Source organism: Pan troglodytes, chromosome 8, assembly GCF_028858775.2.
Source record: "Pan troglodytes isolate AG18354 chromosome 8, NHGRI_mPanTro3-v2.0_pri, whole genome shotgun sequence".
Taxonomy (NCBI): Eukaryota; Metazoa; Chordata; class Mammalia; order Primates; family Hominidae; genus Pan; species Pan troglodytes.
Genome location: NC_072406.2, coordinates 41,702,038 through 41,846,216, shown reverse-complemented (window position 1 = coordinate 41,846,216; position 144,179 = coordinate 41,702,038). Strand labels below are relative to the sequence as shown.

The 144,179-nt window shown below is 43.3% G+C and overlaps 4 long non-coding RNA genes and 1 other non-coding gene across 8 annotated transcripts; 2 read left to right on the top strand and 3 right to left on the bottom strand.

The window, feature by feature from the left end:
* Positions 1 to 32,713: 32,713 nt before the first annotated feature.
* Positions 32,714 to 96,703, bottom strand: LOC134807146 (uncharacterized). 3 transcript variants are annotated; one of them, XR_010146836.1, is made up of 7 exons: positions 96,602 to 96,703; positions 96,256 to 96,343; positions 37,829 to 37,974; positions 35,613 to 35,763; positions 34,741 to 34,824; positions 33,845 to 33,935; positions 32,714 to 32,975 (listed from the first exon to the last, which is right to left on the bottom strand). It is a non-coding gene; the product is annotated as an uncharacterized LOC134807146 (long non-coding RNA). The 3 variants fall into 3 exon arrangements; XR_010146838.1 differs by lacking the exons at positions 32,714 to 32,975; positions 33,845 to 33,935; positions 34,741 to 34,824; positions 35,613 to 35,763; positions 37,829 to 37,974 and adding an exon at positions 95,503 to 95,862 and having other exon boundaries at positions 96,602 to 96,697; XR_010146837.1 differs by lacking the exons at positions 32,714 to 32,975; positions 33,845 to 33,935; positions 34,741 to 34,824; ... (1 more) ...; positions 37,829 to 37,974; positions 96,602 to 96,703 and adding an exon at positions 95,503 to 95,862 and having other exon boundaries at positions 96,256 to 96,441.
* LOC134807147 (uncharacterized) lies at positions 38,810 to 44,657 on the bottom strand. The gene is made up of 3 exons (XR_010146839.1): positions 44,409 to 44,657; positions 43,688 to 44,282; positions 38,810 to 39,077 (listed from the first exon to the last, which is right to left on the bottom strand). It is a non-coding gene; the product is annotated as an uncharacterized LOC134807147 (long non-coding RNA).
* Positions 44,718 to 51,425, top strand: LOC107976951 (uncharacterized). Of its 2 annotated transcripts, none has more exons than XR_008537750.2 (2): positions 44,718 to 44,947; positions 47,819 to 51,425. It is a non-coding gene; the product is annotated as an uncharacterized LOC107976951 (long non-coding RNA). The 2 variants fall into 2 exon arrangements; XR_001721293.4 differs by having other exon boundaries at positions 44,770 to 45,068.
* Positions 79,614 to 79,718, top strand: LOC112204623 (U6 spliceosomal RNA). The gene has a single exon (XR_002938297.1). It is a non-coding gene; the product is annotated as a U6 spliceosomal RNA (small nuclear RNA).
* LOC134807148 (uncharacterized) lies at positions 82,941 to 83,262 on the bottom strand. Its single transcript, XR_010146840.1, has 2 exons — positions 83,178 to 83,262; positions 82,941 to 83,057 (listed from the first exon to the last, which is right to left on the bottom strand). It is a non-coding gene; the product is annotated as an uncharacterized LOC134807148 (long non-coding RNA).
* Positions 96,704 to 144,179: the final 47,476 nt, after the last annotated feature.

Below are 144,179 nucleotides of genomic sequence, written 5' to 3'. Positions count from 1 at the left end.
ACACAGGCGTACGACTGAGGACACCAGAGAAGTTGATGCTTTCCAAATTTTGAATAAAAGACTGTAACTTTAAAAGTGATTTTATGGAATAAAAATAATCTCTTAATGGATCTGTAAGAATGTATTTAAAAATTGATCTGAAAATGGTATTTCTTAATCCATTAATCATTAGCAAAAAAAGAACTCCTCCATGCATGCATCATACATGATATGGAAAACGTATTGAATATTGAGTTTGGCAGGGTGGGAACACATTTCCAAATGTGTTTCTGGACTAGGGATCTACGTATCTGTCTTGCCTATCTCACCTCAAGACTGAGCTCCTGGTCGGGTGGCTCACACCTATAATCCCAGTTCTTTGGAGGCCAAGGCAGGAGGATCGCTTGAGGCCCTGGGCAATATAGCAAGACCCTATCTCTACAAAAATAATTTTAAAATTAGCTGAGTGTGTTGGCGTGTGCCTGTAGTCCTAGCTACTCGGGAGGCTGAGTACTCAAGGAGGATCAATTGAGCCCAGGACAGGAGTTCAAGGCTGCAGTGGGCTTTGATTGTACCACTGCACTCCAGCCTGGGCAACAGAGCAAGACTCTGCCTCAAAGGAAAAAAAAAGACTGAGCTCCCCGAAGGTCCAAGGGCACTCTTTGAAATCCCACACTTGGCAAGGTGCATAGCAGAGAAAGGGCTCAGAAAGTCTTGTGTTGAATTTCAGTAAAACAGACAAGATCACATCCCAACTGTTATCAACAATAATTGTGAACTCTCTTCACTTGACCTCTCTCTTAAACTTCAAGTCAAAATTCCCCATCTAGAGAATGGGAGAAGTAATTTTATGCAGCAGAGTCATGGTTCCAAAGCTTTCCACGAACTTTAAAGGCAGTACCACTCCATCTAAACCCAGATATTAATATTTAAGATACTTTCATTCTAGGGCTCAGGAGGCCAGCTTTCCCATTCCTTCAGGAAGAGAAACAGAATGTGTACCAATAAAAATGTTTGCAGGGACAAGGAGCTGCAGACTGGCTGATAAACAAGCTCTAGATTTAGTAGACGTGGTTTACAAAGGTCCCAAGTTCCGGCAGTAAGTCATTCCACATTTATCTGAGACGCTCTTCTCACAGATAAATGCAGCCCTTATCAAGAGGCTACGTATGTGCCCAGCACCGTTTATTTTGGCAGTGGCTCAGTTTCTGCCTCTATAATTAACTGAGGCTGATGAGTCGACAGCAGCACCAAGAGAGATCAGAGGAAATTTGACTTCATCTCCCTGCCTTTTATTTTCTCTGCTCTCCACTGCCTGGCCTCCCTTGTGTCTTTTTTTTTTTTTTTTTTTTTTTTTTTCATTAATACAGGAGAGCAAATTTAACCCACATCCTGGCCCAGCAGGGGAGCTCAGGAACAACATAAAATTCCAAATATGTGTTTTGATCCTCATTGCCCCTCTGCCAGAAACAGCAACTTCACTTCTCATCAGACACTAGCAACAGCTTCTTAATTATCCCCACAAAGAATAAGAGACACTGTCCGGATCTTTACTGAAATCTGAAATAGCCCTTAACTCTGTATTCTACTAACGAGGACTCTAGAACATTAAGGTAAATGCTCACTAATGGGCTAGTGCTTGAATTCATCATAGAAAATGCTCTCAAGTGAGTGCATAGGATAGCTATGAAAACAAAGGCAATCAACAAGTCCACAGTTGACTACCAGTTCTAAATTCATAAACCTTCTTGTTGAATGACAGGTCAAAGAACATATGTAATATCATGGGCCACTATTTACTCATAGGCTGATATCTCTGCAGGGTGTGTGTGTGTGTGTGTATGTACATGCACACGTCCACACAATACAAATGTTAGTTCAGGCCGGACACAGTGACTCACGCCTATAATCCCAGTGCTTTGGGAGGCTAAGGCAGGAGGGTCACTTGAGGTCAGGAGTTTGAGACCAGCCTGGTCAACAAAGCAAGATCCCTCTCTACAAACAATTTTTTAAAATTAGCCAGGCATGGTGGCACCTATCTGTAGTTCCAGCTACTCAGGAGGCTAAGATGGGAGGATCACTTGAGCCCAGGAGTCTGAGGCTGCAGTAAGCTACAATTGCACCACTGTACTCCAACCTTGCAACAGAGGGAGACCCAAACAACTGTTGGTTTCTTCCTACCACCCAGATCTTGTTTCAGACATTCTAATTCAAAAAGCAACCTCTGTATCCTTCTTTTTTGTTTTTGTTTTATCCAAGGGCTGATATTTTATTTTTTATTTATAATTGACACATAATCATTGTACATATTTATAGGGTACAGTGTGGTGTTTACATGCAGGTATACATAGTATAATGATCAAATCAGGGTAATTACCATATCCATCACTTTAAACATTTATCATTTCTTTGTGGTGACAACATTCAAAATCTTCTGTCTTGAAATACTGTGTATACTACATTGTTATTTGCTATAGTCACCCTACCCTGTAACAGAACTCCAAAACTTATTCTTCCTGTCTAACTGCAATTTCGTATTCTTCTTTATAGTAGCTCTAGACACAACTACAGGCACACTGCATGAGACTCAGTTGCTGTGCCACACTTAACTAAGAAAAATAGATTCCCCGAACTCTCTTAAGAGAGTAGCTCATGGGTTAAACATAGCTAGTGTCAGATTTTGACCTAAAGTAGCAGAATGTGAGGTTACCCATGACACATTTCCATGCATTCCTCATAAATACCCATCAGAAGATAGGCATTATCTCAGCTGGAAATGTGCCATCTTCTCCGTGATGAAGAAAAATCATTTCTATTATAAAATAATCTGATAAAAGCAACCCACATTAACAGCTTCCCATATTAACAGCATTTCATATCTGGTCATGTAAAGTGTCCTAACACACACTGTCTCCTCTAGACAGACTCCATCGTGTCCTCCTGAATGCTCCTAAACTGTGATTATCATCCTTTAAGTGTCTGCCTCCCCTGGGCAGCTGTGTTCAAGAGCAATTCCTGTCTCATTCTTTGTCTTTCTTTCTGTTCTGTTCTTTTCTTTCTCTTTCTTTTTTTCCTTCTTTCTCTCTCTTTCTCTTTTCTTGTTTCTTTTCTCTCTCTCTTTCCTTCTTTCTTTCTCTTTTCCTTCCTTTCTCTTTCTCTTTTTTCTTCTTTCTCTTTTCTTCTTTCTTTCTCTTTTTCTTTCCTTTCTTTCTTTCTTGCGTTCTTCTTTCTTTTTCTTTCCCTCCTTCCCTCCCTCCTTTCTTTTCCTCCCTCCTCTCCTCTCCCCTCCTTTCCTGTCCTCTCCTTTTCTGACAGGGTCTCCCTCTATTGCCAAGGCCAGAGTGCAGTGTAAAGATCATGGCTCACTGCAGCCTCAACCTCCCAGCCTCAAGCAATCCTCACACCTCAGCCTCCCAAGTTTCTGGGACTACAAGCATGCATCACTGTGACCTGCTAATTTTTCATTTTTTGTAGAGAAAGAGTTTTGCCATGTTGTCCAGGCTGGTCTCAAACTCCCAGGCTCAAGCGATCCTCCCACCTCAGCCTCCCGAAGTGCTGAGATTACAAGCGTGAGCCACTATGCCTGGTGTATTCATCTTTCTAACTCCAGCAGTGTGCAAACTCCCTAGTGCACCTGAGTTTCAACAAAACCATGTATAGAAATGGAATAAATCATCTCCTTTGATCCTTGCAACAGTTACGGGAGCTAACGCCGAGAGGAGTTAGACGTGGATAATTGAACACATGACCAGTGATAGAAAACAAAGGCATTTGGTGCCAGGTCTAACCTCATGTCACCCCATCAGGTACGTGCTTTAATTGAATACTCACCCAGTGAATCACTCTGCAGCTTCAATATTTATTTTCACATTAGTGTGTTTTATGTACCCACAGGGATTATTATTTCTTTGAAGGCAGAAGATTTAAAATTAATAAAACATATTGTACATTTGCATGGCTCTCAACACAGTTTGAATTCCTTCCTCATTGCAAGGAGTGTAAAAAATAACATTTAGGCCGGATGCAGTGGCTCATACATGTAATCCCAGCACTTTGGGAGCCCAAGGCAGGGGTATCACTTGAGGCCAGGAGTTCAAGATCAGTTTGGGAAATATAGAAAGACCCTGTCTTTACATAAAAATTTTTTTAAAAATTAGCCAGGTTTGGTGGCACATGCCTGTAGTCCCAGCTACTGCGGCTGAGGCAGGAAGATCACTTGAGTCCAGGAGTTCAAGACTGCAGTGAGCTATCTCACTTTGCCTTTGCAAGACTATTGGATTCCAAGCCTAGAGAGTGACATCAGCCTAAGCCAGGCCAATAGCTCAATATTCCAGCATCGTTTTGGAAAATAAATATGTAAACCATGGCACTCCTGCCTGGTTGACAGGGTGGCACCCTGTCTCAAAAAGAAAGAGAGAAAGAGAAAGAAAGAAAAGAAAGCATGAAAGAAAGAGAGAGAAGGAGGGAAGGAAGGAAGGAATGGGAGAAACAAAGGGAAAGAAAAAAGGAAGGAAGAAAAAGAAAGAAAGAAAACAAAAGAAGGAAAGAAGGAAGGAGAGAAAAGAAAGAAAAAAGAGAGGAAGGAAGGAAAGAAGGAAGGAAGGAGAGGGGAAAGAGAAAGAAAGAAAGAAAAAGAAAGAAAGAAAGAGAAAGAGAAAGAAAGAAAAGAAAGGAAGGAAGGAAGGAAGGAAGAAAGAAAGAAAGAAAGGAAGGAAGGAAGTAGGTAAGAAAGAAGGAAAAAGAAAGAGGGAGGAAGGAAGGAGAAAAATAATATTTAATAGTGTTCACATAAATCCTAATATGTCATTTACACAAATTGTCCAGTGATAACCATCAGGACCTGCTGTGGGAGTGAGACCTGAACCCTCCCATCCCTTTCTGTCCAGCAGCATCAGTGTATTTTGTCTCTCACTTTGCCTTTCCAAGACTATTGGATTCCAAGCTTAGAGAGTGACATCAGCCTAAGCCAGGCCAACAGCTCAATATTCTGGCATCTTTTTGGAAATTCTTTTGTCATTCCCAAACCCACCCTGACACTTGAGATTCAATGCTCCCTGTGACTCCCCAGTACTAAAGAAGTGCCAAGCTCAGATGGATTCATCCCAGTGTGAGATTTTACAGTCACTCAAGAACCAGGCACCTGGAAACTGGGAAACACTCTTACTTTCTCTACCACACTTGGAGCTTCTTATAGGATATCACATAAAGTTCAATCAGTAACTCCAATCATCAGAACAAACCTTTGATTAAACAAAGGATTTATTCCTGGGTCAATACCTGAACTTCTAGACTTCATTCAGTATCATCCTTGTAGTATTTTGTCTTACTCCTCATGCTACATGCTTTCCTTCAACTAAATTCCTATTATGAGCCACTTGATTGACCTAAATTTTTCAACCTAGCACCCACAGCATTTACATATGTAGTTGAGTATGCACAAGGAGTATTTTGATGACTATGTTTTTGTGTATTTTCACATGTACTCATTCTGTCTTTTCCCACTAAGCAGTAAATAACTTGAAGTTAGAGGCTGTGTCTTTATTTTTTTATCTCCTTACAACATCCAACTCAGAACTCTGTGGAACGAGTATTCAATAAAGTTGTTTGCTCCTTAAGTAGGTAATTTTATAGAATATGATAGAAATTTAACAGATGTGACTGTGCCTTATCCATGTTGTAAAATAGAACAAAAGAGAGATATTTCCTCTTTAGAGATTGAGCTCTGTGAGAGTAAACATCCATCCAAATTCTATCGCTGTTCCAAGCCTTCATTTCTTTAGAAGCATAGAGGTAAAGTCTACACAGAGCAACTATCTTGCAAGTAGTCACCAGACTGCATCAGTAAAGATTTACAAGGACCAGATGCAGTAGCTCATGCCTGTTATCCCAGTGCTTTGGGAGGCTGAGGCAGGAGGATCACTTTAGGCCAGGAGTTCAAGACCAGCCTGGGCAACATGGTGAGATGCCCCCATGTCTTAAAAAATTAAATTAAATTAAAAAGTAGCTAGGCATGGTGGCATGCATCTGTAGTCCCAGCTACTTAGGAGGCTGAGGTGGGAGGATCGCTGAGCCCAAGAGTTTATGGTTACAGTGAGCTACGATCATGCCACTCACTCCAGCCTGGGCAACACAGTCACGCCACTCACTCTAGCCTGGGCAATAGAGTGAGACTCTATCTCTAAAAAAAAAAAAAAAAGATTTACCCAGAACAATCAACAAAAGAAATTAAGATTCCAGCCATTATGTTCTGAGTAGTTCCAAGGTGTAGGATAGGCATATAAGAATGATTATTCATTAGGGGCTGATGCAACCAGTACTTATTTTGGAGGATTTAAAATCAAACACTAATCCCACTCAGAAAGGTTTGAGAATTAGCCTAATAGCCATTGAAACGTAAGCTCTCATTTCCACAGTGGAGCCCTTCCAGGCTATATTTTGTCTCAAATAAGATGGATGCTTGAGACTGGGTCAGGCCGGGGTCCTGCACCCGTACATTTTTTTTCTATGAATTGCATGTCATCAAGAAACCACTGAAAATGGAAGTCCACACTTTACCCATTATTATATCAATGAGATGAAAATGTGTAACCGATTCTGTCCGTTCTGTTTCCATGCTGACATGGCTTAAGCCCTTTTGCTGCATGATCATTTTGTTGGACCACATCTCAAAACTAGAAACATCAGACACTTGTCATTTAAGTGTTCAATTTTAACTATCTATAGTTTGCTGAGTTTTTGGTGTGAGATACAGGCAGCATTGCATGACTATAAAGGATTATTCACTAGATTAAATATAATATATAATAAATTATTATATATTATATTTGATTCCTGTTGGAATTATATATATCTGATTCCTGTTGGAATCAGATGGGTTTGAACAACCCACAGAAAGTCGGTGGCAGAACCTAGAACCAAAACAATAGAAACCTTAACACTTGCTTAGCCCTGTTCCATGGAAACTGTAGAGGCTGGTGTTTTCCTCTATTCTACAGCCATTTTTCATAAGTTGATTCCAGCCTGTCTACTGACAAACAACCGATTTTGGAGCACTTAACCATCTTGGTTGGGAAAACACTGGTGCTTTAAAGAATTACGAGTGTTTTGATAATTGTTTTTATGGCATGTTTGGGCATACCACATAATTTACTTAAATAAGCATCCCAATGTGAAGTTAATTAAGTTCTGAAGAGAGTTAACAAAACTCTCAAGAAATAGATTATTAAAAAAACTGCAACCAACTTGGTTCTTGGCTGTCACAACTTAGATTTAGATTGCTCTAAGTATACTTAATCGTGCTTACTGCCAAATACTGTATTTCTGTGTTTGTTCATAAAAATTTAATTTGAAATGCATGTAAGGATGGTACAGCCTTTTTATAAAAGGAAGTTATTATCTGTGATAAAAGCAGTTGTTGACATTAGAAATGCAGACGCAAGGATCCAGACGGGAAATGTAATAAAAAGAAAACAAATGTAGCAGAGGAGAGGGGGGTTAAAAATATGGCAAAACAAAGCCAGATGTGGCTGCAAAAATCTGCCCACAGGCAAAGCTGGAACTCCTACCTTTCATATGGGCCATCGTTGGCCATTAGAAGTAAAATATCCATCCTGGCTAACACGGTGAAACCCCGTCTCTGCTGAAAATACAAAAAATTAGCTGGGCGTGATGGCTCGTGCCTGTAGTCCCAGCTACTCGGGAGGCTAAGGTAGGAGAATCGCTTGAACCCGGGAGGTGGAGGTTGCAGTGAGCCAAGATGGCGCCACTGCACTCCAGTCTAGGAGACAAAGTAAGACTCTGTCTCAAAAAATAAAAAATAAAAATAAAAATAAAAAAATTAAAAAGTAAAACATGACCGCAGATCTAGAAAGCAAAGTGGACGATTCAATTCACAGCTGCCTGCTGAATGCAACCTCTGCAAGTAGAGGTTGAACATTTATTCAATGAGGAATGAACAAATGAACACTGCTTCTATTTTTTTCTAAACACGTCTTTTTTCTTTTTGGAGACAAGGCCTCATTCAGTCACCCAGGCTGGAATCCAGTGGTGCGATCACGGCTCACTGCAGCCTTGACCTTCCAGGCTCAAGCTGATCCTCCCACCTCAGCCTCCTGAATAGCCTGGACTACAGGCGTGTGCCACCACACCTGGCTAATTTTTTTATTTTTCTGTAAAAAGAGGGGTTTTAGTATGTTGCCCAGGCTGGTCTTGAACTCCTGGGCTCAAGTGATCCTCCCGCCTTGGCCTCCCACTGCTTCTTTTAGTGTCTCGGGATAATTGACTGTGGATTTCCCCCCACACCGCTGAGCCTTCTTGTTTCCATTGCTTCTTCATCAGACGTTCTCCAGTGGGGCTCCCACACAGTAGTTTAATGAACAGGCTTTAATACTATTCCCCACAGAGCTGCAAAGACATGAGGCTGTGTGGTAAAAACTGGTACTTCAACACATTTTACTTAGGCTCAGATAATCTGTTAAATGTTAGATTCTTTTAACGAAACCCATGGCAGTTTCTCCCCTCCCCACATCCATACAGTTGTCATCCTGGAAGTTATTTTCACAGATCACCAGGATACTATAAGACTCCCCAGGTTCACCTTGATGTTCACCAAAGCAAGTCATTAATGATGTACTCAGTGGCAGGTGTCAGTGCTGGGTCTTGGCTAATGTTTTTAATCTTTCCTGTAAGACAAGTGTGTTTTTAAACTTGTGTTTTACCCGCCCCCACTCCCCGCCCCTCCCCTAGGCTGTCTAGGGTTGCTCCTTAATGTTCAAAATAATTCCATGCTTATGCAAATAACAGAAAACTCATAGATCTCCCAAAAAGGGTTTCTTAGGGCCCAGTGCAGCGGCTCACGCCTGTAATTCCAGCACTTTCGGAGGCTGACGCAGGCAGATCACTTGAGGCCAGGAGTTCCAGACCAGCCTGAACAACATGATGAAACCCTGTCCCCACTAAAAATACAAAACTTAGCCGGGCATGGTGGCGGACGCATGTAATCCCAGCTACTTGGGAGGCTGAGGTGGGAGAACTGCTTGAACCCGGGAGGCGGGGAGGTTGCAGTGAGCCAAGATTATGCCACTGCATTCCAGCATGGGTGACAGAGCAAGACTCCGTCTCAAGAAAAAAAAAAAAATTCCTGTCACTCAAGACAGCCCATAATCTTGAATATCATGAAGCCCCTGCCTTTTCCTTCTTCTCTTCCTAAGTGAATTGCTGGAAGACTCAAATTTTAATGAAACTAAAAAGCATGAAAACTGTGGGAGGTGTAGAAATAAATACTTGGTCCTACCTGAAACCCACAAAAGTTCCAGAAGGGAGGCAGCACCCAAGGGTGTGCACAGGACATTGTAGGAGAAGGACTGACCTCGAGACCCAGAATGCTTTGCTAAATCTCCCACATCTGTGTCTTCAATAGCACAGAAATGTTTCTAATAACTTGGTTCACAACAAGAACCAAACGTTTCCTCAAGTCTTGCCACAAATATTTTTGAAAACAACGATGGCCACATTAATAGAAATCAGACCTGGAAATACATACCCAGGTTGTTATAAGGATATCCAGATTAGAGAGTTTAAGAAAGTTCAGACCCTTAAGCAAAGTTTCCTGTGTGATATTAGGAATTGGCAATTGAGTCCCACAGCCTATGAGTCTTGTGTTGAAACTCTCCATCCTAGAGGCTGTTTTCAGCCTCTGGGTGGAAATCTGTGCCTGTCACTGTCTCCCCAGCCCTCCTTCTCTGCTGATGTGGGTGGACACACAGACATACATATTGGCCAGCCAGTTAGATTTTGGCCAACTTTTTAAATGTTAATTATAAAACTTTTATTATAAAACCTTTAAAAATCAGGTTTTAGGCCAGGCACGGTGGCTCACGCCTGTAATCCCAGCACTTTGGGAGGCCGAGGTGGGCGGATCACGAGGTCAGGAGATTGAGACCATCCTGGCTAACAGGGTGAAACCCCGTCTCTACTAAAAATACAAAAAATTAGCCAGGCGTGGTGGTGAGCACCTGTAGTCCCAGCTACTTGGGAGGCTGAGACAGGAGAATGGCATGAACCTGGGAGGCAGAGCTTGCAGTGAGCCGAGATGGCGCCACTGCACTCCATCCAGCCTGGGCGACAGAGCAAGACTCCATCTCAAAAAAAATAAAAACAAAAAAATCAGGTTTTAAAATGGCATAAAATAGATGGAATAAAAGTGTTTTATTTCATCATTTATTTTGCACCCTTTTAAGAGTTCTATATTATTTCATTCTATGTATGGATGTACCACAGCTTACTTAACCAAACCATCATTGTCAAACACACATCTTTTACACAATTTTACAAGGTGCTATGCTAAGTGTAAATTTTTACACATATCTATGACAGTTTTGTGAGATAAGCAGACCTACTACATCAAAGAACACAAAGGTTTCAGGACTTTCGAAATTTATTTGTAAATTAGCCACCACTTATGTTTTACATTCCCAGCAACAATATGTGATTTCTCACTCTTCCAAACACTAATCACTTTTTAAATTTTACCACCTTGTTAGGTTAAAAACAACACCTTGTTTGGATTTGTAGTGTGTTTCATTATTAGGGAAATTGAACCTCTTGTCATTTGGTTAGTTGGTTGCTTCGGTCAATAATAAGATATTTATTGAGTGCCTATTATGTTACCAGTTCTAAACTGGGGAAGACAAATGGTTTGCAGATCATGTAAAGAACAATAAAATACCAGGATATATAACAAGAAGAAAACAAGACTTAGAAAGGACAATTGTTTTAAGAGCTGAGCTCTAGAAAGGAAGTTAGACTGATGCATTTTTTTCTCCTTATAATCTTTTCTATTTTTGTTGTTGTTGTTACTTTGTCTTGTCTTTGTTTTTTGTTGTTTGAAACAGAGTCTCTCTCTGTCGCCCAGGCTGGAGTGCAGTGACACGATCTCAGCTCACTGCAACCTCTGCCTCCTGGATTCAAGCAATTCTCCTGCCTCAGCCTCCCAAGTAGTTGGGATTACAGGCGTGGCCAATACTCCTGGCTAATTTTTGTATTTTTTGTAGAGATGGGGTTTCACCATGTTGCCCAGGCTGGTCTCGAACTCCTGGCCTCAAGTGCTCAAGTGATCCTCCAGCCTTGGCCTCCCAAAGTGCTGAGATTACAGGCGTTAGCCACCATGCCTGGCCATTCTACTCTATTTTTAAACTTGTTTTGTATATACACTATACACCAAAAAACACATACATATGTACATCTTAAAGAATTATAGAAATTAAAAAATGAAATTAAAGAAATGAAACATAAACCCATGTGCCAGTCTCCCAGCTTAAGAAAGAAAGGTAACTGATTATTCTGCAGCCTTATAAATACCTCCACCCAGAAACAGGTTCTCCTCTTTTTTCCTAAGAGGTAAGTGCTGAGCTTTATATAAACCCCCTCCTGAATTTTCTTTAGAGATTTTAACATATGTGAACATATCTCTGATTAACATATTGTTGAGTTTGGCCTGTTGTTGAATCATATATAAGTTCCGCAATTTAGGGCTTTTTTTGTTTTGCTTGGTTCTCTTTTTTCATACACTTTGTTCTTGACCTGTATCGAGTATAGGTTTTTCATTTTCAGTGATATAAAGTCTACCATTACTTAGTATACATCAATATACTTATCCATCCTGCCATCACTGGACATTTGAGTTCAGGTTGTTTTCTTTTTAGAATTATCACAAGCAATATTGCTATGAAGAATCTTATGCATGCCTCCTGATCAAAAGTGGTGCAAGAGTGTCTTTAGGGTATATATTAGGTTGAACCACATGAAATTGCCATTTTTGTATGTCACAGATAGTCTAATTACTCGCTTACAGGGTCTGCATGTGTTTGACTTAATTCCTAATAAATTATTTTATAAAATGGTTTTATCAACTTGCACAAACACAGCAGTGTTTGAAAGCTCCCTTTGTTCCACATTCCTGCCAATACTTGGCTTTGCAAGACATTTTGATTTGGGCCACTGTAGAGGATGTGTAGTGATGTCTCATAGTGGTTATCATCATCCTGATAACCAGTGAGGTCGAGCATTTTTCATTTGTGTATTAGTTATTTATGTCTTCCGCTAGGTCATACCTGTTCATATTTCCTGCCTTTTTTTAAATTGGAGTGTTTATCTTTTCCTTATTAATTTATAAACATTTAAACAGATGAGTATTCTGTATACATATTTTTATATAAAAGGTTGAGTATTCTGTGTATATAATATACAGAATATACTTTATATTACAGAATACTCATCCTTTGTCCTTTATGTGCTGAAATATCTCAGATTGTACTTGTCTTTTCAGTCTCTCATTGATGTCTTTTGGACAGAAGATCTTGATTTTATTGTGATTGAATTTATTGATATTTTCCTTTATGATTTGTGCTCTCTGTGCTTGTTAAAGAAATTCTGCTCTATCCCCAGGGTCATAAAGATATTCTTTCTATATTTTTTTCCAAGTACTTTAAAATTTTACCTTTCACATTTTGGACTGTAATCCACCTTGCCCTCTGACTTCAGCATTGTCATCTGAAAACGGACTGTGAGACGGCTTTCGTGATTTTTCCCATACACATGACCAACTGTCCTGGTGCCCCTTGTTGAATAATCTGCCATTTGTACACTGATCTGCAATTATCAGCTTGGTCGTGGATCAAACTGCTATATTTGGCAGGCCTTTTCTTGGGCTCTGTGCTCCATTCCTGTTGTCTCCCTGGGCTAATAGGCACTATCTTAATTGCTAAAACTTTATAGTAAGTCTTGATATCTTGTAGACGTCAAGTATCTTGTAGATAATCTTGATATCTTGTACATGTCCCACCTGGTTCTTTTCAAGATTGTCTTGGTTATTCCTATCAATTTACTCTTCTATTTAAATTTTATCACCATTGCGGTGGCTCACACCTGTAATCCCAGCACTTTGGGAGGCCAAGGCAGGCAGATCACCTGAGGTCAGGAATTCAAAACCAGCCTGGCCAACATGGGGAAACCTCGTCTCTACCAAAAATACAAAAATTAGCCAGGTGTGGTGGCATACACCTGTAATCTCAGCTACTCAGGAGGCTGAGGCAGGAGAATCATTTGAACCCAGGAGGCAAAGGTTGCAGTGAGCCGAGATTGTGCCACTGCACTTCAGCCTGGGTGACACAGCAAGACTCTGTCTCAAAAAAACAAATAAATAAAATAGATTAAGTTTAGAATTTGCTTATCAAGTTCTGCACAAAATATCCTTTTGGCATTCTTACTAAAATTGCATTACGTATCTTATTTTGGGTAGAATTGCCATTTTTATTATGTCTTTCTACCATGAATATGGTTCTCTCTCCATTTATTTAGCATTTTTATTATAACTGAATACAATTGTATAATTTTCTGCATGAAGGACCTGCACAGCGTTTGTCAGATGCATCTGGGTTATCCTGCCTTTGCCTTCCAAGTGTACCCTCCATCCTTCCTACCATGTCATGTGCCCAGGAGACTGACTCTGTGGACAGCATCGACAGGCTCTCTGGATCCTGACTCCCTGGAATGTTGCAAGTAGAAAGCAATGGGTGGGAGATCAGAGGGCAGAAGAAGAATGAATTGGAGGTCAGGCATGGTAGCTCATGCCTGTAATCCCAGCACTTTGGGAGGCCGAGCCGGGCGGATCACTTGAGGTCTGCGGTTCAAGACCAGCCTGGCCAACATGGTGAAACCCCGTCTCTATTAAAAATACAAAAATTAGCCAGGTGTGGTGGCGCACATCTGTAATCCCAGCTACTTGGGATGCTGAGGCACGAGAATCACTTGAACCCAGGAGGCAGAGGTTTCAGTGAGTCAAGATCGCACCATTGTACTCCAGCCTGAGTGACAGAGGGAGACTCCATCTCAAAAACAAAAAACAAAACAGTAAAATAGAAAAGCCATGCATAGCGGCTCATGCCTGTAATGCCAGCACTTTGGGAGGCTGAGGCGGGTGGATCACCTGAGGTCACGAGTTCGAGACCAGCTTGGACAACATAGTGAAACCCCCGTTTCCACTACAAATACAAAAATTACCCGGGCATGGTGGCAGGCGCCTGTAGTCCCAGCTACTTGGGAGGCTGAGGCAGGAGAATCACTTTCAACCCAGGAAGCGGAGGTTGCAGTGAGCTAAGATTGAGCAACTGAACTCCAGCCTGGGTGAAAGAGGGAGAGACAAAGTCTCAATAAATAAATAAATAAATAAATAAATAAATAAATAAATAAATAAAAAGAGTGAATTGGGTCTTACTTCCCAGCACCTTCTCTACCAGGCAGCCAGTAGGCAGTGACTGTGCTCTTCTCCTGAAACAAACACCTCCTGCTTGCAGCTCCAGCTAAAGCTGAAATTCGCTCCAGCTTCTGCTTCCCATTCTTGCCTCCCAGGCCTGAAGGTCCCTGACTGTTACTTGCCCGGGGGTTTGATCATCTTCGCTGGTATCCCTTCGCCCCGCCCAGACCTTTGCAGTCATTAAACTGCATTGGAGTTGCCACCTATTTCTTGTAGAGACCCTGCCTGATACAACTGTGAGTGTGTGAAATTTCTCACGCTTTGTAAATTCTTTCGCGTTTTCTACGTAGAAAATCGTATCATCTGCAAATAGTAATATTTTATTTTTTTCCTTTCTGATTCTTACACTTTCTACTTTCCTTACACCGGCTTGTGCTCCAGAGCACTGCTGGTCTGCAGCGGCAAGAGCAGCCACCCCTGTTTCATGCCTGATTTTTAAAGAGATGGCTTTTCATAATTCTCTACTCATAAGATATTGGCTGTCGGTATAGGGATTTCCATCCTAAACCTTGCTAAGATTTTATCATGAATGGTTTATGAATTTCCTCAAATGCTTTTTCTGAATCTATTATGATCACAGGATTTTTCTCAAGACTATTGATATGAGGTATGACAGTACATTTTATAACGCTAAATCAATCATTCTAGAAATAAACAGCACTTGTTCATTGCTTGCTATGGATTGCTATTTAGGATTCTTGTCTTTAGATTGGTCTGGGGATCTTTTTTTCTCCTAAATGTCCTTGTTTGCTATTGGAATCTGGATTACATTTGTCTCATAAAATAGGTGAAAAATGTTCTGTCTCTTTCTATTCTTTGAGTTTGTATAAGCTTGAAACTAGCTGTTCCTTGAATATACAGTAGAAACTACTTATAAAAACATCTGGGATTGGTGTTTATTTTGTGGGAAGATTTTTAACTACCGACTCAAATTCTTTAAAAATTATAGGGCCCTTCAGGTGTTTATTACTTAAATCAGTTTTTAAATTTATACGTTTCTAGGAATTTTTCCACTTAACCTAAGTTTTTAAGTATTTGACATTAAGTTGATCATAGTATTCCCGTAAAATGTAATCTCTGCTGCATTAGCAGTTATGAACTTCATTCATTCAGATATTGTTTGTCATTTCTCTTTTTATTGATCTTACAAAAAGTTTGTCATTTTAAGCAGCTTTGGCTTTGATAATTTTGCGTCTTTGTTTCTTATTTTATTTCTTATTCCTATCTTATTATTTCTTTCTTCTTATCTTCTTAAGATAGATACATAGCCTTTCTTTTTTTTCCAGGTAAGCATTTAAGGTTAGAAATTATACTCTAAAATATGACTTTAGCTATGTCTGCCAAGTTTCAACATATAATATTCCTGTTTTATTCAATTTTTACTATTTTCTAATTTCCACAATGGTTTCCTCTTTGAGCCATGGGTCCTTTTTATGTTTTATTTATTTATTTATTTAGAGACGGAGTTTCACTCTTATCGCCCAGGCGGGAGTGCAATGGCACGATCTCGGCTCACTGCAACCTCTGCCTCCCGGGTTCAAGCCATTCTCCTACCTCAGCCTCCCGAGTAGCTGGGATTACAGGCGCCCACCACCACACCCAGCTAATTTTTGTATTTTTAGTAGAGACGGGGTTTCACCATGTTGGCCAGACTGGTCTCGAACTCCTGACCTCAGGTGATCTGCCCGCCTCAGCCTCCCAAAGTGCTGGGATTACAGGCATGAGCCACCACGCCCAGCCCATGGGTCTTTTTTAACATTACATGATAAGAGATTTATTTTAAGTTTATCTTTTAAACACTAATTTCTGGTTTATTTGTATCGTGCTAGGGACTTTGAGATTTGTAAGCTTGCTTTATGACCTGTTAAGTATAGGTGTCCCTCAGGGGCATTGGTTCCAGGACCCCCGTGGATTCCAAAACCCAAAGATGCTCAAGTTCCTCATATAAAATGGGAGTAGTGTTTGATTATAACCTATACACATCCTCCTATATACTTTAAATCATCGCTAGATTACTTATAGTACCTAATATAATGTAAATACTATGTAAATAGTTGTTATACTGTATTGTTTTTAATCAGTAGTTTTTCATTGTTTTTGCTTTATTATTTTATATTGTTTTGTTTTCATTGTTTTATTGTTACTTTTTTTTTTTTCAAACACTTTCTACTCAAGATTGATTGAATCTGAAGTTGTGGAACCACAGATACAGAGGGCCAACTGTCATCAATTTATAAATTGGCCTATGAGTACTTAAAAAGAATGTGTATTGACCAGGAACTGGGCATATTTTACACACGCACACACACACATACATACATATATATGTATGTACATTTCTCAGTAGATTAATATTGGTAATTGTGCTGTTCAAATCATCTATGTCTCCAATGATGTTTTAGTGAATCTATCACTAATTCCAAGACAGAGATGTTTTAAAACCTCGATTTATCCTTAAAACTGTTAACTTAGGCTTTATATGTGATTCAGTGCCTATAAATTTTGAATTGTATCTTTCTGTTTAATTGAAACTTCTACCATTATGTTGAAACTGTAATAAATTATTTTTGCCCTTAAGCTAATTTGTCTTGACATGGTCCTATCTGCCAAGTCACTGAAGGCATCAGCATCCTGTGCTAGTTAAGTAATAACTGGAAATCTGGAATACAGAACCTGTCTTTTAGTAGTCACTAAATAAATTATTGTTGAAATAGTGAATGAATGGATGAATGAATACACCCAACTGACTGCCTGAATAGACAGTCAAAATAGCTTTCAGCTGAAGAGAGAAATTATATTCCCACCCATTTGTTTTTCATCCTCAAGCAAAAACCACAATACTGTTGCCAACACGAGAGTCTGTCCAATCAGTGCATTTCACCAGAGAAGCAATCTCCCCCTCCCTTGCAAATGGTGATTTTAAGGAAAAACCTTAACACTCTTTCTTAAGGAAAGTGCTTGGATAGGTTGGAAATCGAGTAAAGCTGTCAGTGACTCCACAGGGGGGAAAAAAGTTATATTTGGTGCCCCTGGTTGAAAATCAAAACAAACTTAGAATCAAACATTTTTATGGTCTGGAAAATGTGTGCTTGAGAAGATGCAGAGGAGTCCAGCAATTAAAAGGATATGAAAACATTTCATTTCTCTTGCATCGAATTAGTTTGCTGTCTGCAAATTTCAGAGATAAAATCACGTGGGTTTTCAGATCCTGTGTCTTATTGTAACAGATTTCAGGGGTGCAGGGTGGAGAAAGAGAAACAAAGACCAATGGAGAAGAGAAAAATAGAAGGAGTCAGACACAGAGAGAGGGAGAGAGAGGAAGACAGAGAAAGAGACAGAAAGTTAGAGGCAGAGGCAGAGAGAATCCGATGGTGTACACCCACTAAGAAACGTGCTCCCAACTGGCAAAGGGAGGAAAGGAGAAAGAAACCCTCCACCACTGAAGTTTATTTGCCTCACTTCTTTAGCTCTGGAAATAATAGATAAGGAGGAAACAGGGGGACTGGACGGCGGGAGAGCAAAGGGAGGTTGTAAAACACTTTAATACATTAAGCTGAGGGAGGATTCCAGTGCTGGCGCTGAGGTTTCTTTCATTGATTAAGACCAGCGCCGACTAAAAGGGACAACAGGGCGACCCCACATCCTCTCCTTTCCCTCTACAACTCCCTGTCCATCTTTCACCAGCTCTGTCAGCCTGCATGTAAAGAGACCTTCATCATATCTCAGAGTCCCAGCCCGGGAACCAGAATCAAGAGTTCATTGCCCCTCTGCCTGACAGGCCTCGCATTTCAGCAGTGTCAGGAAGCAGATGGAGATAATCCTTGCTTCCAGCAGAGAAGAGCGGAACCTGCAAATTTACATTCAGAGACCCATCTCATCCAACAGCCATCGTGGGGATTCCATAACACTTGATTTCTACCCAAAGAGAACACTCATCTCAGTCTTGCTCTGCTTACAGTAGGGTTCGTTGTGCACTTGTCTTTGAAACCCCAGCCTCTCCACTCTGCTGGACCTACGCGGCATTGCCTGATTCATTCATTTCAGGCTTCTCTGAAGCCTGACCAACCAGAATCTTGTTCATAGAGGAAGGACTCTGTAAATTTAGAATTGAATTGAAACTGGGGCCAAGTAAGGGGTTGCATAGCTCCCTAGAAGTAAAGCTTAGATCTTCTGGGGTCTCACTCCAGGGCTCTTTCAACCTGACCACACCCCTATCGCTCAAAAAGGCAGCTAACTTTTTCCTTCTTCCAGACAGCAAGTGTCCACTAGCCTGGCGTCAATAACAATCTATTATTCAAATGACTCCCTGTGTTCCTATTTCCCTAGTTGTTCATTCTGGTCTCTTTCTTCCTACTTCATACTTTGCAATGTCTAGAAACTATTACTGAGTTTATGATACATAGAGGAGATCATCTCCTGAACTGATCAGGCTTGAATGTGTGCGTGGATAAGACACACGGATCATCTTTATCGAGGGGGTTTGACTTAAGAATACACAAGAAACTAGGACAGCCCAAAAGCAGGCTCAAGCAGCAGTATAGACAGGCAAATCGTGGTGCTTCCAAGTTCATGACGTACATCAGGCCGTGGGGAGAGCTGAAGCAGTGCTGGCTTAATGCTGCTCAGAATCCAACCTGAGCTGTAGACCCATTTCATGTGATTTTCCTGGCCCAAGAAGCCAGGTCAGTTTGCCGCTGTCCAGTAAGGAGTCATCCCATTGGGCAGGATGTTTTAGCTGTTAGGTCTCTTTTGTATGTATGTATGTATGTATGTATTTTTAGATACAGAGTCTCACTCTGTTGCCCAGGCTGGAGTATAGTGGCACAACCATAGCTCATGGCAGCATTGAACTCCTGGGCTCAAGCGATCCTCCCACCTTGGACTTCAGAGTAGCTGAGACCACAGGCATGTGCCACCACGCCTGGTTAATTTTTTTTTTTTTTTTTTGTAAAGATAGGGGCTTGCTATGTTGCCCAAACTGATCTTGAACTCCCCGCCTCAAGCGATCCTCCTGCATCAGCCTCCCAAAGTGCTGGGATTACAGGCATGAGCCACTGTGCCCAGCCAATCTCCCTCATTTAGATCCTCAGGTTCTAAACCCGTATCAGTCTCCTGAGTCCTGGACAATAACTTGGTACCTGGGAAGGAAGGCTGGCACTTAAGAGTGCCTCACTCCTCTCCAGGACATCTCTCCTAACAAGTAGAAACTATTTTTTCAACTTTCCCATAAGCATTATTAATCTGTTTTCTTCCCAGTCTCTTTCAAGTTGTTATTCAACTCTTCTTTCCTCAAGCTACTCTGTCATTTACTACTCAATAAAGTCGCTCAATTTACTTGCTGTCTATTCTGCCAATCAATTTCTAAAAGGTCCTTCCTCTCATTACAACAAAGCAGTACCCAGAAGCTCCGGTTCCTACTGTCTTCAGGAATTTCTCATGCCATGTCAATGTCCTCTTCCCATCATGCCAACCCCATCTCAGAGATCTGCAGATCTGAGTACACATGGCATAAAGATGGCAACAGCAGACACTGCAGACAACTAGAGGGAGGAAGAAGAGACGAGGAACGGGTTAGGAAACTATACCTACTGGAGACTGTGCTTAATACCTGGGTGACAGGCTCAATCATTCCCAAAACCTCAGCATCACGCAATATACTCATGAAACAAACCTGCACGTACACCCCCTGACTCTAAAATAGAAGTTGTTTGCCAGCTCACATCTGTGATCCCAACACCTTGGATCGCTTGAGCCCAGAAGTTTGAGACCACCCTGGGCAACAATAGGGAGAACCTCTCTCTACAAAAAAATTAAAAATTAGCTGAGCATAGTGACACACGCCTGAAGTCCCAGCTACCTGGGAGGCTGAAGTGGGAGGATTGTTTGAGCCCAGGAGTTCGAGGCTGCAGTAAGCTGTAATCACACCACAGCACTCCAGCCTGGATGATAGAGTGAGACCCTGTCTCAAAATAAATAAATAGATAAAATTAAATTTACTAGCTGAAAATTTTTTTAAATCACTAGTCATATGTTTTATATCCTTTTGATCTAACTTCTAAGGTAATTACTAAATAATTACATTATAATTTAATTAAATGATCAGTTTCACAATTATATTTTTATTAGAAATTAAGAATACTTAAATTATATATATAAAAAAGAAGTCTGCAGGTCACTGCTGGCATAAAATTTCCAGCGAAGGGTTCATGTTTCAGTTGGCACGTTTGTTACCCCACCCCCGTCTAATCAGGAACATACTCATCCTTCTACATAGGCAAACATATTAGTAACCTGCTGAATATTACTTGTTCTCCATGTCAAAGCTGTCATGTTCAGCCAACCACATAGGATAGCTTCCTCCTCTCTGCACTGTCCTTCAATAGCCTGCCCAACGGGAGAACCACACTGACACAGGGAAGACTCTCTTCCCTGGAGAGACCACTTCCTCTCATTGTCTACATCAGCCTCTGAAACAGGTTTTTGTCTGACCTGCCTGGGTCTCATGCCCACTCTGTGGTGGGAGTGTTGTTGATTGCAAGCCATTAGTTGACTGACCCACCAGAATTATACAAATGCCAGAGTAGTAAATCCTAAAAGGGAGGAATAATCTGATTCAGACAAAATAGTAAGAGATGAGAACTTTTATCTGAGGAATACAAGTCATTTTAATTATCAAGTCCAGAGAGACATTAAAATGAGACAGCAACCATATTTTACTCCCCGCTTTGAGCTATGTATTCATCTCTTGAAACAACTTGCTATTGCCACAAGTAGCTATAAATTAACCTAATAATGCTGCACTGGACAGGTTCACAATGTATAGTCAATCACAAATCAATGTTATTTCTGTAAACCAATGAGAATTCTTGACAAGCAACTTCATATCAGGCTACTCCCTGTCCCCGCCTCCTTTTTTTTTTTTTGAGATGGAGTCTCACTCTGTCACCCAGGCTGGAGTACAGTGGTGCGATCTTGGCTCACTGCAACCTCTGCCTCCTGGGTTCAAGTGATTCTCCTGCCTCAGCCTCCCGGGTAGCTGGGACTACAGGCGCACACCACCACATCCAGCTAATTTTTGTATTTTTAGCAGGGATGGGATTTCACCATGTTGGCCAAGATGGCCTTGATCTCTTGACCTCGTGATCCGCCCGCCTCCCAAAGTGCTGGGATTACAGGCATGAGCCACCTCACCAGGCCCTGTCCTCCTTTTTTTGCCATTAAAAGTCTACTTGTAACTGCTGCTAACCAGAGTATATATTCAGGGCAACTTGAATCTGAATCTATGCTCCTGGGTTGCAATTCTCAAGCTTGGCCCAAATTATGTCTCTACTTACACCAATTTTGCCTCAGCTTCTTCCTTTTAAGTCGACAGATCCACTGCATAGGTCTTCATTTGAAGGTAATAAAAATGGTTTTCTCTGTAGTATACAATTGATATCATAATGCATCTGTACACAAATCCCCTAAAACCATAACAGGTATTTCAACATGTTTAAAGGAAGCTTCCCTCTTACATGTGCACATATATACACATACAAACTCCAACAAAAGTGTTCATTTAAAAATTCACTGGAAAGCCTATTGAGTAAGCATTTTCACAAGGAAGTAAATCAAATGTGACTTTATTGGATATCAGATCAGCTCACTCTTTGTTTTTTAACGACTTCTTGTGTAAACTGTAAGAGAAACACTCCTTGGGCTGGCAGAGGAGATGGGAGTTTGTTTAGGAGCTGTCTTGCTCAAGGGCTATTTTTTAGACACTAAACTCTTTCTTCTGCTTCGAGCACAGAAGCAGAGGGTTACATGAAATGAGTGAAGCACAAATAAATTTCTTAAAGGGGTGGGAAGGGGGAGAGGGAATAAAGTCCGTGGGTTTTGATATACAGTGTGGAGAGTACAGGTCAGGAGGAAAAAAAAGGGTCATTCAAACAAAGATACCCAAGAGGCCTACAAATGTGTCTCATTTTTGAGCATTATCCATTTTGGGGAAGGGGGGTTGTCGGATGTTGATTTATGCACCAGGCCACCAAACGTAACGTTTTGCCAATTTTTTTTAAAGGAAATGTGGTCATTACCTTTGAATGAAATCCAACTAGCCAGCTTTCAATCATGCAGGAACTAACTGTCCTGCTGTGAGTTGCCCAGATCCTTTTCCTAGCTGACCTCTTTGTATGATCACGTCACCATGAGGAGAGCAGTGGAGGGGGAAGAACTTAAGAGCTTTAAAATTTCTGCTTGGGTAGTGAGGACGTAAATCCGTACCTAAATGGTAGTTATGGGCCAAGGATTGAAGACTGTCCTCACTCCCTGATCCTTCCACCGCTTCAGAAACTATCAACATGGCCGGGTGCGGTGGCTCATGCCTGTCATCTCAGCACTTTGGGAGGCCGAGGCGGGCGGATCACGAGGTCAGGAGATCGAGACAATCCTGGCTAACACGGTGAGAACCCGTCTCTACTAAAAATACAAAAAATCAGCCGGGCGCCTGTAGTCCCAGCTACTCGGGAGGCTGAGGCAGGAGAATGGCGTGAACCTGAAAGGCGGAGTTTGCAGTGAGCAGAGATCGCGCCACTGCACTCCAGCCTGGGCGACAAAGCAAGACTCCGTCTCAAAAAAAAAAAAAAAGAAAAGAAACTACTAATACATCTCCTAGGAGCTTTTCTTACTGAAATTAAAAAGGGAGAAGGGCTCCGGGGTGGGATGGTTGGGCGAAGGGGGATCAGAGTTTAAGAAAATAAATCCTTTCAGAAAAGGAGGCCAAAAAAGACTCCATTTATCGTGATGATGATGAATTCCTGAATTCACTTGACTGTTTCCATTTTTCTCCATCTTTCTACCTTTGCCCCTTTTCATTTATATGTATGAGCTCCTTACATATTATGAATAATAATCTTTATCAATCATGTAGCTTGCAAATATTTTACCTGAGACTGTTGATCACATTTTTCTTATTTCACTGCATTAAACCTTTTTACCTTAACTAAATTTGGGTAAAATGTCTTTATGAAAAATGTATCGGCTCTTGATATATTGGTTTTAAAAAACAATGTGTAATGGCTTAATTAAGAATGAATATATTATTTTAAGTTTTCATACAATACAGAAGTATATCGATTACAAAAAAGAACCACTTTTACCTTCTCCCTCCCCCGGCCCCAATCACAACACACACCCCCACAGAAAGCACTATTACAGCTTGGTATGTAAATTTTAGGCTTTTTTTCTATGCAGTTGTACATGTGCATTCATACATACACACAAACGCACAAACAGACACACACACCGGAGGTGTATAAATAGCATTAAACTGTACATATTGCTCAATGTGTACTTTGTCACATAAAAATATGTCTTATTAATCTTTCCATGTCAGTACTAAGGTCTCTACCTTAGCCTCTGTCTCACTCTCTCTCTCTCTTTTTTTTTTTTTTTTTTTTGGTTGCCCAGGCTGGAGTGCAGTGGCGCGATCTCAGCTTACTGCAACCTTCACCCTGAGGGTTCAAGCCGTTCTCCTGCCTCAGCCTCCTGAGTAGCTGGGATTGCATGCGCCACCACGCCTGGCTAATTTTTTGTATTTTTGTAGAAACGGGATTTCACCATGTTGGCCAGGCCGGTCTCAAACTCCTGATCTCAAGTGATGAGGCTGAGGTGAGTGGATCACTATAGGTCTACCTTAGTCTTTACAGGTCTACCTTAGTCTCTCTCTCGTTTTTTTGTTTGTTTTTTTTTTTTTTTTTGGTTCACTCAGGTTGGAGTGCAGTGGCGCAATCTCAGCTCATTGCAACCTCTGCCTCCAAGTTTAAGCGATTCTCCTACCTCAGCCTCCCAAGTAGCTGGGATTACAGGCACACACCACCATGTCCAGCTAATTTTTTGTGTTTTTGTAGAGATGGGGTTTCACCATGTTGACCAGGCTGTTCTCAAATTGACCTCAAGTAATCTGCCCACTTCGGCCTCCCAAAGTGCTGGGATTACAGGCGTGAGCCACCGTGCCCAGCCACTTACTTTATTCTCTCTTACTGCTGCATAATGCTATATAGTGTTGGAAATATCACAATTTGTTTCCCTAATGATGGACATTTAAATTGAAAATTTTTTGCAATTATGAAAAATGCTGCATTGAAAATCTTTATCCATGCCTCTTTCAACCTGTATAACTCTGTACATGTGCAAAGAATTCTCTTGGACAGAAATACAGAAGTGGAAGTGACGATGCAAAGAAAATAGGTATTTTTACTTTTAATAAACACTGCCAAATCAATCTTCAAAAGGCTATACCAATGCATACTCCCCCAAAATGGAATGCAACAGAATTTTTTTGAATTGCCCAGCTAATGGGTGAAAAATAATCGATTTTCCTTACTTTTGAGAGGTGACAGCGTGCTGGCAGTCCTCACAGCTCTCGGCGCCTCCTCTGCCTGGGCTCCCACTTTGGTGGCACTTGAAGAGCCCTTCAGCCCAGCGCTGCACTATGGGAGCCCCTTTCTGGGCTGGCCAAGGCCAGAGCCGGCTCCCTCAGCTTGCAAGGGAGGTGTGGAGGGAGAGCGGTGAGCGGGAACCGTGGCTGCGCGCGGCGCTTGCGAGCCAGCTGGAGTTCCGGGTGGGCGTGGGCTTGGCGGTCCCGCACTCCGAGCAGCCGGCCGGTCCTAACGGCCCTGGGCAGTGAGGGACTTGGCACCCGGGCCAGCGGTTGCGGAGGGTGTACTGGGTCCCCCAGCGGTGCCGGCCCACCGGCGCTGCGCTGGATTTCTCGCCGGGCCTTAGCTGCCTTCCTGCGGGGCAAGCCTCGGGACTGCAGCCCGCCATGCCTGAGCCTTCCCCCGCCTCCGTGGGATCCTGTGCAGCCCAAGTCTCCCCGGCGAGCGCCACCCGCTGCTCCACGGCGCCCAGTCCCATCGACCACCCAAGGGCTGAGGAGTGCGAGCGCATGGTGCGGGACTGGCAGGCAGCTCCACCTGCAGCCCCCGTACGGGATCCACTGGGTGAAGCCAGCTGGGCTCCTGAGCCTGGTGGGGCCGTGGAGAACCTTTATGTCTAGCTCAGGGATTGTAAACGCACCAATCAGTGCCCTGTCAAAACAGGCCACTCGGCTCTACCAATCAGCAGGATGTGGGTGGGGCCAGATAAGAGAATAAAAGCAGGCACCCCGACCCAGCAGCGGCAACTCGCTTGGGCCCCCTTACACACTGTGGAGGCTTTGTTCTTTCGCTCTTGGCAGTAAATCTTGCTATTGCTCACTCTTTGGGTCCATGCTGCTTTTATGAGCTGTAACACTCACCGGGAAGATATGCAGCTTCACTTCTGAAGCCAGCGAGACCATGAGCCCACCGGGAGGAACGAACAACTGCAGATGCGCCGCTTTAAGAGCTGTAACATCCACCAGGAAGGTCTGCAGCTTCACTTTTGCGCCAGCGAGACCAGTAACCCACCAGAAGGAAGAAACTCCGAACACATCCGAACGTCAGAAGGAACAAACTCCAGACGCGCCACCTTAAGACCTGTAACACTCACCGTGAGGGTCCAAGGCTTCATTCTTGAAGTCAGTGAGCCCAAGAACCAACCAATTCCGGCCACACTTTGATCTGTGTTCACTGTTTTACTAATGAGATTAAGAATGTTTTCACACGTAGATTGGTTTAAGTGAATCACTTGACTGTTTCCATTTTTATCCATCTTTCTGCCTTTTTTCCTTTTTTTACTTGTATGAGCTTCTGACATATTATGAATAACCTTTATCAACCATGTAGCTTGCAAATATTTTATCCAAAACTGTTGATCATATTTTATTTATGTCACTGCATTAAACCTCAATTTTTTTTTTTCTTGAGACGGAGTCTCACTGTGTCACCCAGGCTGGGGTGCAGTGGTGTGATCTCGGCTCACTGCAATCTCTGCCTCATGGGTTCAAGTGATTCTCATGCCTCAGCCTCCCGAGTAGCTGGGATTACAGGCATGCACCACCACACCAGCTAATTTTTGTATTTTTGATAGAGACAGGGTTTCACCATGTTGGTCAGGCTGGTCTCGAACTCCTGACCTTGTGATCCACTTGCCTTGACCTCCCAAAGTGCTGAGATTACAGGCGTAAGCCACCATGCCCAGCTCAAATTTTTATTGTTGGCAACAAATTCAAATTTTAAAAGTGGTGCCAATCTTTTTTATTGGCCAGGTGAGTTGGCTTATAATCCCAGCTCTTTGGAAGGCTAAGGCAGGAGGATCACTTGAGGCCAGAAGTTTGACACCAGCCTGAGTAACATAGTAAGACCCCGTCTCTACCAAAAAAATAAAAGTTTTAATTAGCCAGATGTGGTGTATGTCTATAGTTCCAGCTACTTGGGAGGATGAAGCAGGAGGACTGGTTGAGCCCAGGAGCTGGAGGCTGCAGTGAGCTATGATCATACCACTGTACTCCCACCTGGGTGACAAAGTGAGACCCTGTCTTTAGAAAAAAAAGAAATTTAAATCTATTTTATTAATCTGTGTATTTTCCATTCTATATAAACTAGCAGATCAGCTTGTCAAATTTCATAAAATATCCCTGTTTTGGTCTGAATGTGGCCCCCGAAAGTTCATGTGTTGGAAATTTAATGCCCAGTGCAACAATGTTGAGAGATGAGACATTTAAGAGGTGATTAGGTCAGGAGGGCAATATCTACATAAATGAATTAATGACGTTATTGCAGGAGTGGCTTAGTTATCTCAAGAGTGGATTCCTGATAAAAGAGTACATTTGGATCACCTTCCCTGTCTTACTCTAGCCCTCTCTCTTGTCCTGTCAACTCCTGCCATGGGATGATGCAGCACCAAGGCTCTCACCAAATGCTGGCACCATGCTCTTGGACTTTCCAGCCTCCAGAACTATGAGCCAAACAAATTTCTGCTTATTATAAATTACCTAGTCTGTGGTGGTGTTATAGCAACATAAAATGGACTAAAACAATCCCTTTGTAATTTTTCATGAGCTTGCATTGAATTAATAGATGATTTAGAAAAAAATTGACACTTTCACAATTTTTATTCTTACCATCCAAAAACATGATATGTGTGCTCATTCCACTTTTCTTTTGTCCTCCAATAAAATTTTATGTGTTTCTTTACATTAGGTTTATGTCTAGAATTTTTCTCCCCACAGGTTTGAAATGAACTTTAATTAGCTTTTGTCTCCAGAACTCCCCATCAATGGCTGGGCTTTAGGGTTCTCCTCACCCCCTCCAATTTGAAGGTCCAGACTGGAAAGAAGAGACACAAGAGGGGACAGAAGATTCCCTAGCACAAAGTTGCAGGGGGGATGTCTCCCTGGCAAGAGATCCCAGGGCCCAATGCCTCTCCAGCCCAGCCACAAGTACTCAGAGTGTCAGAACATATTTTTGTAATGAGAAGCGTGGGCCCTGCCTCTCCCCACTCATGGAGCAGGTGGGTGTCCTGCAGCCTTGGGGGTCACTTCAGTGGGGCAGTGGGCGTGGGCCACTGACAGCAAGAAGTGACCAAAAAGAGGGTTGCACACCACCGTCTCCCTGTTCAGGGCCACGCCTGGACACCTGTACACCATAAAGTCACTGCTTTCATTCTCATCTGCAGAGTCCAGCTCCTCAGGAGGCTCTTTCTGCAGCTCCAGCTGTAGTATCTGTTACCTCTGGTGCTGGTAGTGATACATTTGCATGCTGGGCACCAGCTGCTGGTTGCAGGCTGTGTGGAGGCAGAGGAAGAGTCAATTATTTTAACACCTAACTAAAATCCTTCCTTCCTTCCTTGCTTCCTTCCTCCCTCCCTTCCTCCTTCCCTCCTTTCTCCCTTTCTTTCTCTTTCTTTTTTTTCTTTCTTTCAATTCTTTTACCACCATAACTAAATTACTTTTTCTTTATTTTCCTCTTTTTCTTTTCTTTTTTGTTGACAGGGTCTTACTCTGGAGTTCAGTGATGTGATCATAGCTCACTGCAGCCTGGAACTACTGGCCTCAAGCGCTCCTCCCACATCAGGTCTCCCAAAGTGCTGGGATGACAGGCATGAACCACCACACCCCACTTAAAATATTTTCAAGACTTTCTCTAATTGTTTATTGATGGTACATTGAATTACTATTTTTCACCCATTCACTCAACAGGCGTTTGTTAAATGCTTACCATGTGGGGTATTGCAATTCTGTTTCTAGAAAGGGATCCCGAACTAGACCCCAAGAGAGGATTCTTGGATCTCTCGCAAAAAAAAATTCAAGGCAAATCCAGAGTAACGTGAAAAGCAAGTTTATTAGAGAAGTGAAGAAATAAAAGAATGGCTACCCGATAGGCAAAGCAGCCCCAAGGGCTGCTGGTCAGCTATTTTTATGGTTGTTTCTTGATTTTATGCTAAACAAGGAGTAGATAATTAATGAGTTTTCCCGGAAAGAGGTGGGCAATTCCCAGAACTGAGGGCTCCTCCCCTTTTTAGACTACATAAGGTAGACATTGCCATGGCATCTGTAAACTGTCATGGCACTGGTGGGAGTGTCTTCTAGCATGCTAATGCATTGTAATTGGTGTATAATGAGCAGTGAGGATGACCAGAGGTCACTTTTCTCTCCATCATGGTTTGGGTAGGTTTTGGACAGCCTCTTTACCACATCCTTTTATCGGCAAGGCCTTTGTGACCTGTACTTTGTGCCAACCTCCTATCTCATCCTGTGACTTAGAAAGCCTTTATTTCTAGGAATGCAGCTCAGTAGGTGTCAGCCTCATTTTACCCAGCCTGTATTCAAGATGGAGTCGCTCTAGTTCAAGCATCTCTGACAATTTTGATTGTCTACTGTTGGCCGGGCATGGTGGCTCAAGCCTGGAATCCCAGCACTTTGGGAGGACAGGGCAGGTGGATCACTTGAGCTCAGGAATTTGAAACCAGCCTGGCCAACATCGTGAACCCCCGTCTCTACTACAAATACAAAAATTAGCCAGGCTTGGTGGCAGGCACCTCTAGTCCCAGCTACTTGAGAGGCTGAGGCAGGAGAATCAGTTGAACCCGGGAGGTGGAGGTTGCAGTGAGCTGAGATCGTGCCACTGCACTCCAGCCTGGGCAACAGAGCGAGACTCCATCTCCAAAAAAAAAAAAAGTCTTCTGTAGGGATACAAATGATTGAGTTTCATATGTTCATCTCTATACAAGAAGCTATAGGATGAAATATCAGAGAATAAATTTTAATAACCAAGGTTGAATAGACAGAGAAGGCCAAAAAGTTTCAAGGAAAAGCAAAGCACTTAGAAACGTTTCCTAGTACATTTTCAACCACATTTCAAACGTCTCCTACATAAAGCAACACAGGAGAATTTTCTATCCAGTGGTGGCCAAGGCTTTTCTCTTCCTGTGGGCATGCCATCTTCCTCACAAAGAACCAAAAATACACAACTGTGGGTCCGCTTCCTCCACTCACTGCCAACCCACCCCCTTGTTTTGCATTTGATGCTGTGAAGTTCAGAGTTAACTTGCTTGGTCAACCATAGCAAGCTTGCAGTGCATTATCCGTATTCTCTTCTCCCACCTACCTGATTCGGTTTTCGCTTTTGTTCATGTTTTAAATTTGGGTTTCCTATAAACTCCCAGGAAGCAAGGCAAGGAGGGAGAAGAAAATATTTCTAAGTATCTGGGACACTAGTTGGTACAAAACAGGTTCGAAGGAGATTGTTCCTTCCCATTCCTGAGACTCCCAAGGACAAGGTCAATCAGATCTGCTCCCCTTCTCCCTCCCCGCTCCCCACTCCTGCCCCCAGCCTAGGTTCAGTGGAGACCATGTTATCCCTACTGACCGCCAGCCTTTCTGCTCTGGGGCTGGACTTCTCTCCCTAAGTCACCTCTGACTTCTCAGCCAGCAACTCTGTTCTTTCCGGCTGCCAGGGACAGACAGGACGTGAATCCTTTCATCGTAAAGACAGAAGTATTTTCTTGAGTTTTTTTTTTCTTTTTGAGTCTTTGGAAGGAGAAAAGGAAGGAACCTTCTTTCAAGGCCCGAAACAGTTTTAAAAGTTGCGTGCTCATGGCAAACAGCATTTCTCATTCTGTTTATGTGTTTTCTGCCCCACAATTCTGAATGACTCAGATGACAAAAAAAAACAATCCAGGCCTGGGGGAGGGGCACCCGCAGGGGTGGTTGTTGCTTTTCATATTGTGAGGCATAAATGATACAAAATGCCAAAAGAAGCTGGAAACCAATTTTAACCTAAACTACAGGTTTGCATTTTTCCCATTTCTCTGCCTTCTCTCTGTCACCTCCATCCCACCCCCACATCCAACTTAGCTTTTCTATTGCAAATAGCCGGGCCCAGGATTTGAATGAAAGCAGAAGCTGTTTCCTCTGCTTACGATCTGCAGACAGCTGCATCACAATTTCGGCGACTTTTGCAGACTTGCCACCAATTGTGAAATAAATAACTTATCTGATTTATGCCATTTGAGTAGAAGAAAACTACGAAATAATAGATACAAATAAAGAGGTTTCTTGTTCATTTATGCACAAGAAACCTCTTTATTTGTATCTATTATTTAGTGAAGGCCATAATTAGATGAATAGCTGGACTTTAGATTTTTGTATCTTTAGGCTCGAGCAAGAGTGCAATAACAAAGAATTTACAAAAAAAAAAAAAAAAGTAATCAGGACAACCTTGTAGTAGATTTTTGACCCTTGAATAATTCAGAACCCAAAATCTACGAGAGCTACATTCCATCTGAGACAAGGAGAAATGATTCTTTCACTGCAAGAATTTCTAAAAAAATCAACTGACAAATTTTTAGCTGAAAGGGAAATCTCCCATCGAGTTTATTGAATGACAGTCATTGTTACTTAAAACAGACTCTCGTGTTCGGTTCTGATTGCAGGGTTGTGTAGTTTTTCTGTTTTTAAAACTGATGGCATTCAACGTGGCACAGAAAAGAATTCTCCCAGCCATTTTCATAATTATCTACATTTAAATTCTCCCCTTAATAAAGAAGTCCTTTTTTCCCTCAGCATCCTTGTTCTTTAATAGCATTTTACCTGATTGCAAAAGTAACACCTGTGCATTGTAAACATTTTGGAAAATCCTGAAAATCACAGGGAAGAAATATACAAATCATTTGTTTCTCCAGCACCTACCAATAACTATTAATCACATTTTAATGTTTAGTCTTCTAGTCTGTACTTCTCAATATGAAAATATTCACATTCTTCACAAAAATAAGAATATGACACTTTTGCTTTTTCACAAACCATTAAAAATCTTCACCATCCTGGTTGCAAGTAGATGCCATCCGATGCTGCACCATAATTTTTTCCACCGATTCTTTCCTCCTGGGCATTTGGGCTTTTCCGGGTGGCTCCATGAACAATGGAGTTCATGGTTATAGTCATGAAGAACATAGAGTCTAATTCAACTCACCCTAATGTGACACTTCTACCCCTGTGACCAAGAATTCTCCTGGCGGGGAAAACATAACAGGAAAATATTTCACACACTTTTGGGTGAGGGTTGGCTAAACTAGACTTTAGTGCAATTATTAACATTTCAATGGTGAACTCCTTATTGGCTAGGTATACGTTCAAGCAGCCAACCAAGAAGAGGGAAAGTTCTCTCTTGAGCTTTAAACATATATTCTCTATGAAGTTACGCCTTCCCTCATTCCCTAAAGAGTAAGGAAAGCTCATTTGAACTTTTATATTCCTTTTTTGCTCTGAACTCCGTTATAATGTTTCTCTCAATTGTCCCCTTTTCCATAAAACTTTCACCCACTTTCCCCTCGGCCATCTCGCTTAGCCCAGGCCCCCACAACACCGGATCTGCTCCTGTCCTGGGGTAACCATCATTATCTGTTATCTTGGGGCTATTTTAAACAAACCCCTTTTATCTTTTCTCCCAGTTTTTTTCTTTTTTTCTCCATTAGAGTTTATGTCTGATTCAACTTGGTAGCCCCACACAGTAGGCACTCAATAAATATTTGTCGAATGATTCTTTCAAGGCATCTCGGTCACAAAACTTTTTCTGCATTTAGGTCTCTCACAGGCTGGAGGCCACAGTTTAACAAAGCCAGGGCAAGGTCAGAGGGAGGCCGAGAAGGCGCTTTCAAGTTGAGTAATGAAAGGCGATGTTAATTACTGACATGGGCCATTTAGAAGGAAGAAAAATGCTATCTCTTATTAATTTTGCTGAAATGGACACACTCTTGTCAGTGGCTAATGGTTAACAAAGCCATTCTTTGCTAAAGGACAGGGCAGGAAAACCTCAGTTACGAAAGGACCAGAGCAGCCACAGTGCAGAAACTTCCTGCCCCTACACGCCTGCACCCGCCAGAGATAACGTCTTTCACCATTTTTTCCCCATGTATAAAGTTAGACAGAAAACCATCAAGGAGAGGTTAAAAGTTGCATTTCTACCAAGATGTTTATGATGGGCTTACAGGGAAGCCAGGCTCCGGCAAAGGACACAGGAATCAAGTTTACATTTTAATGGAGGGAGGCGGGAGGTGGAAAGAGGAAAAAAAGTCAGCTTGTGGAGTGGGAATTCCTCATCCTGTTAGTGGGCAACACTAATTCAATCAAGAAGAAAGGGTTTGTTGAACAGACGCTCTCCCTGCGATTTCAGCCTGCCGGATCATCTTGGTGGAAGTTCATAAATGCGTCTGAAATGCTCCCAGCCTTTCAGTCTGAACACGCGGTTTTGGCAGTTGTGAACTTCAAGTGGACCTATTTAAGCTGATCAGAGGAAACAGGCTGACAGTGAGCTGATTAGAAACCTCTTAGAGACCCTTCTTTAAAGAGGGAAAGGAGTTCTTTTTTTCCATCATCTTTAGAGACCCCGGGGGTGGGTAATAAAAAAGAAAGGTTGCAAGTGGGGTGGGAGTGGGGGTTGTGGGGGAAAGGAAAACATCCATTTTAGAACACGAAGAAAAACAACTGCTTTGCCAGCCCTTTCCCAACCTCCTCGCTCTTGTCAATTTCTGCTTTGAGGGAATGTTTGAAGATAACAGGAAAGGAAATCATGAAATGATATGGCAAGGATGAGTGAGGCTTAAAGAGACGAACACAAGCTGTTTCCTTGACCCAGGCTTATCTCAAGCCTGCCAAAAAAATAACCATCTATCACAGACCCATAAATAGGTTAGGAACATGGGAGTAAAATGCTGCTTTTAATGATAAAGCGATTGGTGAGTTAGTTTAGAAAACAACCATCTCAGACATCTTAGGCTTAACAGATGCACACAAAGGTATACTTTTGTCTCCAGGGGTGGGAGGTGGGGGCGAGTTCTTGAACAAGCTGAATGTGTTTTAGGAAGCAGGAGCTCCACTTGAGAAAAGTTATAAACATGAACATTCAGAAAGAACATTTCAAAACCTCTCTGGGGAAAATAGGAGTTGCTGACAATAACACACATGCAGGGAGCGATTCCACTGCAAAATCCAAATGAGTGAGAAAGCTACCTCTTTGCTAGCCGCAAAGCCCTTATCAGCAACAAAAAGTTCAGGTTAAGAATTTGTTTTCCAAACCGATACCCCACAGTTGACCTAAAATAGAGCAGGCAGTCAGGTTTCTCGTTGGGGCCCTTGAGAAAAAGTCTGCAAACCTGATCCCTGCTGAAATACTCCAGGAAGAACCAGATTCTCTGGGTTACAGCCCTTAAGATCACAATAGGAGTTTCCATTCCAGACCTTCAACTGAAAATGAAGTTTACAAATTAGCTTTGAATAAATATTATGCTTCCAGTCTCCGGTGAAGAGCCACAGCTCTGAGAGAAACCAAATTAGAAAAAGACGCGATTCAGCTCCTAAACACACAGAACCAAGCCCAAGCCAACCTAGCCTGGCATGTTTCTCTTCTTGCTCTACCAAAATAGCATGGTGATGTCATGCTTTCATTCGTCCCCCAAAACCAGCCACCCTGCCCTCCTAAAAATAGCTTGATGCACTTTTAAAGGGAAAAAAGGGGGAGTCGAAATATTTTTTGAAATAAACTTTTTTTCACTTAAACCGTCAAGCAGTAAAAGACAATCTTTTCTTTCCTGTTTACTTTGTCTCCCAGACTTTGTGTGTGTGTGTGTGTGTGTGTGTGTGTGTGTGTGTGTGTGTGTCCCAAAGTCCCTCTGAAAATCATACAAGAAGGAAAAGCCTTTTCCAAAATAATTTATGTAGTCTGACTTCTGAGGCCTTCTCGTGTTTGTAAATTTTCTCTTTGTTCTTTGCCAGTGAATGAACCAGACTCAGGATTAACCAAGGACTTATTTAGGAGTCCTCTGAAAAATATAAGCATATTTGTAGGGAAGAGGACCGACTTAAAGAGACTGCTAGACATCAGGGACATAGATCAGTGATTCTCGAGGCTGTTTGAGCCTCCAGACACTTGTAACACTTTGAGATATGAAAGCTTTGGACTCACTAGGGACCTGAAGAATCATTTAAGTAAGGCCCAACCATCTGCATCATTCAAAAGAAACCCAAGGTAGCCATGTGTGGGGGCTCATACCTGTAATCCCAGCACGTTCAGAGGCTGAGGTGGGAAGATCCAGGTCTGAGATCAGCCTGGCGACATGTGGAAATCCTGTCTGTACTAAAAATACAAAAAAAAAAAAAAAAAATTAGCCAGCCATGGTGGCAAGTGCCTATAATCTCAGCTACTCAAGAGGCTGAGGCAGGAGAATTGCTTGAACCCGGGAGGCAGAAGTTGCAGGGAGGCAGAGGTTGCAGTGAGCCGAGATTTTGCACCACTGCACTCCAGCCTGGGCGACAGAGTGAGACTTCATCTCAAAAATAAAAAATAAATAAAAGAAGTTAGCTGGGCATGGTGGCATGCACCTGTAGTCCTAGCTACTCGGGAGGCTGAGGCAGGAGGATCACTTAAGGCCAGGAATCCAAGGCTGCAGTGAGCCATGATCATGCCACTGCACTCTACCCTGGGCAACAGAGCAAGAAAAAGGAGTAGGGAGCTTGGAGGGAGGTGGCGATGGTTAATGGGTACCAAAAAAAAAAAAAATGAGTAAGACATACTATTTGATTGCACAACAGGGCAACTATAGTCAATAGCAATTTAATATACATTTCTAAATAACTAAAGGAGTGTAACTGGGTTGTTTGTAACACATAGGATAAATGTTTGAGAAGATGGATACCCCATTCTTCATAAATTGCCTGCCTGTATCAAAACATCTCATGTACCCTACAAATATGTACACCTACTATGTGCCCACAAAAATTTAAAAATACATTTTTAAATTAAAAGGAACCCAGGTGACTCCGAGGCTTATTCAGCATTAGGAAGCACCCATCAGACTTGGCATGAAGGCCCATGTTCCAAAGAGCAAGCTCTCATGTCCCTCTCCCCACACCAAAAAGCCGTACCTTGTCCCAGCTCTTCTGGACACAGCCAACACCAGCTATTCCAGCTAGATTCATGATTTCAGAACATCCCTTAAAGTAACTTAGCATCTCTCCCACTTCCTTCATTTCTCATAAATTGCTATAGGTTGCCTTTGATCTTGGAGTAGACTCCCTATAAAAAGGAGGCAAAGTAACTGAGATGAAAAACAAACTTTGCCCAAGAATCCAATAAAAGATGAGTGGAGAGGGTCGCTGCCAGAGATAGGAGATTTCATTCACTAAGTCTTAAGACAGAGGCAGGGTAATGGTTAATCACTTGTTTGAGTCAAACTTACCCCCTAGTTAGGAAGGCTGGCTGTCATTTACCTGAGGGTTACATTAGAACAAAAACAAGTCCAAAAAAAAGATGGTTTCTAAGAATAAAAATATCTCTCTTTCTGGGGTCTTCTTAACTTCGTCAGAGTGCTTCCACATCTATTGTCTGTTTTTATAACTAATCCCGTAAGTAACTACATATTTGTTTGTTTTGTTTTCTTTTGAGACAGAGTCTCACTCTGTCTCCTGGGCTGGAGTGCAGTGGTGCGATCTCGGCTCCCTGCAACCTCCGCCTCCTGGGTTCAAGCAATTCTCATGCCCCAGCCTGATGAATAACTGGGATTACAGGTGCAGGCCACCATGCTGGCCTACTTTTTCTATTTTTGGTAGAGATGGGGGTCTCACCATGTTGCCCAGGCTGGTCTCGAACTCCTGGCCTCAAGTGATCCACCTGCCTCAGCCTCCCAAAGTGCTGATTACAGGCGTGAGCCACCGCATCCGGTGATATTTGTATATAAGATCTATTAACCAGCCTGTAATCCCAGCACTTTGGGAGGCTGAGGCGGGCGGATCACGAGGTCAGAAGATCGAGACCATCCTGGCGAACACAGTGAAACCCTGCCTCTACTAAAAATACAAAAAAATTAGCTGGGCGTGGTGGTGGGTGCCTATAGTCCCAGCTACTCGGGAGGCTGAGGCAGGAGAATGGCATGAACCCAGGAGATGGAGCTTGCAGTGAGCGGAGATCGCACCACTGCACTCCAGCCTGGGCTACAGAGCGAGACTCCGTCTTAAAAAAAAAAAAAAAAAAAAAAAAAAAAAAAAAACTATTAACCCAGCAAATTTTAATATTGTTGTCATTCCCTAGCTTAAGAGAAATATAGGAAAATTTTCACGGGATTATGAAATTGGTTTCTAAATACCCAGTATCTTTACAATTTATTTTTCAACTTATCAAGTGAAATATCACCAGTATGTTTATAATTTATTTTTAACTTAATTTTTATTTTATCAAGTCAAATATCTGTCAGCGTTACTTTAAAAGCATTAAGACTTTGGCCTAAGTTGGACCACTGAAGTAGGGCATGTTTTCAAATTTCTGTCTTTGATCAGTGCTTTTCCTAAACCACTACAAGTAAATGAGAACCTCATCAACCTTAAAGATATGACAAAGTAAAGGACGTTTTAGTGCCTCCCCTGGTAAACCATTTCTATTTTCCTTGACGCACTGTCAGTGACAATGTAGACTTGATACCTAATTATACACTTAGATTCTTATGAAATTACTGAAATGGCTTCGTTGTCTGGAGTATCACCCGAGGTTCGTGGTCTCACAGCCAAGGAGAACAAGGACGCAGGCGCACAAAAGAGTGAGGTTAAGAGCAGAAGTTTAATAAGCAAAAGAAAGAGAATAGCTCTCTGATGCAGAGAGGGGTCCTGGAGAAATGGTTTGCCAGTTCCGCAGTGAAATGCAGGGGGTTTCATAGCTGAGCTGGTGAGGAGGTAGTGTCTGATTTACACAGGGCAAGAAAGACTGGTTGGACCCGGTGTGCCATTTGCATAGGGTACGAATTTCTGGCCACCCCCACCCTAATCTTTTATTATGCCTGGCCTGCGCCATGTTGCCCATTGCTTTACTGTACACGTAGTAACAGTACACGTGGTAACAAAAAAAAAAGGAAAGATGGAGCTTCCATGTTGGACATTCCTGGTCCCGAGGTAGCCCTTTTCTGTTGGCACAGCTGCCGGCATTCCCCCATGCAAGTTTCCAGTATCTATTTTTGCAGCTGGATTTTTCAGGGTGCTCTTTGTTAGAAAAAAAATAATTTCTTGGGCTGCTTTTTTGCTAAAAGGGAAGCTCTGCCAAGGACTCTGTTGCCCTCACTCTCTGCCTAATTTCTTTCTACCTCCTATATCATTACCTTGCATGTGATCTCCATCAAACGAAGTATCTCTACTTTCTCTGAACTTTCCCAGCAATCTTGGTTTCCAGCTTTTACTTCACACCTTTGGGTTCCTCAAGCGCCCCCAAGTTCTCTCAGACTCCTCCAAGAATTTAGTGAAATGCCTAGTAGGAACAAGGGCAAGATAGTGTCTATAGTCTACAGCGACTCAGAAAACCAGAGGAAGGAGAGATCCCTCCAAAACAGGCTCATCAGGAAACCTTAATGGCCGAGACAGGTTCTTTGTTGTTATTGACGTTGTTGAAATAAGTTCTCATTCTCTCAGTCACTCTGTCACCCAGGCTGCAATGCAGTGGGGCAATCATAGCTCACTGCAATCTCCAACTCCTTGGCTCAAGTGATCCTCCCTCGTCAGCCTCCCAGGTAGCTGGGACTACAGGCATATACCACCATGCCTAGCTAATTTTATTTTCTTTTTTTTTTTTTATTTTTTGGGAGATGAGATCTTGCTATGCTGCCCAGGCTGGTCTTGAACTCCTGGGCTTAAGCCATTCTCCCACCTTGGCCTCCCAAAGTGCTGAGATTATAGACATGCGCCACTGTGCCTGGCCAAGGGAGACAGGTCTTGATCTGGGCTTTAAAGGATGGATCGGGATGCAGGGAGGAATCATTGGCTTTGTATCAGAAAGTATTCAGGGTTTACCTGGAGCAAGAACAAGCATAGGGTGTGGTGGGGGGCACCCCTGGGAGGGAAAAAGCAACTAGAAGATTGTTGTTATTTGAGAGACAGGTCTGTGGGAGACTCCTAGAAATGAAGTTGGAAGGAAAAGGTGGCAGAAAACCCAATAAAGCCTGAATGCCAAGGTGAGGGACTTGGAAATCATCAGAAGAAAGGCCTCTGAGAGCCACTCCTGACTTTTAAAGAGAGTGACATTTAAGAGGTTTAAGTTGGCAGCCATATGCAAGATGTGTCAGAATGAGGTAAATAAGCAAACTGGGTGAGAAGCAAAAGGTTTATTGATAAGTATGTTGCCCAAGACTGAGTCAAAAGTCTTGCTAAAGTCAATCTAGATTAAATCTGCCCCTTGCCTTTAACCTAGCAGGCCAATCAAGGTCTCCAAGGAAGAGATGCAATTCCTCAGAGTAGGTCTTGGTTATGAAGCCAAGTGAGTTGTTATTCACAGTTTGTGTCTCTGAGATGGGCACACATGCGGATGTGCTGATTATTTCCCTCTTTCCATTGCCGGTCACTTCCTGGCCAAATTGTCTAAAAACAAAAGAATCACAGAGTCTTAGCACTGGACATAATCTCAGCAATCATGTGGTTCCTATCATGCACTGGTACATCATTTTGCACTGAGAGCCGATCATGTGACCGGAACTGTGCTGAAGGAGGGAAATGGAACACAGTAGTTTCACAGGAGGCAGAAGCACCTCATCACCAAGCACCCCAGCTTGTCCAACTCCTTCATTTTACAGATGGGCAAACTGAGAAACAGACACATCAAGTGACATATCCACATTCACATAGGTATTTGCGGATCCAGGTTAAATACGCAGACAGACCAGGCGCGGTGGCTCACGCCTATAAACCCAGCATTTGGAGAGGCCAAGGCAGGAGGGTCACTTGAGTACAGGAATTCAAGATCAGCCTGGGCAACACAGCAAGATCCCATCTCTACAAAAAGTAAAATACAATTAGCCAGTTGTGGTGGTACATGCCTATAGTCCCAGCTACTCAGGAGGCTGAGGAGGAAGGATTGCTTGAGCCCAGTAGTAGGCTACAGTGAGCTATGATCACACCACTGCACTCCAGCCTGAGCAATAAAACAACATCCTGACTCTTAAAGAAGAAAATACAGACAAATAGAAATATACACGAAGACTTTATATATATGTGATGTATGTGCAATATATACATATGTCTTTGTGGGTATGTATGTAAATATATATGTATATATATAAAAGCTCTGTGGTCATTATGACTATCAAAGAGTTAATAAGTGGACATCGTAATCTGGCACACACAATGCAGATAGCAAAGCTTCCCTTTGATTCAGTTACAGGAAACATATTAATGATCTTTATCACTGGACTCCCTCAGGAGAAGTAACCCGGGAGCAGAAAGGGATAACTTTTGAGAAGCACAATCATTTATTAACACGCCCGCCATCCCTTAAGTACCAGTAACTACAAAGCATTCCACTCTCAGAATATACTTTCCCATCTTGGGATGCTTTCACTTAAAACAGGCAAAAATTGGTTGCATTCTGCACCAAGGGGCAGCCCTGCTGAATTAGGTCCTGTGGTTTGTTTCCAAGGTATAGCCACCAAACCTCTCCATTCACAGGATTTTTGTGGATTTGGTTTTATCTCTGGACAAGGGACCAGGCTCTGACAAGCTGCAGAAATCACCCCTTTCTCACAGAATAATGAGAAGATTGGAAAAGCCATTTAGTAATAATTTGATCAGCCAATTTTCCTCACCAGTGGGCCTTAGCACAATTGCCTTAATTTCTCCCCTGGGTTGGAGGGGTGTGTGACTGATGGGGACTCCGGTGGTGTCTGCATGGCAGGACGCACACACACGCAGGGCTTGCAGCCGACAGAGCTGGAGCAGCGGCCCTGAAAGGCTTAGGGAAAATAGTTATGTTTCAGCTACAAACAAGGCCAAACCTGGAGGTGAAAAGACAATCAACAAAGCCACAATGTTGATACTCCTGAAATGGAAAGCAGCTGTCTCTGAGGGAAATGTTGGCTATTCCTCTGTAGCACAGAGGCTGTATGGCAGCCACCCACCCGCCTGATTTCTCAGCAGAGGATTAGTGTTCATGAGAGACAAGGAAACACGAGACAAACCGAGTGACAAACCAGGCAGAGTCTACCTGAGAGAAGAGCAAAGGGGAGGGAGAGTAAAAGGAAAAAGCACAAAGAAAGAAGAGTGAGTAATTCTGCAGGAGAAATACTCCCAAGTTAGCAGAATGAAACAACCACAGCGCACTACATGAAATAACAATCTGGAACTTGGTGATGGTGATCCCTCAAAAGATCTTGGAGGAATCGAATATGATTCCAGCCTTATTCTAAAGAAACTTGGTCAGTTAACAAAAAAAGAAAAAAAAAAAGTCTTTGGCAGAGTGAGGCCAATTGCAGGAGTATTCAACTGAAATGCATATGGTTTGGATGACTTTCAGCTAAAATGAAAATTTAGGATTTCAAGGTATACTTAAGAGGTTTGTTTTTTTAAAAAAACCCATCTCAAAAGATAGGTTAAAAGGAGAGGGGGTGAGAGGAAACCAATTGTACCAGTAGGGGTGCGGGTAAAGAAGAAAACAGGGAAGGAAGAACATGATGCAAAACTCAAGTGAGACCAGAACATTTTTACCGGGAAAGCCCTGGTTTTAGTTTTTAATCTATATTTTTTTTGAGACAGAGTCTCACTCTGTTGCCCAGGCTGGAGTGCAGTGGCGCGATCTCGGCTCACTGCAACCTCTGCCTCCAGAGTCCAAGAGAGTCTCGTGCCTCAGCTTCCCTAGTAGCTGGGATTACAGGTGCACACCACCATGCCCGGCTAATTTTTGTATTTTTAGTAGAGACAGGGTTTCACCAGGTTGGCCAGGCTTGTCTCGAACTCCTGACGTCAGGTGATCTGCCTGCCTTGGCCTCCCAAAGTGCTGGGATTACAGGCATGAGCCACCATACCCAGCCAGTTTCTAATATATAACAAATCTTTTTTTTTTTTTTTAAGAGACAGGATCTCTCTCTGTTGCCCAGGCTAGAGTGCAGTGGCGCAATCATGGCTCACTGCAGCCTCAACCACCTGGGCTCAAGCAATTCTCCCACTTCAACCTCCCAAGTAGCTGGGACTACAGATGCACACCACCACACCCGCTAATTTTTAAATGTTTTTGTAGAGATGGGGTCTCGCTATATTGCCCAGGCTGGGCTCAAGTGACCCTCCCACCTCCCTATGATTACAGGCATGAGCCACTGCACCTGGGCCAACAAATGTTTCTATATCGAAAGAGCTCTGAGTACGAAAAGTTTACAGAATCAAGAAGAGTTCAAGAGTTCTAGAAAGTAGTCTCCTGTGTGGAGCTAGTCTTAGAAAAGAGAGGCTAAATCCTGGATGCAGACACATGGGCAGCCCAAGCTCACTATAAGGCCATATGTTAACCTTCAGTCCCAGAGGCAAGCGGTGAGCCCACATGGGTGACGCCCTTGCAGAGCCAGGACACACTCCTGAATTAGATTTTTGCATACACTTACTTGATTGTTACCCATGATGTCCCAGGATGAGGGAGAACAAGAAGCATTTGTCCTTTTGTGACAGAGGGTCACAGAAACAAGGAGCCAGGGTGAGGAGGGAGTGGAGGAAAATTATATGTTTGAAGGAAGAAGATGGAGAGGCAGCAAGGATGAACATTAAAGGAGGAGGGGGGAGAGAATACAGATCTAGAATTTCTAAATTACCCTTGGCGCAAAGATCTGGTTTACCACTCAAACAGTATAATTATAAAGTTGGCGTAAAGGAGACCAGGGATCTAGTTACTAATTTCTTACTAGCAATAGCATCAAAACCTTCTCTGCTGGTAGCTGGTCTCTTGACAAAAACCGTGTGTCTTGTACATGATGTGACCTATAGGGAGAACTGGTTTTAATCAGGCTGATCTATAAAATGGTATGCGGTTGTGGTCTTGCTTCTCAGATGTCAATCCGAGCAGAGGAGAAAGTGAGGGTTGGAATTGTCAAAGTAACTAAGGTCAGGGCGGTGGGGGGAAACACTTTACATAAATGCTCCCTTGTCTTGTAGATGCAGTGTATAGGCTAAGTTTGTCAGAAAATTCAGTGGGAACCCTCTGGTGGATTTGAGAAAAATTACCAGAAACATTCCTGTTGTTCATGGTTTTTGGACCAGATTCTGCCCAGCCTCAAAAAGGAAATTCTGGCTTGGTTACAGCCTTAAATGGGTGCTCAAATCCCCTGAACATTTGCTGCAAAAGTACTTTCATTCTTACTCCATTTTGGTTAATAAGAACACCAGGCATCAAAGTCACATCCTGGCCTTATCCCTGTTTACCTTGGCAGTGATAGATATAGCCAGAGTTCCAAAGATTATTCATTTCTAAGGTACAAAATTCCCCTTTCCCCTCTGCCTTTTTTTTTTTTTTTCCAGAGACAGGGTCTCACTCTGTCCCCGAGGCTGGAGTGCAGTGGCTCAATCATAGCTCACTGCAGTCTCTAACTCTTGGGGGCAAGCGATCCTCTCACCTCAACCTCCTGAGTAGCTGGGACTACAGACATATCCCACCATGCCTGACTGATTTTTTTTTTTTTTTTTTTTTTTTGTAGTGATGAAGGTAACACTATACTGCTCAGGCAGGTCTTGAACTCCTGGCTTCAATTGATCCTCTGATCTCAGCCTCCAAAAGCGCTGGGATTACAGCTATAAGCCACGGCACCCAGCCCCATTTTTTTTTTTTTTTTTTACAAATTTTACAGAATTTTTACATGGCAGATTTTTTTTCTATCTAATTATTACTTTTGTTTCCTAGGGAAATGCTAAAGTGCAAATGTAGGGTTTTATTTATTTATTTATTTATTTTTATTTATTTTGAGACAAGGTCTCACTCTGTCACCCAGGCTGCAGTGCAGTGACACCATCACAGCTCACTGCAAACTTGATCTCCTGGACTCAAGCCATCCGCCCACGTCAGCCCCCCAAAGTGCTCAGATTATACGCATGAGTCACCACATCAGACCCTGCAAATGTAGATTTTTGAAAAAACAACTGCAACATTTTAGCCCTTTTTAAAATCAGGACCCCTAGGTCTTTCCCAATATAACTAACCAGCCAGTGATTCCTCACTCACCTACCTTTTTTTTTTTTTTTTTTTTTTTTTTTTTTTTTGATACGGAGTCGCACTCTGTCACCCAGGCTGGAGCGCAGTGGCGCGATCTTGGCTCGATGCAACCTCCGCCTCCCGGGTTCAAGCGATTCTTCTGCCTCAGCCTCCCGAGTAGCTCGGACTATAAGTACCCGTCACCACGCCCGGCTAATTTTTGTATGTTTAGTAGAAATGGGGTTTCGCCGTATTGGCCAGGCTGGTCTCGAACCCCTGACCTTGCTATCCACCCACCTCAGCCTCCCAAAGTGTTGGGATTACAGGCATGAGCCACCGCGCTCAGCCCACTCTCTTTTAAATGCAGATCTTCTGTGGGAGGATTAAGTCACTGAGCCCACAGGGAACTGTGCTGGGAGTGGAAGTGGAGGGTGTGGAAAGCCGGTGGAAAACAAATCTGTGGATAGCCTGTAGGGCAGATGCCTGAGGCTTGGGGAGACTGGGAAAGCAGGTCTCTAAAAGGAACTTCATCCTTTTTCTCCTAGGCCTCAGATGATGCTAGAGTCCTGCCAGAAATTGCAAATGATTCTGGCTCACTTTTGTATTAGCGTAGGTGCGTAGCCCAGAGTCTAGAAGAGCAACAACAACGACAATAAAATTCAGTCTGTCCTTGAGGCATTTTCATGAGATAATATTAAATATATAATTAAATACTACTCATTGTTTTTTCTCACAAATATATACCCACCACCTACCAGGAACTGTCCCAGAAATTGATGAGGAAAAAATGATTTTTACGCCATAACTAATCATACCGTAATATGCACTAGAATAAGCAAAGAACGTAAAATAGTATATCATGGGGACATTCGAATTTATAATCCTAGGAGTGACATGTAAGCTGGGCTTGAAAGAATAACCATAATTTTGCTGAACTAATAAGTAGGTTGTGGAAGAGAGTGCTAGCTGATTAGGAAAACCTCTGCTCTCCTAAGCACGCAGTTAAACGGTGTTTTCCATACGTTTTTTGCCGTTAAGTGTGGTCATGTGACTGAGTTCTAACCAATTAGAATGAGACGGCAAGGGATGTGTAGCTTTTTCAATCCTGGCCATAACATTCTTCTTCATGCGCTTCTCAATGTCCTTTCTCCTTTCATTAGGTAAAATGGAGATGATCCCCAGGGCCATCTTGGAAGCAGTTTTTGAAGTTGGTAGAGTCTCGGGCCCGCTTAACTGCTGAAAGAGTAGGAAGGGGTCCGTTTCATTAGCACGTTCAACCAAAAAGCGCTGTTAGGTGAGCAAAAACAAACCAGTTGTGTCTGAGCCAACACCCGTTTGTCTATGGGTTGTAGCAGTTGGTCCACCTAATCAAGGAAGTGCCGAGAGCACAGGACATGAAAAGACACAGCGCTAAGGTACATGGCACGTTCACAAAGGTACAGGTGAGGCAAGAAATGAGACGGGAAAGGTGGCCTAGGACCAGGTCGTGAATGACATGATAACTAAGTTTTGACTTGTTCTTGTAGGTCAGTGGTTCTCAACCAGTGGCAATTTTGCCTTCCAGGGAACATTTGTCAAAGTCTAGAGACATATTTGGTTGTCTTCACCAAGGGGAGGAGGGAGGGAAGTGCTACTGACATCCATGGGTTGAAGCCAAGGATGCTGCTAAACATCCTGTAATGCACAGGACGGCCTCCCCATCAAGGAATTACCTGGGCCAAATAGTAGTACTGAAATTGAGAAACCCTGCTGTAGGCAGTGAGACACTAGCAACGATTCTTCTTTTTTTTTTTTAAGCTGGAGTCAGGGTCTCGTGCCGTTGCCCAGGCTGGTCTTGAACTCCTGGGCTCAAGCAATCCTCCCGCCCTGGCCTCCCAAAGTACTGGAATTACAGATGTGAGCCATCGAGCCCAGCCACAGCAGTTCTTAAAAGGAAAATCACATAATCATATTTGTGTGTTAGATAATTATAACAACATAGAGGATTCATTGAAGAGAGAGAGGAGATGAGAAAAACAATTTCATCCTTTGTTTATCAAGGACCTATTATGTGTACTTGATCATGCATCAGGCACTACAGATTCAAAGATGAATAAGAGTCCAGCAAGGGAAATAATAAGTACCTTTATGGGACTTGGGGAGACTCAAACTCTGGCCTCGGGTCTTCATCCCCATGAACCTCTTAATTAAAACAAGAGAAGGGCCTGAACTAGAGCAGGGGTTGAGGACATGGAAAAGAGAACCTACTTGAGAAACATCTCAGAAATGAAATGAACCAGGCTGAGTTTTGGAGTGGATGTAGAAGTTGAAAGCAGTGAAAACCAAAACTGAGGTCTTTATCCTGGGCAACTACACAGATAGTGCTGCTAATAGAAAAATGCAGGAGAAGCAACGGACTTAGAGGACTGTCTTGCAAGGTTTTCTTTCTGAGAGAGTAAATATCAAATTCCTATAGGACAGGTACAAGCAACTCACATAAAAATTGCCAACAGCCAATAAACTGTTTGTTTGTTTGTTTGAGACAGAGTCTCACTCTGTTGCCCAGGCTGGAGTGCAGCAGCAAGATCATAACTCAGGGCAAACTTGACCTACCAGGCTCAAGTGATCTTCTGGCCTCAGCCTCCCAGGTAGGTAGGACTACAGGTGCATGCCACTACGCCAAACTAATTTTTTAAATATTTTGCAGGCCGGGCATGATGGCTCACATCTGTAATCCCAGCACTCTGGGAGGCTGAAGTGAGCAGATCACCTGAGGTCAGGAGTTCGAGACCAGCCTGGCCAACATGGTGAAACCCTGTCTCTACTAAAAATACAAAAATTAACCGGGCATGGTGGTGGGCACCTGTAATCCATCTACTTGGGAGGCCGAGGCAGGAGAATTGCTTCAACCCGGGAGGTGAAGGTTGCAGTGAGCCAAGATCGTGCCATTGCACTCCAGCCTGGGTGACAGAGCAAGACTCTGTTTCAAAAATAAATGAATATATATATTGAATATATATATACATATTTTTTTTGTAGAGATGGGGTCTCAGCTTGTTGTACAGGCTGGTCTTGAACTCCTGGTCTCAAGCAGTCCTCCTGCCTTGGCCTCCCAAAGCGCTGGGATTGCAGGTGCGAGCCATTGCACCTGACCCCAATAAACATTTTAAGAATGTTTGGTGCAAGCCAGGGGTGAGTTGCGCCAGAGGTCTCATATCCAGAGGTCTGAGAACCAGGAGAGTCAATGTTGTCACCCTCAATTTGAAGCAGAAGGCCTGAGAATGAGAGGAGAATGGGGCTCAGAGGGCACTGGAGCAAGTCTGGAGTCTGAAGGCCAGAAAATCTAGAGTTCTGATGTCTGAAGATGGGGGAAAAAGATGATGTTCCAGCTGCAGAAGAGAGAGCAAATTTGCCCTTCCTCGGCCTTTTTGTTGTATCAGGGCCCTAAAGTGGTTGGATGATGGCCATCTACACTGGTGAAGGCAAATCTTCCTCACTCAGTCTCCTGATTCAAATGCTAATCTCTTCCCGAAACACCCTGCGGACACACCCAGAAATAATCTTTTACCAGCTGTCTGGGTATCCTTTAACCCAGTTAAGTTGACCCATAAAACTAACAATCACATTGGCATTTTAAATACATATAAAATCATTTACATTAAAATAGTAATACATATATTTGTAATCGATATAAAACATATATATGTATTTAGATATGTATGCTCTGTAATTCAGCAATTTCACTTCTAGGAATAAATTCTACAGAAATAACCAAATGAATATATTAAAAAGTGCTCTACACTTTTAATGGAGTGTTGTTTATATTTCACTGGAAACAAATGTCCATAAATTGGGGATCGGTTAAATAAATTATAGTACTTTTTGAACTAGATGGAATACTGTACAGCCTCTGAAAATAACGTACTCATTGAATGCAAAGATATTCACAGCATTAATAATAACAAATTAACATTAATTAAAGTGACCAAAAGCAGGCTATTAAGCAACCCATATGGTAGAATCACATCAATATAAAACTGTATACATCTAATAAGAATAGAAATTTTTAAATTGGTAAAAAACAAAAGGCAATCATGGTTGCCTCTGGGCGATAGGTTTGTATGTGATTTTCACTTCTTGGTGAACCCGCTAAAGATTCAGTTTTTTTGTTTGTTTTGTTTTTCAGGTTTCCTGCACCACAAGGTTCCTTTCACTTAAAAAAAAATTTTTTTATATTACACCATCTTTATTTGTACCTTCAGTAAGAACAGTTTCAGCATCAACTAATGAACAGTAGCCAAACCAGAGAGCAGTCAAAAGTGTTTTAAAGGGAGCAGCATCAGCTGATGTTCTGCCAAGTCTCTGGGTGTCCAGGACCATGGTCCCCCGGCACTTCCAGGCCCCTGTGGGCTGCAGGTGGATCCCCAGGAGCCAAAGGGCCTCTCAGGAAAGGGTGGAACTTGGCCTCGCAGTCAGCTGGCTTCTGCCTATTATGGTCATCTTCTTTCCAGAGGTCTTGCTATCTCAGTGGACATGGCGGTCATCCAGCCGTCCTGGGCTGTTTTCTCATAGAAGAGGATCTCCCTCTGAAAACTGTGTCATCCTTCAATTCCTGGGCCAAGTCTGGGGACACATCTTTTCTTAAAGCCTGCTGATATGACGAGCAGTTCCCATTTTCCTGCACTTTACGAAGTCTCTGAGGTGCAAGCAGTAGACATCCTTCTCCATGGACTCCCCCTGAGGCTGCTTCATGTGTTTTCAGGGCAGTTCAGGCAGATCGGAAACCACTGGCTGCAGCTTCGGGATGTCCCTCTCCAGCTGTGCCCTTGAACCCTGCAGAGAGACCTGCTCGCTGAGCAGACCTTGGACTTGTGCTGTGAGTTCTGTACTCCTTTGGGTTTCTTCTCACAATCGTATGTCTGCTTTACCAGTCTTTCCCTCGGGACATTCGAAGGAAGCACCTAAATTACCATTGTCATCCATGCTTTCAGAGGGACTTGCGGCCACGATGCTGGGGGACCACCCTGTTCTGCTTCCCTGTTCCCCTCCACTGCCAAGTCCTCATTTTCCATGTCGTCTTTCCTGGTGCAGATGAAGGGTGCTCAGCAGAGCGTGAGCCACCAGGGAAGCCACTCGCCTACTCCAGTTCGAATATTGGGGACTTGAGGCCTTCTTGTCTTTTTTGTGTGTGTGTGGCGTCTGATTTACAACTTCTTGGTCGGGCAGCTCTGCGGGTTGCTGATGGTCCATGCTGTCATTCACATCGTCCGTGGTGTGCACTGGAAGATCTCCATGCTGTGAAGCGTGTAGGATGTGCTTCACATCAGTCACTTGGGGAAGTTCAGGAGGCTGCTTTTTCATGCTTTTTTCAGAAGCTCACCTAGGTTAGGTCCTGATCGAAAAACCTGCTCATTTCCATTAGAACCTTCAAGCAGAGTGTTTGGAGCAATCAAGGACTGGCCCCAGCATGGATAATAGGTAGCTACCACAGGTGTCGGCTGCTGGCTGCATCTTGGCGCAGGCCTTTCTGTGGGCCTCACCTTAGACTGAAGCCCTTTGGGCCAGCCCTTCCCTCCTTCTCACTGCGTGTCGTCTCCTGACCAGAGAGGCCATCACAGCGGTGCACGCCCAGCTCACCCAGAGTATCCCTAGGGTCGCTGGCACTGGTCCCAGGATTCTGTACATCACTAATTACTGCTGCCCACAGGTGGGCCAGCAGCAGTTGAGGAGGCATTTCGTGGTGAGCAGCAGGTCCTTCGTGGCTCTTGAGGGCTCCACAGCTCTTCCTCTTTTCTCTACTGGTATGTGGGCCACAACTGACCACTCAGAACCCTGCAGAGTGTTCCACCTCTAACACAAACAAGGGCTCGCCAACCAGGGTAAACCATCCATTAAGCTGGGGGAGGAAAGGCACCGCAAATTCTAGAAAACTGTGTCCCTGATTTTGCTGTGCAAATAGAAAGTGACATTACTTAACACAGTGCCTTGGAAGAGGGGAAAGAGTTCACGGCAATCCCCAGCTCAGGCCACTCCAGGTCCCACCTGGCCTTACAGCATAGCTAGAGGGTCAAAGCCAGTCAAAGCCCCGTGTCCACGCCTGATCCTCTCAGGGCAGCGTGATGGCCCGTCCCTGGTGGGGCTCATTACCCTGATTTCAAGTTTCCTTCTGCTACAGGGAAGCCTGGTCCCGCCTACAAAGAGACTGTCTACCTTGCTAGATTGAACTATAGGACTATGTTTTCTTCATCTCTGTAACCCCAGCAGCTCTCCAGAGACCCTTATACACTAGGGGCATGGTCATTGCTTGTCTTGTTTTCTTGTTGACTCTAGACTGACTGAAGGCACGTCGCTTTCCCCTCTAGATCTCCATATTCAGATCTGTGAATGACAGTAAGTGGGTGAAGGCCCCTCTAGCTTTAAAACCCCTCCAATACAGAGAGAACACTGAAACCGCAAGCAGAAGCTGAGTGTGGTGAGTGGAGCATTTTCCCTGGCATGATGGAGGGGACCTATGGATCTGGCTATGAGGGTGGCATCTGGCCACTTGAATGGCTCTGCAGAGCTGGACCCTAGTTTTCAAATCAGACTCAAGAATGATTTTAGTGTGGGTGGTTTTGTGGGGCATATATTGTTTGAGACTTTGTTATTGACACAACAGCTTCTGGAAGTCTTTTTGACAGAGAGTATGCGCAGGTGCGGCCTCCATCTGCTCGGCAGCCACTGTCTGGTGACGGTGAGCGCTGAGAGCTGGATGGTCCTGTTAGAAAGGCAGCATGCCAGCCTCCGGTGATGAGCAGAGTGACCCGACCTTGTCTCTCCTTCCCCGTGGAGCACTGCAGGCTCTTCCCCAGACCTGCTTCTAGGCTTCCCTTCACCCGCTCCCACCAGGCAGCTGAGGCCACTCTAGGATTCCATTTTTAGTTGTACTTTTTTTTAATTGATCATTTTGTGAGCATTTTTCTCTCTAATGCAACAGAACTAGCACAAGTCCTTAAAAATGTAGGATCTCTCAGCTCCCACAAAAACACAGATGATGGCCTATGTAATTCTCTACATATTTAAATTGTTAGCTCTAAAAATAGATTCAGAGAAAGGGTGGACACATGTTCCCATTTTCTCATAACAGTCCTGGGTTGTGCCTGTTATCCTGGCATAGTTATTAATCCTGTCCCCTTTCACTCTCAGACTCTCCTGGTTTGGAGGATAATTTCATTCTATTCAAAGAGGAAATCTACAAAAAGGTGTCATCATCTAACCTGTACTCATATAAACATTTTCCAGTCTCACGGTTCTGTGTACCTCTCCAAACCCCTCAATCTTCTAATCATTTTGTGTATTATTTATAGGAAAAGAGCACCAGCTAAAATATCTTGCCCTTGGATTTCTTCAGCCAGCTGCTGAAGTAATTTGTCTTAGTCTTTACTGAAGACTGAATTGTATCATTAAGACTTTCTTCTAAGTCCTGTTATTTTGACTTTTTGACTCACTCTGTGCCCTCTGATACATAAAGTAGCAATAATTTGTACAATGAACCATTGTATTTGTTCACAAGAAATTCTTCCTGTTCCTCACATTTCTATTCATTTTCCTGAAGGTATGTATTTGAAAACTTGAAAAATTGCCTGGCCCGGTTATAGTTTAATGGGAGCATTTAAACATACTTTTCCTACAAAGCTTATCAGTTAGTTACTTAACCTTTATGAATAGGTTAAATATTTTCCACAGTATTTATATAAATATGATACTTGGTTTCAAGTTAAATCTAATAAAAAGGAAGTTATTCTTGACTTAAATTACTCCCATTTCTTTTCATTTGTTTTTATCTTCCTCTTTTTTATGACCACTTGACTAAGAAAGAAATTCACAAGGCAGATGTGGAAATGTCGCTTTATAAATACAAGATTCAGCCAGTACATTGTTGTTGTCCCTGTTTTAAGAAAAGAAAAGGTAACTATTCCTCCTGGATATATGCTTTGGCCATGAAAGTGAGGTCTAAAATCAAGTCAAAGGGCTGTGTCGAGTTTAGAAAAGAAAAGAAAAAAAGCCCTGGAAATGAAACGATCTCGGTGCTGAATTCAGAGTGATGGTGCAGAGGCTTGTGTGATGCACAGAAAGCATCCCAGTGTTCTTCAATCTCAACAAAACGCTCCTTGTTCCCGCATCTCCCAGAGGCTCCAAGCACACATAGGCTCCTCACTCTCTGCCAATGGGGAAACACTCTGCTAAGTGCTTTATTCATTCCCAGATGCTCTATTTATTCATTTTTCAACAAAAAGTGGCACATTGAATATGTATTCCTGGAAATCACCTGAAATCTATTCATTAGGCTTTTAGCTAATCTGTCATGCACTTCCACATCCCAGGAGCCAACCCCAATAAACCCAAGTCTCCCATCAGTTCCACAATCCAATGCCTTAGGATACAGCAGCCAGACCAGAAAAAGACCTTTAAGCCAAGTCTGCTTGGTTTTAAGAAATCAGCTAGCCCTACACATCACCTTTGACTCTCAGTAAAACAGTCCCCTGTCTATGACACCACCCAAATTACTGCCCTAGTCTAGGGCCTTACGCTTCTGCTTTCTATTTTGCTGAATTCAGAACGGAAGATTTAACCAGCATGAGGCTGATATAATCTTGTGATCTGGGACAGCCCCTGAAAGTAGGCAGGTGTTTGGGCAAAGCTTCAGTACCAAGGAGTTACTAGTTGACAGCCTGAAGCTGAATCATCTCACGACACCCTTGAGACAGTGTGACATTCAGAGTAAAGACCACAGTAAAGACCACAACAGCTCAAGTGCCACATTGCACCCAGCACATTCTATTTTTAAAAGAAAGAGCCAAATTACCATTCTACCCATCAATCCCATTACTAGGTATATAGCCAAAAGAAAATAAATGGTTCTGCCAAAAAGCCACCTGTGCTTGCATGTGTATTGCAGCACTATTCATAATAGCAAAGACATAGAATCAACCCAGTGCTTGTCAATGGTAGACTGGATAAAGAAAATGTGGTACATATACACCGTGGTATACTACAAAGCCATAAAAGGAAATGAAATCTTGTCCTTTGCAGCAACATGGATGCAGCTAGAGGCCATTATTATTATTATTATTGAGACAGGGTCTCACTTTGTCACCCAGGCTGGAGTGCAGTGGCACAGTGTCAGCTCACTGCAGCCTCAACCTCCTGGGTTCAAGCGATCCTCCCACCTCAGCCCCCCAAGTAGCTGGGACTACAGGCACACACCACCATGCCCGGCAAATTTTTTGTATTTTTTTGTAGAGGATTTCCCCATGTTACCAACACTGGTCTCAAACTCCTGAGCTCAAGCAATCTGCCTGCCTTAGCCTCCCAACGTGCTGGGATTACAGGCGTGAGCCACCACGACCGGAGGCCATTATCTTAAGCAAACTAATGCAGGAAAAGGAAACCAAATAACACATGTTCTTACTTATAAGTGGGACCTGAACACTGGGTACACATGGACAGAAGGATGGGAACAACAGACCCTGAGGACTCCTACAGGAGGAGGAAGAACGGGAGGCAAAGTGAACTACTGGGCATTGTGCTCAGTACCTGAGTGATGGAATCAATTGTACGCCAAACCTCAGCATCATGCAGTCTACCCAGGTAATAAGCCTGTACATGTGCCCCTGAACCTAAAACAAAAGTGGAAATTATTAAAAACAAAGTATTTGTTTATATATCAAAATTCAAATAAATTTTTTAAAAAATAAAAGAACTTACATAGAGCTCAACAAATGGAGAAAGAAACTCCCCAGGAAACACGTCTAAAAGTGTCCAAAACCAGAACTGCAAACACAGACTATTATTATCCTTGTTTTCATTTTTAAAAGTTCTAGTTAGGAAAGATGATGGTTCTAGTGTTTCAATGTACTAATAAAATCAGAAATGCCACTGAATACGGTCAATAAAAGATGTGACATCTCAAGGAGAACAGGTCATCTGAAGTCTGGAACATCCACAGGCACAAAGGCGTGTTCAGAAATAAAGTTTGGAGACAAACGAATTATCCAAGGAACGAAAAGAAGAGGGATAATCTAGACTTCATTTTATTAATGCCTTCAGGTAAAAAGCATGCCATTAGGAGTCAGGGATGTAGGTTTCAAGTCTTGCTCTGGAAGTCATTCAATGTATGACTTTGAACAAGTAATTCAAGCCCCCTGTGTTTATTTTTATTTCCACATCTATGAAATGAAATTTAGATTTGATCATCTCTAAAATCCCCGTTCTGCTCAAAATTTATATTGTCCTGAGAAACACTGGATTTTAAGTATAAATCTCAGGAAAGTCCCTGTAGCATTTCAAAGACCTGTGAAGCTACAACGCTCAAGGAAACCTTTGTCCTGGTCTTCTGACCTGATCTCCCAGAGCTGTGTCTTACACTCCCTGTTCCAGGAGTTGGCAGTGGCAGAGTGGGCAAAAGCTGGTGTCTCCAACATGATGGGTAAATGTCCGATGGAGAAAGCAGGGAATCCATAGATAAACACGGGAGGAAATGGCTTGAGAGTCTAATCAGGCTTACAGGTATGAGCACTGCACCTGGCTTTCTTCTAATTTTGAAAGAAATTAAAACATTATTGCAGATCCCTAAAAACCACTGGGGCCTTGGGCACTGTGCCTCCTAAAGGAGATGCGGGCTGGGGGCTCTGACTTCTGGTTGTGCAAAGGCTCCATTTGGTGGTTGGTGGGAGGGGAGGGGATGTTGTCTCCTATACATTAAGGAAAGCCTAATCCCAGCAACAGTGAAACTCCTCATCTATACTTTTAGGGAGCACTGAGGGGTTAGACCATAAAACAACACAAACCCAAGTATTGTAACTCATATTCGCATGCTTCAACACATCCTTTGGTGATGTCTAGATAAAATGTACCTGTATGTACGATTACTCCAGTTAGTGACACACGAGCTGATAGGCACAGTCGAAGCCCGGTGATATCATCCAGTCCTGGGTAAGTTCATTAAAGTCTCTGTCTGTTTCCTCATTTGTAAAATGAGATGATGAACATCTGTAATCCAGAGGGCTCTTATGAGGACTAAATGGAGTAACATAAATAAAGAACTTAGCCCCATAGCTGGGATATGGTAAACACCGGGTGAACAAACATTAGCTAAAAATTGTTCAGACCGCCATCATCACTATCATCGCTGCTACCCATGAAGACAACAGAGCAAAATGGTCTAATTTAGAACCAACGTGGATAATCCAAGAGGTCTCTTGCCACATTCACATCATCTCAGATGAAGAGTTCAAGATCCAACTATAATTATCTGACTCTTATGTTTGGATAGATTCATAAGACAATAGGCTGATGATACAAAGAATAACACAGTGTATGCAAACAATAAAGAACGTAAAGAAAAACCCAGGCAACAGAGCTACTCTCTAAAGCAGCTATGGGAAAAACAGAAAGTATTCTCTGTGGAAAACACTGCTGAGTATTATTCAAATGGGGGTGATCACGCCCTCAAAACAGAGTTGTCTAAACAAGAACTAGACACAATATCATGTGGGACCTTCACCTCTGCCAAGCACAGCTGAAGATAAACCACTTATATCCCCAAAACTCAGCAACAAATTTTGATGAAGCAAAATAGCAAAAGAGGAAAGTAGAAAACTGAGTTTGCCGTCATGTATTTGGAGCATTTGAATGCATGCATGTTTATTAGACTGAGAAACGCACTATGAAGGAAGTAATTCAAGAAATTGCAATTAAGTATTTGAGAAGGAAACCAAAGTTAAGAGGGCATGAATTCTACCATGGGAACTGCAGGAAAAACAAACAAACAAAAAAAGGTATTCATGTCCTGGTGGGGAAAAGATAACCCCCGAGGAGATGAAAGAGACTCTTACAGAGAAACGAGACTCACAGATAAGGCAAGGGAGATGGGCCCACGGAGCCAGGTCAGTAAATAGCGTAAGAAATCTAAGTGACAAGAAACATTCAAAGGGATGTACACACATCGCTGGGAGGCAGCCCTTTTCCCACAAGAAGGGAAGATGTAATCAGCATGGGCTAAGGATAAGAAATGACTTCACCCCTACCCAGAATCACTTTTGCTCTGCCTGCCTTTTACACCTGAAAAAGGAGACTGTTCTTGGTGGCGAACAAAAGAAATGGGGTGGAAAGTATAACAGTTTTCACTCTGGGCAATTAAAATAAAGTTAGCTGGGGCTAAGACCTGGGGCTGGCAGATGCAGTCAAATGCTCTGTGCAGATGCTTATTTGAGAGAGAAAATGAGACTGTTTGACCCCAAAGATGGGAGAGTCAGCGTATCTTGGCATGCAGACTGAGAAGGAGGCAGGACGCCAGGTCTTACCCGGGGGGCTGGCTGCAGAGAAGCTGGGCAGAGTGGGCCCATGGGAAAGGGGAGTCCTGCTTCAAGATCTTGGGGGGCTCAATGGGGTAGAGCCATGCCTGGAAAGAGGGGGCCTCAGCTAATGGTGCCTTTCCACCACTTGTCAGCCCCACCCCAAATGGACAAGAAGAATGTCCCATGGGATTGGGGGGAAGGAGGAGGAGAGAGAGGTAACACCATTATATGTGCAAAGGCGTTCTCATTCTTTGCTGCAACCTCCCTTCAACCCAGCTATCAAGAAGTTAGGCCACAGCCACTACCACCTGGTCCTGGTCCTCATTATTTTTCCCTGGACCGTTGCAATAACTTCCTTAGAGGTCTTCTTGTACATATGCCTAGCCCCTCGACTCATCCTACACCCCCAGTCTCTCTGCTGCACAGCTGCCACCAGAATGATCTTTCCAAAGCCCAAATCTAATCACGTCTATTTCCCTCTTAAAAATCTCCAGTGGTTTCCCATCACCTGTGGCTGTCAGCAAACTATGACCTATGGGCCAAATCTGGCTGTGAACTAAGAATGGTTTTTACATGTATAAAGGGTTATAAAAAATTAAATTTAATTACAAAAAATTAGCCAGGCATGGTGGCGGGCGCCTGTAGTCCCAGCTACTCGGGAGGCTGAGGCAGGAGAATGGCGTGAACCCGGGAGGCGGAGCTTGCAGTGAGCCGAGATGGTGCCACTGCACTCCAGCCTGGGCGACAGAGCGAGACTCCGTCTCAAAAAAAAAAATTTAATTTAATTTAAAAAGAAATATGTGACCAGGCACAGTGACTCACAACTATCATCTCAGCAGTTTGGGAGGCTGAAGCAGGAGGATCACTTGAGACCAGGAGTTCAAGGCCAGCCTGGGCAACATAGCAAGACCTCATCTCTATAAAAGAATAAATAAAATTAGCCTGGCAAGGGGGTATGGACCTGTGGTCCCAGCTATTTGGGAGGCTGAGGCAGGAGGATCACTAGAGCCCAGGAGTTCAAGGCTGCAGTGAGCTGTGATCCCACTACTGCACTCCAGCCTGGGCCACAGAAGAGACCCTGTCTCTAAATAAATAAGTAAATAACTGTATGTGACAGAGAAGTAGGTCACCTGCAAAGCTTAAAATGTTTACTATTTGGCCCTCTTTAGAAAGTTTGTCACCCCTATGATTTGGGTAGGGAACAAAAACAAAATCTAAATATAAGAAGATATATGAGACCTTTTGTGATCTGAACCGCCTGCCTCTCAGCTTCCTGTCCTCATCCTTCCTGCTGGAGCTTTACCCTCCACAGCTATGGAACCATACATGACTCCCAAAATATGCCAGGCATTCTCATTTCTCCTGCTGTCCTCTTCCTTTATCCTGGAATGCCAGGCTCCTCACAAACGTGAACTCTTTAGTCAAGCTTCAGCTCACAGACTGCATACTGCGTGAGTCTTGTCATTTATTTACTTAAGAGTCTGGCCTCTCGAGCCAGGACACTGCATCCACCCGTCTCAATGGCAAGTGTCACTTGGTCTGCAAATGCCAGCTCAACTGGAAACTTCCTAGGAGCAGGCTGCAGCATCTTATCCTCCCTGTAGCCCAGCATGTGGCCTGAAACATTGTCAACGTGCAACAATAAATAAAGCAATCATTACCAAATTACAAAGAAATAATTATTTAATAATAAGTAAACATATATTGCATTTGTTGCCAAAGGTGACTTCTGTATTAATCATCTGTATCAGTCTCTAAGTCTCTGTATCATCTGTGCATCTGTAACAATCATCCATATCAATCTGTAACAATCATCTATATCAATCTCTTTAGGTCTCAGTTTGCTCATCTTTAGGACAAATTTTAACCCAGTGATTTTTAAGCCCTGAAGGTATATTATTCTATGAGAGGCAGAGTTTAAGATGGAATGCTAGCAGAAAATTTCTTGCCTATATCTCCTCAAAGAATTTCAAGAAGCAGTACTGTCTCAGAGCTCAGGAGATAGTTGTCTTTGATTTCCAGTGAGTCTTTGCCAAGAGCTTTTTTTGAGAGCCTAAGCTAGGGAGCAGGGATAAGTTAGCAGAATCTCCTACAGAGGCCTGGCTGTGAAGGGCAAGCCAATGTTCAACTGGCCTGGTGCTGAAAAGCTAATCTGGGGATGAGCATTAAACCTGGTTTCTCTCCTGTCATTTGCATTCTCTCTTTTTCACACCATAGGCAAGAGTCTGCCAATGAAAACTCTTGTGAAGGTTTGGTAAGAAGGAAGCTGGTAGCATGGCTTAGCTTTTTTTATGGTAGATATTTATTCTATTTTAAAAGGAAAAAGGCCAGGAGCGGCAGGTCACACCTGTAAACCGAGTGCTCTGGAAAGCTGAGAAGGGAGGATGGCTTGAGGCTAGGAGTTTGAGACCAGCTGGAACAACATAGCAAGACCCTGTTTCCAGGAAAAAAAAAATTAAAAAATGTGCCAGGTGTGGTGGAATGCACCTGTAGTCCCAGCTACTCAGGAGGCTGAGGCAGAAGGATCACTTGAGCCCGGAAGTTGGAAGCTGCAATGAGCTATGATCATGCCACTGCATTCCAGCCTGTGTGACAGAACCAGACCCTGTCTCAAAAACGTAAAAAATAAATGACATAAAAGTAAAAACCAACATATAAATTATTTTCCCATTCATAAACCCAGTCCACCTCAGAATCACTGTTTTTGGTGTTTTGTTTTGTTTTGTTTGAGATGGGGTCTCATTCTATCACCCAGGCTGGAGTACAGTGGCGCAATCTTAGCTCACTGCAACCTCCACCTCCTGGGCTCAAGCGGTTCTCATTCCTCAACCTCCCGAGTAGCTGGGATTACAGATGCACACGATCGCTCCTGGCTAATTTTTTTTTTTTTTTTTTTTGGTAGAGACAGGGTTTTGCCATGTTTCCCAGGCTGGTCTTGAACTCCTGGGCTCAGGAGATCTACCTGCCTCATCTCCCAAAGTGCTGGGATTACAGGCATGAGCCACCAGGCTTGACCAAAATCACTGTTACCGAGTTCCTGTGTCTCTTTCCAGAGATATTTTATGCATATAAGAACATATATTAGATGTCTATCCTCCCCCCTGCCTTTTTTACACGAATGGTAGCATTCTATTCATGCTGTAATGTATTATGCTAGTGTAAAAGTAATTGCGATTTTTGCCATTGAAAGTAATGGCAAAAGTAATTGTGGTTTTCTCCATTGAAAGTAATGGCAAAACCGCAATTACTTTTGCACCAACCTCACACCTTGCTGTGTTTGCCTAAAACTATATTCTAGAGTGATGCACTGAAGGGTGGCCCCCTAAAGGTGTTCACATCCTAATTCCTGGATCCCATAAATCTTACATGGGAAGAGGGACTTTGCAGTTGTGATTGAGTGAAGGATCATGAGAAGGAGAGGTTATCCCGGATTATCCCGGATTATCCAGTGGCCCAATGTAATCACAAGGGTCCTTACAAAAGGAAGGTGGAGAATGAGATATGATGATGGAAGCAGAAGTTTGAAGACAGAGGAAGGAACTATGAGGAGGCAACCTTTAGAAGCAAGAAAAGACAAAGAAATGGATGCTTCCCGGTGATGGTTAATACTGAGTGTCAACTTGATTGGATTGAAGGATGCAAAGTATTGTTCCTGGGTGTGTCTGTGAGAGTGTTGTGAAAGGAGATTAACGTTTGAGTCAATGGACTGGGAGAGGCAGACCCACCCTCAATCTGGGTGGGCACCATGTAATCAGCTGCCAGCTCAGCCAGAATAAAAGCAGACAGAAGAACGTGGAAAGACTAGACTGATTTAGTCTTCTGGCCTACATCTTTCTCCCATGCTGGATGCTTTTTAGAAAGCATTTCTGGGTTTGATACTTATAGAGGTGACTTTGAAGTCTAAAACAATAAGTCAACTAATTCACTTCTTGCATGATGATTACAAAACTAAAGTTTGGGGAGGTCAAGTGATTCATTGAAGGTAATATACTTATTTAAGAATAGAAATGATATTGTATACAGATACAGAGTTTCCTCGTAACCACCACAGGTTTGACCTGCAAGAGTGAGGATTTTCTTCCACCTCCACCACCCCGAGACAACAAAACCAACCCCTCCTCTTCCTCCTCAGCCTACTCATCATGAAGGTGATAACGATAAAGACCTTTATGATCATCCACCTCCATTTAATGAATACTAAACATATATTCTCTTCCTCATGATTTTCTCAATACTATTTTCTTATCTCTAGCTTACTTTATTATACAAATACAGTATAGAATACATATAACATACAAAATATGTGTTAATTGACCATCTGTGTTACTGGTTAAGGCTTCCAGCCAACAGGAGGCTATTAGTCATTAAGTTTTGGGGCAGTCAAAAGTTACATGTGCCAGGTGCAGTGGCTCACACCTGTAATCCCAGCACTTTGGGAGGCCAAGGCTGGTGGATCACCTGAGGTCAGGAGTTTGAGACCAGCCTGGCAAACATGGCGAAACCCCGTATCTACTAAAAATACAAAAATTAGCCGGGCGTGGTGGCAGGCGCCTGTAATCCCAGCTACACGGGAGGCTGAGGCGGGAGAATCGCTTGAACCTGGGAGGCGGAGGTTGCAGTGAGCCGAGGTGGCACCACTGCATTCCAGCCTGGGCAACAAAAGTGAGCCTCCATCTCAAAAAAAAAAAAAAAAGTTACATGTAGGCCAGGTGCAGTGGCTCACACCTGTAATCCCAGCACTTTGGGAGGCCAAGGTGGGAAAATCGCTTTAGGTCAGGAGTTCAACACCAGCCTGGCCAACATGGTGAAACCCCGTCTCTACTAAAAGTACAGAAGTTTGGCGGGCATGGTGGCTCAAGCCTGTAATCCCAGCTACTCAGGAGGCTGAGGCACAAGAACCGCGAATTCCTTGAACCCAGGAGGCAGAGGTTGCAGTGAGCCAAGATCACACCACTGCACTCCAGCCTGGGTGCCAGAGCAAGACTTGGTCTCAAAAAAAAAAAGTTATATGCAGATTTTCATGTGCACAGGAGTTTAGCACCCCTAGTCCCTGCATTGTTTAAGGATCAACTGTGTGTGTGTATGTATGTGTATATATATATACACACATACATATATATACATATACGTATATATGCATATATATTCATGTATATGTGTATATATACATACATATGTTTGTCTTCTTTTTACTTCAATCGTATATGTGTGTGTGTGTGTGTGTGTGTGAGTGTGTGTGTATATGTATATATATGCTCAAATGATTCCTAAGCCATACCAGGCTGCCTTTCAGGAGGAGCTATGGATGAGTTTTCTCTAATATGCCTATTGGTAAAACTTTACTAAGGTATTAGGTCTCTCTCTCTGAGGATCTTAATTTAAATGAAACATGAACAATTTAAATGAGTGACGCTTTTTGATAAACTCATGAAATATCGACATCCCTGGTTATCCATTCTGTTGGTGGAGATGTCAGTGAGAATAACTAAGAGCAAATGTTTCAAAGGACAGGCAATCACTTTGGTTGGACATGAGGGAAGACGGCCAATCTCAGGCTCAGGGAGGAACCATGCAGACCTAGCTAGAAACAGGTGGGGCTCACCTGCAGTCATTGCTTGTGAAAATTACGTACAATTAAGAAGTTGACACTGAAGTGCTTTTGTGGTTTTTATTCTAATCACCCCAGTCCTCCATCTACAAAAATGTCTAAAATCAAAGTTCATTTGCACAGCACAGAGAAGACAAAATGAACCCAAACTTTACAGTATTATTTTATGAAGACCATTCCAAGAAACAAGGTCTCCAGTAATCCTGTCTGGCTGTTAAGGCAATTAACTAGGAGTGGGGTGCTGGGGAGGGAGGCTGAAAACCAGATTATCTCCAAGGGAGAATGAGAAGTCACAGACATTTTTCATAAATCTTCTCTTCTGGCAATTTAAAAACCAGAAAGAGATAAATGAGTGACAGATCCAACCATGCCTGTCTTTGCCATGACTAATCCATGGCTACCATCCCTCTAATCAGCAGGAAGTAGTCTCCTTTCTCTTTTAATGAGGTCACAATCATTAGTCACTCCAGTGTTATCATCTGATGTCATTATGATTCTGTTTCGGGCAGAGATTGGGTGTGGCAGGGTCTCACTTTGCATCAAATATACAACCACCAGTGCTTTTCGGGGTGAACATGCTTGAACTCAACTCCAAATTCCAGCTTTCAGATGGGCAGGAGCCCCTCCATCCCATGGTACAGGAAACAGTTTTCTTCATTGTGCACCCAGTCACAAGGAGGTAGATGGATCCATCATCATGTTCTCACTGGGCGCAGTGGGACACTCCTTTAGTCCTAGCTACTTGGAAGCCTGAAGCAGGAGGATGGCTTGAGCCTAAGAGTTCGAGGCTGCAGTGAGCCGAGATCATGCCACTGTACTCCAGCCTTGGTAACAGAGTGAGACCCTGTCTCAAAAAAAAAAAAAAAACAAAAAAAAAACAAAGACTGCTTCTCACTTGTTCCCTGCTGACCCTCAGGAAAAACTCCTGTTTAACCGCAGTCTAAGTGATGAATACCTGCCCTCCCCAAGATCCAGGACCCAAAGCCAAGTTTCCCTGCACATCTCACTCCCTGGCCACAAATGTGGTCTGTCTCAGCCTTGTTGCCTTGAGAGGAAAAGATGAGGAAAATTCCTGTTCTGTCCAGCTCATCCCCTCTGATGACTTCAAGGTCAGAAGGTTTTCCATCCTGCATACAGAGTGCATTGAATCTGTTGACCGAGTTGTCAAAGTTAGCAGGGATTTTTTTGAGCAGTCTCCCCATCAGTCACAATTATTGAACTTTACTTTAGCATTTTCAGTGCCACTTGCAAAATCAAAAGCATTACAACATGCATACTTGAAAAACAGAGTTTGCTCTTCAAAGAGTTACATGCCTGCATTGTTTTCAACAGTGACTTATTCCTCAACTTCTAGTTAAATTTAACTCATGCTGTGTTAATTTCATCTTCATACCTTTTTTTTTTTTTTTAAAGAGTCTTACTTTGTCACCCAGGCTGGAGGTGCAGTGACATGATCACAGTTCACTGCAGCCTTGACCTCTCGTGCTCAAGTGATCCTCCCACCTCAGTCTCCGGAGTAGCTAAGACTACAGGTATGCACCACCACACCTGGCTAATTTTTGTATTTTTTGTACAGACAGGGTTTTACTGTGTGGCTCAGGCTGCTCTCCAACTCCTGGGTTCAATGGATCCTCCCATCTTGGCCTCCCAAAGTGTTAGGATTACTCCCAAAGTGAGCCACTGTGACTGGCCTCATCCTCATACCTTTTTAAAGCATGTTTTCCACTATGTGAGGGTAGCAGGAAAGTGGGGGGCACTTTCCATCCATTCCCAAGCAATCCCACCTGATCGTCAAGTGATCCTTGAATCTTCTAGACTATTTGTGAATAATCTAATACAAATTTCCTATTCAGTGTAACTACACCCTGCCTGGCATTTCTTGTCACTATTTCATGAAGGGCTGTTATCTGAAATTAGATTATACATTTCTTGAGAACAAAATATTCATTTTTCACCTCTTTCACATGCATGTGTCCCTGCTCATCCATAACTGCCTCCTATCAATTATCATGTTCCCTCTGTGCTGAGGGATAACAGCACAAAGTGAAAATGTGCTGAATTCAACTGATAGGCCGAGGCCTTGAAAAAGGCAAACCCAGATGTCATCTGTGAAAATTTCCACATTCCTTTTTAAACTTGAAATTACTCCAAATGAGAGCAATAAACATAAAAGTGCTCCTATAACCCTCTCTTTGCATCCGTTTCAATTTGTACTTCATTTCTAGGAACTTTTTTTTTTTTTTTTCAACAGAGTTGTCCAGGCTGGAGTGGAAGTGGCATGATCAAGGCTCATTGCAGCCTGAACCCTCCCTGGGCTCAGGTGATCCTCCCACCTCAGCCTCTGGGGTAGCTGGGACTTCAGGTGCAGGCCACCACACCCAGCTAATGTTTGTACTTTTTGTAGAGATTGGCCACATCGCCCAGGCTTGTCTTGAACTCCTGGGCTCAAGTGATCCACCCGCCTGGGCTCCAAAAGTGCCGCTATTATAGGCATGAGCCACTGCACCAGGTGAGAAACATGATTTAAAGCTAGCTAGCTAGTTATTTTTCTCTGCTGGTCCAGTATTAAAGGAAATTTTCATGCAAGAATGAGATCTAGAAGAAATGATTAGAATCTTATTTTCCCAGCAGCTGACATTCTATCCCAGCCTCTCAGACCTGATCAGCCATTAGAAAAGTATGGTTTCATCATAATTACAGCAAACACTCATTGACTTCTTGGTATGTGCTAGACACTGTATTAAGTGTATTAATTGCATACCTTATCTCGTCTAATCTTCACAATAATTGAAAAAGACAGGAACTACAATAACTCTCATGTCATAGGTTGAACAAACCACAGGGCATAAAAATTGAGTAACTTGCCCAAGCTCATACAGCCTGTAGTGGGTAAAGCCAAAATTCAAATCAGCTTTGTTTACCTCTTGCTACTCAAAGTGTGGTCCCTAGACCAGCAGCATTGGCACCACCTGGGGACTTGTTAAAAATGCAAAATCCCCAGTCCCACCCCAGATTTACTGAATCAGAATCCTTGAAATTGGGGCCCGGCAATCTGTAGTTTAAAAAGGTCTTCAGAGGCTGGGCACAGTGTCTGATGCCTGTAATTACAACACTTTGGAAGGCTGAGGCAGGTGGATTGCTTGAGGCCAGGAGTTTGAGACCAGCCTGGGCAACATAGCAAGACCCCATCTTAAATGGTTTGGCTCTGTGTTGCCACCCAAATCTCATGTCAAATTGTAATCCCCAGTGTTGGAGGTGGGACCTCGTGGGAGGTGTTTGGATCATGGGGGTAGAGTTCTCATGAATGCTATAGCACCATCCGCTCTGTGCTCTTCTCATGACAGTGAGTGAGTTATCCTGGGATCTGGTTGTTTAAAAGTGTGCAGCACCTGCCTCTCTCTCTTCCTCCTGCTCCAGCCTTGTAAGATGTGCTTGCTTCCCTTCGTCTTCTGTCATGATCATAAGTTTCCTGAGGCCTCCCCAGCCATGCTTGCTACAGAGCCTGTGCAACTGTGAACCAGTTAAACCTCTTTTCTTTATAAATTACCCAGTCTCCAGTATTTCTTTATAACAGTGAAATAACAACTAATACACCATCTCTATAAAAAATAGAAATAAAAAAATTAGCCAGGCCTGGTGGCTGGGAGGTCAAGGGTGCAGTAAGCCGTGATCATGCTACTGCACTCCAGCCTGGGTGACAAAGCGAGACCCTGTCTCAAAGAAAAAGTTCATGTTTTAATTATCAGGAGCTCTTCTTGTTCTCTGACTGTTCTTGGGTCACAACAACTTGTTCTTATTTTAGGAATGTAATGTCATCCATATCATCCTAAATTGTTCTGAGAACACTAAAAAAAAGGGGTTTTTTTTTTTAGTTATTTTTAGTTCCCTGAGTTATATCTATTTTCTTCAGAATCTGTTGTTCTGTTTGTTCATATTAATCCTTCCCTTTTCTGAAATTGGCATAATCAAATATCTAGTGTTATATCTGTATCAGTCCATTCTCACACTGCTATAAAGAGCTACCTGAGACTGGGTAATTTATGAAGAAAAGAGGTTTGACTCACAGTTCTGCGGGCTGTACAGGAAGCATGACTGGGAGGCCTCAGGAAACTTACAATCGTGGCAGACGGCAAAGGGGAAGCCAGCACCTTCTTCACACACAGCAGAAGAGAGACAGCGTGAAGGGGAAAGTGCCACACACTTTTAAAACCACCAGGTCTCATGAGAACTCATTAACTATCACAAGAACAGCAAGGGGGAAATCTGCCTCCATGATCCAGTCACCTCCCACCAGGTCCCTCCCCTATAATCCCCAGGGATTACAATTCAACATGAGATTTGGGAGAGCCAAACAGAGCCAAACCATGTCAATACCTATGGCTCAAGGACAAAGCTGATTAGCACAGATAGCATGGGTTTCTTGGGACTCTTTCTTAAGTGAGGGAGTTCTGTGCATACACTGAGTAAGTGAGTGGGAGTGCTCTCAGGCAGCCTTCCCTATTGTATAGACCAGGCAACCTAGAGATCCCCAAGATTGTTAGGGAATAAAGAACTTTGGTGTAGTTCACACCTGAGCAAAGCTGTCTTACTTAGCCTTTGTTCCTCAGGCCCAGGGTTACCTCCAGCTTTTTTCTTTAGGTCCAGCACCTATATCCCCTTACTCTAAAGGGTTAGGGTTCTTTAGAGATTATTTGGTTTTATCCACTTGCCATAATTTGCCCATGTTTGCTTTGAAATTGCACGGTGGACTAGAGAAGGAAGAGAGGAGAAGGAAAAGCTCTAGTTGAAGAAGGGGGTTCCAAAGTCCTGAATTCAGAACTTTAAATAAACACTCTGATGGGTGCCCTCTGAACCATCCCTGTCCTTTGTGTTGGATGACTCTGAGCTTGGAGCTTCTCCAGCCCTCTCTTATCTCTAGAATCTCCTCCTCTGTTTTTACTTTTGTTTGCTTTTCATATTTGTCCATCTGCTTTCTTTCTACCAGCATGTATTTCATGCTCTGTGATTCCTTTATTGATGTCCAGCACTGTGGTTTCATTGGATAGATTAATAGACAGACAGACAACAGATGGGTAATAGTTTCAGTCATTTCAGTGGGACCTTGAGAAAGCATGAAGGTTGATAAGTATGCTCACTCTCTCTTCCTGAACAAGAAGATACTCAGCAAAGATTTCAGCATATAGAATTTTTTGTTTTAGAAGTCATATTTACCTTTTCCTCCTCCCACCCTATCAAATTATATCTTCAGAAAATTATCAGATAAATACATATCTAATAAATACATCACCTAGTAAATACTTACTTTATTTTATTTTATTTATTAATATTTATTTATTTTGAGATAGGATCTCACTCTGTCACCCAGGCTGGGGTGCAGTGGCATGATCCTAGCTCACTGCAGCCTCTAACTCCTAGGTTCAAATAATCGTCCCACCTCATCCTCCTGAGTAGCACTACAGGCACACACCACCATGCCTGGTGTATTTGTCTGTTCTCACACTGCTAATAAAGACATACCTGAGACTGGGTCATTTATAATGAAAAAGAGGTTTAATGGGCTCACAGTTCCATGCGGCTGGGGAGGTCTCATAGTCATGGCAGAAGGCAAAGGAGGAGCAAAGTCACGTCTTAAATAGCGGCAGGCAAGACAGGGAGCATGTGTAGGGGAACTCCCCTTTATAAAACCATCAGATCTCGTGAGACCTATTCACTATCATCAAAGCAACCTGGGAAAGACCTGCCCCCATGATTCAATTACCTCCCACCAGGTCCCTCCCATGACACATGGAAATTATGGTAGCTACAATTCAAGATTTGGGTTGGGGCACAGTCAAACCATATCACCTGGGTAATATTTTAAAAATTTTTTTAGAAACAAGGGTCTCACTATGTTGACCAGGCTGGTCTTGAACTTCTAGCCTCAAGTGTTCCTCCTATCTCAGCCTCCCAAATTGCTGGGATTACAGACATAAGCCACCATGCCTGGCCTTAGCACTTCTTTAAGTATATACACACAGACACACATGAACATAATGGGAAATGTTAGAAGCCAAATTGTAGTAGAAACAAAAGCCTAGCTTAAAAAAAATTACCATTTGAGAATTTCAGGTATCATGAAAGTACAAACATTCAAATTTTTTTGGACATTTTCCTTTTATGGGGAATTTAATTGCATGAGGTCAATTAAGGTTGAATCTGAACATCTCTGAACCCTAATACGTCTACCAATCAGATGAACTAATAACTTTCTGGTGATATTTGGTGGCCAGCTGAGAAAGCAATGTGGTATTTTAAGAAAGGTGATAGACCAAACCAAACTAACCACATCAAGGTAATTCTATACATCTCATTTTTCAAAATGTCTATGACTGCAGGAACCTTTGAAAGTTTATAGAAAGGAAGTATTGATAAATCTATGTGTATTTCGAAGAAACTTTTTTTAATTTTAATTTTTATTTATTTATTTTTTTTATATAGTATTTATTGATCATTCCTGGGTGTTTCTCGGAGAGGGGGATTTGGCAGGGTCATAGGACAATAGTGGAGGGAAGGTCAGCAGATAAACATGTGAACAAGGGTCTCTGGTTTTCCTAGGCAGAGGATCCTGCGGCCTTCCGCAGTGTTTGCGTCCCTGGGTACTTGAGATTAGGGAGTGGTGATGACTCTTGACGAGCATGCTGCCTTCAAGCATCTGTTTAACAAAGCACATCTTGCACTGCCCTTAATCCATTTAACCCTGAGTGGACACAGCACATGTTTCAGAGAGCACGGGGTTGGGGGTAAGGTTATAGATTAACAGCATCCCAAGGCAGAAGAATTTTTCTTAGTACAGAACAAAATGGAGTCTCCCATGTCTACTTCTTTCCACACAGACACAGTAACAATCTGATCTCTCTTTTCCCCACATTTCCCCCTTTTCTATTCAACAAAACCGCCATCGTCATCATGGCCTGTTCTCAATGAGCTGTTGGGTACACCTCCCAGACGGGGTGGTGGCCGGGCAGAGGGGCTCCTCACTTCCCAGACGGGGCGGCCGGGCAGAGGCGCCCCCCACCTCCCAGATGGGGCAGCTGGCCGGGCGGGGGCTGCCCCCCACCTCCCTCCCAGACGGGGCGGCTGCCGGGCGGAGACGCTCCTCACTTCCCAGACTGGGCTGCCAGGAAGAGGGGCTCCTCACATCCCAGACGATGGACGGCCAGGCAGAGATTCTCCTCACTTCCCAGACGGGGTGGCGGCCAGGCAGAGGCTGCAATCTCGGCACTTTGGGAGGCCAAGGCAGGCAGCTGGGAGGTGGAGGTTGTAGCGAGCCAAGATCACGCCACTGCACTCCAGCCTCGGCAAGACTGAGCACTGAGTGAGCGAGACTCCGTCTGCAATCCCCGCACCTCGGGAGGCCGAGGCGGGCAGATCACTCGCGGTCGGGAGCTGGAGACCAGCCCGGCCGACACGGCGAAACCCGTCTCCACCAAAAAATACGAAAACCAGTCAGGCGTGGCAGCGCGAGCCTGCAATCCCAGGCACTCGGGAGGCTGAGGCAGGAGTATCAGGCAGGGAGGTTGCAGTGAGCCGAGATGGTGGCAGTACAGTCCAGCCTCGGCTCAGCATCAGAGGGAGACCGTGGGAAGGGGAGACGAGGGAGAGGGAGACCGTGGAAAGGGGAGATGAGGGAGAGACCGTGGAAAGGGGAGACGAGGGACAGGGAGACCGTGGAAAGGGGAGACGAGGGAGAGGGAGAGGGAGAGCAGAAACTTCTAAATCAAATATTTTGCCTCGTCATAAATAATACTTTGTCCAGATGTGAAAAAGAAAAAAAAAAGAAAACCAGAACGGGAACACATAGTTAAAATTGGAAAAGACAAAGGTGGGTAACACATGTAAACAAACAATCTAGGGTAATGACTAAAAGAAACATCATGTTTAGATTTTCAACTCTCACTATTATTCTAAACATTTAAGACCGGGCGTGGTGGCTTATGCCTGTAATCCTAGCATTTTGGGAGGCCGAGGCGGGTGGATCACCTGAGGTCAGGAGTTCAAGACCAGCCTGGCCAACATGGTGAAACCCCATCTCTACTAAAAATACAAAAATTATCTGGGTCTGGTGGCGGGCACCTGTAATCCCAGCTACTCGGGAGGCTGAGGCAGGAGAATCGCTTGAATGCAGGAGGCGGAGGTTGCGGTGAACCAAGATCACACCATTGCACTCCAGCCTGGGCAACAAGAGTGAAACTCCATCTCAAAAAAAAAAAAAAAAAAAAAATTTTAAAAACAGGCTGACACTAATCAGTTGAATTTCTATAAAGTCATTCTTTACTCAAAATATCCAATTCATTTTATCATAACAGATGTGTATTAGAATGCATGAGTATACATTATTATAAATGGCAATTATAGAATGATTATGGTATAGGAATCTTTTTAAAAGCTGACATTTGGGCCGGGCATGGTAGCTTACACCTGTCATCCCAGTGCTTTGGAAGGCAGAGGCAGGAGGATTGCTTGAGGCCAGGAGTTCAACACCAGCCTGGGCAACATAGCAAGACCTCCATATCTACAAAATTTTTTAAATTAGCCAGGTGCCATGGCATGTGCCTGTAGTTCCAGCTACTCAAGAGGCTGAGGCAAGAGGATCACTTGAGCCCAGGAGTTGAATACTGCAGTGAACTATGGTCTTACCACTGCACTCCAGCCTGAGAGAGCGAGACTCTGTCTTTAAGAAAATAAAAATAAGGCTGGGCATGGTGGCTTACACCTGTAATCCCAGCACTTTGGGAGGCTGAGGTGGGCGGATCATGAGGTCAGGAGATTGAGACCATCCTGGCTAACACACGGTGAAACTCCGTCCCTACTAAAAATACAAAAAAATTAGCCAGGCGTGGTGGCGGGCGCCTGTAGTCCCAGCTTCTCAGGAGGCTGAGGCAGGCAGGAGAATCGCTTGAACCCGGGAGGTAGAGTTTTCAGTGAGCCGAGATCGCACCACTGCACTGCAGCCTGGGCGACAGAGCGAGACTCCATCTCAAAAATAAATAAATAAAATAAAATAAAATAAAAGTTGGCATTTGGTGCTCTTCGCTTTGCAAATAAGTAGACATAAAAAAATTTCTCAGTTCCCAAAGTTAGCTTGTACTCCAAATCCTTTTGACTTTGAAGCTGCTTGTCTCTCTTTTTCAAGCATATGTGTGTACATGTGTGCATGTGTTTATATATATAGGTGCACATGCGTGTACACACATAGCCCTTGCTTTTCATCTCAACAGTTGGATGGATGAGGCCTATGGCCAGATTCAGCCATGCCCTACAGTTATCAAGCATGACAGAGCTGGAAGAAAAACATCTGGTCCAAGGTTGCCGTTTGCCTTTGTAGCAGAGAATTTTCTTTGATCTCCAGCTGGAGTTCTCTATTGAGTCTAGCAGATCAATTAGTTAATAGGCCATTCCCACTAGTAGCTCTACCAGCTGACTACCTAGGATAGAAATAAGTTCTATTTATCAATCCTTCCCTTCCCCTTCTACTTTAGGCAGATCCTTTTTCCTCTTGAAATAACATAATTATTAAACCACTTCAGTCACTTCTGTGGTTAATGATTCCCTCCTTTTTCAGTTCCGCTCTCCTGCTGAAACCTCTTGGTGGGTTTTAAACACACCACTCCATGGCGATAGTTTCATTTTCTACTACAATTAAGGTTGGGAACAGCTTGCAGTACCAATATAAAAACCAACAGCTTGTCCAGGTTTTACTAGTTCCCTTGGGGAACTGAAACAATAATTTTTGTATCTATGTCTCCAAAAATTCAGAAGAATAGTATAACAATTACATTTTCACCTGGATTTCATTTTAGGAAGCTTGGTTCATTTTCCTTATATTATAAAGATCAGTTCCAGGAATTTAAACAAACATAAGAATTTTTTATCCCGCTTACAATGATGTTGCTATCAGTGCTATTTAGAAAAGAATAATTATATGTCAGGGAATCAAACTGTCTTATTTTGGGACTGGCATGTAGAATTCCAATTAGTTTTAATAATTTTAGTGGGGTCAAGACATTTTGTCTGAACTCAGTGTTTCACCTGAACACAAAACCATTATTTTGTACTATATTTACCTATCAAAAAAGTGCTCTAAATTAGTTCTTTTTGAAAAAAAAAAACAGGATTAGCTAAATGACTGGATGTTTTAGACACTCCAGTTAGACCAGCTATGTACAGAGGACAGTCAAGGACAACTTAATTCTCCCGTGAGGTGGTGTTTGATGCCCTGTTCAATGCGTTTTACAGCAAGAGACGCTAGTCCGGTTTCTATGCTGGGACCGAGTCAAACTGTGCAGTACCAACACTAGCTCTGCCCGAAGTACTCTCCCCTGGAAATGAAACAGGGCAGCTGTCTTCCAGCACGCAGGGCATCCCAGGCTGTTACAAGTACTTCATCCACATAAAATTGCAAAGGGAATTTTAGAAGTCAGAATGTAATTATCCCCTTTGGAGTTTGGCAATGGAACAGGAGGATTAAACAGAGCTGTCCTTTGTCCCCAAAATAAAAGATGCCAGCGGCTCCACAATAGACACAACCAAGGCATGAGGAAGGAGCCTGGAGTCTTGTTTGTTTTGGTGTCCGCTTTCTCACCTCCGTAGATCACCAATTCCGTGTTCTCAAAAATCAGAGCAGGCCTCAAGGTGACCCCTTTTATGGCATCTTACTCCCATTTTCAATGCTGTTTAGAAGAAGCTAGATGTAAATATTCAATAAAGTCCCTGTGAGCTACTGCCCTTGTGGCTCAGTAAAAATGAAAAGCTACTTAAAATACAAGTCTCCAAGCTTTGTCTTGCAGAGAGCTAGGACAACCCCAGGATACCCTGGGCTTTGATGTAGAACCTTCCAAAGACCACATTAGATGGTAACTACCAGTATAACTATTCTCAAAAACTCCAGAGTGACTTATATCTCATTTCCATAAACTTTATAATAAAACACTTGTAATTAGGCTGGTAGGAAATGAACTGCTGAGTATACGTCTTGAGAGGTTCACCACTAGGTACCTTCGGAGAATCACTGAAAGTAAGTTAGCTGCTTGATTTATGCCACGTATATCCACAAGAACAGCAAAGCCAGGACAAAGTGGAAGTTGCTGTACAGCCTTATGATCTACGCTTTCTCTCATTCCTTTGTTCAAAGCATCCTTGACATGACTCTCCTTTCCACTTTCTACTTCCTATTGGCCCTTCTGAGAAGGTCACTATCCTAAATGACTTATCCCGGGATCTGACACTCACTCCTTCTAACATCTTTTGACAGGATCCAAGTAGCACCCCAGCAATACATTCCTAAGGCCCATGGCCCTGACTCAAGCCAGGCTGATGAAAGCTAAGATGCAGCATTCTAGAAACCCTGAGCTCAACTCTAGCCAATGCTGACATCCTGACTTTCAAACCCATCCGTTTCCAAAAGGAAAAAACTTTTCAAGCTTTCCAATCATGATAAGTTCTGAGCCACCTAATACTGATGTTTTGTAGTTGATTGGGTGAAATAGAAGTCAAACCTAGTCTCAAGCTCTCTAAGGTGACATACTTTCCTCTAGTTCTTGCTCTAGATGACAAATATCTTCTTGAGGGTAGAACCAGTGAACCTCTCTTTCCCAAGAGCCACACTTCATCAAGCAGCCCAGGTCAAATTTTACAATGTGCAAACTAGCTAGAGAATAGACATTACCTAGAAGTCAGCACACTTCCTACTCATGCAGTTTTGTTACCTTCAGTAAAAAATGTCTTGGGTCACTTTCGTACAAGAAGAATAGAAATCAGTTCTTTGATGACTGTAAGTTAGCCCTAAGGTCTTGCTTTCTGGTCTTTTTCTCATCTCTTGGGTATATTTCTGTCCCATTTTGATTCTTTTTTTCCTAGCAAAAACTTTGAATTTTGGCTAGGTGTGGTGGCTCACACCTCTAATCCCAGCACTTTGGGAGGCCGAGGTGGGCAGATCATGAGGTCAGCAGATTGAGACCATCCTGGCTAACATGGTGAAATCTTGTCTCTACTAAAAATACAAAAAATTAGCCAGGTGTGGTGCCACGCGCCTATAGTTCCAGCTACTCAGGAGGCTGAGGCAGGAGAATCGCCTGAACCCGGGAGCCAGAGGTTGCAGTAAGCTGAGATCACGCCACTACACTCCAGCCTGGGTGACAGAGCAAGACTCTGTCTCAAAAAAAAAACAACTTTGAGTTTTTTTAACCCAGAAAATGAAATGCCAATAATAGCAGCAAATAGGATGTTTTCTTTGTGACAGTCCCAAATCTGTTTGACTCTTGCAATAGACTGAATGTGTCCCCCCAAAACTCCTATGTTAGAACCTAACCCCCAATGTGATGCTATTTGGACGTGGGGTCTTTGGAGGTCATTGGGTCATGAGGGTGGAGCCATCATAAATGGGATTTGCACCCTTATAAAAGGGACCCCAGAGAAGCTCTTCACCCCTTCCACTATGTGAGGACAAAGCAAGGAGATGAACATCCATGAAACAGGATGCAGCCCATCACTAGACACCACATATCTGAGTGCTGTGATCTGGGATTCCCAGCCACCAGAACCATAAGAAATAAATTTCTGTTGTGTGTAAGCCATGAGTCCATGGTCATTTGTTATAGCAGCCGGAATGGACTAAGACAAGTCCAATATCCAAGATCTTCTCTCGCTGCCTCTCAGTTAATTACCCGTTGTGGGAAATCCTTTTGAAAGATACTTGCCTGGTGATTAGGAGGATTTTACTGCTTCCCATACACAGGGACAAAAGCAAGGATCCAAAAGTTTTAAACAACTTACTAGAGTCAAAAAGTGAATGTGAAACAGCTATAGCCATGTGGTCTTTGTTCTGTAAAGTCATGATCACATGGAGCTCTTTAGAGAGGCTGAAGACAGGACAGAAAGGATGATGAGAGCATCCCCCTCTGATGCAACAAGAGAAGCCCACAGCTCTAGCCCTCCCACTTTATGCCTTGAAGTCCCATCTCCACTCTCATTCCATTACCTCTGGGAGTCTGCCTCTAGTCAAGTCTGGGCTTCTGAACAACCGTTTTCATTTCCTGTGTCTTGGGAACATTCTCCGTGTTGCTTATTTCTTGCAGACTTCACTGGATACTCTCAGCGTGTTGAGTTTCATCACATATGTACCCGGCTGAGCGACCCATTTAGCAAAACTCCCTTGGTTTATGGATCTGGAAAGCCCTCTGTGAAACCAGCCTACCATGAGTGGGAATCCTACTTTCTGCCCTGGCCAAAATCAAGCTCCCTTCCTCTTGGCAGCCATAGAAACATGGGTGTTTTTTTCACCCAAAGTTTGCAATGGGTTAACTTTCTTTTTCAGACTTGCTCCAAATACTTGTCTGGTCTCTGGGCAGGACTTGTGATTTGATGACATGTAATTTAAGTAAATACATTCAACTCTAATTTATGGGTGAAGAGGGAGACTCAGAATTTAAAACAAGGCATTAAAAAAAATAGAGGCTTCCCAATATGCATTTCCCAGGGTTTTGCTCCGACGGCCTCTGTTTTCCATGTTTCTACAGGCCAACTCCTGCTGGCCCTGAATAGACCTCCCGTGGAACAGAAGCATCAGGACATTAATCTAAGATTAAAACACACCTCCACACTGGCCAAATCATAGGCTACTCCCAACAGTACTGTTATTTATTGATTGATTGATAGGGTGCTGCTCCATCACCCAGGCTGGAAGGCAGTGGCACCATCACAGCTCACTGCAGCCTCAACCTCCCAGGCTCAAAGGACCCTCCAGCCTCAGCCTCCCAAGTAGCTGGGACCACAGGCATGCACCACTATGTCCAGCTAATTTGGATTTTTTTCTAGAGATGAGGTTTCATCATGTTGCCCAGGCTCCAAAAGTAAATACTTTTAGAAGTAGGTGGTATCACTTGGCAAACAAGGTCAAAGGGTTAAATATTTTGCCTTCGAAGCCCTATATCCCAATGCTCTCAGATTCAAGAGAAACTTATAAATTATTTTCTTTTTTTTTCTTCTTTTGAGACAGAGTCTTGCTTTGTCACTCAGGCTGGAGTGCAGTTGTGTGATCTCAGCTCACTGCAAACTCTGCCTCCTGGGTTCAAATGATTCTCATGCCTCAGCCTCCAGAGTAGCTGGGACTACAGGGATGCACCACCACACCAGCTAATTTTTGTATTTTTAGTAGAGACAGGGTTTCTCCACGTTGGCCAGGCTGGTCTCAAGCTCCTGACCTCAAGTGATCCACCCGCCTTGGCCTCCCAAAGTGCTGGGATTACTGGTGTGAGCCACTGCACCCAGCCATATAAATTAATTTATAATACTTTATTTTATACGCATCAAGTATTTAACCTGAGCACATAACCTATGGAAAAGCATGGGGCTTCCAAGAAAATACAAACTTCTAGACTCAACCATGATGCTAACTATGGGGGTTTCCTTGGAAAAGTGACATATCAATCTGGACCTCACTTTACTTATCTGCAAAGGTAGCCCTTCAACAGGATCATGTCCCAGGTGCCTAAACCCTTAGGAAAATTGAGTGGCTGTGTGTCAGCCGTGACATTTGCCAACCCGTGCCCCATGCAAAGTTATGTCTCAGGCTCCAGTGCCAGAGAGTCTTCACATAGCCACTTCATTTCTCCTCTCCATCATGAGATTGTGACAGCCCTTTTGTAACAACAGCACCAACCCCAGAAACAGCAGGAAATCGAGAATGCTGGTCCTTAAACAAAAACATCCACATATAAAAGCCTGCCTTGGAAAAATTAAGGTAAACATCTTTTGGACTTGTTGCTATTGACAGTATGTTTTCAATTTGCAACGCAAATTCATCGGAAGCTTTTCTGCCAGGGAACCGGATGGCCCTGGGAATTGGTAATTGGTAATGAGTCGTGCAGCCTTTCAGGTCTCGGTTACCATTCTGAATGGAGCCCAACTAATAGTGAATTACCTGATACTGTTGGAAACCTTTGCAACATGAGCCAGACCCCTGGATTTCTTCCCTAGCTTAAAACATGAGTTAAAACAGTGTCTGACTGGCATCTATAAAGAGAATTAGTAGAGAACACTGCATGGGGACAAAGGTGGACAAAGAGAGAGTAAGCTGGGGGTTCTGTCTCTGTGTCTGTGGTTTTTCCCCAGGATAATCCAAGGGAAATTTCCAAGGAATGTCAGACCCAGAGAAGTGGAATTAATGTACACCTCACATTCTTGAAGGGTCAGAAATTCCAGTCTTGGAATTTTTATTTCTTCCTAATCACTCTCCCAGTCCAGAGGATCAAACTACTTTTGCAGCAACTTTCAAGGTGAACTAGATTTTACTACTTATGATTTGTTCAGTGAGCCCACACTAAAAAAAAAAAAAGGACAGTTATCATAAGGGCTTTAAAAGCAAACCAAAACAATGAATCTTCTTGGCCAAGACTCACCAAATGAACTTCTACATTATGATTTGGTCTGCTGCATTTTGTTTTTGGTATTTGCAGTCTTCCTAGGGGAACCATCTAACAGAAAAACAGAACTTTTACATCACTTGCTTTCCCTGCCCAATTCAGTTCCATATTTATATCACTACTTTTCCTTTACACTCTTTGGTTTATAGTAGCAATAATTTTCCCTCATATACAGTCCAACGAACAACCAATTAACAAATGCCCAGAGTGGTAAAACATTTTTGGCTGTCTTGCCCAGTTGGTCATTAATTTGGTGAAGGAAGGGCTAACAAACTCATAAAGGGGAACTTGAATTTTAGAAGTCAGTTCAATTTTACATTATTAAAAAGGAAAATGTAGTAAAAATAATAAGAGCTTTGCCAAAACTCTACAGCAAAGTCAATTAGTCTCACAAAGAGCCTAGGAGTCTGCGATATGGACTTGCATTTGGAATCACTTAGCCTATTAGAACAATTCCAAACATCTTCTCTCTGAAACCATATTTCAGTGCTCATGGCTGCAGCTTACTGGGTAAAATTCTTTCCCCTCCTCAGTACAACACAATTTAAAGTATTCTTTGTGTCTGCATATTTCAAATATACAAATATGACTTCATGCATGAATATCTTCATGCATATGTCCATTACGATCACAAAAATTTCATACATTAAGTATGGTCTTCTCCAACATATACTAAAATGCATACTGTATTTTGTGTTGGTATGGTATATACTTTTAAGATGCCTTTAAAAGAAAAACCAATTTCAAAAAGAAAAATTACAACACTGGCATTACAAGTCTGTGGCAAAAATAAATTGCATTTTACTCTGAAGAAAAATCACTTTTATCATTTTTCACCTTATTTCAGGTATAAGGGAATGCTGTTCCTTTAATCAAAAAATTTGGCAATTGATTAAAGATGTGTCATTTGTCCATCATCATCACTATAGGCATTTTGTTCATATAAATATTTTGTTTTGCTCTGATTGAACAATGGGAAAAGGTTAAAATGCTAAGTGAGATTATCTTCATAGGCAATTCTTGCAAAATAGCGTTTTGCAATCAACTATATGAATTAACTGACAGGTTTTTTAAAAAGAAAAAATATATCCTATTTTGTTAAAATCTAACAAATATCCCCCAAACTCCTTAAGTGAAAATTATGTTGTATCTTTTCAGACTAGTGGCTCCCAACTCTCAGCCTCTGTAAAAATCCTAAGTGATTGCTATAGGTTTTCCAACGAAGATTCAGTTCTAATTAACTACAATTTTGTCCATATTTTGTTTTCCTACTGCATTGAAAGAATAGCAGGGGGTTAGCGCTGCAGAAAAGAAGATTATTAAAACTTTAATAACCTGAGCCTTTGAACCTTTTCAAATTCTTTACAATTTTCTCACATTTCCAGCCCAGATGTCTGCACGTAGTTATAGGGACAACATGAACTTTTTGTTTACAATTTTATTCACCTTATTTATTACCTCCTTTAAAAAAAGAAACGAAAGAGGAACACACAGAAATGTTTTAGCCCTTCTAAGCAAGATAATTTAGCTATTACAAAAATAAACTTGAAGAATGATTTTTATCCATTTTTAAGTTAAATATTTCCAACAACACAACTGTTTCCCCCCCACTGCTAGAGGTAAATTGTCAGGCAGCCTAGCAACGTGGCCAGCTGAATCACAGCATTCTTTTCAATCAAGCTACAAAGCTCCAAACAACTGAAAAAGAGAGTTCACTTTGGAAACTTGAACTCTTGAGACTGTTACAAAAGAAAGAGACCAAAAAGAAGGCATCCCTTAACATAATTAGCTGCTTGCTGTTTCACCAAAGAGAGGGATATTTGCATACAACAATAGCCAATAGAATTGGCTTTCATAGAATTCAGTGTGGCAGTTGTATTATCCCAACTCCAGATGGTTGTAGCCCCTCAAGAGCAATTATTGCCTTTCTTTTAATAACAGAACCCCAGTTATTCAAGCATTTCACAAACATCTTTGTTCTGTGATCGAGTGCTGGCAAATGAAATACAAGCAGATATGTTGAAAGGTACCTTCAGGAAGTCTCCAAAAAGGTGAGCCAGGGCACCTTCTTCTTCCTTTCCTCTTTCAGTCGGATGCAATTTTAGTGTGATGGCTGGAACCTGAGCAGCCATCTTGGACCTTAAGTCCAAGGAACAAAAAGCTAAGGAAGACAGAGCACTGAGCTAGCAGGAGTCTGGGTCCCTGCCCAGCAATGGCAGACTCACTTCCAGAATTATTTTCTATATGAAAGAGAGAGAAACATCTTTATTGTTTGAGCCACTGTTATTTTGGGATGTTGGTTTGCTTAATGTGACAAAATCTAGTCCTAACATGTGCCCTCATTTTGAGGGCTCTCCTTATAGCTATAGCTAGCTGAGAAAGAGAAAACCAGTACTGGCAACCAGGAGCTGTCCTGGTACAATCAGCAATGCACAACGGCATTGTTAAAAGCTGTTCTGGTCTTCACAATTAGGTCTTGATGTTGTCCAGTTGAACATAAACAACTGCACAAAACTTCAGCATCAGACAAGGCCACTTTGTGACCATGAGAGTTCCTGACAAAACTAAGATCACTCCGTGCTCGCTTCAGCAATACATATACTAAAATTGGAATGATACAGAGAAGGTTAGCATGGCCTCTGTGCAAGGATGACACAAATTCATGAAACGTTTCTTTTTTAAAAAATAATAATATTATTCCATATCATGTGTGAACACAGACAAAATATAAACATTGTCCAAGCCACAGAATACCAACTCCCCACCAATCCTAGCTAATACGAGTGACTGCTGATTTAGCAATTAAAGCTCTAACCTGGCTTCCTTCCTCTCACTTTCTAGATAAGATGCCCAATTATAGAATTAATTCCACTTCCTGACAGTATCCAATTCAGACCAAAGTCCCGCTTCCTTGAATCCTTTCCCAAATCACCACACACAGCTTAAATCCTGTAAGTCCTTTTTGACACTCTCCTACAGAGACACTCCACAGTTTCCAATTGTGTGTGTTCTCTCTCATCACAGTGAATAACACCAGTTTGTTCAATTCCAGTTGTGTTCCTGGAGGTCTACATGGCATTCATGTTGCTATGCTGTGTCTCTCTACAATGAAAACTAAAAATAAATCTACTCAACATATCAATCTGTAATTCAAATGATCCCACCCAAATGGAAAGCCCCTGTTCTTCAACAGACTTCTATCATCAAGAAACCAAAACATTAATTTGTAGTAATCAGATTCATTGAAATTATCCCCTTGTGCTATTTCCATGGCCTGGAAAAGACCCAGTCAGAACCTTCACCTGGTAGCGAGTTTGCAGTAACTACAGCAAGTTCAACTCAATGTTTCTTCAAATAAGAAAAACGTGTAGTAAAATAGACAGCTCGAAGCTATACTCTATTTTTCTCCCTTTCTTTTTTTTTTGAGATGGAGTCTGGCTCTGGCACCGAGGCTGGAGTGCAGTGGCATGATCTCGGCTCACTGCAACCTCTGCCTCCTGGGTTCAAGTGATTCCCTTGCCTCAGCTTCCTGGGTAGCTGGGATTACAGGCGCCCACCACCATGTCCGGCTAATTTTTGTAATTTTGGTAGAGACGGGGTTTCACCATATTGCCCAGGCTGGTCATGAACTCCTGACCTCAGGTGATCCACCCACCTCGGCCTCTCAAAGTGCTGGGATTACAGACATGAGAAATTGATTATTTGAGTATCCTGCTCTGCCATTTTCCATGAAGTAATTTGTATATATGCTTTGTTGTCCTGCTTTTTTTTAGTGTATTAATTTTTATTTATTTATTTATTCTGAGACGGAGTTTTGCTCTTGTCGTCCGGGCTGGAGTGCAATGGCGCGATCTCAGCTCACTGCAACCTCCACCTCCCAGGTTCCAGTGATTCTCCTGCCTCAGCCTCCCGACTAGCTGGGATTACAGGGGCCCACTACCACGCCCAACTAATTTTTGTATTTTTAGTAGAAATGGGGTTTCGCCATGTTGGCCAGACTGATCTCAAACTCCTGACCTCAGGTGATCCAACTGCCTCAGCCTCCCAAAGTACTGGGATTACAGGCATGAGCCACAGCACCCAGCTGCTGTTGCCTTGCTTTAAAAAAAACCTAAGCATTGTAAAATTTATTCATTATTGTATATAGCCAGAATTGAATTTATGGGTTTGTTTTGTTTTTTTGTTGAGACAGGGTCTCACTTTATCACTCAGGCTGGAACACAGTGGTGCGATCTCAACTCACTGCAGCCTCAACCTCCCAAGCACAAGTGATCCTCCCACCTCAGCCCCCCAAGTAGCTGAGACTCCAGGCACACACCACCATTCCCAGGTAATTTTTTGTATTTTCATAGAGACAGGGTTTGCCATGTTGTCCAGGATGGATTCAAACTCCTGAACTCAAGTGATCCTCCCACCTCAGCCTCCCAAAGTGCTGGGATTACAGGCATGACCCACAGCAACCAGCCGATTATGCCAATTTATACTACAACAAATGATGAATGAGAATTTGAGTTCCTTCATATCCTTGTCAGAATTTGGCATTGCCAGGCTTTTTAATGTTAGCCATTCTAGTGGATGTGGCTATTAGCAATTCTTGGATAAGTAATAGAAGAGAACCTTTATGTAAGTATGTTAACCACTTGGATATCTTCTTTTATGAAGTGCCTGTTCAAGTCCCTTACCATTTTTCTTCTACTGGATTGTTTGGTTTTTTTCTTAGTGATAAATACGAGCCCTTTATATTTTCCAGAATGACTCATTTGCTTTTTGTGCCCTTTCTAATATACTTTGATAAATAGGAGTTCTTGATTTTCATGTTCAATGTATCAGTATTCTCCATTATACCCAGTACTGCTTGAGGGCTGGAGTATTGCAGAAATAAGATTGGCCATGAATTAATAATTGTAGAAATTAAGTGATAAATACATGAGGGCACATTACATGATTAAAGGCTTTGGTACATATTTGAGATTTTCTATAATAAAAAGTTTTATTATTATTATTTTTAATCCAAGGGATAACTTAAGACAGGACCAATGGGATAAGCAGGAACAGAATAACAGAAGTAGAGACAGAAGGAGGAAGGAGAAGGTGATAAGAAATGAAACATATGAATTTGGAGATTTAGAAATGGAGTCTATGACTTGAACACACATCAGGAGTTTTTCACTTGGCAATCTTACTATACGATCCAAAGGAACTATAGCAAGAGTTAAATACATAGAAAAAGGATTAGGTCAAAACTGATACACTGGGAAAGCAAAGAGGTCTGAGTGTGCATACAACTCAAAACTTCCAAGAGAGAGTAGGGTTAGAAGTGGCTGGTGGCCGGGCGCGGTGGCTCATGCCTGTAATCCCAGCACTTCTGGAGGCTGAGATGGGTGGATCTCTGAGGTCAGGGGTTCGAGACTAGCCTGCCAAACATGGCGAAACCCTGTCTCTCCTAAAAATACAAAAAATGAGCCTGGCATGGTGGCGCATGACTGTAAACCCAGCTACTCAGGAGGCTGAGGCAGAAGAATCGCTTGAATCTAGGAGTTGGAAGTTGCAGTGAGCCAAGATCATGCCACTGCACTCCAGCCTGGGCAACACAGCAAGACTCTGTCTCAAAAAAAAAAAAGTGGCTAGTGACCTACTTACTAGTCATGTGGGACAAAGACAATTAAATGATACATTTTGAGTTAACCTGAATTACTGTCAATTCTCTTTTATATGCAAAGGCTAGGAAATGAGATGTCCTAGTTAAGCCAATTTCATATGCGTAAATACCATACATTTAGTCACTTATTAAAGTAGTAAACAGAACTCTCCTGGAGCCACTTCATCCTATTGTAGAGCATTTGGCTTTCCTGAGCATGAATCTGTAGAATATTTTTGGAAGAGAAAGTTTTTGAGTCCCTACCATTCACATCATTTCATGTTATTATTCCAAATGCATGACTTTCATTTACAAGGAAAATAAGGATCTTCCAAAGATATGAACTATTCTGGGTCATTCATGGTTTTCAGCCAGGAAAGCATCTACAGAAACAAAAAAGCAGGACACTGTTATCAGACGTGGGGTTAAATAATCATAATGAAAGACCACTCCTTAATCACTCCATAGCACATGAGCCCCTTTAGACAGCTGAATTTACTTACATTTGTCAAAAACATGGCTGATTTTGGAACCAAGTTGCAGGTTATTATAGTACAAAATTCCAGTTGACATTTAGCAAGCTTAACCCAAATAAAGATGACAGTTCAGGCTATAGTAGGGCTATTAAATTTGTCATTATAACTTCTAGCCAAGTATTTGTCAACTACGTATTCATTTGAACAAAACCATATGCATTTATAAGATGTCAGCCTCCTAAGTGTAGACATACATAGGCTAAAAATCATCCCAAGAACAGCTCAATAATTCTCCTGCTGCAAAATTTAAGGACAGAGCCAACTCAGGGACACAGGAAGGTTTTCTGCAGCCTCTGGGGCAGAACTTCCAAGTTGCCTAGGAACAAGTCATTTGCTTCTATCTATTGTCTCAAGAATGCTGAGGTGCAGGCAGAACGGAAGAAGGCGGTAGCAGAATCAGATGGTTTGCAAATATGAATCATAAGGCACTCACTCATTTCTGCCCTTGTCTGCTATCTTCCTTTCCACCCCTAAGTGTTTATTTTAACCTAGTTTGATCTGTGTCAGTGCACATGGAGGCAAGGATGAATAAAAAATACTGAGGATGGGCCAGGCGCAGTGGCTCACGCCTGTAATCCCAGCACTTTGGGAGGCCGAGGTGGGAGGATCACGAGGTCAGGAGTTCGAGACCAGCCTGGCCAATATGGTGAAACCCCAACTCTACTAAAAATACAAAAATTAACTGGGCGTGGTGGTGGGCACCTGTAATCCCAGCTACTCAGGAGGCTGAGCCAGGAGAATTGCTTGAAACCAGAAAGCAGAGGTAACAGTGAGCTGAGATCATGCCACTGCATTCCAGCCTGGGTGAAAGAGCAAAACTCCTTCTCGTTGTTGAACTCTTGTTTCTCTGGGTCCATTTTTCTCATGTGGTTCAACAGAGGGACTTTTTATTAAGAACCAGGCTCCCCCCAACCAAAGAACCTAAAAGAGGGATATAGGAATCTGCGATGATTCTCACATTATGCCAGTTCATGCTTCACTTAGTCTTCTGGTTCACTGTAATTCTCTGCCAGGTTTCAAGGTGCTCTCCTTGGCTAAAGCCAGACCTCAGCTGCACTCCAGCCCTGTGACAAACCAAAAAGTCCCTCATCGTGCTGGACAAAGTCTACTTCAACGTATGGCCCATGACAGACAATAGCTCTCCATTTCAGGAAATACTTTCTAGTAGACTACAAGTATTACCAACAGACTTGGGGGAAACCCACAGGCCAGATTCCCATCAATAATATTTCTAACATTATTGGAAATGTAGGAATTTCTAACATTATTAGAAATGGGAATAATATTTACTATAATAATATAGATATAATAATATAGTAATAAAATATTTTATACATTTATAAAATATAAAATGTATAAATTTATAAAATATATAACATAAATAATTTATAAAATTTATAAAATAATTTATATTGAATTTTATCATTTATAAATATAAATTTCTATTTATAATTTATTATTAAAAATAATTTATAAATTTATAAAATGATATTATATAATAATATTGATGGGGATAATATTCCATCAGTAATATCAGTAACATTTCCAAGAAAAGAGGTTTCCTGAAGTTATTACTTGTACCAGATACCTTGGCTAGGTCAAGATGCCCCTTGGGCACCACTCCACACCTGCTCAGCCTCACCTGTTTCTCTTTGCATCTATTGCTGTTGGGACTAGTACTGTGTAGGATCTGATCAGCAGGTGCAACCTAACAGCACCCAGACCAGGGCCCCCACTGCCAGCCCTGGTAGGGTAGTTGACACATGGGAACCAGCTTGGTGTTCCCAGATGATGATAACTACTAAATTATCATCTTTCTAATAATCTCCATAGGGTTTTAATATTTTAATCATTAATACTCTATAGGACAAAACTTTGATCATTGGAAAAATGGATCCAGTGGATAAAGGCATCCCCTCTGTTCTTTCTCTGGGCTTATGACTTCAAGACATCTCAGGCAGCCCCATGAGATTGGACACAGGAGCTGTGACCAGCTCAACGAAACAGCTCTGTAATCGACTCTCTTTCCTTCCTTGCTTCACTCCCATCCTTCATTCCTGCTCCTAGGTCATATGCTAAAATAAAGCATGTGAAGTATGACCTCAAGCTTTAACTATGTGGCTGTATCAGCTTTCCAGAGAACCCAGGCTAAGATACTAGTCTATCAGCAGTCCCAGTGTGATGATGAGTAAATCATTGATTTCCCAACCTTTGAACATTTTATATGATAGAAATATAAACTCTACTAAGCCTTCTCAAATTCCAATTCCATCACATCATCTGCCTGAACAACAAACTACAACTTCTTCTGCCATCATTTCAACTCCTCAGCTGTTCCCTTTCCATTTCTACTTTATTAACGTTTATTGGAAAGTCCCCTTGGGGTTACATTCAAGGCTGTCCGTCTTCTCCCTCCTTCCCTGCCCTTCACCAGCTATATCCCCTCCCCCAGACCCAAGCTTCCCTGTTGCTGTCACTCTACGTGTAAGGTGCTCATTCTGCCACCAGGACTTCCATTCATTAACTGTACCTAGTTAGGTTGCCTCCCATCACACCATTACTCCACCTCCCTTCAACAGCAAGATGTTGTTGAACATGGCATACAGCTGGCACTGTCAAATCCCCTTTACAAGCCAGATGCAGTGCTGTGCTCCTGTAGTCTCAGCTACTCAGGAGGCTGAGGCAGGAGGATTGCTTGAGCCCCAGAGTTCAAGGCCAGCCTGAGCAACATAACAAGACCTCATCTCTTAAAAAAAATTCCCCTTTACAGAAAAAGAGAGAAAAACTGTACAACTGTTATTTTGCTGTAATAAGTCTGCTATTTTAAAAGGATGTCCCAGCCTAGGAAACATGGAAAAACCCCATCTCTACAAAAAAATTAAAAATTAGCTGGGCATGGTGGCATGTGCCTATAGTCCCACTACTCAAGAGGCTAAGTAAGGCCTGAGGGTTGCATGAGCCCAGAAGGTATGCAGGTTCACAGGAGCTGCAGTGAACCATGATCACACCACTGTGCTCCAGCCTGGATGACAGAGTGAGACCCTGTCTCAAAAAAAAAAAAAAAAAACAAGATGTCATTTGGAACTTATTTTCAAAAAATACATGTTTGTAATGGTTTTTATCATCATAGTAGAATATTAGAATATTACCTACACATCATTTGGCAATTGAGGAAGTTGCTTTTTCCTTTTCTGTGGATATTTTGTCTCCACCCACAACTGAACTAGGACTTTATTTCTCTTGCTCTTTTCTGCTCACAGCCTCAGATCATCAACCGAGTCTGCGCATCTAGAGTGGTGCATCACACACGAAGGTACTTGCTCAGTGTGTTGGGAAGTGTGCAGGGGACCTAGCCACAGCTAAGGCCAGACAGGCATCGGAAAAACTGGCCTGGTCACTCTTCCAACCACTGTTCTAGGATTCCATGTTCATCTCTCATCACTTGTGGGGATAAATAGTTGCTAATAAGATGAAATCATAACTCTGACTTTTAAGCCATAGGAAACATTTTCCAGACACGCATATGCACACATATATATTTATGTATGTATGCATGTGTGTATATATATATTTTCCCACCACTTTCCTGGAGGCAAAGGCGGTGCCTGTGGATTAAACTCAGCTTTGTAGCCATTTAACAATTGCCTTAAGTGGGAGTTTTATAAAAACATCTAATTGAGGCCAGGTGCAGTGGCTCCTGCCTGTAATCCCAGTGCTTTGAGGGGCCAAGGCAGGAGGATTGCTGGAAGCCAGGAGTTTAAGACCACCCTGAACAACATAGCAAGACCCATCTCTTAAAAAAAAAAAAAAGCTAAAAATTTTAAAAATCAAAATTTTAAAAATCTAATGATATTTACTAATTCTTCCCACTCCCTACTTGCCTGTCTCCTGTCATGTAAAGGCTGTCTCCTCTCTTTCAATTGTTTAGCCTCCAAAGCTGGAATCCTCCCCAATTTCTCTTTCTCTCACATATCATGCCCATCCCATTAGCAAGTCCTATGAGTTGTAACTTCAAAGAGACCTAAATATGACACTCCTCACCACCCTGGTCCAAACCACCATCATCCTTCCCCTGAACTGTATTTGAATCACTTTCTAAATATTCTCACTGTCTCTACCTTCACCTCCCTTTTAGCCCATTCTCAACATAGCAGCTTTACAATCTTATTAAAATAAAAGGCAGGCCAGGTGCAGTGAATCATGCCAGTAATCCCAGCACTTTGGAAGACCAGGGCAGGAGAATTGCTTCAGCCCAAGAGTTCGAGAGCAGCCTGGGCAACAAAGCAAGAACTCATCTCTACAAAAATAAAATAAAAATAAAAAATTAGCCAAGCATGGTGGCATGCACCTGTAGTCTCAGCTACTTGGGAGGCTGAAACTGGTGGATTGCTTGAGCCCAGGAGTTTGAGGCTGCAGTAAGCTATGATCACACCACTGCACTCCAGCCTGGGCAACAGAGCAAGACCCTGTCTTTAAAAAACAAAACACATTCACTGGGCAAGATGGCCGAATGGGAACAGCTCTGGTCTGCATCTCCCAGTTAGACCAACATAGAAGGTGGATGATTTCTGCATTTCCAATTGAGCCTCCTCTGGTGATACCCAGGCAAACAGCGTCTGCAGTGGACCTCCAGCAAACTCCAGCAGACCTGCAGAAGAGGGGCCTGGTTTTCCTTCCTAGTTAGAAGGAAAACTAAAAAACAGAAAGCAATAACACCAACATCAACAAAAGACGCCCATGCAAGAATGTCATCCAAAGGTCATCAGCATCAAAGATCAACGGTAGATAAATCCACGAAGATGAGGAAAAACCAGCACAAAAATGCTGAAAATCCCAAAAACCAGAATGCCTCTTCTCCTCCAGAAGATCACAACACCTCACCAGCAAGGGAACAAAACTGGGGGAGAATGAGTTTGACGAATTGACAGAAGTAGGCTTCAGAAGGTGGGTAATAACAAACTACTCCGAGCTAAAGGAGCATGTTCTAATGCAATGCAAGGAGGCTAAGAACCTTGATAAAAGGTTACAGGAACTGCTAACTAGAATAACCAGTTTAGAGAAAAACATAAATTACCTAATTGAGAACATAAATGACCTGATGGAGCTGAGGAAACACAGCTCAAGAACTTCATGAAGTATACACAAGTATCAATAGCCAAATCGATCAAGTGGAAGAAAGGATATCAGAGATTGAAAATCAACTAATGAAATAAAGCGTGAAGGCAAGATTAGAGAAAAAGAATAAAAAGGAATGAACAAAGCCTCCAAGAAATATGGGACTATGTGAAAAGACCAAATCTACAATTGATTGGTGTACCTGAAAGTGATGGGGAGAATGGAAACGAGTTGGAAAACACACTTCAGGATATTATCCAGTAGAAATTCTCCAAACTAGCAAGACAGGCCAACATTCAAATTCAGGAAATACAGAGAACACCTTTAAGATACTCCTTGAGAGGAGCAACCCCAAAACACATAATCTTCAGATTCACCAAGGTTGAAACAAAGGAAAAAATGTTAAGGGCAGCCAGAGAGAAAGGTCAGGTTACCCACAAAGGGAAGCCCATCAGACTAACAGTGGATCTCTCTGCAGAAACCCTACAAGCCAGAAGAGAGTGGGGGCCAATATTCAACATTCCTAGAGAAAAGAATTTTCAACCCAGAATTTCATATCCAGCCAAACTAAGCTTCATAAGCAAAGAAGAAATAAAATCCTTTACAGACAAGCAAATGCTGAGGGATTTTGTCACCACCAGGCCTGCCTTACAGGAGCTCCTGAAGGAAGCACTAAATATAGAAAGGAAAAACCGGTACCAGCCACTGCAAAAACATACCAAAATATAAAGACCAATGACACTATGAAGAAACTGCATCAAATAATGTGCAAAATAACCAGCTAGCATCATGATGACAGGATCGAATTCACATGTCACAGTATTAACCTTAAATGTAAATGGACAGCTGGGTGCAGTGGTTCATGCCTGTAATCCCAGCACTTTGGTAGGCCGAGGCAGGCAGATTGCCTGAGGTCAGGAGTTCAACACCAGCATGACCAACATGGTGAAACCTCGTCTCTACTAAAAATACAAAAATTAGCCGGATGTGGTGGCGGGCACCTGTAATCCCAGCTACTTGGGAGGCTGAGGCAGGAGAATCACTTGAACCCAGGAGGTGGAGGTTGCAGTGAGCCAAGACCAGGCCATTGCACTCCAGCCTGGGCAACAAGAGTGAAACTCCATCTCAAAAAAAAAAAAGTAAACGGGCTAAATGCCCCAATTAAAAGACAGAGACTGGCAAATTAGAAAAAGAGTCAAGACCTATCTGTGTGCTGTATTCAGGAGACCCATCTCATGTGCAAAGACACACATAGGCTCAAAATAAAGGGATGGAGGAAGATTTACCAAGCAAATGGCAAGCAAAAAAAAGCAGGGGTTGCAATCCTAGTCTCTGATAAAACAGACTTTAAACCAACAAAGATCAAAAGAGACAAACAAGGGCATTACATAATGGTAAGGGGATCAATGCAACAAGAAGAGCTAACTATCCTAAATATATATGCGCCCAATACAGGAGCACGCAGATTCATAAAGCAAGTCCTTAGAGACCTACAAAGAGACTTAGACTCCCACACAATAATAGTAGGGGACTTTAACACCCCACTGTCAATATTACAGATCAACGAGACAGAAAATTAACAAGGATATCAGCTGAACTCAGCTCTGGATCAAGTGGACCTAACATACATCTACAGAACTCTCCACCCCAAATCAACAGAATATATATTCTTCTCAGCAACACAACACACTTTTTCTAAAATTGACTACAAAATTGGAAATAAAACACACCTCAGCAAATGTAAAAGAACAGAAATCATAACAAACAGTCTCTTAGACCACAGTGCAATCAAATTAGAACTCAGGACTAAGAAACTCACTCAAAACCACACAACTACATGGAAACTGAACAACCTGCTCCTGAATTGGGTAAATAACAAAATTAAGGCAGAAATAAATAAGTTATTTGAAACCAATGAGAACAAAGACACAATGTACCAGAATCTCTGGGACACAGCTAAAGCAGTGTTTAGAGGGAAATTGATAGCACTAAAACGCCCACATGAGAAAGTGGGAAAGATCTAAAATTGACACCCTAACATCACAATTAAAAGAACTAGAGAAGCAAGAGCAAACAAACTCAAAAGCTAGCAGAAGACAAGAAATAACTAAGATCAGAGCAGAACTGAAGGAGATAGAGACATGAAAAACACTTCAAAAAATCAATGAATCCAGGAGCTGCTTTTTTGAAAAGATTAACAAAATAGATAGACTGCTAGCCAGACTAATAAAGAAGAAAAGAGAGAAGAATCAAATAGACAAAATAAAAAATGATAAAGGGGATATCATCACTGATCCCACCAAAATATAAGCTACCATCAGAGAATACTATAAACACCTCTATGCAAATAAGCTAGAAAATCCAGAAGAAATGGATAAATTCCTGGACACATACACCCTACCAAGACTAAACCAGGAAGAAGTTGAATCTCGAATGGATCGAAACAAGTTCTGAAATTGAGGCAGTAATTAATAGGCTATCAACCAAAAAAGCAAAACAAAACAAAAAAGCCCAGGACCAGACGGATTCATACCCAACTTCTACCAGAGGTACAAAGAGGAGGTGGTACCATTCCTTCTGAAACTATTCCAAACAATAGAAAAAGAGGGACTCCTCCCTAACTCATTTTATGAGGCCAGCATCATCCTCATACCAAAACCTGGCAGAGACACAACAAAAAAAGAAAATTTCAGGCCAATATTCCTAATGAACATTGATGTGAAAATCCTCAATAAAATACTGGCAAACCAAATCCAGCAGCACATTAAAAAGCTTATCCACCATGATCAAGTCAGGTTCAACCATGGGATGCAAGGCAGGTTCAATATACACAAATCAATTAACATAATCCATCACATAAACGGAACCAATGACAAAAACCACATGATTATCTCAATAGATGCAGAAAAGGCCTTCGATAAAATTCAACACCCCTTCATGCTAAAAACTCTCAATAAACTAGGCATTGATGGAACGTATCTCAAAATAATAAGAGCTATTTATGACAAACCCACAGCCAATATCATATTGAATGGGCAAAAGCTGGAAGCATTCCCTTTGAAAATCTGCACAAGACAAGGATGCCCTCTCTCACCACTCGTATTCAACATAGTATTGGAAGTTCTGGCCAAGGCAATCAGGCAAGAGAAAGAATTAAAAGTTATTCAAATAGGAAGAGAGGAAGTCAAATTGTCTCTGTTTTCAGATGACATGATTGTGTATTTAGAAAACCCCATCGTCTCAGCCCAAAAACTCCTTAAGCTGATAAGCAACTTCAGCAAAGTCTCAGAATACAAAATAAATGTGCAAAAATCACAAGCACTTCTATACACCAATAATAGACAGAGAGCCAAATCATGAGTGAACTCTCATTCACAGTTGCTACAAAGAGAATAAAATACCTAGGAATATAACTTACAAAGGATGTGAAGAACCTCTTTAATAAGAACTATAAACCACTGCTTGTCAAGGAAATAAGAGAGGACACAAACAAATGGAAAAACATTCCATGCTCATAGATAGGAAGAATCAATATTGTGAAAATGGCCATACTGCCCAAAGAAATTTATAGATTCAATGCTTCCCATCAAGCTACCATTAACTTTCTTCACAGAATTAGAAAAAACTACTTTAAATTTCATATGGAACCAAAAAAAGAGCCTGTATAGCCAAAGCAATCCTAAGCAAAAAGAACCAAGCTAGAGGCATCACGCTACCTGACTTCAAGCTATACTACAAGCCTACAGTAAACAAAACAGCATGGTACTGGTACCAAAACAGATATATAGAACAATGGAACAGAACAGAGGCCTCAGAAATAAGGTGTGTGCATCTGCAACCATCTGATCTTTGACAAACCTGAAAAAAACAAGCAATGGGCAAAGGATTCCCTTTTTAATAAATGGCGTTGGGAAAACTGGCTAGCCATATGCAGAAAACTGAAACTGTACCCCTTCCTTACACCTTATACAAAAATTAACTCAAGATGGATTAAAGACTTAAATGTAAGACCTGAAACCATAAAAACTCTAGAAGAAAACCTAGGCAATATCATTCAGGACATAGGAGTGGGCAAAGATTTCATGACTAAAACACCAAAAACAATTGCAACAGAAGCCAAAATTGACAAATGGGATCTAATTAAACTAAAGAGCTTCTCACAGCAAAAAAAACTATCATCAGAGTGAACAGCATGGGAGAAAATTTTTGCAATCTATCCATCTGACAAAGGGCTAATATCCAGAATCTTCAAGGAACTTAAACAAATTTACAACAGAAAAACAAACAACCCCATCAAAAAGTGGGCGAAGGATATGAACAGACACTTCACAAAAGAAGACATTTATGCAGCCAACAAACATGAAAAAAAGCTCATCATCACTGGTCATTAGAGAAATGCAAATCAAAACCACAATGAGACACCATCTCATGCCGGTTAGAATGGCGATCATTAAAAAGTCAGGAAACAACAGATCCTGGAGAGGACGTGGAGAAATAGGAACGCTTTTACACTGTTGGTGGGAGTATAAATTAGTTCAACCATTGTGGAAGACAGTGTGGTGATTCCTCAAAGATCTAGAACCAGAAATACCATTTCACCCAGCAATCCCTTTACTAGGTATATACCCAAAGGATTATAAATCATTCTACTATAAAGACACATATGCCAGCACCAGGCATGATGGTTCATGTCTGTAATCTCAGCACTTTGGGAGGCCGAGGCGGGTGGATCACGAGATCAGGAGATTGAGACCATCCTGGCCAACATGGTGAAATCCTGTCTTTACTAAATATTAGCTGGGCATGGTGGCACATGCCTGTAATCCCAGCTACTCAGGAGGCTGAGGCAGGAGAATCGCTTGAACCAGGGAGTCGGAGGTTGCAGAGAGCTGAGATTGTGCCACTGCACTCCAGCCTGGGGGACAGAGGGAGACTCTGTCTCAAAAAAAAAAAAAAAGCACATATACAAGTATGTTTATTGCAGCACTATTCATTCACAATAGCAAAGACTTGGAACCAACCCAAATGCCCATCAATGATAGACTAAATAAAGAAAATGTGGCACATATACACCATGGAATACTATGCAGCCATAAAAAAAAATTTAATGTCCTTTGCAGAAACATGGATGAAGTTGGAAACCATCATTCTCAGCAAACTAACACAGGAACAGAAAACCAAACACCGCATGTTCTCACTCATAAGTGTGAGTTGACAATGAGAACACATGAACACAGGGAGGGTAACATCACACACTGGGGCCTGTCGAGGTGATGGGGGGTAAGGGGAGGGATAGCATTGGTAGAAATACCTAATGTAGATGATGGGTTGATGGGTGCAGCAAACCACCGTGGCACATGTATACGTATGTAACAAACCTGTGTGTTCTGCACATGTATCCCAGAACTTAAAGTATAATAATAAAAAAATATATTTTATATATATATAATATATATGTATAGTCAGCTCATGTCACTCCTCTGCTCAAAGCCTGCAAAACAATGGCCCTCAACTCATATAAAGTAAGAGCCAAAGTCCATAAGACATTCTATAAGCCTGTAAAGTTAGAAGGTGGTCCCAAGACAACTCTCACTTCTGACACCAATTGCAAGTTCTGGGGTCCCCAAGACTACCCTCAATTTTTGATAACTCATTGAAAATATTCACAGAGCTCACTGATAGTTATTATACCCATGGTTATGGTTTCTTACAGGGAAAGAATACAGATTAAATTCACCAAGAGAAGAGACGCATGAGGCCAAGTGCAAGAGAGTTCCACACGTGGAGCTCCCAGGGGTCCTTTCCCAGTGGAGCAACAAATAGCACTGTCTTCTCCCAGCCATGATGCATGATGTTGCACACAGAGTATGGCCAACCAGGAAAGGTCATCTGAGCCTTGGTATCTAGAGCTTTTCTTCAGGCTCACTACATAGATATTGTCGACTGTCTTCATGGCTGATGTTTTGTTTTCCTCCAGAAATCAAAACTTTCTCCAGAAATCAAACTGATATGATATGACCTAAGGCCCCCATCATATTGTTTCACAATCCAGTGTACCCCAAGGCCCCAAGATAAAAAAAACACTTTTACCAGGCAGGACATTGCAAGGCCACAGAGATCACCTCCCAGGAGCAGAGAGCCAAGGCCAGACCTCTCTTTGGGTAAGATTAACCCTTTACTACACAAGGCCCTGTGAGGTCAGGCTCGCTGTGGCCTCATTGGCCAACATTCCCCCATTTTCTCTTTTCAAAGTTATCACTTTGCAACCAATCCCAGAGGGTTGACAAGAATTGCATGCCCTGGTTCTGGACAAAAATATAGTTACAATCAAGGATTCATCAGGCTGCACTCAGGCCCACTTCCTTGTTGCTAAAAGTCAGCTGGCACCAGATCCTGCCCATTTGCATCCTCGTTGTTCCTATAGACAGGATATCTAACATTAGAATCATAATGCTTTTGGTTAAGGATTGCTTAAGATGTTTTTCAGACCCCGAATTCTAGCAGCCAGTTTGAAGACCCCCACAGAGGAACAGGGTCAGCCTGAGAACACAGCTTCTTCCTCTCCCTGTCTCGTGACTTCACCCTTCACTCTTCTACCAGTCAACAATCTCAACACTTCAGCCCACTCCAAAACCTTTAAAAACCCTAACTTCCAAACTCCTTGGGGAAACGGACTTGAGATTTCCTCCCATCTCCTCGTTCAGTGACCCTAGGATTGAACCCCTTTCTCTGCTGCAACCTGGCGACATGCTGTGTGCATGGGGCAATGAACTTATCAGTGTTACAACTTCTCTCCAGCCACACCAGCCTCCTTGCTCTTCCAACACATTCAGGACACCCCAATTTAGGGCTTTCATACTTGCCATTCCCTCTGAGTGCCACCCCTATTCCACCTGTGAATACATGGGCTTCTCCAGATCTTCCAGGTCTCTGCTCAGGATTCCTCTGCTAGTGAGCTCCTTCCCCATCACCCTACTGAAAATAGCGACCCCATTAGCACACACCAGCCTTCCCGAGCTGCTCTCAACTTCATGTTCTCCATGCCACTCAGCATTGCCCGTTAAGTGTTTGTTTGCCACCCATCTCATCCATACAGGGCAGGAAAAATAATTTTCTCCTCCACCCTTCCTGAGTTCTTAGCTGAGCTTCTCTGTAACAAAAGACAGATTAACAAGAGAAAAACAAACAGTAGTTTAATAGCATATATTCCTCTTGTATCCATGGGAGATAAATCAGAGAGATGAGTAATCTCTAGAATAGATCTCAAAGGTGTAATTTAAACTACAAAGAAAGAAAGTGTAGGGAAAGACCCAGTTAAGATGAGATGGCCAGAAAAATCATCATAAAACGAAGGTATATTCTCTTCAGTCTGAAGACTGAAGTCCGTGCTTTCTCTGACAAGAGACTTCTCTGATTTAGTCATCCTTCTCTTCCTAGTGCAGAAGAAGACACACTTACAAATGGAGATTTCCTTTGTAGATGTAAATTTCTCTTCCAGAAGACTAACTTTTCAGGGCTTCTCCTGTGTCTGCAGTTTCTCAAAATAATCAAATCAACATAATCCTTTAAGCCAAAGGGCATATTTTGGGATGGCATATGCTAATCTCCTACAGTCACAGTTTGGGATGGCATGTCCTGAGCCCCCTCATGCAAGACACTGTAAACTCTGGCTGGCTAGGATCCTCCCTCAGCTGATTTGTTCACCACTCTGAGCATCTAGAACAGCGCTCAGCGCAGAGTACATGCTCAATAAATATTCAGTGAATGAACGATTCTACATGCCTCTGAAGGACAAATGAGGAACTAGCTGCCGTATGGGGTGAGGAAACAGCTCCTCCAGGAGTTGCCCTTGTCTCTGTTGGACATTAATGAGATAAAATCCATTTTAAGTGCTAAAGAAAGAAGTACTGTAAGTTGATTTTATACTTACTTCCTGGTGGAGATTGCCTGTCTTTGGAGCCTGGAAGTCTCTGGTTCCCGGTGGATTTTGTTCTTTTCTTTTCTCCTTCATTTACCTGCTGGTGATTTTCCAGGGAATTATAAATGATGCCAGTGTTTGAGAGCCGGGAGAGCTGGGCTGGAGGATCTGTCAGGTCCTGACCAGTTCTAAAAGTCCAGATCCAAGCGTACAAACAATTCCTCTTGTAGTTTTCCCACCTCTCACTGTCACTCTGCTTTCTTCCTCCCTTCCTGGTCCCTGCTGCCCTCTGACATCTCCCCTGAAGCAGTCCCTGGAGCCCTGTCTAAGGTATGGGAGAAAGGGGCCGGTCTCACACCTGCTTCTTTGTGTCAGTTTTCCCTTCGAGGACTCTGGACTCCGAGGACCTCTAAGAGGGAGGCACAGCTGATAACCACTATGCACTGTGGAAGCCACCTTTGTGGTCCCACAGGAAAATTATGAGGTCACAGAGCTCTGAGGCCCCTTGCCACCCACTGTCCTCACTGCCTGCTAGGTCTCTCCCAGATCCTCAGGCAGCTGCTGACTGCCACCACAACAGACCCCTCACCTCCACTCTGATGGCAAAACTGCCCCCTGCCAATCCCTCTCCACCCCCCTTAAAACCTCACCTATCGCAGCAGCTGACATCAGCCAGTGTGAGGCAAAGATGAGCTGAGCAACAAAGTCATGGCTGGGCACCATGGCTCACACCTGTAATCCCAGCACTTTGGGAGGCTGAGGTGGTAGGATCGCTTGAGACCAGGAGTTTGAGACCAGCCTAGACTTGTGAGACCCCCATCTCTATTTTAATTATTTTAAAAAGAAAAAAAAAAGTCAGAAGGCCTGCATCACAGCCAAGTGCCAAACCTCCCCAGAAGGCTTATGCTCTTACCCTCCACAAGTTATTTGAAGTATAATTAACAAATAAGCACGCATGCAGTGGCTCACATCTGTAATCCCAATATTTCGGGGAACCAAGGTGGGAGGATCACTGGAGGTCAAGAGTTTGAGACCAGCCTGAGGAATATAGTGAGACCTCATCTCTACATAAAATACAAAAATTAGCTGGCTCTGGTGATGCACACCTTAGCCATTTAGGAGCCTGGGGAGAAGGATCACTTGAGCCCAGGGACTCAAGGCTGTAGTAAGCTATGATGGCACCACTGCACTTCAGCCTGGGCAACAGAATGGGATCCATGTCTCCAAAAAAACAACAAAAAAAGTATATACTTAAGATACACAACATAATGTTTTGATATATGTATGCATTGTGAAATGATTATCACAATTAAGCTAATTAGCATATCCGTCGCTTCACAGTTACCTTTGTGTAGTGTGGGGTGTGTGTGTGTGTGTGTGTGTGTGTGTGTGGTGAGACAACTTAAGATCTAACCTCTTAGCAAATTTCAAACATAGAATACATTATTATTAATCCTATAGTCACCATGCTGTACCTTAGATCTCCAGAACTTACTTATTCATCTTATAACAGAAAGTTTGTGCCCCTTAACCAATAGCTCCTCATTTCCTCTACCCTCCCGTTGGTCCAACCTCTGGTAACAACCCCCTACTTTCTGTTTCTACGAGTTTGACTTTTTTAGATTCCACATATAAGTGACATCAGCATTTGTCTCTCTGTGCCTGTCTTATTTCACTTCACAAAATGTCCTCCAGGTTCAATGGTGTCACAAATGACAAAATGTCTTTCTTTTAAAGATTAAATAATAGGCCAGGCATGGTGGTTCATGCCTGTAATTCCAGCACTTTGGGAGGCCAAAGCCGGCAGATCATTTGAAGTCAGGAGTTCGAGGCCAGCCTGGCCAACATGGTGAAACCCTGTCTCTACTAAAAATACAAAAATTAGCCAGGCGTGGTGTTGTGTGCCTGTAGTCTCAGCTACTTGGGAGGCAGAGGCAGGAGAATCACTTGAAGCCGGGAGGCAGAGGTTGCAGTGAGCTGAGATCATGCCACTGACTCCAGCCTGGGTGACAGAGTAAGACTCTGTCTCAAAAAATAATAATAGTAATAATAATAATTAAGTAATACTTCATAATGTGTGTGTGTGTTTATGACATTTTCTTTATCCACTCATCCATTGATGGACACGTAGGTTGTTTTTATCATGGCTATTGTGAATAATGCTGCAATGAACTTGGAAGTGCAAATATCTCTTTGAGATAGTAATTTTCTTTCTTTTGGATATATACTGAGATTTGAGATTGCTGGATCATATGGGAGTTCTATTTTGAGTGTGTTGAGGAACCTCCCTATACTAATTGACATTCCCATCAAGACCGTTTCCCTTTTCCACACATTCTTGCCAATGCTGATCTTTTGTCTTTTTGATGATAGTCACCCTAACATGTGTGAGGTGATAGCTCACTCTGGTTTTGATTTGCATTTTCCTGATGGTTAGTGATATTAATTAAGTACATTTCATGTGCTCGTTGGCCATTTGTATGAATTCTTTGGGGAAATGTTTTTATCATTTTTTAACGGGGTTATTTGTTTTTTGGCTTCTGAATTATATGAGTTCCTTATATATTGTGGCTATTCACCTCCTATCAAATGGATAATTTGCAAATATTTTCTCCCATTCCATACGTTGCCTTTTCACGTCAATGATTATTTCCTTTGTTGTGTAGGAAGGTTCATACCCTTTAAAAGCCCAAAAGAATAACCTAGAACTCAAAAATTCTTCACCCTGGCCACACTTGGGCAGCTTTTTAAAAACTCTGATGCTTAGGCCTGTTCCAGACCAACAGAAGCACAAATCAGGGGCAGAGAGGAGGATGGGGCGGGTATGGGGGTCAGGCCTGGTGTTGTCTAAGCTCCCCAGAGGAGTCCAATTTACAGCCCAGGTGAGAACCCTGACCACTGCCACAAAGAAGCATCTATGACAGGCTCTCTGGGATTCCTGGGGATACAGCCACCTCCACCTATGAAGGATCAACGCTCTTGTTAATGACTCCAGTAAACCCCTTGTGCCCCCAAACTCTCCTCCACTCTACATCTTGGCACCTCTGCTCTGCCCAGTGGACTAAGGGGCAATATAAGGGTAAGGAGGCTCCAAGCAATATCATTTCAGATAATTTGAGAGGACTCTAAGCCAGAAGATGTTACTTGTTGTTTGTCCTTTACTAGCCACCCACAAACTCCTCCATACCCACCATCCTACACCTCACCTCTCTTGGCTTAGGAGAATCTGGGCCTGCAGTCTTGGTGGTAAAATGATGTTGAAAACCATCTGAGTGGTGACACTAATCAACCGCTCCGTGTGTCTGCTTGGGTATCAGCAGCATCTTCCCATGTGACACCAGGAAATGCTATCACCTGAATGGCCCTGTGTTCATCAGTCCTGCTTCGGTGAACCAAAAATGAAAGCCCAGACAACTCTTAGGACTCTCAGAGACACCAAATTATTCAAAGCACCTTACAGGAGAAAGTGGCACCCAGAGCAGTGGCTCACACCTGTAATCCCAGCACTTTGGGAGGCCAAGGTGGGAGGGTCACCTGAGGTCAGGAATTCGAGACCAGCCTGTCCAACACGGTGAAACCTCATCTCTACTAAAAATACAAAAATTAGCCAGGCGTGGTGGCAGGCGCCTGTAGTCCCAGCTACTCAGGAGGCTGAGGCAGGAGAATGGCGTGAACCTGGGAGGTGGAGCTTGCAGTGAGCCGAACTCATGCCACTGCACTCCAGCCTGGACGACAGAGCGAGACTCTGTCAAAAAAAAAAAAAAAGAAAAAGAAAGAAGAAAGAAAGAAAAGAAAGAAAGAAAGAAGAGAGAAAGGAAGAAAAATAAAGAAAGAAAGAAAAAAGAAAGAAAGAAGAAAGAGAGAGGAAGGAAGGAAGGAAGGAAGGAAGGAAGGAAGGAAGGTAGGTTGGTTTTGCAGCCCAACAGCTCTGGCCCCATCAACTGGGACTTTAACCAACAGCTCCTCATTTTCTCTGCAGATTGGGGCCAAAGGTCTGACCCCTTGAGATTTTCCTGATCTCTTGATGAGACCCCTGTGTTACATGTGTGTAGAGAAGAAAATGAAAAAGCCAACCAAAATCCGCTCACTCTTTTCCTCTAGACTAGAGCAACCAGATGATGTATAATAGATACCATCTTTCTTGCCTAAAATATAACTCTAAACAGGTGTCTGTGTGTGTGTGTTTGTGTGAGACAGAGAGAGAGAGAGTGTGTGTGTGTGTGTGTGTAGCCATCAGGCATAAACTTATTCAAGCTTGAGTATCTACATCTGTCACTTACCCACATCTGTACATATCCTCCTAGCAGTCAATTCCTGTGACTGATCCTTCTTGGCCATTGTGCAGTGATAAAAGAAAAACTGCAGTCAAATTAAATTTAAAGCAGTTTAATTGAGCAATGAATGATGTGTGAATCAGGCAGCCCCCAGAATCACAGCAGATTCACAGAGACTCAAGCACAGCCACGTGGTGAAAGAAGATTTATAGACAAAAAAGAGAGAAATGACGTACAGAAATTGGAAGTGAGGTACAGAGCGGTTGGATTGGTTACAGGCTGGCACTTGACGTATTTGAACACAGTTTGAACACTCAGCAGTGTATGAATGGTTGAAGTATGGCCGCTGGGATTGGCCAAGGCTTAGCTATTGTTACAGGTGCATACTATGAAGTTAGGGTTTCAATTTTGTCTGCCTATTAAGCTAGGTTACAGTTCATCCACAAGGACTCAAATATAGAAGTATGGAGTCCTTCTCAGGCCATATTTAGTTTGCTTTAAAAGCAGGCTTTGACACAGTGACCATTCCCTTTTTGAACCATGCTCTCCCTTGGTCTCCGTGATGTTGCTCTTCCCTGGCTCTCCTCTGAGCTCTCGGGCTGTTCCAACTCAGTCCTCTGCCTTCTCTGTCCATGTTGAGGCTCTTCCATGTTCTGCCTTTAACTCTTTTCTATCCACATCTCCCGGGGATTTCACCTATATATCCATAGATCTCTTATCACCTATGCTGTGACATTAAACCATCTCTCTCCTGCCCTTTCCTGAGTACAACATGCCCCCCAAACTCAACGTGCCACAAACTCATGATCTTCCTAGCCATCTAGATCTGCTGCCCCTCTTCTTGTGTCCTCAAGCTCAGTCAAGAACACAAGTGCCATCCATTCACTCTGGAGGAACCTGGGAATCATTCCAGCCTCCTTCATGTTCCCAAAATGCCCCATCCAATCAGGGACCTGATTCTGCCTCTTCTGCATCTCTCGTGTCCCTTTCCCCACTCTACCTCTGCAGTGAAACAATCTGACTTTACACCCTTGTCCTCTCCCTCCTGAATTACTGCAATTGTCTCTCAACAAGTCTCCTCTAGTCTCAGCAACCACCATCCTTCTCCACATGTTACCAAAGCAACAATTCTGAGGAGCAAACCTTGACCTGCTCTTCCACGGCCTGGGATCCAAGTTTATGTCTGCATCGGGAAGCAATGAGTGGGTAGATATCTGTCATAAGATAGTAGATCTTACTGAATTTGAGTGGGAGGGAAAGTGGTGAATCAGTCCAACCATGAAAATGAAAATTATTCTAGATATTTCAAACAGAGGGCATTTAATACAGGGAAGTGGCTGCAAAAGTGTTGGAAGACCTGGGGGCTCAGAAGACAGTGAGGAAGTCCAAAAAGTTGGCCTGAAGGGGGCAGTGTTCCTGGAGTCCAGGATCTGGCAGAAGCTGGTGGAAGGTGGAACCACCGCAGGGACATCTTCTGGGATCAGGAACCTAGAAGAGACATGATTACTATTGGAGATGCCAGAAAGAGAGGACAAAACGTGCCTTGATCTCTTCCTACCACTTACCCTCCAATCTCATGCCAGTGCCTCCCATTGGCCAAAGCCAGCCAGAAGGCAATTATGGAAATTCTGGAAAACGATTTTCCTACAATACAGACCAGAGCAAGGGAAGGGTAGAGAATGAATCTGATAGCAAACAGGCAAATGACTGGCATAAACTTGTAGAACATTTATACATCCACAGGGTTTTTTCAAAGATAGAAAGCTCAGTAGTCAGACCATCTGATTCCACATGTGATCTCTGGAAACCTTCAACTTCTTCGCCAGGCATGGCTTGCTCAAACTTAGCTTTTTAGAAACTCTTCAAATTAGTCAGCTCATGTATTTGTCCCCTAAATACAGAATGAATATTTCTTGGCTCAAATTGTTTCCTTCTGTCTAGAATAATGATCTTGCTCTTTCTACTTATTTAAATCAAACACATCTTTGGACTCTCAGTTTTTTCTTTTGCTTTTGTTTTTTGTTAGAGATGGCATCTTGCTCTGTCACCCATGCTGGAGTTCAGTGGCACAATCATAGCTCACTGCATCCTTGAATTCCTGGATTTAATTGATCCTCCTGCCTCAGCCTTCCTATTAGCTGGGACTACAGATGTGAGCCACCACGCTCGGCTAGAATGCTAGTTTAATTCCAAACTCTTTCACTAGCATTTCCTGACAACTACTATCGGGATAGGGTTGAAAAGTGTTATCAATTCTAGTGAACCATGGTATGGTTGAAAAGTTACAGGATACACAGCTAAAATCTATTCACTATAAGGTAAGGGGTGTCATGGATGAGTGGTGACTATCTAGACCAGTGGTGCCAGTGATGAAAGCATTTACCAAGACAGTTGTAGGTAGAAACTGTCTTTATTAGATTTATTAGAGAAAGTAGAAAAATACGTTGCAGGGGAGCAACAGGCAGGCCAGCAAAAAGGAGCTGACTGTCAGGAGACAAAGGCTTGCTGGGGATTTTAAACAATAGTGTTTGTGCTTGTGCTGAAGAGGGCTTTATGCAGTACTGATAATGCCAAGGTTGCAGCGAGCTAACTTGCATTTTTCTATCAGCTGAGGGTCTGGTGATAGCTGAGTGCAGGAAGATTGTAAGTTACTTGTGCAGGAGGGTTATGTGTCTTGGATCATGAAGAAGGGCAGATTTGTAGCTTATCTGCTTCTTTTTGCATTCCTTTGGTCCCACCAGCCCAATTCCTTTTCTCTAATTAGAACTCCACAAGGGGAACTTCTGGTGCTTCCTCCATGAAAAGGATGACCATCAAGACATTAATAAAACATCTGGCCTCTCGCCGTCTCTTATTCACTCTGTCTAAGAGGAGGTAGAAACACTTTTCTGAGAAGAATATACTGGGCATGAAACTATCATCACAGGGTTAACAAGAATTGCATGGCAGGTTCTGGACAGAAATAAGGTTACAATTAAGCATTCATAAGGCTGCACTTTGCCCACTTCCATGTAACTGAAAGTCACATAGCACCAGATACAGACCTTTTGCATCCCCACTGTTCCTGTAGATAGGATCTCTGATGATAGAATCATAAAGCTTTTGTTTAAGAATTACTTAAGATGCTTTTCAGACCCTGCATTCTAGTGAAACGGCTGACACAAACCAGTTGGAAGACCCCACAGAGGAACCGAGTCCACATGAAAATAGCTTCTTCATCACCCCATCCTATGACTTCACCCTGCACTCTTCAACCCATGAAAAATCCCTACACCTCAATCCACTCTAAACCCATTAAAATCCCTGGCCCCCCAGCCACGCCAGCATAGTGAGACCCCTATCTCTACAAAAAATAAAAAATTAGCCAGACATGGTGGTACACACCTGTAGTCCCAGCTACTCGGGAGACTGAGGTGGGAGGAAGGCGAGACCTACAGAGAGAGAGAGAGAGTCCTAACTTCCATTTATATATATATAATATATATATTATACATGTATGCAAATATAGGAATATAGAAATATATATAAATGCAAGTCCTATACTTGCATTTATGTATATTCCTAGCCCCAAACTCCTTGGGGAGGTGGATTTGAGGTTTCCTCCTGTCTCCTTGTTCAGCGGCCTTACGATTAAACCTCTTTCTCTGCTGCAACCCTCAGTGTTGGTATACTGACTTGCTGCACATCGGGCAATGTACTTCTTATGGTCATAGGCATTCTTGGATCAGCTACACCCTTTTCCCTCTTGGAAGTGAACTTAACTGCAAGCACCAAGAGTCCTCTGTTTCTCCATGCTGTAAGTTCTACCTGGTCCAGTGCCTACATGAGTGTGGGGTAAGTATGTTGAATTTTGGAATGACTTCACAGGTCCATTTGGTTCTTGCAGTGAGCTATGGCTTCCAATTTAACCTTGAACAAAAATAAAGGAGAATTGTGGCCCCATCTGCTACTCTGGACCTGTCAGGTATTTCAGAACTTGAGCAGGAAAAACAGGTGCCATTTATCAGCACTCCTCCTCCCACAAGAAACTCTAACATGTGATTTTCATCTCGGGTTCTTATGCATAGATTCCTTGATAGTCATGTTTTGGGTTTTGTTTGTTTGTCTTTTGTTTTGTTTTGTTTTGTTTTAGAGACAGGGTCTCACTCTGTCACACAGGTTGGAGTGCAGTGGCACAATCATGGCTTCCTACAGCCTCAAACTCCTGGGCTCAAGCGATCCTCCTGCCTCAGGATCCTGAGTAGTTGGGACAACAGGTGCATGCCAGCATGCCTGGCTAATATTTTCTTTGTAAAAATTGTTTATAGAGACAGGGTCTCATCATGTTGCCCAGGCTGGTCTCGAACTCCTGGCTTCAAGCAATCCTCCCAGTTCAGCCTCCCAAAGCACTGGGATTAGAGGCATGAGTCACACTTGGCCAATATCCACTTTTTGTTTCATAATCAGACACCCCTCTATCTCTGATCTGGTTCTTCCTGGACTTTTGCTATGACATGGCATTTCTCTATTCTGAAATGTCAGCAAAGTGGACCCTGATCTCCACCCCTGCTAAGTTTGCCGGATGGCTTCAGATTCTGCCTCCCTGCTCTTTGCCAGAGCAACCAACACTATTGGGACAAGTCATCTCCAACCCACAGCGATCTCTAATTCTTTTGAGCCCTTGGTGAGGCATGATAGCATAGTTGCTAAGAACATGGGCTCTGTAGCCAGACTGCCTGCATTTGAACAGTTTCCCCATTTAACAGCTGTCTAGCCTTGGGCAAGATACTTAAACTCCCTATAATATGGCATTACATAATAATTGATGCTCTTAAACATGACATGAATCATCAAGCAAAGTTTAAAATCTGTCCAGCATGCTCTGTTTAAGAAAGTGAAAAATATGTAACACATTCTACAAATATTTTTGTCTACAAAAGTTTACAAAATGTTGGTGCTTAAAAGGCTAAGCTTTGATTATCTCAAAACATAATTTAGAAAGGATGCATCACTTCCTGACACAATTGCATAACTGAAGCATGAGTATTAAAACTTTTGGGAAGGTTGGCTGGGTGCGGTGGCTCACGCCTGTAATCCCAGCACTTTGGGAGGCCAAGGCAGGCAGATCTCCTGAGGTCGGGAGTTCAAGACCAGCCTGGTCAACATGGTGAAACCCCGTCTCTATTAAAAATACAAAAATTAGCCAGGGGTGGTGATGCACACCTGTAGTCCCAGCTACTCAGGAGACTAAGGCAGGAGAATCGCTTGAAACTGAGAGGCAGAGGTTGCACTGAGCCAAGATCAAACCACTCCAGCCTGGGCAACAAGAGTGAAACTCCATCTCAAAACCAAAAAAAAAAAAAAAAAATTTTGGGACGGCATCCTGGTAGAGTGGAAGAGGTCCATATTTGAAAGCAGACCTGAGTTTGAATCCCATTTCTGGCACTTGCTGTGTAAACGCATGTAAGGTGTTTTATCTTCCTAAGCACCTGTATCTGTCTGTGAAAATGGGGATTAAAATTACTACCTTGCAAAATCATCATGAAGCTTAAATGAAATAATGTAGGTGCAAGAGGATACATGGGCAGCAGCTCTAGGGGTGAGGAGGGGTTCTTCAACAGCCACTACCCCAACCTACTGGGATTTGGACTATCAGTGCTGTGAGTGGAGTTGGACAGAATTCTTCTGCCCACTCACCTATTTGCCCCAGGAATTTACATAGGAACAGGAAGACTCTTGCAGAGAAAGAGATCTTTTCCCCTTGCTATTCAAAATCATTTAAATATATCTGATGGGCTTAACAGGACAATGAGGTCCCCGAGAGAGAATTCTCCCTGAGGGTAGAAGGAGATGCACACAGGTAACTCCCTAGGTAAGGGCTGAGGAACAAGATGAGCATTGACCCTGGTTCATGACTTAAATCTGTCCTGATTTAGCCTGGTGACAGGCTCATGCCTCAAGAAGAGGCTTTGTGAATGATTCTAAAGAGCTAATGAAGCCATATGATATGCACAAAGGACATCCAAAGCAGTGCTACGAGGGAAATGTGTAGCCTTAAATGCATACAAGAAGAATTGAAATAAATAAAGCATCTAAATCAGGAAAAAGCAGGCAGAAGAAACAGTAAATAAAAGCAGAAATAAATTTGAAAGAAAGAATTATAAAACTAATAAGTATATAACAGAGCTAATCATAGGAAAAAGCAGGCAGAATAAACAGCAAATAAAAGCAGAAATAAATTTGAAAGAAAGAATTATAAAAATAGTAAGTATATCAAAGAGCTAATCATAGGAAAAAATACCCTTCTTTTCCATACCTGTTGGGTGTGAATGGATTACATACTCAAAAATTAACTTATGAGATGATAGATAGATAGATAGATAGATGATAGGTATAGATGAAGATAGATAGATAATAGATACAGATGATAGATTAGATAGATAGATAGATAGATGATAGATAGATAGATAGATGACAGATAGATAGATAGATAGATAGATAGATAGATAGATAGATAGACAGACAGACAGATAGAATAGTTGTAGAGCTGGGGACCCACCCTGTCTTAGCTCCCTAGAAAGAGGTCCGTAGTAAGAAAGGTGGGTCCTGTCTTATTCCTGGGCACCATACTGCTGTCCCCTGGGCTCGCCAGCAGAAACTCATTTTGTCAGAAGAATGGCTCTCTTGGGTCCCCCACTTAATGGGACAGCACACCCAACTTCCCTCCACTTTTTTTTCCTCTCATGCCCACATCCAATCTATCAGCAAATCTTTTTTTCTCTACTTTAGTAATAGATCAGGCCAGGCTCAGTGGCTCATGCCTGTAATCCCAGCACTTTGGGAGGCCGAGGTGGGCGGATCACCTGAGGTCAAGAGTTCGAGACCAGCCTGGCCAACATGGCAAAACCCTGTCTCTAGTAAAAATGCAAAAAATTAGCCGGGTGTGATGGTGGGTGCCTGTAATCCCAGCTACTTGGGGAGCTGAGGCAGGAGAATTGCTTGAACTCAGGAGGCGGAGGTTGCAGTGAGCCAAGATCAAGCCACTGCACTCCAGCCTGGGTGACAGAGCGAGACTCTGTCCCAAAAAAAAAAAAAAAAAAGAATAGATCGGAATCCAACACTTCTCACACCTCCATCCCAGCCACGCTGATCTAAGCCTTCTCATCTCTCACCCGGATTATTAACAGCCTCCTAACCAATCTTTCCATCACCTCTTGCAGTTTTTCTCTCAACACAGCAGCCAGAGTGGTCTTTTTATAACAGGTCAGTCATGGCATTCCTCTATCCAAAATCCCCCAGAGGCTTCCCACCTCCTTCAGAGTAAATGTCCAACCCCTTTCGAGGCCTACAAGGCCTTTGATAATCTACCTCGCAACACACAAGCATCCCACACCAACTGCGTCCCCTACGCCTCTCCTAAGCACTTACTGAGCTCTGAACACCGCCCCCCTCACATGTTCCCACGTAAATGCCTGTGCCTTTGGGGTTTCTTCTGCCTGGAACTGTTTCACCCCAGACATCACACAACTCCCTCACATCCTTCAGCTCTTGGTGAGACATAGGTTATCAGTGAGGCCTTTCCTGACCACCTACTTAAAATAGCAACCTCACTCTCCCGGCTACACACACGCCCAGCCGGTCAACACTTTCTCTGCCTATTTCCCTCTGCAGGACTTATGGACTTACCAGTTACTGCATTTGCTCACTCATTTTTTAGCTCCTTCCATTAGAATATAATTTCCTAGAGGCAGAGATTAGATGTGTCTTGGTCACTGTGTCCCCAGTGCCTAGAACCATTTCTGGCACATTTGAGGTACTTAGTAAATTAAGAGAGTAAATGAATGAATGAGTGAATGAATGAATGTATCTGTGGTGCTGAAAGCAAGAATACCACTGAGGCTGAGCAAGGTTGCTCACGCCTGTAATTCCAGCACTTAAGGAGACCCAGGCAGGAGGATCATTTGAGCTCAGAAGTTCGAGATCAGCCTGGGCAACATGGCGAGACCCCTGTCTCAACAGAAAAATACAAAAATTAGTGGGCGTGGTGGTGTGTGCCTGTAACCCCAGCTACTTGGGAGGCAGAGGTGGGAGGATCACTTCAACCCAGGAGGCAGAGGTTTCAGTGAGCTGAGATCCATGCCACTGCACTCCTACCTGAGTGACAGAGCAAGATTCTGTCACAAAATAAATAAATACAACAGAAAGGGAAAACCAAAACAGATCTTAAGCAAAGTCCTTACCCTTCAAAATGAGTCTTGTAACAATAGAAACAAGAAGGCTGGGCGCAGTGGCTCACACCTGTTATCCCAGAACTTTGGGAGGCCAAGGCTGGTAGATCCCTTGAGGCCAGGAGTTTGAGACCAGCCTGGCCAACATAGAGAAACCCCATCTCTACAAAAAATACAGAAATTAGCCAGGCATGCTGGTGCAGGCCTATAATCCCAGCTACTCGGGAGGCTGACACACAAGAATTGCTTTAATCTGGGAGGCAGAGGTTGCAGTGAGCTGAGATTATGCCACTGCACTACAGCCTGGGTGACAGAGTGAAACTCTGTCTAGAAAGAAAAGGAAAAGAAAAGACAAGACAGAGAGAGAAAGAGAGAGAGAGAGAAACAGACAGAGAAAGAGAGGAAGAAAGAAGAAAGAAAAGAAAGAGAAAAAAAGAAAGAAAAGAAAGAAGAAAGGAGGGAGGGAAGGAAGGAAGGAAGAAAGAAAGAAAAGAAAGAAAAGAAAGAAAAGAAAAGAAAGAAAAGAAAGCAAGCAAGCAAACAGGCCGGGCACGGTGGCTCATGCCTGTAATCCCAGCACTTTGGGAGGCCAAAATGGGGGATCACCTGAGGTCAGGAGTTCGAGACCAGCCTGGCCAACATGGCGAAAACCCATCTCTACTAAAAATACAAAAATTTGCTGGGTGGTGGCATGCGCCTGTAATCCCAACTACTCCGGAGGCTGAGGCAGGAGAATCACTTCAACTCAGGAGGCGGAGGTTACAATGAGCTGAGATTGCGCTACTGCACTCCAGCCTGGGCAACAGAGCGAGATTCTGTCAAAAAAAAAAAAAAAAAAAAAAGGAAGGAAGGAATGAGGAAAGGAAAGGGGAAAGGAAAAGGAAAGGAAAAAGGCACTGGAAGGATTTTAATCGACTGTCAAGTCTACAAAGTCAAAATCAGTGTAAACATTTGGTTTCGTTTTCTGTCTCATTCCCCTGCAAAACTGAACTCTGACAGCAGGATAGGAAGCCAGAATCCCTCACTCCTGGCTCCTCTCATCTCTTCCAGCTCCAGCCCTGGGCATCACCTGAAGCCAAAACAGCCCCACTGGTAACCCCTAGCCAAGGTAGCGCTCACACCCCCAATTTAAAACCCATTGTTCTCTTTAGAAGAACCTGGAAGAAAATGTAGCATTCAAGAGGCCTCAAGCAAGCAGCTCTTTAGAAACAATTATCTCCTGCAAACTGTGGATGCCACTTTTTTTTTTCCTTTCTACTTTTTGGCACAAAACCCTTTAAAAATAGTGACTTACTGTTGCCTAACAGGATTAAATTCTTAACTGAGGCATTTTCGTCTAATCCATGCACTACCTTCTAATCCCCTGTGAGTCAGAATGTAAGGAAAAGTTTCTATTTTGACTCAAAAAACACATTCTTAGAAGTCCCCACACCCTTGCACTCCTCAGAGCCTCCTTGCTGAACAGGGCAACCCCAAAATGAATCTTCAACCGCGGCCTCAGGGAGAAAATTCTCAAAAGGACCTTAGCTCTAAATCCAGATCAACTCTTATTTACCACCCGATCTTGCCTTGAGCCATGACTTTTTTGCTCTTTTGTGTGTGTGTGTGTGTTTCACTCTTGTTGCTTAGGCTGGAGTGAAATGGCGCGATCTTGGCTCACTGCAACCTCTGCCTCCCGGGTTCAAGCAATTCTTGTGCCTCAGCCTCCCCAAGTAGCTGGGATTACAGGCTGTAATTGTGCCACCACATCCAGCTAATTTTTGTATTTTTAGTACAGACGGGGTTTCACCATGTTGGCCAGGCTGGTCTTGAACTCCTGACCTCAGGTGATCTGCCTGCCTCAGCCTCCCAAAGTACTGGGATTACAGGCGTGAGCCCCCATGCCCGGCCTTCTCTTTCCTTTTCTCTTCTTCTTTTCTTTGATGTACAAGCAACAGAGATGTTCCTTCTTGGGGCAAGTGAACATTCCAGAGATCTTTCAAGGAGAAGGTCCCCTTGGAGCCGTGTTCCTGTGGACAAACTCAATGTTTCATTCTATGCTACAGATTTTATTTTGAAAATCTTAACCAGAGACTCATCAAGCATCACCAATCCATTCTAGATATTCCTTATTGTTGGAAATGTAGGAAAAATAATATTGAAGTAGGAATTAAAGCACCTAGATTTTTGTTTTGTTTTGTTTGTTTTTTTGTTTTGTCTCATTCTGTCACCCAGGTTGGAGTGCAGAGGCGTGATCTCGGCTCACTGCAACCTCCACCTCTGGGGTTCAAGCAATTCTCCTGCCTCAGACTCCTGAGTAACTGGGACTACAGGTGCCTGCCACCACGCCCGGCTAATTTTTGTATTTTTAGTAGAGACAGGGTTTCATCATATTGGCCAGGCTGATCTCGAACTCCTGACCTTGTGATCCACCCACCTCGGCCTCCCAAAGTGCTGGGATTACAGGCGTGAGCCATAGTGCCCGGCCTAGATTTTATTTTATTTGTATTTATTTATTTTTTTTAGAGACAGGGTCTCACTCTGTCACCTAAGCTGGAATGCAGTGGTGCAATCATAGCTCACTGCAGCTTTGAACCCCTGAGTTCAAGCGATCCTCCCCCCTTGACCTCCCAAGTGGCCGGGACTACAGGTATACACCACCACACCTGGCAAAATATGTATTTTAAAAATCTTTAGTAGAGATGGTGGTCTCATTATGTGGGTGGAGCTGGTCTTGCACTTCTGAACTCAAGTGATCCTCCTGCCTCAGCCTCTCAAAGTGCTGGGATTACAAGTGTGAGCCACCGTGACCAACCTAAACACCTAGATTTTAAACCCAGTTCTCCTACCTACTAGCTGAGTCACTTTACCTTGCTGAACCTCCATTGTCTCATGCATGAGAATAATACCCACCTGGGAACCTTCACAGATGAGGAGCCTAATAGATGAGTTCTTGTGTATGAAGGTGACTCATAAGCTCCAATGCACTCTACAAATACGAGGTATTAACATTTCCATCCTGAAGTTTGCGCTTGTAGAAAATGTGTCCTGTCCCCTTTGCCCAATATAAACACAGAATGTTATTGTAGTGTTATCTTCTGCAGGGCCTCTCCTCCCTCATAAATCCTTATTATCACTGGTCCTCTGGACAATCCTGCTGGCCTACAAAAAATAATATTAATGTTATTTAATCCTGGATTATCAGGGGTTTTCTGTTTGGCAGATGTTGCTGCTCTGTTGGCCTAAGATTAGACTATTAGGTAAGGTAAATGTTTTGCAGAAGTATTTATTTCTCTAGCAGAGAAGGAATTTGCACAATTAATTCACTGGAAAGATCCACATAGATATATGATATGACAGGATTCTTTTCCATGAAATACTGCCATCACAAAGCAAAGGAGGAAAAGTGGCATGTATTCATTGAGAAGCATTTTGTAGTCCCATTTATGCCATAAGAGGGAAGGGAACCATGTTCCAAATGTTCAGAAGTCTTGTTGGAGACCAAGTCTCTGGCTTCTCGGTGCTGTACTGAACACTCTTCTATTCCACAAGGCACTTCATGCCCTTAGTGTGTCCAGCGTTAGCCTGAAAGCACACACACGGGTGTGCATTTGGCAGCAGCTTTTCACTACAGCACTTACATTTCTTGAGAACGAGACCAGACACAATGACAAATTACCTCTGGGGAGGAAGCAGGCATAAGCCAGGCCACCAGGCCACCAAGTTGTGTGTCCCAGGATATCAGGGCCCAGGTGGGCCTTTCCTCTTCCCTCTTTTGCTCCAAGTACTGGTCTGACCAGAGAACATTCTGCCTGATATACAGGTAAATTTATCAAAGTACGAGATGCAGAATGTTTCAGCCACATTCATCATGCTCCATGTATTAGTCCATTTTCACACTGCCATAAAGACATGCTCAAGACTGGGTCATTTATAAAGGAAAGAGATTTCATTGACTCACAATTCCCCATGGCTGGGGAAGCCTTAGGAAACTTACAATCATGGTGGAAGGTGAAGGGGAAGCAAGGATCTTCTTCACATGGTGGCAGGAGAGAGAAGTGCAAGCAGAGGAAATGCCAGACACTTATAAAACCATCAGATCTCGTGAGAACTCACTTACTATCACGAGAACAGCATGGGGGAAACTGCGCCCACGATCCAATCGCTTCCCTGCTTCCACACTTGGAGATTACAACTCAAGATGAGATTTGGGTGGGGACACAGAGTCGAAGCTCATCACTCCATCTCTACAATCAGATAGTTGCAAGGGTAAGTACTTGTGGAGAGAAGGCCTTGCAAATTCTACTTAGGACAAGTGGAGAGATGTAGTCTGAAGTCTTCCTAGCAGAAATACTTTGTGTGCCCATGGGAAGAAAACTGTTCCTTTTCCTTCTTTCCTTCTTAACTGAGATAATGGAGCAACTTTCCTGGGCTGTCTTTATTAAAATATCTCTTTGCAGGACAGGCACAGTGGCTCATGCCTGTACTCCCAGCACTTTGGGAGGCCGAGGTGGGCGGATGGCCTGAGACCAGGAGTTCAAGACCAGCCTAGCCAACATGGTGAAACCCCATCTCTACTAAAAATACAAAAATTAATCAGGCATGGTGGCAGGTGCCTGTAATCCCAGCTACTTGGGAGTCTGAGGCATTAGAATTGCTTGAACTCAGGAAGTTGAGGTTGCAGTGAGCCAAGATCACACCACCGCACTCCAGCCTGGACCACAGAGTGAGACTCTATCTCAAAAAAACAAAAACAAAAATCTCTTCACGCAGTTGTATTCCAAGTCTGATCTTTACAAAAGATGAATGGGTGGGGTGCTCTGGAAGAAGATGATATTTGACAAGAAAGGCAGCTCAGAAGTCCTTTCTAGAGCATACTGTGGGTTTATAACACATTGCTGTGTTGAGGCCTGTAGGAAGTCTGTTCTGATGGGGAACTTAAATAAATCGTATTTAGCCTCTTGATGGTTTCTCCCTCCCTATTTTGTGCTTCTCAAATCCTCTGCATTTTATTTGGTCATCAACTATGAGCGACTCTTAGTTTGCTGAGCAAAGGCTGTCAACTATGCAAAGGCAAGCTTCAGCTCTCAGTCTTTTCAACCTATTTCATTCCAAGATCTGGCTTTGATAGGTTTGAATTGATGAGGTATTATCATAGTACAGCGAGTAAGCACCAAAGACTCAAATTGTGTGTGTGGATGTTTACTGTCAGACGTCCAACTTCCTCATGAATCATGAATCTGTGTGTCCCACGGCATGTTCCACTTTGTAGGATACATGAAATGACTGGTCCTCACATCTTTGAATGGCATAAAATTTAAAACCCACAGATTATTAATACCAGATTCTCATTTATTGTTTCATCATTCCTGAAATCATGCTCTGTAGTAAAGACTTTCCAAGTATCTTCATATTCATGAGGCCGCCCTGGGGAAAAACAAAACAAAAACAAAATTATCCTTTGACTACAATATGTGGCACAAGAAAAATCATTTTCTACTGAATTGGCCCCTGTCACAATTATCCCCTGATGCCTGGTTTTGAATACAGAGCTTACATTTCTAATCATCCATGCTGGCATTTTCTTTACTTGATTGCCCAATTGCTATACACACAGACATTATGGTGGATTGACCTGAGTTCACTTTCGCCACAATATACTCTGTTCTCTTATGAATAAAAGACTCGAAATTCCTGAAGGGAGGCCTGTGATTGATGGCTGTGTTTAGGTAAACCTTTATGTGGGGTGGGTGGAGTGAAAGGGGCTGGGAGAGGGTCGGATCTGTACCTCTAAAATATGTAAATGAGGATAAAATTACTTCCCAGAAAATGGGGGCTAATGCAACCATCTAGAAATTTTGTTTGTTTGTTATTTTCTTAGAGACAGAGTCTGGCCCCATCTCCCAGGCAGGAATGCAATGGTGCGATCATAGCTCACTGTAACCTGAACTCTGGGACTCAAGCAATCCTCCTGCCTCAGCCTCCCAAGTAGCTGGGACTACAGTTGCGTGCCACCATGCCCTGCTAATTTCTTTAAATTTTTTGTTGTCTCTCTGTGTTGTCCAGGCTGGTCTCTAACATCTGGCCTCAAGTGATCCCCCTGCCTCAGCTTCCCAAAGAGCTGGAATTACAAGCATGAGTCACCATGCCCAGCCCAGAACTTTTTTTTTAAATTCAAAATTGGCTGGGCACGATGGCTCACACCTGTAATTCCAGCGCTTTGGGAGGCCGAGGCGGGTGGATCATTTAAGGTCAGAAGTTCAAGACCATCATGTCCCACATGGTGAAACCCCGTCTCTACTAAAAATACAAAAATTAGCCAGGCGTGGCCGGGCGCGGTGGCTCACGCCTGTAATCCCAGCACTTTGGGAGGCCGAGGCGGGCGGATCACGAGGTCAGGAGATCGAGACCATCCTGGCTAACATGGTGAAACCCCATCTCTACTAAAAATACAAAAAATTAGCCGGGCGTGGTAGCGGGCGCCTGTAGTCCCAGCTACTCGGGAGGCTGAGGCAGGAGAATGGTGGGAATCCGGGAGGCGGAGCTTGCAGTGAGCCGAGATCGCGCCACTGCACTCCAGCCTGGGCGACAGAGCGAGACTCCGTCTCAAAAAAAAAAAAAAAAAAAAAAAAAAAATTAGCCAGGCGTGGTGGCACACATCTGTAATCCCAGTTACTTGGGAGGCTGAGGCAGGAAAATCACTTGAACCTGGGAGGCAGAGGTTGCAGTGGACCAAGATCGCGCTACTGCACTCCAGTCTGGGCAACAGAGCAAGACTCCATCTCAAAAAAAAAAAAAAATCCACCATAAATTGTTAATGGATTGGGAAGCCAAGGCGGGCGGATTACGAGGTCAGGAGATTGAGATCATCCTGGCTAACACGGTGAAACTCCATCTCTACTAAAAAATTCAAAAAAAAAAAAAAAAGAAAAAGTTAATGGAAAGAGCATGCCTCTCTACATAGGGCCAAGCCTGAAGTTGATCAGATGATAGAAGCATCTTTTGGTCCATTTTGTAGGATTCTCCAATGTCCTAAGTCCAAAGTTCCCAATATAATGTCTTAATCTGTTTTCTTCTTACCATCATTTATCAGAAAAGATGGGGTTCATTTTCAGAGTGGTATGGCCATAGACCTTACCATAATTTAAAAGCCCAGTTGTTATCATCATTCATTTTAATTTGGTTTTGGGAAAAGATAGGAGGAAAGAGAGAAAAAGTTATATTCTATCAGTCTTAAAATTCAATATATAAATCAAATTTAACTTCAAATTTTCCACTTTCTGGTATTCTGCAAAAATCCACTAAATTTCTGCCTAGTCCCAAGAGGTGATGCTACCATCTTATAAGTTTAACTTTCTCTTATGCCAGATATTTAATGACCCAACATACAGCACTGCAAAATCCTTTCTTGGCTAGACTCTGCATCCAGCCATTACATCTGCCTTTAACAGACTGTCAGTCTGGCAAGAACACCCACTATATGAAGAGCTGCTGTTGATCTCAGGTATAATTGGTTCACAGCCTGGCCTGTGTCAGGGTTGGCAACACAGGTCAGTGGAAATATGCACAAATTAGACATGATCAATAGGTGGTTTCCAACCTCTTTCCCATTGGCCCAAGTGAAGGTAACAAGCACACAACAATCTTGCCCACCTATAAACTGGAATTTACCACACAAGCAGTCCAACTTTTCCAGAGGATTAAGTGGGAAGGCAAGAAATTAAATTATTAAATATGATTGCTCTTTGCAAAGCATGATACTGTATAAATACCAAAAATATTACAGGTCAGATGTGGTGGCTTACACCCAGAATCCCAGCACTTTGGGAGGCTGAGGTGGGATGACCACTTGAGCTCAGGAGCTCAAGACCATACTGGGCAAGATAATGAAACCTCGTCTCTACTAAAAATAAAATTTTAAAATTAACCATGTGTGGTGACATGTGCCTGTAGTCCCAGATACTCAGGAGGCTCTCTTGGCCAGTGAGGTCAAGGCTGCAGTGAGCTATGATCGTGCCACTACACTCCAGCCTGGACAACAGAGCAAGACTCTGTCTCAAAAAAAAAAAAAAAAAAAAGCAAAAACAAAAAAGTTACTTTGTTAGGCTGGGCACAGTGGCTCACACCTGTAATCCCAGCACTTTGGGAGGCCGAGGCGGGTGGATCACCTGAGGTTGGGAGTTCAAGACCAGCCTGACCAACATAGAGAAACCCCGTCTCTACTAAAAATATAAAATTAGCCAGGTGGAGTGGTGCATGCCTGTAATCCCAGCTACTTGGGAGGCTGAGGCAGGAGAATCGCTTGAACCCGGGAGGCAGAGGGTTGTGGTGAGCCAAGATCACACCACTGCACTCCAGTCTGGGCAACAAGAGCAAAACTCCCTCTCAAAACAAACAAACAAACAAACAAGCAAACATGATTTTGTATGGGGGAAAAAATGGAAGGATTCATGTATTTCCTCATCACAGTTGAGAATACGGATTAATACAACTGCATCACAGAGAATTCATTGTATCTTATGTATACACTATATCATATCACTCCTTTGGATTTTAAATTTACTAGGTCAAAAAAATTCCCTTAACAGCAACAACAGTAAAAAATAATATGTGTAGATGTTTTACACGGTGGGGTGGGGGGGCGGGAATTAATTCTTCAAGCATCAAAGGGGAGACTTAATGTTGTAGAAATGTGGCCAAGTTCATCAACTTGGAAAATTAACTTATGTGCCTGGGTTGTATTGACTTCATCTGCTCTTCCTTCTCCAGAACAAGTTAGAAACACTCAAGATTTTGCAAATAAGGAACCCATCTGTCCATGTAGTCATCAAGAAGTTGGGGGTCTCTTTCCAGTTATCTGAGAAAAGTGATTTCAATGCTCTGAAAACCCCCCGGCCACCCCCCACCTCCCCCAGGACTTTCACAAGAAATTCCAAGGTCTTTCAGCCTGGGCCAAAGGAAAAAGAAAGATATTTTTTAATTAAGAAATCAATGCAAAAGCGAAATGCCTTTGGTGTAAGTCCTCTCCGAGTCGCTTAGAAACGTGAGAAAATCTGCTCGAGCTAAGCTATCTTTAATAATACCAATTCTTCAGCGAGCTCCTCCTAGGTGGATTCACATATAGGCCCCCCAGAGAGAGGCACCTCTGCGGAAATGAACATTGACCTCACGTGGCTGAGTCTTCTGCAGCAAGGGGATGCCATCCCTGCGGCTCCTAGAGCCACGTGTTGCTGGGGCGCATTTACACCTGGCACCGGGATGGGCGGCGCGTTGAGGCGCTTGGAGGATCTCACCTGGGCGGGGACACTGAGCGCTGATGTTAGCTGGAGCTGCCTCAGCATTTTGTGTTCTTGATCACATTTCACAGGGATTTCACTCCCGCCCGAGCACCCTCTTTCGGCTGCTGCTGATGGGACGCGTGCATCAAGAGATCAGTGGACCCAGAACGAGGTGGGGACGTGACACAGGGCGGCGGGGCCTCGGGGGACAAAGGGGACCCGCGCTCGGAAGGGGACGTCCGGGCGTGCGCCATGGCGACGCGGAGACGTTTCTATTTCCAGCGGGTCTGCCCAGAGGCTGAGTTTGCCACATCAGTGACGGCTGGCCTGGGAAGGTTTCTCTAAAATAGCCTCCCACTTGTGCTCAACATGAAGCTGAACCCATTAATTCAAAACACAGCTCTGCGCTTCCTCCCCGCCGCTGCTTTCGCGACAGACGCTGCCCCAGCAGAACAAACCCTTGCATTTGGAGGCCCGCGCGGCTCCGGAGCGCTGAGCCCGTTTGTCTAAACAGCTCTCAGCGGTGGTTCTCATTACAGGGAGACAGCCCCACGCAAACAGACAGCCCTGCTCCTTTAAACACAGCAATTTGGGCTTGTCTGTTGCTCCCTGCTCTTCTTTTTTTTTTTTTTAATCATTTGGACTGTAAAGTAATTAGAGGGATAGACATTCCCAAAATAAGAAGATCAACAGCTGAGCTTTGTAATTCTAACGTGAGCACACATATCATTTCAGGCTCTCCCAGGACCCCTAGGCAGGTACGATTTCAATAATCAAAGCGTTTTGCATACATTTTCTAATTACCACTCTTGCCCTTGGATTTTTTTGTTTTTGAACTTCCAAGCTCGCCAGTGCCACAGAGGGTGGGCTCCATCCCCTCTGTCACCGCCGGGCTTCTCGCTCCCATCCTCAGCCTTTCCCACCGCTGAGCACAACCTTGGTTTGTTTTTTTCCCTATCAAAGCGCTGTGCGAAGAAAGGAAAATAGTGTTTTGAGGGGGAAGAGTAAGGAGTGGTAATTATATTCCTAATCACATGTAATTTAAGAGAAAATGAGTAGATGGGAGAGGCTATTTAGCTCTTGACTCCGTGTAATTCCACAGTCTGGGACCACAGGCACCCCACTGTCACCTGGGTGTCTTTCAAAGCCACCCTAGGCTCAGCAGCCAAACGGTTAATTACAAGGGAGAAGCTGCTTTCCAGCAACTGCAGCTCTAACTGTGGAACACTGTCATTAGATGACAATGGCAGCCTCTGCCCCAAATCCAGAGCCTACCTCAGACTGTTCCCCTGGTTCTCTGCCCCACTTCCGAAGTGGGAAAGGCACCAGGCATGTACAAACACATGACAACAAACAGTAGGGCTGCACTCCGTTTAACATACCAGTATTTTTGTGCTCAGTACATTAGATATGTCACTCATGACATTTGCACAATTCAATTAATGAACGATTGAATAATTTACTGAGCAAAAGCTACTCACATGGGTAACATTGTGCAAAGAGTCACATTTGTTAGTTCATCTGTGAAACAAACACCGACTCAAGGATTGCTGGGAGGATTTAATGAGATAATAAATAATAATGACCGGGTGCGGTGGCTCACACCTGTAATCCCAACACTTTGGGAGGCCAAGGTGGGCAGATCACTTGAGCCCAGGAGTTCAAGACAAACCTGGGCAACATGGAAAAACCCCATCGCTATAAAAAATTAAAAAATTAGCCAGGCGTGGTGGTGCATGCCTGTAGTCCCAGCCACTTGGTAGGCTGAGGTAGGAGATCACTTGAGCCCAGAAGATTGAAGCTACAGTGGGCGGTGATCACACCACTGCACTCCAGCCTGGGCAACAGAGCAAGACCTTGTCTCAATAAAACAATAAAATGAAATAAAATTAATAATAATGATAAAACTTTGAACACTGCCTGACACAGCAGGTGCTTAGCAAATATTAGATATTAATACGTAAAATTCAAGCCTGAGCAACATAGTGGGACTCTCTTTTTTTATTTCTTTATTTTATTTTTCAATTTTTTTTTGAGATGGAGTCTCGCTCTGTTGCCCAGGCTGAAGTGCAGTGGCACGATCTCGGCTAACTGCCACCTCCACCTCCCGAGTTCAAGCAATTCTCTTGTCTCAGTCTCCCCAGTAGCTGGGACTACAAGCGCCTGCCACCATGCCCTGCTAATTTTTTGTATTTTTAGTACAGACTGGGTTTCACCATATTGGTCAGGCTGGTCTCGAACTCCTGACCTCAAATGATCCACCCGCCTCACCCTCCCAAAGGAGACTCTGTCTCTTAAAAATTTTTAAATTAGCCAGGCATGGTGATGCACACTTGTAGTTCCAGGTACTCAGGAGGCTGAGGCAGGAGGATGACTTGAGCCCAGGAGTTCGAGGCTGCAGGGAGCTATGATTGCACCACTGCACTCCAGCCTGGACAACAGAGGAAGACCCTGTCTCAAAAAAAAAAAAAAAACCTTAAAATTCCGTGCATATGAGTTGTGTGTCCAGTACTTTACATACATCTTATTTCATATTTACAATAATACCATGAAGAAGACTATTCTTGTTCACCTTTCACCAAAAACTGAGAATTAAAGAGATCAAAAAACTGTGCCCAAGGTCACACAGCCAGTAACAGAAGTGGGATTTAAACTCAGGAAACGTGACTCAGCAGTCTGTTATTTAATCAAAACATTCCTCTCTTTCTCTCCCTCCCTACGTCTTCCTCTGTCTTATCTTGTGCATATAAATATATGTATACTATTTTACATCTTTAAATAATAAACTTCATACAAACGACCTGTTGTTAGAACCTAAGGATTATTATTTTCCCTCAAAGAGATTTACCGCATCTCACAATTTATAGCTAGAGTGCTTGATTGACATAGAGTTTTATTGAAAGTTATGTTTTAAGTGTGTTGTCTTATCTCCAAAATTGTACTTTAAGCTCCTCTATAACCACACTATATCTATTCAGCTTTGTATCCCCCCACGGTTTGCCCTTTAACATCAGAAAGAGTGCAAAAGATAGTATGCATTAATTAAGTTCAAAATGAATTAACAAATACATATTGAGTGCCAATACAAGGCATTATTCACCATGTTCTTTTCATTCAAAAAAGTTTAACATAGCCAGAAATTAAAGATAACTTCACAATATCTTTGCCACATGGCACCAATAGCAGAGGCTCTCAAAAACAACAACAGTAACAACAACAAACTTCAACGTTTGAATTAAATGATGAAATTTCTTTCTTTTTTTGAAATAGGGTCTCACTCTGTCACCCAGACTGGAGCGCAGTGGCATGAACACAGCTCACTGCAGCTTTAGTCTCCTGGGTTCAAGCAATTCTCCCACCTCAGCCTCCCAAGTAGCTGGGGCCACAGGTATGCACCACCACACTTAGCTAATTTTTCAGCTTTCTGTAGAGACGGGGTCTCACCATCTTGCCCAGGCTGGTCCCAAACTTTTAGGCTCAAGTGATCTGCCCTCTTCAGCCTCCCAAAGTGCTGGGATTACAGGTGAGAGTCACCGTGCCAGGTCAATAATTTCTTAGACTAACATGGGACAGGAGCCATAATGGTCCCATGACTTCTCAACTACAAATAGTTGCCAAAAGTGGTATCCACAGCCATACTTTATAAGTGAAATTTTATTAATCAATTGATTTATTTGAACATACATGCAGAAAGGGGAGCAATACGTATTTGATGTTGCCCTGGACTATTATAGTGGTTAAAAATGGAGGAAAATTATTATGATAAAGGTAAGGACCTATTTATTCAATATCTAAGTACTGATTATCATGTCTTCTACATTGAAGGTGTTACAAAGACGTTTAAGAAATCGACTGGCAGCCAGGTGTGGTGGCTCATGCCTGTAATCCCAACAATTTGGGAGGCCAAGGTGGATGGATCCCTGGAGGTCAGGAGTTCAAGACCAGCCTGGCCAACATGGTGAAACCCCATCTCTACTAAAAAATACAAAAGTTAGCCAGTCGTGGTGGTGCGCACCTGTAATCCCAGCTACTCGGGAGGCTGAGGCATGAGAATCACTTGAACCCCAGAGGCAGAGGTTGCAGTGAGATGGGATCACACCACTGCACTCCAGCCTGGGTGACAGAGCAAGACTCCATCATAAAATAAAAATAAAATAAAATAAAATAGGCCATCCATGGTGGCTCACACCTGTGGTCCCAGCTACTCGGGAGACTGAAGTGGGAGGATCGATTGAGCCCTGGAGGTCGAGGTTATGGTGAACTGTGATCACACCACTGCACTCCAGCTGGGCAACAGAACAAACCCCTGTGTCAAAAAAACAAAAGGGAAAAAATTAGCTGGCACAGTAATGTGTGCCTGTAGTCCTAGCTACTCAGGAAGCTGAGGTGGGAGGAGCCATTGGCCCTAGGAGTCGGAGGCTGCAATGAGCTATGATGGCACCACAGCACATCAGCTTAGGCAACAGTGACCTTGACAAAAAAAGAAAAGAAAGAAAGAAGAGAGGGAGGGAGGGAGGAAGGGAGGGAGGGAGGGAGGAAGGAGGGAAGGAAGGAAGGAAAGAATGAAAGAAAGAAAGAAAAGAAAAGAAAAAAATAGGGAAAAAAGTGAATAAGACACTGGCTGTGAGCTCAAAGAACTCAGAGTCCAATTGGAGAGGTGAACATGTAAATAGACAATGACAACACAATGTGGTAGGTGCAATAACAGCTAGAAACATAGAAACGGAATGTCCTGAAAGCCCTGGAGAGAAGTCAAGAAACAGCAGAAGAAGTGACATATTAACAGGGTCTCGAAGGCACTATAGCAGTTGGCTGGGTAGAGCAGGAAAGAAGAGCCTTCCACACAGATAACAACATGAACACACAGCAAGAATAATACTAACAAAGCATGTTCATGTTCATCATTTCATTCAGCAACTTGAGGGTAGGAAGGACAAATATTATTATCCCCGTTTTACCAAGATAGAAGCTGAGGCTCGGAGCATTTCACTTTCCTAAAAATTAGTACTTGCAGGTCATTTAACTCCAAGTCCAGCTCCCTTCTGTCTAAGATAGACACCAACCCCTGAAAAGTGGAGGAAATATTGCTCCTGAAAGGAGTATTTTACTTGTTTTAAAATTGGAAACTGGCAATGGTGGAAGGAGTGGTGAGCATTCATAATTTTATGAGGCTTAATGATATTATGGCTGCAGGTTGAGAGTTGAAGGTTCTGGTTGGATGTAACAGTTATGTCCCCTCTCAATCTAGGTGTCATAAAAGAAGAGAGGGCCACTTCATTAACAGTGCTCTCAGGGTGGGCTCAGTGGCTCACACCTGTAATCCCAGCGCTTTGAGAGACCAAGGTAGGAGGACTGCTTGAGGCTAGAAGTTTGAGTTAAGCCCGGCCAACATAGCAAGACCCCATCTCTATAAAACAAGACAAAAGGGGAAAAAAAAAAAACCACCACACAATGCTTTCACTTTCCCAGAAGGGGCTGCACTTTAAAATAAAAAGTGGTTTGAACTGCATGCCTGTGTTAGTCCATTTGGTGTTCCTACAACAGAATACCTGAGACTGGGTAATTTATCATGAACAGAAATTTATGTTTCCACAGTTCTGGAGGCTGGGAAGTCCAAGGTCAAGCCTCTGGCATTTGGTGAGGGCTTTCTTGCTGTGTCACCCCATGGAGGAAGGCAGAAGGCCAAGAAGAGGTGGTGAGGGACAAACTCACCCTTTTATAAGGAACCACCTCCCACAATAGCAGCATTAATTTGTCCATGAGGGCAGTACCCACATAAACCAAACACCCCTCATTAGGCTTCACCTGTCAGCACCACGACACTGAGGATCAAGTTCCCAGCACAAGAACTTTGGGGCACACATTCAAACCATAGCAATGCCTTCCTTTGTTTGGGCCCCTTTGTCCTGCCAATAACAAGCTGTTATCATTCTTCCTCTTTAGCATTTTCAGGCTCTTCTTCATCTTCATCATTAAACAGCCATCTTCCTTCAATGCCTTCAAAGCTTGACACATGGACAAAGGGCACATTTTTATATCAATTGATGCAAAAATGAATTAAGATCTTTATCCATTGTGCTGGTGTATGATTTTTAAAACTTGAATTTAATACTCAGTAATGGCATCAGAGTTGTGTTGATTTGGGTCCAACTAACTTAAAAGTAACTTGCCACAGAAGACAATAGTGATTTCCAGTGACAAAGAGCTCAACCAAAAGTGTTGTTCTTCTCACTTGGTACATCAGGAGGAAAATACCATAGGTCTCATCCCCCACCAGATCCAAGACTTCTAGCTTTTTACTTGTTGGGTATCAGAAAAGCACAGAAAGAGTTTTTTCCACATTGGTCGTACTCAACTATAAAACTTGCTCCAAGGCTAAAAGTATTCCTTAAAATATACCCCTGTCACCTGCACACAGAGTAATTGCACCACTTTGGGAGGCCAAGGTGGGCAGATTGCTTGAGCTCAGGAGTTCAAGACCAGCTTGGGCAACACAGTGAAACCACATCTCTATTAAAAATACAAAAAGTTAGTTGAGCATGGTGGCATGCGTCTATAGTCCCAGCTACTTGGGAGGCTGATGTGGGAGGACTACATTGAGCTCAGGAGGTCAAGGCTGCCGTGAACTGGGATTGCACAACTACACTCCAGCCTGAGCGACAGTATGGGATCCTGTCTCAAAAACAAAATTTTTTTAAGGAAATTACTGGGAGGAAGCCTAGGCTGTGCCCTTTGTCTACAAGCCAGTTGAACTTCTCCAGAAGTGGTCTAAGTGTTTGCTCCTAAGATTAGAGAATGAGTTGAAATAAAATTTTTAAATTGCCCGCCAACTAGTTAATGCATTTTAAAATAGGCAATGCCAATCAACTTTTTCAGACATACTTAGAAAATGAAGCCTATCATTTGCATCCTTCTGAATTGTACTTCCTGCCTTTGAATTTTAAAAAAGCAACACTTGTGTTCTCAAAAAGAAGGGTAACATCAAGTTCACACAGCAGCTAGAAACGTGATAAATCCACCAGGGCCACAGTGATGCCTGCCTAAACTAACAATCCATTTATTGCTACAGTTCACTGCCGTTGTCATCACTTTCATGCCTCTAATTACCTTACATCTGTTTTATGTTTGAAGTTTACAGCACTTGCCCACTTTGGCTACACTAGTTTACATCTAACACCAAACACATGTTTATGTTTACCACATACCAGTTCTGCATTCTTAGACTTAAAATTATATCAATTTATAATCCCATTAATGGAAAACTTATGAGAAGGATCCGGCTCCTTTAATAAAACTAGAAAGAACAACCATTTGGATGCTGTTAAGTACAAACCCATACCGAAGGCTAAATGCTTCAATTAGATGCACCCCGTTCAGGTAAGTGGGCTTCATGAAACACTATCTTGGCTGCTGAGTATAGACGATGTCTTGTAGTCCATTTTCTGGCACTCCATGCTGGAGTTCCCATCTTCATTGAAAAGATAAAGTGTGATCAAAGAGTAATTTGGGTGTGCTTTGTTCAAAATATATCAAATTTATATTGGCATCTTGGAACTTGGCATTTTTAAGGTCACATTTGTGAATAAAATAAGTTTTCCATTTTGAGACTGACAGGGGAGGCAAGCGAGCAGTGTTTTACCATTTGGCAACACCTGCCCCCTCCATATATAGAGCTCCCTACAACAGAGCTGGGTACGTGTCTGGATATCTGTGTCTACTGCTGAACAATCTCCAAAGAAAACCACAGATAAGAACATTATTTGGATCTTGGACCATTTCTGAGGGATTTCAGCTCTATAAAAAAGGGGGGAAAAGACCTTGGGAACTGTAAGCAATTAAATTCTGCTCACGTATGCTTCGTTCCACTTAAAGGAGAAACTACCCTTTCCTTTCAACCTGTTTTGCCAATTTCAATCCTCTTGTTGGGAACCAGACTGAGAGTCTTGCCCTCTACTGGAGTCCAACATCTATTAACAGGAAACTTGATCTTCAAAACCAGTAAATAAACAAGAGGTTTGATGACCTTTTGATGACCTTTCTAAGTAGCATTCCTTTAAAACAAAAAATAGCTCTCTATCTAGAATACACTAATATAGACGACTGGTCTAGCTGTCTGAATAAGAGGTCGTATCTTAAAGGAAATGCACTATGTAGCCTGAACAGTAGCAACTCTTCTATCTTTTGCCTCTACCTCTCCAGAACAGACACTGGGTTTTAGAGAGCTTTTCCCAGGTACATCAGAATCTTGCATTAAAAATCGAAGACATAGCCTGGGCAATATGGCAAAACCCCGTCTCTACAAAAAATACAAAAAAAACTAGGCATGATGGTGCACACCTATAGTCCCAGCTGCTTGGGAGGCTGAGCAAGAGAATCATCTGAGCCCAGGAGGTCAAGGCTGCAGTGAGCTGTGATGGCACCACTGCACTCTAGCTGGGCAACAGAGCGAGAACCTGTCTCAAAAAAAAAAAAAAAAAAATCGAACACATCAAATGAGATTAGAGTTTGTCCTGAAAAGCCAGCCTGGGCTTGTCTGAACTCAATGATCGGATGCCTTTCCCTTTCATCTAGTGGCCTGCTCAGCCAACACGAAAGCTAAATGGCACTTTTCCCCCATGGGATTCTTGCTGCCCTGGACGTCTCCCTGTTTCGTGGGGTCTCTGAAAATCCTCTCTGATGGGGATCAGCATGCCTGCCCTGTGTCCAGCACAACCCAGAATAAAGATGTACTGGACAGCACAGGGAAAAGGGTGAAGGAGGGAAGGAGCAGGAAGGGAAGGAGTACTCGTGACTGAGCTCAGCAGCCTGAGCCCTGCTGAATCATGTCAAAGATTGTAATTCATGCTTGCAAAGCAGCATCAATTCTGTTCACTCGGGAGCCTTTCTTTACCACGTCAGGCTAACTTTTGTATTTTTAGTAGAGACGGGGTTTCACCACATTGGTCAGGCTAGTCTCGAACTCCTGGCCTCATGATCTGCCCACTTCAGCCTCCCAAAGTGCTGGGATTACATGCGTAAGCCACCGCGCCTGGCCATAATGGGTTCTTAACAAATGGTAGCTCTGATGATGGGGACCAACCCCCAAGATCACAGAGCTGGGGACTGGAGGAACAGGGACTCCAGCTTAGATCCTCCACCACCAAAGGCCTTACCCTTCCAGTACAGGCTGTCTGGCAGTGGCTGCAGAGGTGAGCAACAATATGGTATTCTGCAGGGGCTGCACTGTCGGCAAACAAAATCCGTTAAGATTAGGGATTGTTGGGCTGGGCATAGTGGCTCATGCCTGTAATCCCAGCACTTTAGGAGGTTGAGACAGGAGGATTGCTTGAGTCCAGGAGTTCAAGACCAGCACGGGCAACATGGTGAAACCCCTCTTTTACCAAAAAATAAAACAATTAGCTGGGTGTGGTGGTGGTGCTTACCTGTAGTCCCAGCTACTGGAAAGGCTGAGATGGGAGGATTGCTTGAGCCGAGGAGATCAAGGCTGCAGTGAGGTATGCTCATGCCCTGTACTGTAGCCTGGGTGACAGAGTGAGACCCTATCTCAAAAAAAAGAAAAAAGACCAGGGATTGTCTCAGTCCATTCAAGTTGCTATAACAAAATGCCTTAGACTGGGTAATTAGTACACAACAGAAATTGACTGTTCACAGTTCTGGAGGCTGAGAAGTCCAAGATCAAGGCACCATCAGATTCGGTGTCTCTTGAGGGCCCATTCCTCATAGATGGTGCCTTCTACGTGTCCTCACAGGGCAGAAGGGGAAAGGGGCCAACACCTCTCTTAAGCTTCTTTTATAAGGGCACTAATCCCATGCATGAGGGTGGAGCCCATGTGACCTAATCACTTCCCCAAAAGCCCCATCTCTCAATACGATTACACACTGGGGATTCCATTTCAATACATGAATAGTGAAGGGGCTCATACCTGTAATCCCAGCTCTTTGGGATGTGTAGGCAGGAGGGTTGCTTGAGCTCAGGAGTTCAAAACTAGCCTGGTCAACAGAGTGAGACCCCATCTCTACAAAAAGCCAGGCATAGTAGCATGCACCTGTAGTCCCAGCTACTTAGGAGGCTGAGGTGGGCAAATCACTTGCGCCCACGAGTTTGAGGCTGCCATGACAGCCTCGGTGACAGAGTGAGACCCCATATCTAAATTAAAAAAAAATTAGAGGGACACAAACATTCAGATTATAGCAGGGATTTAGGTTCTATAAGATACATTTGTCCACATATCCCCAAGTCTATAAAAAGATACTAATGGACAAGTACCAAGGTGTTATCAGTGGTTGTCCCTGGGTATTAAGTTTTCTGGGTGTTGACATTACAGTGGTTTTTATATTCTTTTTATTTATCTGTAGTTTCTAATTTTGCTCAAATGCTCATGTAGTAAGAAGAAAGTTTGGAATCTACTGAAGAATATCTATAGCATGGAGTGTCTGCCTAGTGGACCTATGATACTTAAAGAGAACTGGGGCCTAGTGCAGTGGCTCACACCTGTAATTCTAGAACTTTGTGAGGCCTGAGTTGGGAGGATCACTTGAGTCCAGGAGTTCAGGACCAACCTGGGCAACATAGTGAGATGCAATCTCCACAAAAAGTTAGTCAGGCATGGTGGTGCATGCTTGTAGTCCTAGCTGCTCAGGAGGCTGAACTATGACCACGCCATGGCATTCCAGTCTGGTGACAAAGCAAGACCCCGTCTGTGGGAAAAAAAAAAAAAAAACTGAAACCAAGTACCTGTAGGTAGCCTTTGAAAATCTTTATTTTAGACCCCCGAAAGGTCTGCTCCAGCAGAACTATTCTTTTTTTTTTTTTTGAGACAGTGTCTCGCTGCATCGCCCAGGCTGGAGTGCAGTGGCACAATCTCAGCTCACTGCAACCTCCGCTTCCTGGGTTCAAGCGATTCTCCTGCCTCAGCCTCCTGAGTAGCTGGGATTACAGGTGCGTGCCACCATGCCCAGCTAATTTTTGTATTTTTAGTAAAGACAGGATTTCACCATGTTGGCCAGGCTGGTCTCGAACTCCTGACCTCAAGTAATGGGCCCACCTTGGCCTCCCAAAGTGCTGGGATTACAGGCATGAGCCACCAAGCCCAGTTGAGAACTGCTCTTTTAACGGGGGTTGGAGGGTACTTCGTTTTTTGTACAGAAGCTTTATTAATGGCATTGAATGCCATATCAAGCATTAAAGCAAGCCTAGTGACAAGATGTTGTTGTCCTTCCCTTTCATTTCTGTCTCTATTCCCAAATGACAATAGCCATTTGAATCAGAGATACATTCATAGATTGGCCTTGACTTCTGCCATAAGGAATTACTCATAGGGTGTGTTGCAATTGCCTTCAAGGATGTCTTTCAATAAAAAGAGCATTTGACATTCTTGGCAAAGCTGGGCCTAAGCCCCCTGCTCTAAGCTGATGAACTTGGGACTCCCTCTGGGGACAGAGTCAAGTGTTCTGAAAGTCTCCTGCTCACAGAGATTTCACATTCTCAGTTTAGTCTTTCCTGCCAGATAAATGGCCCTAGACAACATGACCAAGTTCATTCACTTTGTCCATCCACCCACCATCCAGTGAACTCCTGGCCTCTAGGCATCTCTTACCAGTGCCAGGGCCTGGACACCACCTCTGTCCACTGCACCTTCCTTTGCCTTCTAGAAGCATTCCATCTAGATCTGCTTTTTCATTTTCATTCTGAACTTCCTGGATCTAAAATGATGTTTATTTCCCCATCAGAATTCCAGCTCCTAGCTAGTTTCCAAAGTCGACAATAGTGAACTTGTTCATCCCGAGATTGTTAGTGACTGATACAGATTTATGAGTGCATGTCCTGGGAAAACATGTCTTTGGAAGAGTGAAAAAAAAAGAAAATTAGAGAGAGAAAGGCCCAATCAAAGGAGAGGAGTGGCAATGTTGTAATCATGGGTACTGCAGGCTAGTAGAGGAAACATTTGCAAGCCTGCACATTTCCAGAACCTTTGAGTGTAATTCAGAGCTGCAGCCTCGCCTGCATGTGAGGCTCACCCTGCTTTTGACATGACATGCTGCAAAGCTGTGCCCTTGGAGAACTCTAATGACCTTTCTCACTGCTGGAATCTGTATCCACAGTTTCCCTTGTCCACTATAGTGGCAAGGGCTTCTCTGTTCACTTTCCGAGTGACAGCTGGTGGAGGACAAGAAGCCAGGCTGGGAGGCAGAAGGCTGGAGCTGGCCCATTTCCACCCCAACTCATACAGCAACATTGGGGAAGCACAGTGGCCTCGCCCTCAGCTTCTTCATCTGTAAAATGAAGAGATTACACTAAACCACTGCTTCCCAGGCTCTTGGATTTTGTACCAAAAATGCTTAAAACAAAGCTCTTTTCAAAAACGTTTTAGCTTTATCTTTTAAAAAATACTTTTAGACATATTGTCCAATAAAAAAAACATGGGTCGGGGGCAGTGGCTCACACCTATAAGCACTTTGGAAGGCCGAGGCGGGCAGGTCACTTGAGGTCAGGAGTTCGAGACCAGCTTGGCCAACTTGGTGAACCCCATCTCTACTAAAAATACAAAAATTAGCCAGGCATGGTGGTAGGCACCTGTAATCCCAGCTACCCGGAAGGTTGAGGCAGGAGAATTGCTTGAACCCAGGAGGCGGAGGTTGCAGTGAGCCGAGATGGTGCCACTGCACTTCAGCCTGGGTCATAGGACAAGACTCCGTCTCAAAAAAATTAATTAATTAATTAATTAATGATAATAAAATAAGATATTTTATACCAACAAGGGAGAAAAACAAAACTTCAAAGTAAAGATCAGTCATTTAAATGAATAAATGTCGTTTCTTAAGAAAACTCACTATAATCTGAATTTTTCTCTTTGGTTGGGAGCCATTGACATTCTGGCCTGGAATCATCCCTGAGGTCCCTTCTAGCATCATATCCTAGAGAAGGAAAAATTTAAAAGGGAAAAAAAAAAGCAAACCTTTAGGATAGAGTCAAAGCAGCTCCTTCAAAGCCAAGAAGGATGCTTTAGAACTCGGGATAATTTCAGGCTCCACATTTAAGCAAAGGCTTTGCCATCCAGTAAGACTTTAAGAGGAAGGATTTAAAAATCCATCTGTTTGCCTCGGGGGACTCGGAGCAAAAGCAAAGTTTCAAGCTGATAGGCTCGTGATAATATAACATATTCATTAGGTCATAAAGGGTGAAATACATGACGGCAGGTTTGGAGCCCCTCATTTACACAGCTTTTAGGAAACTCACTTTATATACCCCCAGCTGGAACTGCTTCTCCAAAGCCATTCCCCAGATTGCATAATTGTTCATTATGTCTTCAGGGAGGGTTCCATCTGCAGTCACGAATCCCCATGAAAATTTGTGGGAAAATATCCTTGCTCTTTCATTACATCTAAAATGTGATCACCCGATATTAAGACACAAAGCGCGGCTACATTTTAAAGGTAAACTGCAGAGCTAAATTGAGACTTGACTTAATCCCATTTTTATGGGCTGATTAATGTCCCGAGTAACCAGGCTGGGAGGAAAGTTAATGCCTCTTTCCTTTAATGGAATGCACCATGTTTCTTGCTTTTTATCAGGGGAGCACATTGCTACCACTGTGGCTTCATACAGAACAAGACTCAAAGCGACTGTCAGAACTTTCCTTGTGTCAAATGGACCTCAAATTATCCATGCACCAAAATTCTTAAAAGTCCAAGTTTCAATAAAGGAGGGAAAAAAGGAAAATAAATGGGAAGTTGAGATTTCTTCACAAGAAGATAATCGTGTCTACTTGTGGCAGCTTGAGATGAGATGATGTGTAAACTCTGCCTCGGTGGTAACAGTAATAGCCACTTGTTGAGTAGCTACTCTGTGCAAAGAATTGTGCCAGGCACTTTGCGTATGTCTTCTTCTTCTTCTTTTTTTTTTTTTTTTTGACAGAGTTTTGCTCTCATCGCCCAGGCTGGAGTGCAGTGGCTCCATCTCGGCTCACTGCAACCTCCGCCTCCTGGGTTCAAGCAATTCTCCTGCTTCAGCCTCCTGAGTAGCTGGGATTACAGGTGCCCGCCACCTCGCCTGGCTAATTTTTTATATTTTTAGTAGAGATGGGGTTTCACCATGTTGGCCAGGCTGGTCTCGAACTCCTGACCTCAGGTGATCCACCCACCTCGGCCTCCCAAAGTGCTGGGATTACAGGCATGAGCCACCGCGCCCGACCTCTTTGTGTATGTCTTTCTATTTAACCCTCTGAGATAGCTGATATGAGCCACACAGAGGCTGAGCAACCTGCTCAAGGAGCAGACTTAGGCTTGCCTGACTTATGGGCCCCCCTGCCCACCCCAGATTGACCTCCCTGACTCTTCAGTCTCCCATCTACCTTGGACAGATTCACTAACCCACCAACGTGCAGCAGTTTAAAGAAGACATCCTTTCATTCATCCATTGACTCATCAGTGAAGAAATTAACATTGTATAGCGCTCTTTCCAAAAACAATATGGCCAGGCTGTCTAGATCCCTCCCCTCAACCTTCGCCCTGACCACAACCACCACCCCAAGCACCCTGATCACAGCTACCACCCCAAGCCCCCACCCCAACCTGAGACATGTGGCAATTTTACTCCTTGTCCCTTGAGTCCATACCTCCATAACTCAGCATGTCACATGCATACCCGTTGTGAAAAATATCCATTATCACCATAGTATTACCAACACATTATTACAGGGCTTTAAATGTCACAGAACTCTTTCTGATGAATTATTTCATTTGATAATTACCTTAGGCTGAGGGAGGAGGGAGAAAGATAAATTATTTAAGGCTGGGCATGATGGCTCATGACCTGAATCCCAGCACTTTGGGAGGCCAAAGCAAGAGGATTGCTTGAGCCCAGGAGTTCAAGACCAGCCTGGGCAATATAGCGAGACTCTATCTCTAGAAAAAAATACAAAAATTAGCTTAGCATGGTGGCTCATGCCTGTAGTCCCAGCTACTTGGGGGCGCTGAGGCCGGAGGATCACTTGAGCCCGGTAGGTTGAGGCTGCAGTGAGCTGTGATCATACCTCTGTACCCCAGCCTGGATGACAAAGTGAGACCCTGTCTCAAAAAAATTAATTAATTAAATTTAATTTAAAAATTAAAAAATTGGCCACGTGTGACAGCTCATGCCTGTAATCCCAGCACTTTGGGAGGCTGAGGTAGGCAGATCACAAGGTCAGGAGTTCGAGACCAGCTTGGCCAACATGGTGAAACCCCATCTCTACTAAAAATACAAAAAGTTAGCCGGGCATGGTGGTGTGCATCTATAATCTCAGCTACTCAGGAGGCTGAGGCAGGAGAATCACTTGAACCTGGGAGGTGGAGGTTGCAGTGAGCTGAGATTGCACCATTGCACTCCAGCCTGGGTGACAGATAAGAGATTTCGGGAAAAAAAATTAAAAATTAAACTAACTAATCAATTAATACTAATAAAATTATTTAGGCCAGGTGCAGTGGCTCATGCCTGTAATCCCAGCAGTTTGGGAGGCTGAGGTGGGTAGATCACTTGAGGTCAGGAGTTTGAGACCAGCCTGGCCAACATGGTGAAACCCCATCTCTACTAAAAATACAAAAGTTAGCCCGGCGTGGTGGCAGGCGCTTGTAATCTCAGCTACTCAGGAGGCTGAGGTGTGAGAATAGCTTGAACCCGGGAGGCGGAGGTTGCAGTGAGCCGAGGTCGTGCCACTGCATTCCAGCCTGGGTAACAGAGCAAGACTCCATCTCAAAAAAGAAAAAAGCCAAGCTGGTTACAGGTTGGTTGCAACCTGGTTACATTGTCACTTGATTGTATAGTATTTTGGTTTCCAGAAGCTCCTATATTAGGCTGAAGGGTGACGAAGTTATCATTTTCCAACACATCTGCCTTTTTCTCCCCTTGCTTGAATCTCCAATATTTATCCCACCCAATTCCTTTCTTTATCCTCTACTCCTCACTTTCAAGAAAAAATAGGGCCAGGAGCAATGGCTTACACCTATAATCCCAGTGCTTTGGGAGGCCAAGGTAGGAGGCTCACATGAGGCCAGGAGTTCAAGACCAACATGGGCAGCATAGCAAGAACTCCACTCATCTCTACAAAAAAAAAAAAGAAAAAGAAAAAGAAAAGAAAAGAAATTGAGGAATTGACTGGTCATGGTTGTGCATGCCTGTAGTTCCAGCTACTCAGGATGCTCCTGAGGCAGAAGGATCACTTGAGCTCAGGATTTCAAGGCTGCAGTGAGCTATGATTGTGCCGCTGCACTCCAGCCTGGGCAACACAGAGCAAGATTCCGTCTCTTAAAAGAAGCGACAGAAAAAAAAGAACAGAACCTATTTGCATGCACTAAAGTATAATAACTGAGAACAGATCAAAATGTAACTCTTGCCACGCCATTTTTATCAATAGGGATTCAATGTCTTATCAAAAGGCATAGTTTTAAAAGTTCAGACGTTAGCTGATGGGTCGGGAGAAATGGCAGCGAGAGAGAAGCAGAGCTTCTGGAATTAGAAAACACACAGCTTCAGCCGGGCACAGTGGCTCACACCTGTAATCCCAGCACTTTGGGAGGCCGAGGCAGGTGGATCACCTGAGGTCTGGAGTTTGAGACCAGCCTGGACAACATGGTGAAACACCGTCTCTACTAAAAATAATACAAAAATTAGGCGGCCGTGGTGGTGGGCGCCTGTAATCCCAGCTACTCGGGAGGCTGAGGCAGAAGAATCACTTGAACCCGGGAGGCAGAGGTTGCAGTGAGCCCAGATCGTGCCACTGCACTCCAGTCTGGGCAACAGAGCAAGCCTCCATCTCAAAAAGAAAAAGAACACAGCTCCTGGGTGTGCTTTCTAGCACCGTCTAGTGATTTGCCTCTCATCAAGTCAGACAGTCCTGAAGCAAACCCAAGCATCTGTGCTTCATCTCCCTCCCAGACCCCACCTCGCCACCAGGAGTCAGTCCTGATGCTCCCTCAGAGTCTCCAACTGCCCCACAACCTGAGTGGGCCACACAGCCAGGGCTGCTGCAGGCCCACGGTCATCTAGCAGCCTGGTTGGCCAGGGATATGGGGCCAAAAGGGGTGCAGACCGCCGCTGTTATCTGCCACTTCCTTCCCAGTTGGTTGTTGTAAAACTACGGCAAATGAGAAGAGGCAATCAGCACCCCCCCCTTTTTTTTATGATGTTACTCTTAAAAGAAATAATAGCTAATGATAAATAACATGTATTTAATACTTACCATGTGTCAGGCACTGTTCTAAGCATGCATTAACCTATTTAATCATTACAGCAATCCTTTGATGCAGATGCTACGATTGTCCACCTTTTATTAGGAAACTGAGGCTGAGAGAGGTTAGGTGACTTTCCCAAAGGCACACAGCTGCAAAGTGACAGCTGGGACCCAAAGGAAATAGACTTGAGTACTATCCACAGCAACTCCATTAAGGAGTGATGTGATCCGGAGCCAATCCTTCAACTTCTCTGGACTCCTCCGAAAAGGACGCTGGACTAGATCACCTCTGACCACACTTAACTCTCTCATCTAATGAATTTAAGCTCTTTTGGGAAGTCCCTCACCCACCCCTGAGCGCTGGAACCTAATTCATTTTCTTGGGAGTGGGTGTGAATCAGATCCTCCTGTTTCAAAGCCCAGTGGAATCCCAGGCATGAAGTACATTCTATAAATGTTCGGTTGTTACCGTTATTACTGCGACTTTAATGGGAAGTATCAGCACTAATTTCCCCTAACCCCTTCAGGGGTTTTTCTTATCCCTGGATCCTTTTTCATTCACCACTTAGACAACAGCAAGGGAGAACATTTTATTATTTACATTTTATTATCTGCGTGGAGGCATCTGGCTTTGCACTCTCCCTCCTCCCCAAACCACCTCCACTTCATCAATTCCAGTGATAAATTATTTATTCCCGAGACGACTGTTTTTTCAATCCTAGGCTTGGAACAAGGAGGAAAACAGCTACATTCCCTTCACGCTCACGGTCAGCTGTCTGATTTATTTTCCCCTTTTGCGAATTCCTCTCCTCTCTTTTCTCAGCAGCTTTTCTGCTAGAAGAGTTATATCTTAAAATTGCCCTGAGGCCTTAGGCCACCAGTGACAACCCATCCCATGCCTGAATGCATTTCTTTTCTGACTTTGGGACTAAAAGCAGAGAGATTGGACGGTATTTTAATGGCTTCTTTTTGGAGGTTGTAGGGGTTTTTATATTTTGGTTTGGTTTTCAGGTTTTTGTTTTGTTACATTTTGTTCTGTTGTTTTTGGTTTTTTTTTGTTTGTTTGTTTTTTGAGACAGTGTCTTGCTCTTTCACCCAGGCTGGAGCACAGTGGTGTAATCAAGGCTCACTGCAGCCTCATCCTCCCAGGCTCAAGCAATCCTCCCCCTTCAGCCCCCACAAGTAGCTGGGATTACAGGCATGCACCACCACACCCAGCTAATTTTTTTATTTTTTGTAGTAACAGCATCTTCCTATATTGCCCAGGCGGGTCTCAATCTCCTGGGCTCAAGTGATCCTCCCACCTCAGCTTCCAAAAGTGCTGGGATTACAGGTGCCAGCCTTTGTGGCTGGCAGGTTTTTGTTTTGTCTTTCTGCCTGAGGGAAGGATCTCTAGGTGGGAGGATCCAGGGGGGTCCCACTCGAAGGGAATATGGAGTTCCTATGAAACTCACTCCAAGCAAGTGAGGCAAGCCTTCTTGTTGCCTAGTGGCCCTGACTGACTACTGTAGAAATGCCGCATTTTTTTTTTCTTCCTGAGACGGAGTCTCACTCTTGTTGCCCAGGCTGCAGTGCAATGGTCCGATCTCGGCTCACTGCAACCTCCACCTCCCGGGTTCAAGCAATTCTCCTGCCTCAGCCTCCACAGTAGCTGGGACTAGAGGCGTGCACCACCATGCCCAGCTAATTTTTGTATTTTTAGTAGAGACAGGGTTTCACCATGTTAGCCAGTCTGGTCTCGAACTCCTCACCTCGGGCATCCACCCACCTTGGCCTCCCAGTGTGCTGGGATTACAGGAATCAGCCACCACGCCTGACCCAGAAATGCCACTTTCAAGATGCCACTGCAGCGCCCTCTTACCCCCAGGAAGACACATCCTGACTTCTTTCTTTGGGGTGAAGCTTTGTCAAAAATCTGTTTAGGCCAGGCACAGTGGCTCACACTTGTAATCCTAGCACGTTAGAAGGCCACGGCAAGAAGATCACTTGAAGCCTGGAGTTCAGGACCAGCTTGGGCAACACAGCAAGACCTTGTGTCTACAAAAATTCAAAATAAAAACATTAGCCTGGCATGGTGGTGCATTCATGTAGTTCCAGCTGCTCAGGAGGTGGAGGCAGGAAGATCGCTTAAGCTCAGGAGTTTGAGGCTGCAGTGAGCTATGATCACACCACTGCACTCCAGCCTAGACAACAGAGTGAGACCCTGTCTTAAGAAAAAACAAACGACAAAAAAATATGTTTAAAGGCAACAACAACCAGAAAAGAAGAAGACATTCCAGAACCAGATCACTGCGCAAACTGATATCCTGCTCCTAGAGAAAAGGAAACTTCAGGAGCAACTCAAAAAGCAAGAAGAATGGATACACTGCAACAAACAGAATCTTCGGTCCAAAGCAGGGTGCTTTTCCTGTATGAGGAAAATTAGCAATTACAGGAAAGCCATCTCCGGCTCAGCCTCTTAGGGCACAGTCTACAGAGCCCCCTGATTTTCAGAGGAGAGAAAACAACGATTAATAAAATTCCCGAATTTGAAGTATTGGATAAGATACTGCTTTTAGTGGCCAGTTACGGTGGCTCACGCTTGTAATCCCAGCATTTTGGGAGGCTGAGGTGGGCGGATCACAAGGTCAAGAGATCGAGACCATCCTGGCCAACATGGTGAAACCCCGTCTCTACTAAAAATACAAAAATTAGCTGGGCGTTGTGGCACTAACCTGTAATCCCAGCTACTCGGGAGGCTGAGGCAGGAGAATCACTTGAACCCGGCAGGCAGAGATTGTAGTGAGCCAAGATCATGCCACTGCACTCCAGCCTGGCGACAGCAAGACTTCGTCTCAAAAAAAAAAAAAAAGAAAGATACTGCCTTTAGCAAACTCTAGTTTTTCAGGAACAGGTTTAGTTTCTGTTAAGAGATTGAAGAACATCAGTCAGAAGAAGCAAAGGGAAACTCAGCATCTCCGGAGTCTTCAGGTTCCTAGAATTCCAAAGCTGGACACATAAATGAGGCTTCTCTGAAAGAGACATGCAGCATCCAAGAGCAAGACCCAAGTCAGAACTATAAAATCACCCACGTCTAAAACTACAGTCATCGAAACTGCTGACTTGAAGCTTGGACAAGAAGGTGGAACATGGGCCGAGCACGGTGGCTCATGTCCGTAATCCCAGCACTCTGGGAGGCCAAGGCGGGTGGATAGCTTGAGGTCAGGAGTTCAAGACCGGCCTGGCCAACATGGTAAAACCCCATCTCTACTAAAAATACAAAAAAAAAAATAGCCAGGCATGGTGACATATACCTGTAATCCCAGCTACTCGGGAGGCTGAGGCATGAGTATCGCTTGAACCTGGGAGGCGGAGGTTGCAGTGAGCCGAGATTGTACCACTGCACCCCATCCTGGGTGTCAGAGTGAGGCTCCGTCTCAAAAAATAAAAATAAAAAAAATAAAAAATAAATAAAAATAAATAAAAAATAAAAAAAATTAAAAAAATAAAAAAAGAAGGTGGAACATGACGTGGAGAAGAATTACCATAGACCCGTACTAGACTGGTATGTTAGAAGTTAGAAGTTACTGATAATAGCTGGCACAGTGGTTCACACCTTCAGTCTGAACACTTTGGGAGGCTAAGGCAGGAGGATCACTTGAGGCCAGGAGTTTAAAACCAGCCTGGGCAACAAAGCAATACCTTGTTTCTAAAAAATAAAAATTTTAATTAGCCAGGTATGGTGGTACACATCTGTTGTAGTCCCAGCTACATTGGAGGCTGAGGTAGGAGGATCACTTGAGCCCAGGAGTTTGAGGCTGCAGTGAGCTATGATAGTCCCACTGCACTTCAGCCTGGGCAACAGAGCAAGACCCTTTATCTAAGAAAAAGAAGTTGCTGATAAATTCATTAAACTAATTCAATAAAAAAGAATAAGATTAAATGTAATAATGTAATAATACAGAATGTAATGTAAATAACCCCTCTTCTGGAACACATGATGTTGTGTGACACTAACCTGCATCCACAGCACATTTGTGTCCCATTCTATCAGTCCTTGCTCTGCCTGGATCAGCCAGGACTGTGGCTGCTGGCCTCTCGCTGTCTCTGACCCAGCCTGACCAGAACAAGGTCCCCCTTAGTAGCCCCATTCAGCAGCAGTTAGAATCTGGAATTCACTTTGCACTTGTGACCTAGAGGACATTTACAGCCAAGTACACCTTAAATCAGCCAACCGTGTCCAAGTGGCTGTGTCCCTCAAATTCAAGTTAGTTGCCAATTCTCTCTGCAGGACTGGAAATCTGAACCCAACCCCCAAGCCAGAAGCCTTTCGTCGTACTTGTTAACCTTCTCTCACCATGGGCTGAATGAATTTGGCACGTGTAGCCCTGATGGAGTCTCGGTCAGAATGGGGTGACCACTCAGCTCCAAGGCACTGCCTGCCGCCTGCCTATGTTCAAGGTCCTTGTCCCCTTGGCAATGCCAGGTCAGATCAGGCCACATGGGCCTCAGCTCTCCACCAGTCATCTCACTCAAGGGACATGTGTGCTGCCAATGTCCCTTTGGACCAACCCCACGAAGGCCTGATTTCCTCCCTCTTCTGTGGTACCATGGAGGACTCAGGTCGGTGGGCTCCAAACCAGCTGAAGATGTGATAAATCCTGACCATCCAGGAACTATTTGATAAGAACTAGGAACAACAAGACCTGGTTTGGATGTTTGTCCCCTCCAAATCTCACGTTGAAATGTGATTTCCAGCTGGGCACGGTGGCTCACGCCTGTAATTCCAGCACTTTGGGAGGTTGAGGTGGGTGGATCACCGGAAGTCAGGAGTTCGAGACCAGCCTGGCCAACATGGTGAAACCCTGTCTCTACTAAAAATACAAAAATTAGCTGAGTGTGGTGGTACACACCTGTAGTCCCAGCTACTCGGGGGGCTGAGGCAGGAGAATCATTTGAACCTAGGAGGCAAAGGTTGCAGTGAGCCAAGATAGTACCACTGCACTCCAGCCTGGGCAAAAGAGCGAGACTCTGTCTCAAAAAAAAAAAAAAAAAAAAAAATAGCCAGGCATGGTGCTGGGCGCCTGTAATCCAAGCTACTTGGAAGGCTGAGGCAGGAGAATCGCTTGAACCTGGGAGGTGGCTCACTGCAAGTGAGCCAAGATCGTGCTATTGCACTCCAGCCTGGGCGACAAGAGCAAGACTCCATCTCAAAAAAAAAAAAAAAAATTAGGTGCAGTGGCACACAGCCGTGGTCTCAGCTACTGGGGAGGCTGGGGTGGGAGGATCGCTTGAGCCCAGGTATTCAAGGCTGCAGTGAACCATGATTGTGCCATTGCACTCCAGCCTGGGCAACAGAGAGTGACCCTTTCTTTAAAAAAAATAATAATAGTTATACATACACACACACACACACACACACACACACAGAGCATAAAATTTACCATTTTAACCACTTTTAAGTGTACAGTTCAATGGCATGGAGTACATTCATGTTGTTGGGCAATCATTACCACAATCCATTCGCAGAACTTTTTCATCATCCCAGACCGAAAGTCCCTACCCATTAAACCAGTAACTTCCCACTTTCCTTTCCCCAGTCCCTGGTAACCCCTATTGTACTTCTGTCCCTATGAATTTGCCTCCTCCAGATACTTCATATAAATGGAATTACACAATATTTGTCCATTTGTGTATGGCTTATTTCACTCAACATAACATTTTCAAGGTTCATCCTGTGTTGTAGCATGTGTCTGAATTTCATTTTTCATGGATAATATTCTGTTGTATGTATGTACTGGATATTGTTTATCCATTTATTTGTTGATGGACACGTGGCTTGTTTCTACCTTTTGACTATTGCGAATAATGCTGCTATGAACATTGGTGTACAAATATCTGTTTGAGTCCCTGCTTTCAATTGCTTTGGGTATGTACCTAGGGGTAGTAGAACTGCTTGATCACATGATAATTCTATTTTAACTTTTTGAGGAACCACAAAACGGTTTTCTATGGCAACGGCATTATTTTAAATTCTCAGAAGCAATGCACTAGGGTTACAATTCTTCACATCTTCACCCGTGTTCGATATATTCCAGGTTTTTTGTTGTGATTTGATTTTTAAATAATAGCCATCCTGGCCAGGCATGGTAGCTCATGCCTGTAATCCCAGCACTTTGGGAGGCCAAGGTGGACAGATTACTCGGGAGGCTGAGGCAGGACAATTGCTTGAACCTGGGAGGCGGAAGTTGCAGTGAGCCGAGATTGCGCCACTGCACTCCAGCCTGGCGACAGAGCAAGACTTCATCTCAAAAAAGAAAGAAAGAAAGAAAATATTTTAAAAACCAATTGCATTTCTATATCCTAGCAATGAAAAATTGGAAATTGAGTTTTTTTTAAGTGTGTAGGGAGTCATAAGACAAATGTGTTTGAGAACCATTGCTCTAAAGAACACCACTCACTAGAGATCATTGGTTTGGACCACTCTCTTTACAGTGAGGAACCTTTGAACCTTCGCTTCATAAACTCCATCTATGTTTGGCAGAGAGTGATACCTCTTTCCCAAAAATACTTTTTACTGGTTTACCCCCTGGTTCTCCAGAGCAATGTTTCTCAAACTATTTATGATAGAAGGCCAGTTTGCCCCCAATCTCTCACAAGCTGATATTTTATAAAATACATTTAAAAAACAGTACTAGCAGAAATGAAATTAAAAACAAAGATACACAAAATGAAGCCCCATTTTAACAATATTTATTATTAGATTCAACAGACATAAAGTGACTCCATCAAATTGCTCTAAAAGTATCTAAATGCTTTCCTTTATTTTTTATGCTTATTAGCTGGGCGTGGTGGTACACACCTGTAGTCCCAGCTACTAGGGAGGCTGAGGCAGGATCAATTGAGCCCAGGAGGTGTAAGCTGCAGTGAGCTAAGATGGCACCACTGCACTCTAGCCTGCGTGACAGCCTGGCTCAAAAAAAGAAAAAAAAAATTATTAGGTAGGTGCAAAAGTAATTGCAGTTTTTGCAATGACTTTTAATGGCAAACCCCACAATTATTTTTGCACCAACATAACAACAACAATTTTGTGCTTACCTCATCAAGAACCAGTACAAAACAGTTTGTGCAGTAGCCTCAATCTGTGGGCCTTACCTCAAGTCACCCCACCCTACAGTTTGGCCAGCAAGGCCAAGGACGGTGTGGGGAGCTATTAAAAATGATGAGGAGCCCAGATCACGAGGTCGGGAGATCGAGACCATCCTGGCTAACACGGTGAAACTCCATCTCTACTAAAATCACAAAAAATTAGCCGGGCGTGGTGGTGGGCACCTGTAGTCCCAGCTACTCGGGAGGCTGAGGCAGGAGAATGGTGTCAACCCGGGAGGCAGAGCTTGCAGTGAGCCGAGATTACACCACTGCACTCCAGCCTGGGCGACAGAGCGAGCCTTCATCTCAAAAAAAAAAAAAAAAAAGAGGAGCCAACAGTCTAGGCGGGCCCAGGACATGGCTTTGCCTCAAATCACTGCAAACTCCGGGAGTGAGCCTTTGCTGGTGACCCTGCTGTTTCCCTACTCCAGGGTCTCAGTTCTCAAGGCTCCTGGCATCGGATTTAGCTGCTGCTTGGAGACCACCCATGACCCTGCGGCTGACTCCACTGAATGGTAACCTGTTCCATTTGTTTCCCTGTTCCACGTCCCAGAAAGAAATTAAATTTCCTCCTACTCTTCTAATATTCCCTTATGTTTTCTTTCTTCTCCCTCATTCTTTTTGTTTGTTTTGATTTCTCTCTCTCTCTCTCTCTCTCTCTCTCATGCCACCATAGAATACAGAAAATCAAGATGATGGCCATGCGTGGTGGCTCACACCTATTATCTCAGCACTTTGGGAGGCCAAGGTGGGTGGATCACTTGAGGTCAGGAGTTCGAGACCAGCCTGGCAAACATGATGAAACCCTGTCTCTAAAAAATACAAAAATTAGCTGGGTGTGGTGGTGGGTGCCTGTAATACCAGCTACCCAGGAGGCTGAGGCGAGAGAATCGCTTGAACCCTGGAGGCAGAAGTTGTAGTGAGCTGAGATCACGCCATTGCATTCCAGCCTGGGTGACAAAGCGAGACTCCATCTCAAAAAAAAAAAAAAAAAAAAATTAGCTAAGCATGGTGGCAGGCACCTGTAATCCCAGCTACTCTGGAGGCTGAGGCAGGAGAATTGCTTCAGCCCAGGAGGCAGAGGTTGCAGTGAGCCAGGATCGCGCCACTGCACTCCAGCCTGGGTGACAGAAAGAAAAGAAAATCAAGATTACTCAGGTACACATAAAGACTTCTCGAAAATTGCTAAAACTGGCCAGGCATGGTGCCTCACACCTGTAATTCCAACAGTTTGGGAGACTGAGGCAGGAGGATCACTTGAGGCCAGAAGTCCAAGACCAGCCTGGGCAACATAATAAGACCCTTTCTCTACAAATAAAATAAAATAATTATCCAATGTGGTGGGGTGTACATCTGTATAGTCCCAGCTACTCAGGAAGCTGAGGTGGGAGAATTGCTTGAGCCCAGGGGTTTGAGGCTGCAGTGAGCTGTGATTGCACCACTGCACTCCAGCCTGGGCAACAGAGCCAGACCTTGTCTCCACAAAAAAAAAGAAAAAAAGTTAAAATTTCCTTCCAATACCTTGTCCAGGGCTCTTTTTAATGTGTTGAAATAACCAATCCAGAATTATTTTTCCCTCCCTCTCTCCCTCTTGCTCTCTCTCATACATTTCATTTAAGCAAAATTTGGAAAAGTTAAACGTTGACCTTTGATACGCTAGTTATTCTGAAGTAACCTGAAGTCTTAATTTTCTTATTCTAGCATTTTATCAGTGCCTGACAAGTTCCATTAAGCTGCTTACTTTAGTTCTGAAATATCAAATATTCACTGCTCAGTGAGAAGCTGAATGTCTCTGGGCTGGCTGATTATTTTGGAAATAGAACTCTGCTCTTCCATGAATTCAATCAAGGAGAAAATTCCCCC